Source organism: Trachypithecus francoisi, unplaced genomic scaffold, assembly GCF_009764315.1.
Source record: "Trachypithecus francoisi isolate TF-2019V2 unplaced genomic scaffold, Tfra_2.0 Lachesis_group15, whole genome shotgun sequence".
Taxonomy (NCBI): domain Eukaryota; kingdom Metazoa; phylum Chordata; class Mammalia; order Primates; family Cercopithecidae; genus Trachypithecus; species Trachypithecus francoisi.
Genome location: NW_022681460.1, coordinates 16,507,712 through 16,651,890, shown reverse-complemented (window position 1 = coordinate 16,651,890; position 144,179 = coordinate 16,507,712). Strand labels below are relative to the sequence as shown.

Sequence of the window (144,179 nt, the reverse complement as noted above, 5' to 3'; positions counted from 1 at the left end):
TGGTTTCAAAGAACATCTTTATTTCTGCTTTCATTTCGTTATGTACCCAGTAGTCATTCAGGAGCAGGTTGTTCAGTTTCCATGTAGTTGAGCGGTTTGGATTGAGTTTCTTAGTCCTGAGTTCTAGTTTGATTGCACTGTGGTCTGAGAGACAGTTTGTTATAATTTCTGTTCTTGTACATTTGCTGAGGAGTGCTTTACTTCCAATTATGTGGTCAATTTTGGAATAAGTGCGATGTGGTGCTGAGAAGAATGTATATTCTGTTGATTTGGGGTGGAGAGTTCTATAGATGTCTATTAGGTCCGCTTGGTGCAGAGATGAGTTCAATTCCTGGATATCCTTGTTAACTTTCTGTCTCGTTGATCTGTCTAATGTTGACAGTGGAGTGTTGAAGTCTCCCATTATTATTGTATGGGAGTCTAAGTCTCTTTGTAGGTCTCTAAGGACTTGCTTTATGAATCTGGGTGCTCCTGTATTGGGTGCATATATATTTAGGAGAGTTAGCTCTTCCTGTTGAATTGATCCCTTTACCATGATGTAATGGCCTTCTTTGTCTCTTTTGATCTTTGATGGTTTAAAGTCTGTTTTATCAGAGACTAGGATTGCAACCCCTGCTTTTTTTTGTTCTCCATTTGCTTGGTAGATCTTCCTCCATCCCTTTATTTTGAGCCTATGTATGTCTCTGCATGTGAGATGGGTCTCCTGAATACAGCAGACTGATGGGTCTTGACTCTTGATCCAGTTTGCCAGTCTGTGTCTTTTAATTGGAGCATTTAGTCCATTGACATTTAAGGTTAATATTGTTATGTGTGAACTTGATCCTGTCATTATGATATTAACTGGTTATTTTGCTCGTTAGTTGATGCAGTTTCTTCCTAGCCTCGATGGTCTTTACATTTTGGCATGTTTTTGCAATGGCTGGTACCGCTTGTTCCTTTCCATGTTTAGGGCTTCCTTCAGGGTCTCTTGTAAGGCAGGCCTGGTGGTGACAAAATCTCTAAGCATTTGCTTATCTGTAAAGGATTTTATTTCTCCTTCACTGATGAAGCTTAGTTTGGCTGGATATGAAATTCTGGGTTTAAAATTCTTTTCTTTAAGAACGTTGAATATTGGCCCCCACTCTCTTCTGGCTTGTAGAGTTTCTGCCGAGAGGTCTGCTGTTATTCTGATGGGCTTCCCTTTGTGGGTAACCCGACCTTTCTCTCTGGCTGCCCTTAAGATTTTTTCCTTCATTTCAACTTTGGTGAATCTGGCAATTATGTGTCTTGGAGTTGCTCTTCTGGAGGAGTATCTTTGTGGCGTTCTCTGTATTTCCTGAATTTGAATGTTGGCCTGCCCTACTAGGTTGGGGAAGTTCTCCTGGATGATATCCTGAAGAGTGTTTTCCAACTTGGTTCCATTTTCCCCCTCACTTTCAGGCACCCCAATCAGACGTAGATTTGGTCTTTTTACATAATCCCATACTTCTTGCAGGCTTTGTTCATTTCTTTTTCTTCTTTTTTCTTTTGGTTTCTCTTCTCGCTTCATTTCATTCATTTGATCCTCAATCGCTGATACTCTTTCTTCCAGTTGATCGAGTCGGTTACTGAAGCTTGTGCATTTGTCACGTATTTCTCGTGTCATGGTTTTCATCTCTGTCATTTCGTTTATGATCTTCTCTGCATTAATTATCTAGCTGTCAATTCTTCCACTTTTTTTTCAAGATTTTTAGTTTCTTTGCGCTGGGTACGTAATTCCTCCTTTAGCTCTGAGAGGTTTGATGGACTGAAGCCTTCTTCTCTCATCTCGTCAAAGTCATTCTCTGACCAGCTTTGATCCGTTGCTGGCGATGGGCTGCGCTCCTTTGCAGGGGGAGATGCGCTCTTATTTTTTGAATTTCCAGCTTTTCTGCCCTGCTTCTTCCCCATCTTTGTGGTTTTATCTGTCTCTGGACTTTGATGATGGTGACGTACGGATGGGGTTTTGGTATAGGTGTCCTTCCTGTTTGATAGTTTTCCGTCTGACAGTCAGAAGGACTGTCTGTTGGTCTGTTGGAGATTGCTTGAGGTCCACTCCAGACCCTGTTTGCCTGGGTATCAGCAGCAGAGGTTGCCGAAGATAGAATATTGCTGAACAGCGAGTGTACCTGTCTGATTCTTCTTTGGAAGTTTCCTCTCAGGGGTGACGCCACCCTGTGAGGTGTGGGGTGTCAGACTGCCCCTAGTGGGGGATGTCTCCCAGCTAGGCTACTCAGGGGTCAGGGACCCACCTGAGCAGGCAGTCTGTCCGTTCTCGGATCTCAACCTCCGCGTTAGGAGATCCACGGCTCTCCCCAAAGCTGTCAGACAGAGTCGTTCGCGTCTGCACCGCCCCCGCTCTTTCCCCTAATGGGCTGCAGCTGTGCGCTGTCCGCAGAGGTAGAGTCTACAGAGACAGGCAGGCTTCCTTGAGCTGCTGTGAGCTCCACCCAGTTCGAGCTTCCCAGCGGCTTTGTTTACCTACTTAAGCCTCAGCAATGGCGGGCGCCCCTCCCCCAGCCTCGCTGCTGCCTTGCAGATAGATCGCCGCAGACGGCTGTGTTAGCAGTGAGGGAGGCTCCGTGGGCGTGGGACCCTCCCGGCCAGGTGTGGGATATATTCTCCTGGTGTGCCTGTTTCCTTAAAGCGCAGTATTGGGGTGGGAGTTACCCGATTTTCCAGGTGTTGTGTGTCTCAGTTCCCCTGGCTAGGAAAAAGGATTCCTTTCCCCCTTGCGCTTCCAGGTGAGGCGATGCCTCGCCCTGCTTCAGCTCACGCTGGTCAGGCTGCAGCAGCTGACCAGCACCGATTGTCCGGCACTCCCTAGCGAGATGACCCCAGTACCTCAGTTGAAAACGCAGAAATCACCGGTCTTCTGTGTCGCTCGCGCTGGGAGTTGGAGACTGGAGCTGCTCCTATTCGGCCATCTTGCTCCGCCCCGACTCACTTTCCTTGTATGTAAAATGGGATGATAATAGTAACCGTACCTCATAAAGTTATTATAAGGATTAAATGAGTTAACATTTACAAAGAATTTAGAAAAATGCTTGGCATGGAGTAATCACTATAAAAAGCATTAGATATTATTATTAGCTGTTCCTGACTCTTAGTCTTCTGTGCTGACTCAGCCCAGTCTACAAATGCTGGCATTACCTGATGTTGGATCTCGACCCATGCCCTCTTCCAGTCCCATGGCTTCAAGTTTCATTTATTTGTTGGTGACTCTCAAATAATATGTCATCTCTCCTGTGGACTCTAGATTCCCATATGGAACCCCTTAACTCAAAATAGTCCAAACAATAAGCATAGGTAATAGTTCATACAACAAGAAGTTCTGATATGGTTATAAGTTGGTTTATTTAGCAGCTCAAAGACATCACATCCCTAGGGTCTTTCTATTTTTTCATGTTTTCATCTTTAGCATATCAGCTAATATTCCTGGTTGCAAGATGGCCGTAACAGTTGTAGCCATCACATTTAGACCCAAGAGTGTCTAGTGTAGGCTTCCTCAACCTTAGAAATATTGATATTTGGGACTGGATAACTCCTTGCTTTGCTATGTGGGTTGTCCTGTGCATTGTAAAATGGTTATTTTTACAGTATCCTCAGCCTGTACCTAGTAGATACCAGTAACATATTCCCAGATGTGACAAACTAAAACATCTCCAAATACTGCCAAATGTCTCCTGGGGTACAAATTTGTCCCCAGTTGATAATCATTGGTCTAATGAAAGAGAAGAGGCCACCTCCCTCTGTGGGTCTCTTTTCATAAATAAGGGAATCTTTCCTAAAAAACAAACAAACAAACAAAAAAAACAAAAAAAAACTGCTTCTCAGGTCTCATTTTCCAGGTCTCTGTCACCTTTTTCAAAACCAGGAACTAGCCAGATACATAGGATTACCATGATTGATTTAGAGTAATTAGCATTTGTTTGGGGGTAGGATTAAATACAGAACAGAATTGGCTAGGCCTACAAGGCAGAACAGAGACCAGTATTGGTAGGAATAAGCAGTGGCTGGTACATGTCTCACTCACATTGTCTTTTCACTGAGAATACGAGTTCACGCCTTTCTCTTCTATCTTCTCCTACTTTCATCATCATTCTCTATATTTGGGCCACACTGTTCTTTCTATCTCTTATTTTCATTTTAAGACTTTTGTGGTTGCTAGTTCCTCTTCTTGGAATTCTCTTTCCCCAATTTTTTATTGGTGATACTTTCTTACATTCAGGTCTCAGATCAAGTGTCACCTTCTTGGTAACTCCTAAGCTTAATTACCATCCATCCCTCTATTCACTCTTTATTACAGCATCTAACTTGTTTTCTACATGGCATTTGCTGCTTTCTGATATTTGCTTGTTCAGTTTGGCTGTCCCAACAAAATGTAAACTGTCAAAAGCAGAAACCTTGTCTTTCTTGTCTTTCACAGTATCCGAAGCACCTATAACAGTGCCTGGATATTATAAGCACTCGATAAATACCTATTATATGAATAAACAAATGAATGAATAACTTGAGAAATGTGTTCTGAAGCATAGGAGAGGAATCACCTGAGAAACTCCCAGGAATAGTTGGGAGACAATTTAATGTTATAACTTCCTATACTCAGAGTGAAATAAATTTGGGAATATCAAAAATACATAACTTGATCTCCACTCTGGGTCAAGATAGAATAATAGGGACTGGACTTAACTTCCTACCTTAAGCCACTAGAAAGCAGATAAAATACAGAAAACAATTGTTTTCGGACACTGGACAGCAGGAAGTAGAGGGCAGCAATTCTTGAGAGATGAGAAACAAACTAGATATCCTACAATAATCCAAATTAATGCCTGGAGAGTTTTCAGGTCACCTTGTGGAGGAACCCAGGCAAGTTCTGGTAGTTTTCCAGAGTTAAAAAGATAGAGCTGGGAGCTCAAGGATAGCAAGGTAGTTAGAGTTTGCAGGACAAAATACTAGAGAGGAGAGAGCTGCCCAGAGAGGGACCCCAGGAGATGAGTAGAGTGTCTTCCCTCCACACTACTGAGTCCTGGGTACTGATTAGCACATGCTTGAAAGGAAATTACCTGAAGCTTGGGGAGAAACAACCCCAAAGGAGCAGGCAGAACAACCCTAAGAGCTCTCACTGGGAATAGAATATGCTATAATAGACAGAGAGTAGAAACCATGTAATGTACGTAATATTGGGTAGAGTACTCTGAAGGGCATTGTCTCAGTAATGCAGAAACATTACCTTGAGTCTACAGGCTGCTCTAATTCTGTTTAACAAGGCTTAAAAGCAAAGCTTGAAAAGGACAAATGGTTTCCAGGTCACCTAACTGCATATTAGAATTAGAATGAATTATATGTAAAGGAATACAAAATATAAAAATGTCCAACATTTAACAAGATGAAATTCACATCTAGTATCCAGTATAAAATACCAGCATGCAAAGAAACAGGAAATAAGACCCATAAATTAAGAAAAGCCAATCAATAAATAAATCCAGAAAGGTCACACATGGTAGAATTAGTAAATAAGGACACTAGAATGGTTAGCATTAGCATAGTTCAGATATTCTGGAAGGAAGAGGAAAGAAAGCACAAGCATGTTAAAGAGAGCAGGAAAAAAATTTTTAAGACAAATTTGAACTTCTAAAATGGAAACTACAACAGCTGAGATGAAAAATACACTGGATTAAATGAATAGCAGATTAGACACAGCAGAAGATTAATAAATTTACAGACAGAAAAAAAAAATGAAAAAAGGGGGAAAAATTCCCTACAGCTTCAGTGAGCTTTGGGGAAAGTTCAACAGCCTCATATACATATGTAATCAACATGCCCACAATGTTGGGGAGGGGCACAGAAAAAAAAAGTTGTGAGCAAATAGTACATGAAAGTTTCCAAAGTTCACAATGAAAGCAATAAACTCACAGATGCAAGAATCTCAATAAAGTGTAAGCACAAGAAACCTGAAAGAGTTAGACTGAAGTACATCACAATGAGCTTGCATAACAGCAGTGAAAAGAAGGCAGTCTTAAAATCAGCCAGAGGAACACAAAGACACATTGTACTTGGAAGAACCAAAATAAGATGACAGCAGACTGCTGGTCAGAAATAATGCAAACTAGAAAAAAGTGTAGCAACATTTTTTAGAAAATCTTTTTCAAATTTGTGATATAATTCATATACCATAAAATCCACCTTTTAAAATTGTACAGTTCAATACTTTTTCGTATATTCACAATCTGTGCAACTATAACCACTATATAATTCCAGAACACTTTATCCCCAAAGAAGCCCTGTTCCTACTAGCAGTCAGTCTCCATTTCCCAACGCTGGCCTTGGCAACTACTAATCTTCCTGTCTCTATGGATTCACCTATTTTTAAAACGTCATATGAATGACATCATGCAATATGTTATCTTTTATGTCTGATTTCTTTCACTCGCCATAATGTTTCCATGGTTCATGTATTTTGTAGCCTGTATTAGTACTTTATTCCTTCTTATGGCTAAATAGTATTTCGTTATATTGATATACTACATTTTGTTTATTCATTCATCAGTTGACAGACATTTGACTTGTTTCCACTTTTTGGCTTATATGAATAATTTTATCTGTGTACAACTTTTTGTGTGGTATAGTGTATATTTTAATTTCTCTTGGGTAAAGAACTAACAGTATAATTTCTTGGCCATCATAGTATCTCTGTTTAACCTTTTGAGAAATTTCCAAACTGTTTCTCACAGAAGCTACATAATTTTGCATTCCCACCAGCAAGGTATGAGGGTTCCAATTTCTCCACATCCTCACCAATATTTGTTATTGTTCGTCTTACTGATTATAGCCATCCTAGTGTATATAAAACAATACTTTGTTGTGGTTTTGAGTTGCATTTCCCTAATGTCAGTTGATTTTCAGCATTTTTTCCTATACATATTGGCCTCTTGTATATCTTCTTTGGAGACACATCTATTCAAATACTTCGCACATTTTAACATTGGATTGTCTTTCTGTTGTTGAGTTTTGAAAGTTCCATGTATATTCTGGATACAAGTCCTTTCTCAGATATATTATTTGCAAACATTTTCTTCCATTTTATAGTTTGTGTATGGACTTTTAATTTTAAGTTTAATGTATGTATTTTTTCCTTTGTCACTTACAGCTTTCAGTCATTTCTATGAAAACATTGCCATATACATGACAATGGTCAATTACAACTATGTTTTCCTCTAAGACTTGAACAGCTTTAGTTATTACATTTAAGTCTGACCCAGTTTTAAAGTAAAATTTCTAATTTTGTTTCATTGTGGTCATAGAATATACTTCGAATGATTTCAGTCCTTTTAAATTTACTGAGGCTATTTTTATGGCCTAACATATGTTCTATTTTAGAGAACATTTCATATATGCTTGAGAAACATAAATATTCTATTATTGTTGGGTGGAGTGTTATATAGATGTATGTTAGGTCTAGTTGGTTTATACTTGTAATCAAATCTTTTAATACTTTGTTGATCTTCTGTCTAGTTGTGGTATTGATTACTGAAACTAGAGTAATGAAGTACCTAACAATTGTCATTGAATTGTTTGTCTTTTCAATTCTGGCTGCTTTTTGCTTCCTGTATTTCCAAGCTCTAGTGTTAGGTGCATATTTGTTAATAACTGTTATGTTTCCTTGATGAATTGACCCTTTCATCATTACAAAATGTCTTTCTTTTTCTTTAGTAACAATTCCTAAAGTCAATTTTGTCTGGTATTAGTATAGCTGCTACAGTTCTTTGGCTAAATTGTTTGCCCTATTATCACCGCTTGAGATAGCCACAATATTCAACAGTTGCTGCTAGTTGCTTTTGACAAATAGCCCATGGAAAAATATGTTCACACTGAAGGATCTTAAAGTAAGATAAAATAAAAACATGTTCTGTGAGTGGAAGTATTCAGGGAACTATCAGATAATGACAATCCTGTGGCGATAGGGCAGCTTTTTGGAACTCCAAACTCATTCCATCCCCTACAGCGGCTAATAAATTACTGGTTTTCATGGTTACCATGATTACATTGCTGGTGATTTTCAAGGCTTCCACAGAACTTATTAGAGGAGGATGAGGATGTGGCAAATTAAATTGCCACAAAGCTTGTGGTTTTCACAGATATTCAGTCTTATTCCTTGAATAAGCACTCATCAGATTAATGCAAGTTTTTGGTTAATTTCCAGTGTTCTGAAATTCTTATTCTGATATTTTTAATGCTAGTGATATCATTGATTTTATGAAGGAATTGGTTTCAGGGGTCTTTACTATCCCAATCTAGAAGTACTCTTCTGGAGCAGTTTTCCACAGAATTGAAACAAACAAACAAACAAAAAATTGTCAGCCTAGCCTTCCTTACCCAGTGAAAATATTTTTCAGAATTGAAGGTAAAGTAAGACTATATGACCTATGTATTAGTCTGTTTTCATGCTGCTGATAAAGACATACCCAAGACTGGGCAATTTACAAAAGAAAGAGGTTTAATGGACTCACAGTTCCACGTGACTTGGGAGGCCTCATGATCATGGCAGGAGGTGAAAGGCACATCTCACATGATGGCACACAAGAGAAGAGAGTTTGTGCAGGAAATCCCTTTTCTAAAACCATCAGATCTTATGAGATTTATTCACTATCACCAGAACAGCATGGGAAAGACCTGCCCCCATGATTCAATTAAATCCCATGGGATCTCTCCCACAACATGTGGGAATTCAAGATGAGATTTGGATGGGGACACAGCCAAACCATATCAACCTACAAAAGCTGAGAGAGATCAGCAGATATGCTTTACAAAAAATATTAAAATATTTTAAGAGGAAGAAAATTCATAATAAAGGGACTCTTACATCTACGTAAATGAATGAAGAGCACAAGAAAAAGGTAACTACGTGGGTAAAAATAGAGACTTTTTTCTTAATTTTCTTTAAAAAGTGATGAATGTTTACAATAAAGAATAAATAACTATATATGGAATTTAGTATATACAAAGAAATAAAATGTGTGACAAAAGTACCACAAAGGTTGAGTGGAAAGAAACAACAGTACACTGTTGTAAGATTCTTAGGCCATATGCGAACAGGTACAATATTGAAGAAAGACTGTGATAAGTTAAATATGTATACTATACACCCCCAAAATTACTACTAAAATGGCATAACAAAGACTCATAACTAATAATATAAAAAGGGGAGATAAAATGGAATCACAAAAATGATGAATTTATACAAAAGAGTCATAAAAGGAAGGAAAAACAAAAATGGCATAAACAGAAAACAGCTAGCAAGATTGTAGAGTAAACCCTACTATAACAATAATTGCATTAAATGTAAATGATCCAAACACTCCAGTTAAATGGCAAAGATTTTTTTATGTGCTGGCAATTTTATTTATTTATTTTTCATTTTTTAGATGTGATTGACATGTATTTTTTATAACTTTCAGTTTTAGGGGTATATGTGCAAGGTTTGTTGCATAGGTAAATTGTGTGTTGTGAGTTTTGGTGAACAAGCAAGCATAGTATGTGAAAGGTAGTTTTTTTATCTTCCCCCTTCTCCCATTCTCCACCCTCAAGTAGACCCTAGTATCTGTGGTTCTCTTCTTTGTGTCCATGTGTACAATGTTAAGCTCTCACCTATAGTGAGAACATGCAGATTTAGTTTTCTGCTCCTGTGTTAGTAAGCTTAGGATAATGGCCTCCAGTTCCATCTATGCTGCTGCAAAGAATATGATATCATTCTTTTTTATGGCTGAATAGTATTCCATCATGAATATGTACCACATTTTCTTTATCCAGTCTACCACTGATGGGCACTTATGTTGATTCCATGCTTTGCTTTTGTGAATATTGGATTAAAAAGCAAGTTCAACTATATACATTTATAAGAAATATACTTTAAAAATTAAGATACAAATATGTGAAAGTAAAAGGATAGAAGAAGATATACCATTCTAAAAAACAAACAAACAAACAAACAAATGTGAGGATGGCTACATTAATATGAGATGAAGTTGATTTCTGAGCAAAAGAATGCTACCAGAGATAAGGGAAGTCATTTCATAAAGATTCAATAAGAGAACATAACAAATCTAATTGCTGACATACCTTTGAAGAGAGATTTAAAACACATAAAGCAAATACTGACATAACTGCAAGGAGAGACAGATAAACCCACAATTGTTGAAGATTTAAGCAATTATCTCTCAATAATTAATATAATTGATATCACTGTAAAGAATATAAAACCTCTACAACACTTTCAATCTACTTGACCTAATGAACATTTATAGAATAATCCACACAAAAATAGTGGGCACATAGCTTTTAAAAATATATACATGAAATTTATCAGGAGAGATCATATTTTATTGGGCCATAAAACCAGTCATAAGAAATTTAAAAGGAGTCAAGTCACACAAATAATGTTTCCTAATTACAGTGAAAATAAATTTTAAAAATCAACAATAAAATTATATCAATTATATCTGGAAAAATCTTCAAATATTTGGAGACTAAATAACATGCTTCTAGACACACCCAGAAGTTTTTCAAAAAAGAAACAATGAGAGAAATTAAAAAGTATTTTGAATTTAATGAAAATAAAAACACAGCACATCAAAATTTGTGGGATACATTTAAGATAGTATTTAGAAGAAATTATAAAGTACTAAAAACCTGTATTAGTAAAAAAGAAAGGTCTTACGTAAATGACCTCAGCTTTTATTTTAAGAAACAAGGCAAAGATAAGCAAATGAATCCCTAAGAAAATTATATTTCACTCCCTTTCATTCTCATAAAATGCTTTGCTATCACATTATCATTACCAAGTTAATTTTACACAAGTTTGGAAAATCTGTCCTTTCTTTCTTTGAAAGTCCAAAACATTTTAATTTCTGTACTCAAAAACATGACACATCGTTACATTGTTTTTCTTTCTATTGTTTCTGTTTTCAAAGGCTATGTTATAATTTTGCTGTATAATGTTACTTGTCTCACGATTTTCAGTTACTGTTTAAAACATAAAACATTTTAATAAGGCTTTTCAGCTCCATTTTGTAATTTAGAAATGTTATTTAGGAATGTCTCTTTCAGCCGGTAATTTTCTGGAGTGATTTTAAATAGAAAGTCTCATTCATTTCTAGTTGATATTTAATAATGAATATTTAATTTTATTTAATTATTTTAACAGCTTTGGTGAATTATAATTGACACTCAATAAGTTGCATATATTTAAAGTATACAATTTGATAGGCTTCGAGATATGTATATACTCATGAAGCTACCATCAAAATCAAGATAATGAACATGTCTATCGTCCCCAACATGTTCTTCACACCTTTGTCATTTCTTTTTCCTGCTCCTCCCTATTCCCTCATCCCTGTGCAACAATTGATTTGGTTTCTATTACAGTAGATTAGTCCATATTTTTAAAAATTTTATATAAAATAATTATGATAAGTATTCTTTATCATATGACTTCTTTCACTCAGTATAATTATTTCAAGATTTATTCATATTGTTGTGTGTATGAAGAGTTCACTTTTTGTTTGGCGAAGTATCCATTCACCTGTTGATGGACATTTGGGTATTTTTTTTGCCCGGGGGGGGTTGTTTGTTTGTTTGTTTGTTTTTGAGACAGAGTCTCACTTTGTTGCCCAGGCTGGAGTGCAGTGGTGGGATCTCGGCTCACTGCAACCTCCGCCTCCTGGGTTCAAGTGATTCTCCTGCCTCAGCCTCCTGAGTAGCTGGGACTACAGGTGCATGCCACCATACATAGGCAGATCACGAGGTCAGGAGTTCAAGACCAGCTTGGCTAATATGGTGAAACCCTGTCTCTACTAAAAATACAAAAACATTTGGGTAGTTTCTAATGTTTGGCAAATAAATTAGCAATTTTTAACAAATAAAACTGCCATAGATATTTGTGTCATACAAGCCTTTATATGGTCATAAGTTTTCATTTCTCTTGGATGAATACTTAGAAGTGGATAGACTGGGGCATATAGTAGGTGATTGTTCAAACTTTTTAAAAAATTGAAAATCTTTTCCAAACTGATTATATCGTTTTGTATTCCCACCAGCAATGTATGGGGTTTCCAATTGTTTCACATTCTCTCCAGTACTTCCTAGGTCATTCTTTTTATTATTAGCCATTTTAATAGGTGTGCAGGGGCATCTCATTGTTATTTCAATTTGCATTTTCTTTAAATCTATAGGTGTCTCTTGATGTATTGCAACTGTAAATAAAATATTATTTCAGGAGGAAATTTAAAGCTACATGATAAAACATAAATGTGGAGATTCCTTCAGTTGAATTAGGGGCTGGAAATAAAGTTTATGAGAAATAGTTATAATTAAGCCATAAAAACTTGGTAATGCTGCCTGGTTATCTAGTTCTTAAGGTATTAGAGATTGTCTTAGAGCTCTCTTACATTTCAGATTTTCTGATATGAAAAATCAGGATGAAGAAAAACTGGAAACTGCCTGTCTGCAGACTCTGTTAACTACAACTTTAGCATATTGAAAAGACATATGTTGGGAAACTTTTGAAAGCTGTCTGTGTATATGAGGTTTTCTATGGCCATTCTATAGTCTGTGTATCAAGGTTTGTCCTTGATATATTTAAGACACTGTCTAGGAGTGAAAAAGATCAGGAAGATCAGTCTAGGCTTTGTGAAATTTCCTTGAGCTTTATCATATGCCACTAAGTGGCATCTTATTAGTGGAAGTGAAGCTTTCCACTAAGTGGAAATGCAAACAGGTAATACTATTAAGCCAATTCTTTTATTAAATTTGTATTCCTTCCAGTATCTTAAAACTTTCCTTGAGGATTAACTTTTTCATAGAGTGATAAAATATTAAATACATGTTCACATATTTACTTTGCATGGTGATTTATAACCAATGAGATTGTAAACATCCACTAAGCCTGCTCTATCATGAAGTTTTTTTCTTTATGTTTTGCAGACTTCAACTGGTTTCATTTTTACTTTAATAATACATAGTTCAAATGTATAATGTTTGCATTTACTCTAGGCCAGACACTTTGCTAAGCATTTTTAATGTATATCTGAGTCCTAAAAAAATCCTCTGAATAGATATTATTTTTATTATGATTATATTATAGAGATTAACAGTACTGATATTAACAAATGTTAAAGAAAAAAATTACTTTCACTTTAAAGTGGCTTATCAGCAGATAATATATGTGTAACTCATTTATATATTCTGTAGCTCTTTTCAGTATTATTTTTTCCTATCCAAGCTTCCAGGAATTTACTTGTACATTCTACACTGATAATCTCACCGTTAGGATTATATCTCGCTAATGTCCACTGGAAATGGAAGCCTTTCGGGTTCGGACTCGTGTCTGCATATATCAGTATTTCTTCTACTAATGTCACTATAATCTATTCAATTCCATTTTTTAAAATCCCTCAATGTCATGGCTCCCCTGCATGCAAATGAGAGGTACAATTTTACACGGTCTGTCTATCTCTCTGCTACATTCTAATCCTAAATATGCTAATCCAGTATCTTGAACCGACTATTTCTAGCCCCATCTCTTTATCTTTCTTTGAAACTCTCCCTGTCAGTTTCACCACCTCTGTTTTAATTAGATTTTGTGGATCCCAAAGTTTGTATAATTTAGGGAGAGGGACTCTTAAGAGAGAAAGAATGTAAAATTATGAATATAAAATTAAACAAATATTCAACATGAAAAAAGCAGTTCTAACCATTACAAATTCTAAAAGCTGACAAATATCACAAATACTATAAAAGCCAAGAAAAACAACATATAATTTTTAGTATGTTGCCTGATGTAACTCTTATACCTTCTTTCCTACTTTTTTGTCTGCATCTTTTTGTCACCTAATTATATTACAGTAATTCCAAAAATATTTTATAGACAGAATAGAAAGCTAATTGATTCTCTCTTCTACTATGAATTATAGAAATCTGTTTTTTAATATCAATAGTTGGGATGCATAAAATATGTGACAATGCACAGTCATATTCCTATTTGTAACTTGGCAAAAGGTTATGACCTAGTGATATAAAAATTCTGATAATTTTTTTTTTTTTTTTTTTTTTTTGAGATGGAGTCTCGCTTTGTCTCCCAGGCTGGAGTGCAGTTGCTGGATCTCAGCTCACTGCAAGCTCCGCCTCCCGGGTTCACACCATTCTCCTGCCTCAGCCTCCCGGGTAGCTGGGACTACAGGCACCCGCCACCTCGCCCGGCTAGTTTTTTGTATTTTTTAGTAGAGATGGGGTTTCACCATGTTAGCCAGGATGGTCCTGATAAATTATATTTTATAAAACTTTTGTCAAAAAGGAAAAAAATATGGGTTGGCTGTGGTGGCTCATGCCTGTAATCCTGGCACTTTGGAAGGCTGAGGTAGGAGGATTGCTTGAGACCGGGAGTTCAAGACCAGTCTAGGCAGCATAGGCTAGTCTCAAACTCCTGGTCTCTACAGAAATTTGTAAAAATTCATTGGGCATGGTGGGACTCACTGTATTCTCAGCTATTCAGGAGGCTGAGCAAGGAGAATTGCATGATTTTGGAGACTGAGGATGGAGTGAGCCATGATCACATTACTACACACCAGCCTGGGCAACAAAGTAAGACCCTGTCTCTCTCCTTGTTTAGAGACAGGGTCTCCCTGTGTTACCTAGGGTGGTCTCGAACCCCTGGCCTCAAGCGATCTTCCTGTCTCAGTCTCCCAAAGTGCTGGGATGAAGACATCGGCCACTCTGCCCAGTTCTTGTCTCTTAAAGAAAAAAAAAAATGTAGTCAATTGGAATTTGCAATGTTCTATACTGTATTACTGAGCACATTCTCCAGGGGAATAAACTCACTTTGATTAGGTGTTAGTGAGAATTGGAAACCAGGCTTCTAAATCTACACATGATATAAGAGAAAAAAAATTTCATGGAACTAGCTTTTAGCTCTAAACAATTCAAAACTTGTTTTACCTCGACCACACATTCTTTGGGTACCAGCACAGTAAGACACTTAACATTGTCTCTGGAAGTAGGTGCTTTTGTCTGAGAGTTCCTGTGCTCCTGGCCTTTTGTGTCACCACACTAGGTGAATTGTCACTGTGGGCATGAGTATCCCTGTAACTTAGCTACACTTTAAAAATTACTGAAAATCGCTAAACCAAAACTAAATATAGCCTCAATGTAACTTCCTTATAGCCAGATTCCAAAAAGAATCCCAGCTACTTCAATACTACAACATGAAGGTAAGCACGAGCCAGACAAATTAAGAGTAGAAAAAAACAGTAGTCTTATCCATTGTTGTTAAAATGTCTTTCTTTTGTATTAATTTTACAAGAACAGAAGACACATGAGCTCATTAGTAAATCACTACCACGATCCTGAAGAGTGACTTCAGTGACAAGTAAGGGTCCCTGAAGTTTAAGTTTTTGAAGCTGTGGCAAATTTACCTATGGTCCTAACCCAAGGATTTTGGAATAATAACTGCCATTCACACAAAAAAGCCATTCCATTGCAATTCTTAGTGTTCTTTTCTTCAAACCATCACACAAAACTCTTTTCTCTTACTCCCTCACGTGTTCAACCATATTGATGGAGCACCTACTATATACAGTCACGAGCTGAGTGGCAATGGGGGTATGTCCTGAGAAATGCATCATTAGGCAATTTCATCATTTTGCAAACATCGTAGAATGTACTAATGCAAACCTAGATACTATAGCCTACTTCACACCTAGGCTATACAGCATGTTGCTCCTAGGCTACAAATCTGTACAGCATGTTACCATACTAAATACTGTACACAATTGTAACACAATGGGAAGTATTTATGTACCTAAATGTAACTAAACATAGAAAAGGTATGGTCAGATTATCTTACCTTAAAAGATAAAAAAGGAACACCTGTGCAGGCCACTTACCATGAATGAATCTCGCCGGACTGGAAGTTGTTTTGAATGAGTCAGTGAGGGAGAGGTGAGTGAATGTGAAAGACATTATTGTACACCATTGTAGACTTCATTAATATTGTAGTCTTAGGCTACACTAGATTTAAAAAATAGTAATAAATATACCTTAGCTTACTGTGACTTTTACTTTATAAACTGTTCAATTTACCTTTTTGACTTTTTTGTAATAACATTTAGCTTAAAACACACATTGTACAGCTGGACAAGAGATTTCCTTTCTTTATAACTTTATTCTATAAGGTTTTTATTAATTTTTAGCTTTTTAAACTTTTTTTGTTAAAACTAAGACACATACACATACATTAGCCTAGGCCTACACGGGGTCAGGATAATCAATATCATTGTCTTCCACCTCCACATCCTGTCCCTCTGGAAGATCTTCAAGGACAATAACATGCCTAGAACTGTCATCTCTTAAGACAACGATGCCTTCTGGAATACCTCCTGAAGGACCTGCCTGAGGCTGCTTTACAGTTAACTATTTTTTAATAAATAGGGGTACACTGTAAAATAACTATTAAAAAGTCAGCACAGGAAGTTTATTTACACCAGCATCACCATAAACGTGTGAGTGATGCATTGTACTATGATATTACAGTGGCTACAACATCACTAAGCAGTAGCAAGTTTTCAGCTTTATTATAATGTTGTATGGTCCATAGTCCTTTGTTTATGTGGTCCATAGTTCACCAAAATGTCACTATGTAGTGCATGACTGTACTAGGTTCTGTGCTCAACCCTGGAAATGTAATGATGTACAAGAAAGATATGCATGGTGCTTCTCTCTCAGAGCTCACTGTCAAAGGCAGTTAACTACCCATTTGTAGGCTAGAACATCTCAGGTTTGCAATCAGACATAAGTCTCCCTAGGCTCTGTCCCACTATGATGTTAATTTTTTTAGGCTACATTCAGTCTAAGCCTTAATTCGTGTCTTAATCCATTCAAACTGCTATAACAAAATGCTGTAAACTGGGTGGCTTAGAAACAACAATCACTTACTCCTCACAGTTCTGGATACTGGTAAGTCCAAGATAAAGGCACCGGCAGATTCGGTGTCTGGTGAGGACCCATTTCCTGATTCATAAATGGCAGTCTTTTCACTGTAACTTCATGTGGCAGAAGGGTCATGTGAAGTTATGGTGAAAAGTTACAGTGACCTCTCTGAGGGCTCTTTTATGTGGGAATAATTTCATTCATGAGGGCTGTCTCTTTGTGACCTAATTACCTGATTAGGCCTCGCTTCTTAATACCATTACATTGGGGATTGGGCTTTAACATATTAGTTTTGGGGGAACACAAACAGATCATAACAGTCTGGATTACCACACCCTAGCCCAGTACGCAGAACCAGTGATAGCTTCCTGTTGCACGGGGCTCTGAGATCAGATTCCTCATCCTCAGTTACAAGGCACCTATTACACTCTCCTGAACTGGTCAGTGAGCTCATTTCACTGCTTGCTATCCCATTACCCTGTTCAGCTCATGAGAACTTCCCTCTGCTGTTTGCCCTTTCCACCCAATTACTCCTCTTCTAGATCTTCCCTGCCTAGCCTGGCACTCTGCATGAGGAGTGCTCTTCACACAATACGTAACCACTTCACTTACAGCTACTCATCACCTGAACAAAACCCCCTTGAATGAAGTGAGCTAGTGTATCTTCATCACTTACCACATCTCTTTGTAAAAAAGAAGATAAATTCTACTTTCTATGTAAGATAAATAATAATCATCTAGTCCTGAGCATGAACACAATACTATAAATTTGGTGATCCTTTACAAAAAATACATGGTTTTAGATTATTCTCTTAATGTGTTAGTCTCACTTAAGAAATCATTACTTTAACTGGAATGTTGGAGGAGCAAGACTTAGAAATGATAAAATTTGGTGGTAATCACACACAATAACAATTTTTATTGTTTGAGTCAGTGCTAGAGTTCATTCAGGTGGTATCTGGCTGGCTTTGTTAGTCTTGCTTCCCAAATTAGCTTTGCTTTCCGATCCAGATGTCAATATGTGAACTGGTCATCAGCCAAGTGCAGAAGGATACACAAGCTGGCTGCAAAACATGATGACCTATCCAGTGGAAAGATGAAACCTGACAGAGACCTGGGGACAGAGAGGCTCAGACTCTGCCCGGGAATGCTTAGGAATCTGGGGAAAAGCACATCGGAAACTTGAAAAGGGAAATGGCAAACTTCAAAAATGTACAAGCTGAAAGCCACAAAAAGCTCAACGCAACCATCTTTGGAAAGGCAATCCCGGTCCTTAGGAATGTCATAGAGCAACTCTATTACCACATACATGAAACCTCAGTGCTAATATGGCCTTGCCAATGAAAATTTGGCTCTCATGGACTGAACCATAATCAATTATACACAAATCAAATATTCCGAGTGTATAAACGATCTCTGTGAATTGATGAGACATGTGTAGCCCTGAGGATAAGAGGATAACAGGTGTATAGTCACTGTTTTCTCAGAGCTGGTCACATGAAAGGAGAAAACAGTGATGCCTGCAGCTGTATTTATATCCTGCATTCAATCATGGAAAAAGCAGCATTCAATATCATTGTCTGCCCCCACTAAAAGGAGATCCGGATAGTTCTTTTGGGAATTTCACAAGTTATCTGGACACAGAATGTAGCCCTTACTTATTTCTCAGCTCTACAGAGTTTTAAAATGCACCTGTAGGGGAAGGGATATTTGGCATATCTAGGAACCATCCTCACAATTTACTGCAAACCTAAAACTGCTTTAAGAAATAGTCCTAAATAATGATTTTTTAAACTAATAAACATTATGCATTGCTTTTACAATTCAATGCCAATCAGTAAATGTGCTTTGAAATTTGTGAAGCCTAGGTAGTTAAGACACACACTTTGTGATTCTTTTAGAAATAGTGGCACCATCCCATTGGAGCAGGCACAATGTCTCCTTTAACAGATGGCTGGGAAAGAAGGCAGCCAAAAGACCATGTATGAACAACAAATGTGCTTCTAAGGGCAGCAGTCCAAGCAGTGAATGTTGAAATTGTTTTCCATCCTATGCTTGCAGGCCTGTGGCAAAGGGACTGGGGAATCAGTTGACTTCTGTGCCCTCAAGCAAAATGGCCAAATAGCTCCCGTGACTATAGGAAAGGAGACCAGCAGATGTGGGGGCAGCAGAGTGTTCCAAGCATAGGATTAGGAATGTTCATTGTCCTTGCACCATTACGTGCGAGGCTCTTTGCTGTCTGTTAACACCATGTTTTATCTTGTTTTCATTCATACAAGCTGAGGAATGAGCACAACACAGAGAGGCAGTTTGGCATCTTCAGAGATGAAAAGTATTTTCGCTAGAAAGATCGGGTACAAATCTATTTTACCTAAGAAGAGAAATATGATTTATAAGAGGGGAGGTGTCTTTGATCTTTACTGCCTTTCTCACTGTGCTTTAAACAAATTTCTTCTACATAAATGTGGGTATAACTAGTTTATAATCTTGTAACTGTCTAGTTCAAGTCTTACAAGGATGCAGTGGAATATCTGCAATGAAGAGAAGTCTTGCCCATTTATATAAGGACCTCTGGAGTAAAAAGCTGCAATGTTTGTGAATTTTGAGGCTATGTTGTTGAATGATGATTTGTGCATTAATGAGACTTTTTGGCATAGTGTGTGGATGGAACTTAAATTTTAATAGAAACATAATGTTATTAAAGCCCAGAGTCCGTGGGTGAGGGTATGTGTGTATGCTTAAGTGTGTGTATAAAATTGGTTTCTACATCCAAATGACTATACATATATGAATATAAAAAAGTGTTAGTATTTCTGGGTTTGCTGCATTAATTCTTTAAATAACTAGATTTATACAGTACTCAGAACAATGAGACAGATAAGTTTCATTGTAAAATGAGGCCCTTGATAAACAGACTTCTGTTGTGGGACTTTTCAGTTCTTAGACGAGATCTTACTTTTTAAACGTATGTACTGACAACAAGTGAAAGTAGAGGGAAGAAAGATCTGATCCGTATAGGCCATAAAATCCATGTTTAAGTAAACCTAATGCTACTTTTCAAACAGCACTCCACCAAGTTGACACCCATACTTCCTCCACCCCGAAAAGATTCAGGGAATAATCATTTTTTCAACCTAATCTTTATTAGATCAACTACATTCTCTGCCATCTTATAATAGGACCCCACTCATATATAATGCACACTGGAGGTAAAGCCTTTAAAAATATATAATGTCCTTTCATTATAGTTTTCAGGAAATGAGAATGTTTGTATAAAATCAGGCTGGGTTATTGACTCAAGAATTCTCCCATCTGCCGAATCTAATCAGTACAGCAAGCATTTTCAAATTATTCGCGGACACTGACACAAGTTTATGAAATACATTCCTTTCTATTATTTCCTGATCTTGTCCAACTTTGTACACTTTGAACCTCTAGGATTGACAATCAATCATGCTGACAATTCATGTTATTTTTTTAAAAATTAATACAATTTGCCAAATCTTGAAATATTTCTCCCAATTTTCATCAAAAATGAAATGTTATTTTTTATGGTAACTTTTTTTGAGTTGTTCATCCGTAGGTTAAAATAATATTGGCTTAAAATAATGTAGTTAAATATTTTGTATTTCAAAATAGCTATAAGAGATGAATTCAAATATTCTAACCACATAAAAATGATAAATATATGAGTATACTGAAAACCCTGATTTGACCATTACATAATATATACATGTATCAAAACATCATACTGTGCAAAAATATGTATCAATTAAAATAAACAAATACTGAAATAAATTTTAATGTAGGTTGAAATGACCTCGATTTGTTGAAATTGCTGTTATAATCAGAATCTACTTTAAAAATTTACATTTTTTATTAGTTTAAAACTTACAGAATTATAAAATACAGTTAAAGCTTAGATAATTCTGGAACCCAAGTGCAGTTTTATGAAAGTAGGATATTTAATTTAAAATGCAGAAAAAAGTCTATCAAACTAGTGCAATGAGACATCGAGGACAGGCCAAATTTTTGAATTTTTGGGGCAGTGCTGCCCTCTAATGATAGTATTGAAGAACTTGCTTTTTTTTGGTCATTACTTAGCAAACAGTTTAACCTCACATTCTCATTCCTGGTTGCACATTAGAATCACCTGGAGACCTTTTAGAATAGTCTCCATTCTCATCCCCCAGAAATTCTGACATATTCATCTATGTCCTGGGCATTAGTAGTTCTTATATGCTTTCCTGGAAATTCAAACATGCATCATTGTAAGAAATGCCAGTGTAGGCAGAGAAACAAGGTATTAACAATACCAAAAAAATTGTATCCCAGTCCCCGGAGTATTTAGCACACCAGTGATCACTGGTCTCTTTCTGTTCTGCAATACCATTTTCAGGGACCTGACTTCTGACCCCCAAACTCCCCGATTAGCCACTGGCCAAGTTATTACATAGGCACAACTAGATATAAACATACTGACATACAGAAACACATATACATTCACAACTGCAGGAAAAAAAAAAAAAAAAAAACCTCTTCCTTCCAGTTCCCCTGCATCTCAACTTCTTGCCAACTTCCAAACAAAAAAAAATAGCTTCATTCCTTATTATAATTCAGAAGGCTTTAAAACTGAAGACAACACTGTTGGGAAGAAAGGGGAACAAAAACGGGAGGATGGCATTAAAAACAGGAGTAGGAGGTCTTTTTTATCTTGTGTATGTTTCCTGTCCTCCCCATTGCAATATAATTTTAAGAATAAAGGAATTTTTGTCTGCTTTAGGACAATGCCTGGCATAGAGTTAGCACTCAATAGGCATTGTTTAATGGATGAACAAATAAATGAATGAATGCATGAATGAGTAGGTTTATGTTTGAGACTGGGTGAGAGAGAGAGAGAAAATAGAAATAAATATTCAACGCTTTGGGAGAAGGAACAGGTAACTTCACACTGAAGGAAAAAAGAGACCTATCTGTCCAAATGAAAGGTTGAAAATACGTATCACTGTAAAAAAGGGAAAAAAATAGAAAAAGAATAATGGAAAAGCAAATTTATAATTAATTGGTAGAAACCTGTGAATTGTGTCAAAACCCAACTACTACAAGACTGACCTTAAAGGTCATTTAAAGACACATGATTAGAAACAAAATAAATTAGTCACTTTTGGAGAGTTTTAGGGAACCACCTCATTATTTTGATAACTAGTAAATAAAAGGTAAAAATTAGTAACTCAACCTGTCTTTCCTACACAAACTCTGTCACTGGGTAACCAAATATAAGTCTTTTTCTATAGAAATAGTCCAGTTATTAAGTAAATAAGAAATTATTGAATTAGAATATCATTACTGTCATTACCTTCCAAGCCACAATGAGTGAATGAATTGTTTAGCATTGAGCATCAACAGCTGCTCAGACTCTTGATACCTCTTGATAGACGAACACATCACTACCTATAAAGTAACCTTGCTTAAAAAACTGAACCTATCTGACAAGCCTCTAAGCTCAAATACCAATATACAGAGGACCAAAAAAAAAAAAAACTCACTAAAATGCACAGAGGTGCAATCAGTAAAATCCAGAAGAAGGAAATTCTATGGGACAAACAATCTGGCTTCATCAAAAATGAATTGCAACAGAAAAGAGAGTTGGAGAAGAAACGTGTAGATTAAAATGTCTTAAAATACATATCAATGAGGCACAGTTTGTGAACCTTACTTTGAAATTGATTCAAACAAATTATGAAAAGTTAATAATTTATAGGACATTTAGAATTTGAACACTTACTGGATATTCTATATTAAGAAATGTTAATTTTAGGTATAGTAATAATATTATAGTTATGTTCATTCTATATAATGAATGATATATAATTTATATATAATAATATATATTATATATTAATTGATATTATATATTAATATAATAACAGTATATAGAAATATATATTAATCTATGTATAATAATGAATAATATTCTATTATGTTTTAGAATACATACTAGAACATTTATAAAAGAAATAATATGTGTGCTATATACTTGAAAATAATGCTACAGGGGGAAGTTAGTCACTGAGGATTAGACCTGTGTCAATAATTGTTGAATCTGGGTGGATGAGTTTGTGGAGGGTGATACTATCTTTTTCACTTTTGCATAGGTTTGAAATTATCCACAATAAAAATTTTTTAAATGATCCCATGATAAAAGCTTCCTCATTAAGACGGAAAGAGGCATTAAGGAAGGATGTTTATGACAAACTATTTTAGAAATAAAGAATAAGAAGAGGAAAATGCTTTTAATAGATTTTACTTGCCCATGGTGAGCTGTTCAATCATTCTTACTGTTTTTCTCTCAAAGTTTTTAAAATAATGCAATACTTGCCATTGAAGGCAGCATGCCAAGAGCATTTCCATTTGCAATGAGAAAGAATGAAGCACTTACTGTCCTTGCTGTGAGATTTACAGAAAGAGATAGGAGAGGAGAAGTTGTGCGAGTCTTGATGCTGTAGTACATGGAGAATACTTAGTCATTATTTCTAGGAATACTTACGTAGCAATGCTATCAATAAGGTGTCTACATCTGGGGCCTTTGGCTTTTATTTTTCTTTCCTATGGAAAATAAGTTATGCTGGATTTTCCTTCTTTATCCAGCAATATAAACTGTCAGATATATAAGAGTTGGCCTTGTTCTCCCCATTCCATCAAAATATCATTGTGTACGTCAGTGCAAGTGCTTAATTCATAGAGAGCAGATTGAATGATTTGGAGTTTATGAATCTGGGAATCTACTCTTGTAGATCCAGCAGGGGGAGTAGTGAGCATAGACGTGGCTTCTCAAAAGAGGATGAGGCTATTTGAAGCAGGTAGATTGTAGATACACTGTTCTCTTATGAACCTGTTTCTTACTTCACCTCTATTGTACAAACTCTAGCTCCTCATTGATAAGTGAGTATCCATAGCAGACCTGTTTCATTCTTACCCCACTGTAATACAAAGATTATTCTGGTAATATGGAGCCAGGGGACATGAATCCAAGATTCTCTTTTTTGTGGTCTGAATTTCTCTTCAGAGTTAGAAAATTCCTTTTAATGTTCTCCCCTTATTCATTTATCCCATACCTTTTCCCCCTTCTCCATTTCTGTTTCCTCGAAGCCTGACCAATAGTGAAGTAGAAGCCATTCTACTTTCGATTAAGGACAGAGATTCAGACAGGAAAATAGTCTTTGCTGTTTCCAACCTGTGTCCCTTTACATGACCCAGTGATAAATTTGGGGCCACAAATCTCTCCCAGAGAGGCCCCAGACAAGTAAACCAGTTGCACCTTACCATACATTCAGGCACCAAAGCACAAGGGATGCCTTTTGCTCACAACTGAGGGGCAATGAGCTGCATTGGACAGGGAGAGGCACTAGGCACCTTTTCTACTTGCTGCCTTTGAAAATGAACCAAGCCACAACAAGAAAGGCTTAAATGGGCCCTAGTAATAGCTGATCCACTTTGGCCTAGCTAGTAACACTCTAAGAACACAACAGCCCAGCTGTTTGCAAATCCTCATTCTATAAAAAGCAAGGGAGTCAAGCTCCAGCTTAGCTGCCTCAGTGACAGTGAGTGAGGGTTAGCTCCTCTGTAGCATCAGCTGCCTCCTCAACTGATCCTTCTTCCTGCAGGACACAAGGAGAAGAAAACTCAAGACGATGTACCCCCATTAACATAATTGTTATTGTTTAGCACAAAGTAAATTTGTCCTCACAGTCTCTCTTGTAGAAAGAATCCTTGCATCAGAAGATCTGTACTTTACATTAGTGCTTCTTGCACTTTGGTTTACATAGAACTCACTTGGAGATCTTGTTGAACTGTGGTTATGGAGGAGGGCCAGAGATTCCAAAAGGGTTCAACCTGGCTTTTCAACGTGTGATCCATGGATTAGCCCCATCAGCATCACCTAGGAGCTTGCTAGAAAGATCAAAGTGAAATAGTGCTACCATTTTTCCCCTTTATGTTCAAAGATTCCTGATGCTGGGGCAATTATAATCATAATCATAATAGTAAAATAATAATAAAAATAATAGTGAAATAGTAATAGTAAAATAATAATAATAAAAAATCTGTTGATAAGTGCTTATTGCATGTCAGCAACTATTTACATAATAACTCTAATGCAAATATCATAGTCCTCATCTTATGTATAAAAAAATCTAAAGCTCAAAGAAGATAAGTTATCCAAGAATCACATAGCTGGGAAGTGTTCCATCCAAATCTATTCAACTGCAAAGCCTGGACTCTCTCTTTGCCACTCCATGCTACCATAACTGAGATCTTTCATCCTACCACTAACCCACCACAACATTCCCTGACTGCTTCTCCAGACTCACCCATTGTTTGCTCTTCCCACTGATTTTTTTTCATTGTCCTTGCTTAGTTTGCAACATCTACATATGATCTTCTGCAATACAGGTGGTTAAGAGTGGTCATTCATTCTTAGGGCACTTTCTCTGCCCTAAGGTCTCGGTTGGGAGAGATCATTGTACCTTTTGAGTTTACTAGCTGTCCAATCTTTATTTTAGAGGAAACAGGGTTTCTTTCTGTAGCGTTTTACGAAGGCATTTAATTTTATTTTATTCACGTTCTGTTTCCCTGTATTTGTCCTATCCTTTATAAATGTAACTTTTAATCTTGCAATATTGGATTAAAGACCATTTTCCTGTAATCCATTTGCTGAGGATGTGTTTGATTTTCTTGTGATTCATTTTCTAAACAAATGAATTGCTTGGCTGAAGACATCATAGATTTGTATGAGTGGGCTGTGACACTTTTCCCTCATCTTCTCAAAACGTCTGTATACACTTACCCAATAAATATGTTTTCAGCACATACTATATGTTTTGGCTTAGAAATATAGTTTTAGTGAAATATGTATAGTCTTACCTTCATAAAGTTTTCTTCAGTTATGGTATCATAGTAAACTAGCTTCAATTCTTATGGCCCTTTTGCTATGACAGCATTATAATCTCAAGTGAAAATCCAGAAAAACACAGTAGATTTAAGGTTTTGCATGGAGCATGCTATAGTAGAAAGAGTAAATTGAAGGTTTAGAGACCTGACCTATCTCTCCCTTGTTTCTTCCCTTCCTTCCCTCCTTCTCTTTTCCCTCCTCCTCCCTTCCTTCCTTCCTTGTATTCATTTCATTTCTTCGCCCTTCCCTGTACCCACTCTCTGTCTCACCAAGTATGTGCTCAACACTGGGCTACATCATGAATCAGGCATAAGGGGTTCCTGTCTTGACAGAGCTCTGAATCCAGTGGGGAAAGGCAAATACTGATCATTTTAGTGACTCTGAGTTGATGAAGGAGAAGTGTAAAGTGCTGTAGGCACAGGTCATAAGCAGGCCTGTCTCAGTCTGGGTCTAAGATATAGAAAAAATCAGTTCTGATGAAGCTACCAACAAGTTGTATGGCAAGCCGTTCAAGTTCTCCAGGCTTTGTTGTTGTCATTTTAAATCTGTAAATATAGATGTATGTGTGATGGTGTTGGATTTAACAGGTTTCTTTTTTTACTCTTAAAGTTCTACTTTACACAAGAACTTCAACAGAAAATTAGGTATTGATTTTTCATTGTAAAGAAAAATTATTAGAATGCGCCTTAATTTCTATATAGAATGCAATTAATGTATAATGCAATGAAGAGAAATACGCATGCTTGTAGTATAGAATTTTTCAGAATAGAGTCCTGTGAAACTACACAATCTCTCTTTCCTTCAAATTCAGAGATGTTTTGATACTATAGTTCTCTAAGTAACCCCACTTTTCCCCCATCTTCCCCTCAATTATATCACTGGAATATAATCACCTGTCTTGTGAAGGATAGCAAGCAAATAATTAAAACAATAAAGTTGTGTTTCTGAAACTTAAATTAGGAATAAAAAGTATTGTCAAGAACTCCCCCCAGTATGAACTTGATCTTAAAATAATGTTACTTATATATGTAGGGCCACAAAACTAGATACAAACCTTATTAAACAAAAATGAAATTTCAAATTATGTCTAAACAAAACTAAAAAAGCAATACCATTCATATTAACATTTAATTTAACGTGACAGATGGTTTTGTTTTGCTAAAACCAAGTGTCTATGGGAAACATGCAGTGATGGTGACTGCCAGGGTGTGGGTTCTTCAGTGGGATATGTCCTCACAATGAATGTAATCAACATTTAAGAAAATCGAATCAGACGGCCAGGCGTGGTGGCTCACGCCTGTAATCCCAGCACTTTGGGAGGCCAAGGCGGGCGGATCACGAGGTCAGGAGATCAAGACTGTCCTGGCTAACACGGTGAAACTCCGTCTCTAATAAAAAATACAAAAAATTAGCCGGCCCCGGTGGCGGGCGCCTGTAGTCCCAGCTACACGGGAGGGTGAGGCAGGAGAATGGCATGAACCCGGGAGGCCGAGCTTGCAGTGAGCCGAGATCGTGCCACTGAACTCCAACCTGGGAGACAGCGAGACAAGACAGACAGACAGAAAGAAAGAAAGAAAGAAAGAAGGGAGGGAGGGAGGGAGAAAAGAAAGAAAGAAAGAGAAAGAAAGAAAGAAAGAAAGAAAGAAAGAAAGAAAGAAAGAGAAAGAAAGAAAACTGAATCAGACAATCTTGATTAGAAAGTGGACAGGTTTTAGAATAATTTTCTATTATCTTTCAAAGATATTTATAAAAAATATATGTCATTATAGTACATATGTATATGTATACTTACATATATGTATAATTACCTATTTTTATGTATCTGCATATATATTTTATGTACAAATGTATTTATATATACATATATATGTAATAAAAAACTTGCTGAAACTTGAAACCATGTCTGAAATTACAAGTTTGAGAAAAGCAGGAATATAAAACACTGAAAGATATTAGTCAGTGGGTGATTCATAAAAGCCAGTCTTAAGAGCAAGATCAAAACCGACAAAGCTTTATTTGTCCTTAGAGAGGGTAGAAAAATGAAGACCTTGAAGATATAATTGTGGTAATACTAATTCATATGTGTGAATGGACGCTCCAGACTACTTAAACTAGTCCTTCAAGGTACTTTTTTTTTTTGAGACGGAGTCTCGCTCTGTCGCCCAGGCTGGAGTGCAGTGGCGCCATCTCGGCTCACTGCAAGCTCCGCCTCCCGGGTTCACGCCATTCTCCTGCCTCAGCCTCCCAAGTAGCTGGGACTACAGGTGCCCGCCACCGCGCTCGGCTAATTTTTTGTATTTTTAGTAGACACAGGGTTTCACCTTGTTAGCCGGGATGGTCTCAATCTCCTGACCTTGTGATCCGCCCGCCTCAGCCTCCCAAAGTGCTGGGATTACAGGCATGAGCCACCGCACCCAGCCTTCAATGTATTTTTTGTTGAATGAAGTACCAATTTAATAAGCTGAACCATGATGGGAGGGAGAGCGTATTTTTTAGAAAAGAAGGATGCATTTAGTGAACACTCATCTCTATCTGGGACAATTTTGAATATTAAAACTAAATTAAGATCTTCAGACATCAGCAGGTGAGATAATTTGCGGTTGGGATCCTTTCGTGGTCCTGGTAGGAAGTAGGAAATCATGGCACCGGAGTCTTCCCAGCCTATCTGGAGCATCTTACACAGGTTTTTGCACAATGTGCTGCTTCGAGTTTTTCATTTGTTGGATCACAGAAGTATTCCGACAGTCCTAGGTACAAGTTCCTCTGCTCTTGCAGCAAACCCTGCCCTACCTGGGTTGCTATTCTCCACAATCCTATCATGAGCTCCCAGCCTATGGGATGACTCTCAGTTGACTCCATAATGAATTCCAAACTCCTCCCTGTGGTGCACAAGGTCCTTCAACATCTGGCTTCTGTTCATCTTATGACCCTTAGACTTGGCCCCACACCCTTTCCACATACACAGACATCCATGTGGAATGACTGGCAAGGATTTTATGATTCTCTGTTTTTTTCCGTTTCCTGGAGTATTCTTTTTCACATTTCTTGCCTAGATAACTCCTAATTAATCTGAAAGACTTAGGTTAGGCATCTTTTCTATGGTAGGTAGAATAACATTCTCTCAAGATGTCCATATTCTAATCCCTGGAACCTGTGAGTATCTTATATGTTACTTGATAAAAGGGACTTTACAGATACAATTTACATTGTAGACCATACGATGGGAAAATTATCCCAGATTTTCCAGGTGGGCCCAATGTAAACTGCATGGACTCTTAAAAGCAGAGAAGTTTCTCTGACCAGAGGCAGAAGAGAGATGAGGCAGAAGGGGAAGTTGCAGAAACTTGAAGCACGAGAGAGACTTTTTTTTTTTTTTTTGAGACGGAGTCTTGCTCTGTCGCCCGGGCTGGAGTGCAGTGGCCAGATCTCAGCTCACTGCAAGCTCCGCCTCCCGAGTTTACGCCATTCTCCTGCCTCAGCCTCCGGAGTAGCTGGGACTACAGGCGCCCGCCACCTCGCCCGGCTAGTTTTTTTTTTGTATTTTTAGTAGAGACGGGGTTTCACCGTGTTAGCCAGGATGGTCTCGATCTCCTGACCTCGTGATCCGCCCGTCTCGGCCACGAGAGAGACTTTATCCTGCATTCCTGGAAAGCTACATGGAAAGCTGGGGGAAAAAAATGTGAGTAGTCTCTAGCAATAAAGATCAGCCTCTGGATGACAGCTAGCAAGGAATGAGGACCTCAGTCCTACAATGGCAAGGAACTGAATTCCACCAACACTCTGAATGAGCTTAAATGCAATTCAAACCCAGAGCCCAGAAAGGAACACTGTGCTGCTGATATCTTGATTTTGACCCATGAGACTCTAAGCTGAGAATCAGCTGAGCCTGGAGGGAGTTCTGACCAGCAGACCTGTAAGATAACAAATGGATGTTGTTTAAAGGTGCTTAATTTGTAGCAATTTGTTTTGGCATTAATAGACACTCTCTTTCAAAAACCCTTTTCCCAAACTTCCTATAACCAACCCAGGTCTGTGTTTCATGTCCCAGCTACATGCTGCCATAGCTCCTGCATGCTACTCAACAAGGACAGCCCACTGTGCCTACTTCTGTTTACTTTTCTGTCTCCTCTACTACATTGTGAATGCCCTGAAAGTAGAAACCATATTTTATCAGGTTATATAATAAGCACATATACAGAGCCTATACGTAAATCATTCTCGATGATTGTTAAATGAATAAAGTAGAAAATCAATTCATTCAGTAGATATTTGTGAGTGCCTACTGTTGTCCAGGGATTGTCCTAAATGACAGTCACATACAATGAATGTGAAAAGTATCTGATTTAAAGAGGGGTTGGAGGAGGCAGACACTAAATGTAAAAATAAATGAATATTTTCTGATAGCTATAATTTCAAATAATAAAATACAATAATGGGATAGAGGGTCATAGGGTAAGACACAAGACCACCATAACTGGAGCAGTAAGGGAAGGCCCTCTTGAAGAGGGACATTGAGCTGGACCTAAACGATGAGGAGGGAAGAGTGTTTAGGCAGCAAAGGGAGAAGCCCTTGAGAGTGTCCTGCAGGGGTGGAATGTATGAGAAAGAATATGCAGGAGACAAACCGGGACACTCAGGAAGAACCCAGAGCCTTGCAGGATATGGGAAAAAATGTAGATTATATTCTAATCCAATGGGAAGCCTTTGGAGGAGTTTAATTGACATTATTAGACTTATACTCTTCAATAGCTTAGTTTGATAGCAGTGTGGAGAAAAGGCTGTGGGAGAAAGGCTGGAATCTCGAAGATTCCAGTCTAAGCCATAAGCGATGGCAGCTTTGACTAACATTGTAGTAGTGGAGATGAAGAGAAGAGGTCAGATGTGAGATACATTTTTCAGGCAGAATTTAGAATACAAGGGATTGGGAGAAATGGAAAATGACTTCTAGGTATTTGACTTTACCAATTTGCTGAGAAAATTGGGAAAGTATCCAGATTTGGGAAGGAATAGAAGGAAATCTAGAATTTTACATTAGATGTGTTAAATTCAACATGAAAACTGGTCATCCTGAAAAGTAAATGGATATATTGGTAGAAATCTATAAGGCAAATGGATATATGAGCCAAGAATTCAGTGGAGCACTTTGAGCTGGAGATATAAACATGGGATTGGTGGCATATCAGTGGTATTTAATGCCTGCAGACAAGATGATATTATGTAGGAAGAGTTAGTTGTTGGGTGTGTTAATTTATTTTGTCTTACTATAAAGGAAAACTTGAGGCTGGGGAATGTATTAAGAAGAGAGGTTTGTTTGGCTTATGGTTCTGCAGGCTGCACAAACATGGCACCAACATCTGCTTGGCTTCTTGTGAGGCCTTAGGAAGGTTTTACTTGTGGAAAATGGTGAAGGGGGTGTAGGGAGTCACATGGTGAGAGAGGGAGCAAGAGAGATGCCAGCTTCTTTTAAACAACCAGCGCTCCTATGAACTAACCAAGCAAGAACCCACTCACCACAAAGGGAAATGTACCAAGCCACTTATGAAGGATCTGCCCCCATGAGCCAATCACCTCCCCACTGGGCCCCACCTCCAACATTGATGTTGAAGTGTTGGATTACATTGTAACATCAGATTTGGAGGGGACAAACATCCAAACTATATCAATGGGTTGGGGGTTAAAGACAGAGGCCTGGGATATTTTAGCATTTGCAGGTAAGCAGAGGAAGTGGAGTCAGAATATAAGATTAAAGAGTAGTCAGTAAAATGGGAGGGAAAAAAAAGGAGAGTGTCAGGTCTCAAAAACCTACAGGAAAAGTGCTTCAAAAAGGAAAGTGATCTGCTGTGTCAAATGCTGCAAGATGTTCTAAATATGAAGATTAAAAAAACTGGTCACTGAATTTGGCAATAGATCAATAATTTTAATTTGATATTAATAGAAAGTTCATTACCAGGTTTCTTCATTAGCCTTATTCAATTCAATTCCATTCAATTCAAGAAGTCTTAAGACACTGTGCTGGGTACTTTAGGGGATGAAAATGTGACCGAACCAGGATTTCTTCCCTCAAAGAACTTACAACTTAATTGAAGAAATAGTCTGAACAAAAGCTAACAATGGGCCATATGCGGTGACTCACACCTGTAATCCCAGCAATTTGGGAGGCCGAGGTAAGAGGATTGCTTGAGGCTAAAAGTTCAAGACCAGCCCAGGCAACATAGTGATACTCCATCTCTACCAAATGTTATTTTAAAAAAATTACCCAGGTGTGGTGGTGCATCTGCAGTCCCAGCTACCTGGGAGGTTGAGGTGGGAGGTTTGTGTGAGCCCAGGAATTCAAGGCCACAGTGAACTATGAATTCCACTGCACATTCCAGCCTGGGTGACAGAGTGGACCCTGTCTCAAAAAACAAACAAACAAAAAAACCAACAATGTTACATAAGACATGGTAAGTAAGCAATTAATTCTGTGAGAAAAGGCCTGAGAGAACTGGGAAATCTCTAGGGAGAAAAAAGTAGGTCAGTTGAGTCTTGAAGAATCAGTAGTACTTCAGCCAGAAGAAAAAAAGTTGTTTTTTTTCCAGAATGACTGCACTGAAGTAATAGGTAAGGCATACAAAGTTTCCAAACTAGAAGAGTGACACTGGGGATGGGAAGGAGGAGAAAAAGTCAGAAACAATGGTATGCTATCAATAGCTATTCTTTACATCCGTGCTTCAAGATACATGTGTGCTTTCATTTTATACCTGTAATCCATTAAATGCATAGCCCAGGAATCATTTTCATCATTTTGAAGAGAAGGAAACTAAAGCACAAGTTATTCAATACAAGTTATTCAATACAAATTGTATGGAAGTGAATACAGTAACTAGATTGAATTGTCAAAGAATACATGAAACTTAAATGTTACCAGAATTCACTCCATCAATTTGTGGTAAGAGTGGAAAGTAGATGCCTTTGATATAATTATAATTGGTAACCCAGTGCAACTACATCAAACTTAGGTTCAAGATACATCTTTTTAGCCATGATATTGGTACTGATGTCCAGCCACAGAGTTCCATGGCATCTAATGGATAATATAGTGTATCTACATAAAGACAGAGAGATGACATTAGTTAGAGCTAAGAACAATTTCAAGGAACACTGCAGATCTATGGTGTGTGGAACTATGGAACCCATCCATTCATGACATTTACATTAATAGATTGAAGCCTCAAATCTCAAATGGCCAAGCTGGAAATGGGGACACTTCATAGAGGAGCTGAAAGATGAAACTCTGATTGCTTAGTTCTCTTAGAGCATCTCTGCAAAACATGATGAATCTCTTCAGTATGGTTTCTTTGTATGTGAAGAAAATGTTAACATAGAAGGATCCCATGTGCCAGCACACAGGGTAGCCTGATTTTGTGATTGAGTCAGACACAGTGCTTCTGTAGCTTGGGGACCATGTTTTATAGAAGACTATGAATGAATGGGCTATAAATCAAGAGTCAATCATCCTTTCAGGAGAAAGCTTAATGCCTTTACTTGAACTTTGTAAATCCGATGAAAATTCAGAACAAGCACTTGTTCACATGACTTTTCTAAGAAAAAAAACAGTTTAGGCTTAGCATTTGGGGAATATGGAGACTTATTTTTTAAAGATCCTATTTTATTTAATGCCCTGACCATGAAAAATCTAATCTTACACTTGAAAATAACCCATAGAAATGATAGAGGAAGGAGCTGAAATTCTCTCACTGAATAATATGATTATATAAACTCTAGCTGCCTTCACCTCCATTTGCTGTTTTAAGGACTTCCTCTCATACAGGCAGGAACGCTACCAGCTTGAGATGCTAAGTGATGTTTTAATCCTTGCCACTTTCTTATTGGCATTTGTTTTTGCCATAAGCAGGTCTTTTTGTCTCAGTGAGAACTAATTAGTGCTTATGTTCCACTTAATGCAGTAGTAAAAGATTTAAAAGAAGTGGAACGAAATTACTACAGTATATTTTCAGGTACTAAAGTTCTAGCAAAATGGAATAAGGGCCAGGTGGCAGTATCTACAACCTGTGCTAATGGCTCCATCAACAGATGTTTAATGTACTTAGAGTTATTCTCCACATCCTACTGTTGCTAATACATTTCCTCCCATACCTCCTCTCAACACAAAAATTTTGAGAGGAAAGGAAACATTAATAACCCCAAAGTGTTTAATTTTAAAGGATATTTAAATCTTAATACTGGTCATAGGTGACCTATTTGACCACTGGATGGCTTATTGCAGGCTTCAATAATTTTGTTGCCATCATTAGTAAAAGTCGTTAACCAAGAAAAGGCTTAAAAATGTATGGATTTTCTCCTTTATTTACCCTTGGATTGCATACTGCTTTGAAATTATTTTTCCATAGAACAAGAACACAGAGATGCTATGCAGTGATGTTTTAGGCTTGGATGCAGAGGAGGCTGGCTGTGAAAAGGGTGCTGGCCTGCCAGTAAGAGACCCTGCTTTCTGTCCAGAGTTTCTAATTCTGCAAGTCAGATGACCACCTTGTAAACATCAGGCCATCAGTCAACATCAGGGCATGTTTTTCCCCATAATGGGTAAAAGAAGGAAGAGGTGACTCCCACTTGGAGCAGCACGTTCTCCAGTGAACACATTGGGACATTTATTTATATGATGATCCACCCTCTGGGTTGCTACATAACAGAGAATAGGGGACTGAGGGGACAAGCTGCATGACAGAAAATGTTCTGTGAGAGAGAAGGGTAAGCGGGCAGGATATTTTGGGAGCGTGGTGGTAGTGGTCTTCTAAGGGCTCTCTAGAACAACTCCAAGGGGATGAAACAAGGGAGGTAGTGAATAAATGTGGACCAGCCAGGAGAGGAGCTTCCTACCCAGCCAGCTACATGACCAGATTGTTCTTGTCATAGTTCTTATCACCCTCCCCATTTCATTTTCTTTATTGCTTTTCTCCACCTATTAAATTGTAAAATTTTAATATTTTTATATGGAGGAAGGAACCCATATAGAGAAAAGTGCCTGGGGCCCGTGAAAGTCATGATGCAGCCCTGCTTATGCATTCCCATTTGACAAATCTTAATCTGTTCTATGATTGAAGGTATTCTCATTGTGGGTTACATATTATAATTCGGTTAATTGAGAAATAAACATAAGAATAGCATGTGGATCTTCTATAATAACACATTTTAAGTTAGTTGTCAACAACAACCAAAGAAAGAATAGTTTCATCTCTAAGGTTAGATTGAGATGGAAGAGCATATGGTGGTTGAAAAGCATTGGAAAAGAAGTCAAGCTACTACCTCCAGTTTATTTCTGACGAGGCTTTATCCAGTTACGCAAGGTTGGAAAGGTCACTCAGCCTTCATCATTAGAATGAGATGATCTTTCCTTTCTACTTTCCTTTCTAAACTGTAAAAAATCATGCTCTGATTCGAAGGGTTGGGTTTGGTTCTTGCTTGAGGGAATGCCCACTTCCATTTCTGTTTGTAGCCAAGGACAAAGAACAGGTTAAAGTAGAAGCAAAATTGAGGAACAAACATTTTTGCCCTAACAAAGATTAAAATCATAGAAAAGCTCTATTTAATGTGAGACTCTATTTCTATTTACTAATGTTAACAATTACCACTTATAGTATGATCAATGTGGGTTAGATATAATAATTCAGGTAATTAAGAAGTGAACTTGAGACGAGGAAAGGCATCTTAACATACAATTACAGGATGTGGGTTTTCCATAACACTCAACAATATGAAAAATATCAACTGTTAGCTTTGAGGGGATAGAGCTGCTCCATTGAGAAGAGAGGGATGTGCTGACTTCTAGCAGACCTCTCTAATGAATAAGGAGGCAAAATCGAAGACACTAAAGTGAGAAGAAAGGTGAACACATTAAAACAAGGTTGTATTTGAGAGATGAAACTAATGACTTAACACAAAGTGCAAATAATGACTATGAAAAAAGTGATGTGAAACAGTAGGAAAACACATAATAACAATATTTAAAAGAATGTTTTATAACACATATTAGCTCATGTAAAGACAGTACTCTGTTTTGTATTTCATAGGTTACTTTTTGTTGTTGTTGAGCTTTCCTTGATCATAATATCCTTGGAAAATATCAAAAACATAAAGAAGAAAAAAGCACCACAAATCTTATACTATAATACATATTACTTATATTTGGTATATTCCCTTCCAGATATATATATTTAAAATAAAATGTAGATTATACTTTGTAAACAGTTTTATGTCCTTCTTTTTCCAAAATATCATTTTCATAAAGCCTTTAAAAACTTGTGTTAAATGGGCCTGTAGTAATTTGTTGTTGAATGAAACCTTTCCTCTGTCGTTATACATTATTTAAAAAATGTCACTATTCATTATATAATGATGTGCAGTTAGAAGTCACAGACTTGATGTTCACATAGCCACATGCATGGATCTTAAATCTATAATCCTGAATGAAGAAAACGTGGAAAGCAGAATGAGATGAATAACATAAAACCATTAATAAATGTAAAGTTGTGTGGATACCAAATGAGAATTCATCTTGTATAAGAACACAGAAACAAAGGGCTCAGCAAAACATTCAGTCTGTCATCCAGTTTTGGCCATATTAACTAAGGGTGAACGTATTGTATACATTATAACTTAAGTTCGCCATTCCCAGGCACACACCTGACAGAAATATGGTCGTGTGTTTATCAAAAATAAGGGAAATAAATAGTGGTATATTCACAAAATGAGATATTATACAGCAGTAAGAATGAATAATCCTCAGCTGAACACAAAAACATAGATGTATCTTACAAAGACAATGTTGAGCTAAGGAAGTCAGACATACAAGTGTGCAAATGGTATGGTCCTGTTGATACAATATACCAAATAAGTAAAGTCAATCTCCTCTGCCAAAAGTCAGGATAGTGGTTTCTCTGAGCTGACAGTGACTTGAAAGGGACACACAAAAAGTTTGTGGGGTGTTGGCAATGTCTGTCTCTTGATTTTGGAACTAGTTGCACAGTATATCTACTTATCCTAGGTATACACTCAGTGAATTTTCACGAATACCTACTTATCCTAGGTATACACTCAGTGAATTCTATGCCTTAATTCTAAGTGTATACCTATTTCTAATTCAGTGCAAAATTTAAAAAGCTGTACATTAAATACATTAGAATGGTTGCCTATTAAGTGGGGCATGAGAGTGGGAAATGAAAGATTGAGTAATGAATTTCAAATGAATGGTTTTCAAGAATTTCTCACTGAGGAATTACAAAGAATTTCTTAATTCTAAGTGAGTTTTAAAAACTAGGATAGTTCATCCTTTGCTTCAGGACTTTTTAGAAACCATGTAGCAGAGAATGAAATTAGGCAGGCAGTTAGCTATGTCCTGTCACTAAGAATTTGGGCAATTAAATTTTAACACTTCTCCAAAAACATATTAAGGTGTGGTCATTATGATTCAGTTTACTTACTTTGTCTTAATGTAATGCTTTAAAAATTGTACTTTTAAGTCATTTTTATTTTATTTTCAGAACATACTATTTATTTCTTTTTACTTTTCTCCACATTTTAACCTCAACACCAACATTTCCAAGTTTTGTTGAATATAATTCCATACACTTCCTGCTGGAATAAGGCATTTTTCCTTTCAGAGCAACCTAAACAGATTAGAAATTGCAAAATGTTTCTGATTTTAATTCCCTGCAGAGTTGCTAAAGAGTTGTTTTAGATTATTCTGGTGACATTTATTAAGATCAGAAGACTCAGAGATAAGACCATCAGAAATGTTTATTTTACTTAACTATTTAGTACCTCCCACATCTGCTTAGTCCAATGACCCAAACTATCTTGTAATTGCCTGTATTAAATGTTTAGTGGATGTGAGGCAAGAATATGCCACCTTAGGGAGAATGTTTGCACTTTTCTCTTACATCAGTTTTCATGAATGGTTCTCATTCTATTAAATGTATAAAATGAAAAAAAAATCACTAACCAGGTCATTTGATATAAAAGTATATTGCAATCAAGCATGTAGGGAAGTTTTCAAGAGGCACTCAAAGTGGTTTTTCAGTGTTACAAGTTTAATAAGAATTAGGGTTTAATCCTTGATACTTTTTGTAACCACCCATCTTTTTATTTGGAAAAAGATAATTTTTTATTAAAAAAAGAAAACTTAGCTTTTGTTTCCCTCTTGTGTTTTTAAAACCTCTTTACAAACATCTAGCAATTGAATCATTTTCTACTATGTCATTAATTTTCCTTTGGGTTTTAAGCAAAAACTGACAATTTAACGTTTAGAAATCAGGTTTACTAACATATGATTTCAGAATAATGTCCTTTTTAAATGAACTGAAAATTTATCCCTGTGACGAACTCCTTTTTTGTGTATCCTTAATTTTTTCTTATCACTCATTTTTGCTGAAATTGAACCCTATCTCATCCTATTGGGGTTCAGGTTCCAGGAATAGACCCCATCAGACTTGTGTGTGTGCATGCGTATATTGCACAGTGAAATATATACACATGTATATGATTCTTCACCTTGAGATGATTCAATGAATAGAAACCCAGAATCGTGAGTTCTGTGGTTTACTAAAGCCCCATGGAAAGCCCTACTGCAGTAGCTATGCAAAGTTCTGGTTAAACATTGTCCCAGCGTTTGCACTGCTCCGTCTGTTGTTTTTACGCTAAAGACTCAGCCCAGGTTAGAGGCAGTATTGACTTTGTAATTAAACCATTTTACCTTCAGAATTTTGTAATCACTGCATTTAAAACCATCTGTTGTAGTGAGAAGGTAAACTATTTTTCCCTTCAAAGTACAGAAAAAAAACTACAGTGGCTTTTTTTTCCTTAAACGTCAGAGTTCTGATTTTAGGGCTTTGATTTGCTTAACATCAGTAAAAAAAAAAAAAAAAGGAAAAAATTTATCTGAGAGATAGAAAAGAAAGACTGTCATAGAATTCAAAATAAATGGAAGTGAAAGTACCTTCTTACCTGCTGCTGTTTTTCAAAGGTGTTTTGTTTTCTCTCGTACATGCAGAGTTATTATTTGGTTTTTGTGTGTGTTTTGGTCAAAACAGATATTTTATTGCTTAGATAACAGGAAGGTTGGAACTGTGCATCCCCAGGCCGGTTCAGAAGCTCAATGCAGCTAGATAACTGGATTGCCTTCTCTAGAATTCTCTTGGCCTCTTCTTCATGGTCCCAAAATAGCTGCAGCAGTCCCATGTGGTGTGTCCTGACATGAAACATACCAAGCAGGAAGGAAGGGGAGGACAGGTCCTCTCTTCACCCGTCTCTTTTTAAAAAGAACATTATTTCCCAGACACTGCCTAGCAGAGGTCTCTTTAGTCAGCACTGGGTAAAGACGGGTTTTTACTACACAACTGAACTCATGAGGATAGAGAGTAGAAAGAGGGTTACCAGAGGCTTGGAAGGGTAGCGAGGAGGGGTGAAGGGGAGGTGGAGATGGTTAATGGGTACAAAAACAATAGTTTGAAAGAATTAATAAGACCCAGTATTTGATAGTACAACAGAGAGATTATAGTGAAGATAGTTTAACTGTACATTTAAAAATAACTAAAAGAGTATAATTGGATGGTTTATAACATGAAGGATAAATGCTTGAGGGGGTGGATACTCCATTTCCATAATGTGATTATTATGCATTGCATATCAAAATATCTTATATTCCCTGTAAATATATATACCTCATATGTACTCACAATTTTTAGAATTTATTTTTTAAGAAGACAAGTTTTAATATGACCCAGAGTATTGGAGACTTTTCCTGCTAACTTGTCATGGTACTGTCAGGAATCTAAGAGTACTATGGTGCGTATCATAGAGAGGGCTCATGGAGCACAGTAGAATGTTTGGGGAAAGGTAAAATATTTTTAAAATAAGTGGCTTATGAAATATATTGCCTTGCATTGATGTAAAGACTGTAGGCCCTGCCTTTCATTCCCAGAAAGAAGAGGCAGAAGAGTGACCAAATTTGCACCTGTTAAACCTTCTTAAAGGGCATAGAATCAGTCCCATCACCCATCCCCACACTGTGGACATGAGAATGTCTGAACTACCATAAATTGCATCTTTTGCAATTTGGGAGATGCAGCAAAAAGAGTTCGATAATATAAACTTTGGAGTCGTACCAGGGCACAAGTCATGGCCCTGACACTTTTTAGTTCATGGACTTGGGGGAGTCACTTAATCTTCATAAGCTGAGGTCCCGTCATCTATAAGGTAGTGAAAATAAAATTACTTCCATAACAGGGTTGTGTGTGGTCTTTATAAGATAATGTATTTAAGTACCTGGTACAGTTAAGAAGTATAATAAAATTTTTACTTCTATCACAATCAGTTGCTCTATCTGAAAACAAATTCTTGAGGCATTTTACCTTGAAGTCCGATATAGTTCATCAATAAAAAATAACTGAATATCGGGAGGCTGAGGCAGGAGAATGGCGTAAACCCAGGAGGCGGAGCTTGCAGTGAGCCGAGATCGCGCCACTGCACTCCAGCCTGGGCGACAGAGCTAGACTCCGTCTCAAAAAAAATAAAAAATAAAAAAAAAAAAATAAAATAAAATAACTGAATATGTGGTTTAATAGTGGACTTAAATCAACTTCCTAGTTCTCTTTGGTTGACATCTGTGACATTACATATTATGTCTATTCAGGGAGAGGAAAAAAAACTGGGAAATAATTGCCAACTATCACAAAATTCATTATTAAGACTTTTCCTTTCTTCCTTTCTCTTTCTTTCTTTCTCTCTCTTTTCCTTCTTCCTTCCTTCCTTCCCTTTTTTTGAGCAAAAGGTGAAATTCAGAGATTCATCTGAAATAGCTCATGCCAAGCCAACAATAATTGACCATAAAACTTGAATAGGGATGTGATGGGAGTGAGGAGTAGAGAGACCACAGTGTCCATCTAAGGCAGAATTGTCATAGCTCAGAATGTAACCTTTATTCAAGGTGCCTAGCTTTAACTTTTAGCTTCCACCACCTACTAGCTAGGGAGCCTGGGGAAACCTGCCTGTCCTCCATACACAGTTTCATCATCTGTAAAAAGGAGATAGCAATGGCACCTTACCTCATAAGGCCAATGGGAAGATTTACTCAAGTCATGTGTATAACACACTTAGCATAGTGCCTGGCACGTAGAAGACACATGTAGATGTATTATTTGTTAAAAGAGTGCTATAATTAATATGTGATGACTGCTTATTGTATATTGGAATTCAAGAGAGGAGAGTTGCTAATTGATGTTATGAAAGTACAGAAATAGTTAAAAGGGGCCAGGCGTGGTGGCTCATGCCTGTAATCCTAGCACTTTGGGAGGCCAAGGTGGGCAGATTACCTGAGGTCAGGAGTTCGAGACCAGCCTGGGCAACATGGTGAAACCTCGTCCCTACTAAAAATACAAAAATTAGCCAAGTGTGGTGACATACGCTTGTAGTCCCAGCTACTGGGGAGGCTGAGGCTGGAGAATCACTTGAACCCGGGAAGCGGAGGTTGCAGTGAGCCAAAATCCTACCACAGTACTCCAGTCAGGGTGACAGAAGGAGACACCATCTCAAAAAAAAAAAAAAAAAAAGCACACTGCTGGGCACATACAAATTACTAAAAAAGTATGCATTCCATTGACTTGCATCAGTGATGTATGTTACCTTGAAACCATGGATGTGACAGAATACATATGTGGTGATTCTGATTAAATTGATATGAAAAGACAAACAAAAACTTCATAAAATTTTGTCCTGTTTATATTTAGGAAAACTGTATATATATATATATATATATATAATTTTATTTTTAATACAATGAGTTTATAAGTGTTTATAAAAATTCTGTTTAAAAAGCATCATATAAACTCACAAATTAGGGGCAAATTAGGGTATATAACTATCCTAATTAGTAGAAAATTTATAGAAAATCAGTGAAAAATGTAAAATATGTAGATTTGAAAAGGAACTAAAGTTAACATGAGAAAAAGAATTCCAAATAAATGAAAATTATTTTGGCAATGCAGGTATTCCTGCTTATGCATTCTACACAACGACGAATTTTGCTGGGTGCTGTGGCTCTCACCTGTAATCCTAGCTACTGGGAAGGCTAACGCAAGAAGGTTGTTTGAGTCCAGGAGTTCAAGACCAGCTTGAGCAACATAGTAAGACCCCGACTCCACTAAAGTAATAATTTTAAAACTCCTACTTCACATTCTATAATCAGTGACATGGGAGGTGGAAAAGTCTTAAAATCCTTCGGGAGGAAAAACCGTGGCCAACACAATTCATAGTTAAAAGATCAACCTGATACTGCTCAGAAAGTTCTAAGTATTCTTTTAGATGTTATATGAATGCATTAATAATATTCTATTATTAGCCTTTGTCCAGTTCAGATAGTTGTCTTGCTCTTATCAGCACTGATAAGATGAAGTAAATCAGATGTGAGAGAAAGCACGGGAACCCATCATCTGTGCCTCAGCCACCAATTGTTCTCCTCTGACTGTGCTCATCTTGCCAGTCTGCCGACTCACAAAGGCCCCAGCTTTGATGTCAGTCTGACTGTTTGACAAAGCCAGTTGCAGATGCTCTTCCTGGAGACAGCAGATTACAGACAATACATGCTAAAGAAATGCTATCATCTAGCCATGTACACACTGAAAGCTATCTCAGTGTATACATGGGATATGCTTCTTTCAGGAAGTCACAGAAATGAGGCAACTGTGGAATGAATGAATGAAAGGCACCTATTTATCCAAGTTACAAAATCTCCCTGAGAAAGACAAAATTTATTAGCAACAGCTAAGTAACAATTGTATATGATGTGAAAGTCTTATTGATTCATTTTTTAGGTGTAGCTGGAGACACTAAGGATGTATTGCAGCAGCCAAATATGCTCCACTTTCCCCCAGAACATTTTCAGCTTTTGAAGGTGAGCAGCAATAATATAATCACATTGTTGACCTTCAAGGATGTGATACAAATCTTAAAAACACGTTTTGATCTTTGTTTTCCCTGTGACTTAAGAAAGAGATTCTGATTTCACTTTGGTGAATACCTATGGCCATTAAATGCCATTTTAACAAATTTAGCTTAAAGTAATCTTTACTACTAGGTACATATGGTTTCAGATTACCATAAGGTACAAAGTTCTTCTCTTTACAATTTGAAATTATTCTATCAGAATTCAGCAAATGACTTTATTGATGTCAGAAGAATAGACTTTAAGTTTCATCCTCATGTTTCTGTCGGGACACTGCACACTGGTCAAGTCCCTCTGTCTCAGCAGCCCTGGAAACATCAAATAAAATGACATTGCTGTCCAGTCACATTTTTTTTCAGGCTTAGACTTGAAAATCTTAGTCTTTGTCTCTTAAAGTTAATGAATAAAATGAAATCTCTTACTCAGCTTTACTTTCCTTTAAAAACTGAAAGAAGATATACTTATCTTTGAGACCCAGACAATCTCATACTCAGAGTGAAATCATTCTAGGGCTGTCTTCAGGCTTCTCATGACCTTTCATCATTCCAAACACTCCTCTTGTCATTCAGACTTGAGAGCTTCCCACATTCCAAGTTTATTTATTTACCTCCATTAGATACAGTCTCCAAAACCCTTTTCTTGTCCAAATTAAACAGCTATAGTTTTAATTCTGGTTTGGAAAAGTACAAATAGTCTGCTATATTTTGACTTTCATCTTGCTTTGACCATTTACAACAATAACTCTTGAATTTACTGAGTGCATATCTGTCACCATTCAATATAGGCCTATCATTTCCTGCTTGATTTAAAACCAATAAATTGGGGTAATTCAAAGAAATTCCTTAAAAACAAGGCAAGTATTCAGGTTAGATCTGTTCTCAAATGTGATTCATCAAGTTCAAATGGGCCATCAAGTTCAGTAGGTCTGCTACTGAGGGCCTACTCAGTAGCAGAATTCTCCAGAAAACACAGATTAGCCTCTAGTCACTAGCAAATTATCCAACATTTATTAGGATAGCCACTGTTATTATGCTTTAATTACCAACTCCTAATACAACTTGTAAGACAAAATGTTTTAGATTTTTTTTCTAATTACAATAGTAGTCAAAAAAATTTAATGATTACAGGAAATCATTACACAGAAAGTTCCCTGTAATTTTCCCACCCTGGAAGATCATTATCAATAGTTTGATACCAAATCACCTCCTCAACATATTCTTACTTATACTTATAACAAGAAAAAAACTACATACAGTATTTTTAAGAAAAATGTGATATGTATTCTACTTTGTTACCTGTCTCCTCATATTCTATCACACTTAGATATCTTTCTATGTGTTTCAGAAGAGAACTAAGTTCTAAAATTCATTTTGGGAAAACAAAAAACTCATTTTTTGAATGTTTGCTTTTAGTAATATCTTGTGTAAATCCAAATATCTACCAATTGTAGTAAGCTCAAACAGAAAACAAGAAGATATTGTTGAGTATCTAATGCTCCTTAAAGCATAGCATTTTCCAAAGTCTCAAGTACATCAAGAAATCCACAAATTCTATCATTACTACACATGGCCAGACGGCAGAGATGGTTATATGGATCTCTGCATATCTGAATCCTCAAGGTTTCAATATTAAGTCATGAAGAATAATTGTTCTCTGGCTCTTTCTACATCCATTCTTTTCACCCCTCATTCTTTTCTTCCTCATGCCTATCTTTGTGTCCAACTTTTTTTTTCTATGAACATATTGCATGACATTTTTAATGTTAGAGGTTTGAATTTGTTGCAAGAGATTATCATTTATTCTACAGTAAGAGTAAACAAATTTATTGTGAGCTGTTTTCAACTCATCTAAGTGTTTCTTTAATGAAGAATGTGGACACATGAAACATGCATGCATTCAGATGATATGCAAATTTACATAATATCTATCTTGTCTAAGTCTTCTTTCTATTTTTCTGTCTTTCTCTCCCTTCTTTCTCTCACTGCAGTAAGCAGGGCATAAGGGCAGCTGGAACATGTGGTCTTTTATTTGATCAAAGGTAATGATCAACCAAGCCAGAGGAAGGTAGGTCAGCTTTCCTAGTTCACCTGCTAAATAGAATCTTTTTGCATTCTCTCCAATTGTGAGTCCATCTGTGCCACCATCAAGAAAAAAAAGTCTACAGAAATAAAGGGACTAGCTACAATAGGAACTGAACATTTAAAGTTGCTTTGAATATGCATGTGTAGGAACTACCATTCTGTGAATGGAAATGTGTGCTTAGTTGATTTCTTTTCATCTAAAGAGCCGCAGCTTGTCTTTTTGCTGTTTGTTTGCTTATTTTATTTTTTATTTTCTTGTCCTACTACTGTATTTTTGTTGTTTTATTTCTCTTTTTTTCTTCTTTAAATTTTAAGAGAGGACACAAATCTCAATTTTATTCCAGGAAACTCCAAAACATACATATATACTTTGTAGTAGGTATATGCTAATCATAGTTTCCAGGACAAAGGTTCTCCATTTGTGAAGAAAAATGACAAGAGAGGAAGTTCATTTCAGGGTTCCATAGGTGTTTGCTCTACTAATATCTTTCTTTTTGCACTTGAAGAAAATTTTTACAGTGTCTTAGAGTCTTTATGAATCCTATTTTTCAAATACAAGTCATTCAAATGATGTTAATACATCAGATCCAAGTTTCTGATGTGAAAAACTATAAACAACAATGAACTTCCAGGTCATTTTGATGCTACAAGCACCTTTCTTGCCCATGTCGCATTCTTTGCACTGTTTCTGAGGCTCAGGACTCAGATTTTAAATGTTAGTAATGCTCTCTGTACAGAAAAGTGCCAGAAAATTAAATGAAGCAAAGCTGCCAGTGACTGTTGGCTCTAGAAAATATGTTCCCACCCCTCAGAATAATAGTCCCTAGTGCTTAACAATACTTGTTGGTTGGCATTTTGATGGATCATTTCAGAAAAGTCTTCTAGAACCACTGTTGAAAGGTAGTGATAGTTGGCTGTGGGGTGGGGGCAGACGATAAACAATTGTCATATCAGCCATAAACTTCAAGAGGGAAAGATGGGAAAAGCAAAAAAAGGAGATGGTCGTTGATAGAAAGTGTGATTATTTGAAGAATGAGGAAAAGCTAGAACAGAGTAATCTAAGGAAGTCTCATGTCCTTCTGACAAGGCTGCTTTCGTGCAATTTTCACATTGTGACCATTTTAAGTTTCACATACATTAATGAAATTAAAATAACAAAGCATTAAACTTTCAGCTTATAAAAACAATCATGTAATATCAGGACACCTTCATGCATTTCTAAACCTCACTCTGTCCTCCAGGTCACTCCTGGGAGTATAGGAGGGAATCTGAGAGGTGGGCTGTGGGTTAGGAATGGAGGAAGTGTATCTACTGTACATTTCACTAGGTAATTAAAAAGTCAAAAATGTAAGATCTACTTTTAGACTAGCCTAAATGTGCATGTGCCTTATTGCTATATCAGAACTTCCTGCTTCACCAGAAGAGTAATATATCTTTCTGTGTTCTCTGTATATGTGTGTATAGTACAGTGGCATTAAACCTACCCTAATTCAATGCGGGCAGTCAGAAAATTTTATGAGATATGTGCATAACTTGAATTTTGTAGAAATCCCCACCTTATAAAGATTTCTGTGATTGTGTCCCTTTGATAGGGCTTACTTTTGGACAAGGAATACCAAATCATAAGAGGGATACATAACTGTTTAGGTCATTTGATTGCTGATATAGCAATTAAGAAGCACACAACCAAATAGAGAAATACTTCTGGTGTAGATTCTGCTTTCACTCACCAATCACCAAGGCTATGCCATTTTTCTTCTTCGAGGATTTTCAGGGAGGGCTTGGAAGAATAAGACTCATAAACGGATAAGTAATGTGGCAGATGCTGCCAAGGAATCTGATGGAATAGATGTTGAATAGCATGTGGATAGAGAGTGCCATGGGAAGGCAGTGAGAAGAAAACTATTAGCAAGTCCTGCTGATGCAACCAAGGATACTGCTTCCTGTCTGTCACTACATCCACTACCTCTGTCTCTCTTATACCTTCAATGCCTTCCTCTGCCAGTTGTTTCTCTGTAGTTCATAAGCATGCTTAAATTTCTTCCAGTCAAAAAACAAAATAAAGCATCCCTCTCTTAACCCTGTAGCCCCATGTTCTCAAGTGCAAGAAGTTCAGAAAAACTTTTTAACGAGTGTTCTATACTCATTTGTCTACCTTTTCTCACTTCCTATTTACATTTAAATTTGCAGACAGTTGCATTAAGTAATCCAAACTCATACAAACTGGCTTTTGTTCAAACTGCCCTCGCAAAGCCCGTCAATCATTCTATTGCCAAGCCCAATAGATATTTTTCAAACCTTTAATGGAACATCTATGCTTTGTTTACCACTATTGACCAGCACTTATTTTTGAAACTCTTCACATCCTTGACTTTAAGTTACAACTGTCCTCTTTTTCTTCTCCCAGTTCCAACCCTCAGTCTCTATAAGGATGCCTTCTCTGTTTCTCCTCTTTAAAGAGGAAAGTTTCTCAGGGATCTTCTTTTTGTTCACTGCTCTGGCCAGTCTGTGTACTCTCCCTAGGCAAAGAACTTTACCACTTATAGTTTTAACTAACACCTTATCTTAATGACCATCAAGTGCATACTTTCAACTTTTAGAGTTCCCCTGAGTTTCAGACTGGAAATAAGCCAGTCCAGGCATGACCTCAAAGAAACCACAAAACTGTGTGAAATCATTATGTCTCTTGTCACTCTTCACCAGAATGTCTCCAACATAAGGGCTACACCTCCTATACTTCTTACTCAAGTATTGGCCTCACCACATACCTTTTCTCCAGATCAGTCCTTTTTGCTCCCATCTCTCTTACTACCATTTCCCTCCCCAGCATTCAATTAGTAAGTGTTTTAAACCTATGAAATTCATCACAAGAGTTGAAGCCTTAACCATCTTTTACCTGCAGTATTGCAGTATCATCTTCACTTATTATAAAAATTATTATAGCCCAAGGGATTCCAGGCAATACACACAGATTTTATGTGTCACATAGGGTTTCCTCCCATGAGTTATTTGTACTTCAGCAGAAACAGAAACACAAGAACCTGCCTCAGAAAAACCAGTTCAAGTAGGTTTTTCTGTAGGTTTTCTCCTTAATATAACTTTAAAAAGTATTTGCTTGTTGGAGGTTATTTGCGCTGACCGTGAGCAGAAATTTGGATTTTATACCTTGGGAAGGGATGTTGAAGATGTGTCTGAACCATTCCTTTTATCTAAGGGAATGCATGATAAATCTAGCTTTGAAAGCAGAAGGCAGATGAGTTGCTAGGCTATTGAGAGGTGTGTTTACATGGAGAAATAATTTCAAGGGAGGAAGCCATGTGTTTATACCTCATCAATATTAACTGAACTTGAAAGAATGAATTGTATGACATTGCCCTTGATAGTGGATCAAATCATGACCTCCTAGTGTCTGAATTTCACTAAGCATGATTGCTTAATGGTATTTCCCCTCACTTAAATTTTACTTGCTCATGTTCTCCATTGTGCATTGTGTTCATCTTCTCTTACCTAGACTGTTGCCATATTCTCATGCATCCCCCGTCTCCAAAGATATGCCAATAGTTAATTTGAGTGCAAATGAATGTCATCTTTCAAAAGGTCTTTTTTTTTTTTTTTTTTTTGGAATTTAGGCCAACAAGATTATTTTGCTATATCTACCCTAAAACTATCACAAAGCAGGTTCTCCTGACATTCATCGTGAATAGAAATATATTAATAGAGTTGTTGTGAAGACTAAAAGAATATATCCATTGATCAATATTATTATTTTGGAAAGAATTCCCATTTAAGAATATTTAAACAATTTAATCATCCCCTAAGAATTTCACTTGGAACAGTTTTAGTGTGGCAACCCTTTTCCCTATCTCCAAAGTAGGCAGATAAAAATCACTGTGGGAATGTAGTCTTACCCTAGGGATGCCAACTTCCAGACATGCCAATAGGTGGCCGTGGTGTTATAGTGGTTTTGTCTCCTGGACATAAGACATGCTGAAAATACATGAAAAATTTAGCTCATCACCTGGATAACTCCTTATGTTAAAAAAAATCAACTCTGTGTATTTATATGTTGGTGCTCAATAAATAAAATGCAGGGATTGAAGGATCTTCTAGACCATATTATTTCCAATGAACCAGGAAATCACTACATTTATATATTTTTAAGTCTAGAAATCACTTAAATATCCAACAGTAGGGAATTGGTTAAGTAAGTTATAAATATCCATATTTAGAAACTCTACACAGCTATCAAAATTTTCTGTCAAAGGAAGCTAGTTAATATAGAAAAAAAGGTTCACATATAATACATAAATGTAAACCAATATGCATAGAATCATGTTGCTAAATCATATGTGCACATAAGCTTATATGTGTATGTATGTAAAATTATGTTTTATAGTCTTTACTTATGAGAGGTCAATTTATGCATTTCTGAGCATCTTTTGCTTTTGTATTATAGTTAGAAAAAATATTTATTTTGTCGAAGGAAAAATAGTTTTCTCCATCTTCTCTAACGAAACATTTATTACTGCTTAATCAGCCTCCCTGGAGATATAAACGTTTGCTAATGAGACTTAAATAATCCCTTAACTCTCAATACCATATATTTTACTCCACTTACTGCTGTCCTGTTCACCTAATATCAATGGGTAAATTACGTTTGAATTTTTGAAACTGAGTAGGATCTCTTTTCTTACAGTTTATTTTTATTTTATCTTAATAAATAATTATGAAATATTTTGTTACCAAAAGTACACAGAAAAATATAATAGACATCAATGTATCCATCACTGTACTTGAACAAATATGTAACATTGTATTATATGTTTGTATCTTTGTATCTTTTTAAAAATGAAACCAAGTCTTTGACATACAAATCTCACCCCACTGCCTCCTTTCCCAAAGGTAATCATATACTGACTTGGTTTCACCACATATGTATGTTTATAAACAATAGTTTTATTTTATGGTTTTATTTTTAAATTTATATAAATACTGGACTTTAATCTTTTGAACTTGACTTCTACTCAACATGAACTTTTCAAAATTTATTCCTAATATGTAGAGATTTCATTAATTTTGCCTCAAGTATAGTATTCCATTGTATGAATACTTACCCATTTTGAAAATACATCCGTTGATGGTTATTTAAGATGTTCTAATTTTTTGCTATGAGAAATAATGCTACAATGAACATCCTATCATCTGTCTCCTTGAGCAAAAGTACAATCACTTATTTAGGATGTACACCTGGGTTTGGTGACTTACAAAGACATCTTCCAGGCCTCCCCAATCAATCAAACAAACAATTAGTGCATTAATCAGTATTTTCTGAGAGCCTAGTCTATGAAAATAAATAACTAGACATTAGTTCTTAGAACCCCCTTGTGTTTCAACCTTGCCCTTGATTCAAAATAAAATCAAATCTAAAGACAAAACGTAGGTAAACAAAAATTTATGTGTATATATAACACAACTTTCTTCCCTAAGAAAAGTGTTAGAGTGGTAATTATGCCATGGCAAGTCCAGCCTCAGTAAGTTTCTATACTTTGAGCAATTCTGGTCCCGTTAGATGACAATGATTGTTGTCCAGATTGTCTCTGGCCTCAAGATGTTATTTGGTGCACAGCATCTTGAGTGATGAACCCAAAGGCGACTACTCTTATTCTGAGTTTAAAGGTGTTTACTTGCAATTTTAATTAATCATGTATTTATTGTGGGATTATATCAATAAACATGAAAATTGCCTCCGCCATCCCAGAACGTATAGTCTAGTTCAGGATACAGAAAAATATCATAAGTGCTATGTTGGGGAAGGACCTAATGGGAGCTTATGGGAGGAACACTAACCTGGACTTTAGAGTTTCAGGAGAGACTTCTTTGGGAACAAGACACCGATACCGGAAGATTAAAAAATCAGCCAAGCACAAGAGGGCCAGAAGAGAGACTTTATTAAATTCCCGTGTATTAATTTTCTTATCTCAGCCTTTGCCTCAATGAGATCTCGATATGCCTTTATGTCATGGGGGTCTATCAGGGTATTTCCTCAGCTTTTCAATATCACTTTGTCACACATTTAAGAGACTGAGAATTGAGCCAAAAACGTCCATTAAATAAGGTTTCTTTCAACGTTGTTTGTGTCAAATGCTAATGTCCTGAAATATTTAAAGCCATTAAAGCTATTGATTTTTATAAGCAATTTCGTCTCTATTGATCCTTTATCATTATATTCCTACACTTTCCACTCTGACCACAAAACATAAAGGAAATCCCTGTACCTACAGTGATTATTTTTGCCATCCAAAAATTCTGTAAGCCTCCCAGTTGCAGATGAAGTCCTTGAAAGCATATACATTATAATGATTAATACTAGCTCCAGGCAGGAAAAGTGAAAAACCTTAGACTCATACAGATGAGAGCGGGCCTTGTTTCGAGGTCAAAGAGGAGCAGGTGAGCAATCTTGAGCAGAGGTGTAGTTTGTGTTTAAGAAAGATCTCTCCAGATACGATGGAGAAACTGATTGAACTGGGCTAATATCACAGTCCTAACAAGAAGAGTTTGCACTGGGTTATACACGAAGATAAAGAGAGTGAGAGAGCTCAGGAAGATAATTAGAAGGAAAAGATTGACCAGAAGAAGGGGCAGTGAGGGAGCATTTAGGATAATTTCCAGGTTTATGGCTTTTGTAGCACTATAACAAGGAGAGAAATACATGGTCAGAATGCAACAAGAATGAAGCAAATGACTCCAAGTCTGTACACACTGAGCTTCATGGGCCTGGGGGACATTTTGGGGGAGATTTTCAATTGACAGTTGGATGTACAGCTTAATGGCTTGGGAGACTGGCCTTTTGACTAGGGTAAACGTTTCCCTTATAATAATAAGGAAGAGATAAGATAGCATCTCGTCCCTAAGCAGTTATGAAGGTATTAGAAATGTCCAATTCATTAAAATTTTTTATTATAAATTTAATCACATATGCTTGTAGAACTATGAATTTAAATGACTTTTAAGGAAGAAAAATTAATCCATGAAAAATTTTTTTTATAATAGAAATTTTCACAGACAAATTTCATATTTTTATGACTTTATTGCAGGTCTGTGAAAACAAATACAATTAGACTGAAATAAACATTAACAATTCTCCTTCTAGAATTACTGATTAATAGAGAGAATTTGGATGATTGTATGAAATCAGGAAAAATATATGTATAAAAATAAATTGTTTTAAAATATTGCATGTAATCTTGTTTTCATATCTAACAATTCAGACCATATTGTTACCCCATGAGTATCACCTCTGTGAAACCACATTGGAGTAGTTAATGATTTACTACATTTTGCTTTTTTCCCTTTACTTTTGCATAATGAATTCTTATTTAATTGGCACTGGCCTATGTTATCTTACTAGACAACTCTAGCAATAGAGCAGTTCATGTTACACATAAAGACATAAAAGAACAGTCCGCATTGCTTTTACCACTGCTACTGATTTCATGGGATTTGGACAGTAATAATGATAATTAGCAACCATTGCTATTTATTGAGTCTGTACAATGTGTCAAGAACCATCATGCTATATGGCTTAATTAATTCTCACAAAAACCTTCTTTGATAAATACTGTTATTAAACCCATTTTACAGATGAGAAAAATGGTTCTCTGAGAAGTTTTCTAAATCGTCCCACAAATAATGTGTCAGACAGATCTGTCTGACTCTGTGGTAAGAGTTTTAAAATGATACATATTTGGTCTCTACTTTAAAATCATATTTTAGCTAATTCTGTCTTTATATTTTAATAGAAACTTCAATAGCCACTTCAAAGCTATGACACAGAGATGAGTATGGGAATCTTGAAAGGATGTCTTTCCTGGGAAAGCTTGAGACTTGCCTACATCATCCTGACACATCTTAGTGCCTGCTGCACCCCCATCTGACTCTCAAATCAAGGAGCCCGAGAAAAGCTATACTAGACTTTCACTAGGTCAAGCCATCTAGCACTGGAGCATGTGCCAAAGACAAGCAATTCTTTCTAGTTTCTAGGATTAATTAGTTAGTTCTTGGCCACTGTTCCCTTTTACTCCCTGGGGAACATCAGTATGTAAGAGAACCACTGATATGCTAAGGGCTTATCTTTCCTCCGAGGTCAATGTTCCCCCGGTGGGCTTCGTTCTGCTAGCTTGATGTCCAAGTGTCTGTAATTCCCCAGCCAACTGAAAACCCCACTTCCTGTAAAAATGTTGACATCAGGGATCACCTTCAGGCCCATCTTCTAGGTGAATCTTCCTTTGGGGAGTAGAAGGTCAAAATGGGCACAGTACATTGTACAGGGGTCCAGACAATAAGAAACAAGTGGAAAACAGCATGTGTGTGGCAGGGAGGGGTAGCAGATAGTACAAATATATTACCCCTGAAATTCACAGGCAAGAAATGTTGCCGTTTTTAATGTAAAAATATTATAGCAAAAAACATGAAAAGTTTTATTTTTTCATAGAGGCCATGTGTAAAGCATTAATAAGCTAAAGTACACAAAGCCAAATGACAAAGCTTGATTAACAAACTGCCCACAAAGCTCATATTTGCTTCGGTGTGTTTAAAGATGCTTGCAGGCTGTAAATCTCTGACCCTCATTCTGACTATTGATTGGTAAGAACTCCACCCTTGTTTTTAACTAATAAAAACAATGGTTTCTCTTTACTTTAGAGCAGGTATCATATTGGGTAGTTAATTTTTCACTTTTGCAAATGTGTTTCTCACCCGAATCTTACTTGGAGGCTCTATGACATCTATTTTGAGAAAGGAGGTCAAGTCACCACATCACACTGAAAAATCTTGGTTTTGACCTCTTCACCTTTAGTTTTCCTCAATTTTAGGGTTAAAATCAATCGTGCCAGAAATACAGGAAAATACCATTTAAAAGAATTCACATGCTTTTTCCTTTTCTTGTTATCTAAGTGTGTTTTTCAAGAAAGGATGTCTGGGATTAAGTTTGTTGGGGGAAAGAATAGAAAATTCTACTAAAACTTTATATTGGCTGAAATCATTTTAAAAAGAGATCCAATTTGAAACCTCCACAAAAAAACTCTTGAGATTAATTTTCTTGATTATGTGTTGTCTTTGGACACATATAAGGAATTTACAGCCTATTAAATAATTGTTAACTGTGAAATCTAGGAGAGCAAGCCTGTTCTCATCATGAAAATGTTTCAGCATTTCAGAGTTTATAAAAATCTCAGTTAGGCATTCTTACCAGCCTCTTCCAATTCTTTATAGATCTTCACAATCACACAAGTTTCTCACATTTAACAATAAATCGCTAAGATCACCGTTAAAGTTTGAAAGCCTCTGTAGTTGCTCTCCCGACTCGTTCTGGCCGCTCTTCCTAGCTCTCTGTGATCTGCCACATCTTTTCAACTTTGATGACCAGTCTTTAGTTCCTCATATGTTGGATTCTTGTCCTGAACAAGTGGTTCTGCTGCTCACCACCACTCTCTCTCCACCAAAAATTTCTCCCCATCACCACCCACTTCCTACTTATGCTTCAAGTCTCAGATTGGACATTGCTTCTTCCAAGAAGCTTCCCTGACCAGCTATCCCCGCCCTGTACCTTGCCCTGCACACACCTCCATAAGCCTAACTCTTGTTATCATTTCTCTGAGCAGCCTTCACTTTTCACACTTTCAATTAATTATTTCTTAATTGTAATCAATTGTGTAAATGTTGAGCTTATTGTCTGCCCTTCCTCATAACTATTAGCTTCATAAGGGAAGAAATCTTGTCTGTTCTTGTTATCACCAGTATGAGCAGACATATTCATTAAAATGTGGGATGAAAGAGACTATTTCTTGGAACTTTCAACACATAAATTTCTTTTTTTTTTTTTTTTTTTTGAGACGGAGTCTCGCTCTGCCGCCCGGACTGGAGTGCACTGGCCAGATCTCAGCTCACTGCAAGCTCCGCCTCCCAGGTTCACGCCATTCTCCTGCCTCAGCCTCCCGAGTAGCTGGGACTACAGGCGCCCGCCACCTCGCCCGGCTATTTTTTTGTATTTTTTAGTAGAGACGGGGTTTCACCGTGTTAGCCAGGATGGTCTCGATCTCCTGACCTTGTGATCCGCCCGCCTCAGCCTCCCAAAGTGCTGGGATTACAGGCTTGAGCCACCGCGCCCGGCCTCAACACATTAATTTCTTAACAAAACTTAACCAAGCCTGAGATCACTGCAATGTTATCTCATTACAATATTCATGCATTGGCTTTTCTAATTCTGTTATTTATTTATTATTTTTTGAGACAACCTCACTCTGAAGCCCAGGCTGGAGTGAAGTGACACAGGCTCGGCTCACTGCAACCTCCACCTCCTGGGCTCAAGTGATCCTCCCACCTCAGCCTCCTGAGTAGCTAGGATTACAGGTGCCGCTGGGGCCGGGTAATTTTTATATTTTTAGTAGGGACCATGTTTCACCATGTTTGCCAGGCTGGTCTTGAACTCCTAACCTCAAGTGGTTCACCTGCTTCAGCCTCCCAAAGTGCTGGGATTACAGGTGTGAAACACTGCACCTGGCTATTTATTTAATTTTGAGAAGAGGTCTTGCTCTGTCACCCAGGCTGGAGTGCAGTGGCATAATGTTGGCTCACTGCAGCCTTGACCTCCTGGGCTCAAGTGATCATCCTAACTCATCCTCCTGAATAGCTCAACTACAGGTATGCATGTGGCTGACTTTTTTTATTTTTTTGTAGAGACAAGGTCTCACTATATTGCCCAGGCTGGTCTCAAACTCCTGGCCTCAAGCAATCCTCCTGCCTCAGCCTCACAATATGATAGGATTACAGGCGTGAGCTGCTGTGTCCAGCCTAATTCAGTTTTTTAAAAAGAAAGAAAATAATACTCAAGCAACTGATAGACTTTAAATATTGATATCAAATGAAATATTTGTAAAGAGTGAGATAGTGTTTTTTTCTTTTTTCTTTTTTTTTTTTTAATAGGAACAAGAATCTAGAGTTATTTTACATTTATATGTCCAAAGCTTCCCATGCCACTGGATGGACAGAGAGTCTTCTACTACAACCTTATCTTATGACAAGTAAAAGGGTCAAACTAACAAGGGGCCAATTTTATCCTCATAAACTTCATATGAATATTTTTGAAAATATAGATGTTTTTAAAGATATTTGGGAAAAATCAGACATCTCTCCAATTGGATTAGATTCTTTAAAAAACTAAATAAAAACCGATTTTGCTTGTTCTGGAAAATAAATTGTTTTTATAATAGAAAACATTTATATGATGGTATTATATAGCCAAGATCAGTCAAAAGCAAGCTCTATTTATAGGGTTTGATATTAGAGAACTAATTAAATCCTTTTATCAGTAAGAACAGAGAGACCTTGTTTTGTGGTTAAATGTCTCAAAATTAGTGAATACATCATTCCTCAGAGTCTGCTTACAACTACCAGTCTTTTCCAGTCATTGCTAATGCCTATAATCAAGGAATAACTACAATTTATTTTCTTTTCATTTAATCAGTGTGCTTTTGGAACAGACAGGTTGTGTTCTCTGCCATTTACAAACTCAACTCAAGGATTTAATTTAAAATTCAATAATTGAATGAGATGGTATAATAACCTTTTATATAAATTCATCATTTCTTATCTTTCCCAAAGAACAAAATGTCCTGTATGCCATAATCACTACTGTTTACTTTTCTGGAAGGTTTTGTATAAATTTCTATATCTCACCCTGGATTGTAAATCTGTCCTCAAAATACAGCGTGAACAGTTTACTACTCCAGGCCTTACAAGAGCTCATAGCTGCTATTGTAACATTTGTATGGCAATTAATTCCACTCCCTGTTATAAAGAAACTGAAGTCCCTGTAATATCCCTTTCCGGGGAGTTTATACATATCACTCTCATTTGCCTCCTGCTTTATAAAAAAGTTGGAACTTTGGGTTTGGGTTTCACAAGATGTATCTCAAAGGTTTTCTTCCCCTCCTGCTTCTCTCCACTCCCTTCCTTTTCATTCCCCTCCTCTCCTCTCCTGCCTCCTCCCTCTCTCTCTCTCTCTCTCTCTTTTTCTCCTCCTCCTCTTCCTCCTCTTGTATCCTTTTTGGAGGGGTAAGGAAGGAAAATGCATTACCTAGGCTGACTTTCAAGAATTAGCAGTATTTTTGTCATATTTTAATGGACTGCATTTGTAATGAGATTTATTTGTTGAAAAATAAAATCAGTGAACCACTAATGTATTATTTATCAAGATTTTCTGCAGAAGAGGAAACATACTGTAGTATACCTAGTAGTATAGTTAAAGCAGCTGTGCTTTGAGTGACTATATGAAGACCAAGTCCATTTAAGTTTCCAAGGGCAAATGCAACTAAGTGGGCAGAAGCGAACTGGGCATTATCATTGGTCAAGATGGCATAGCTGCAGCTCTGGTTTCTACTGCAGGTCTGGGAAGCTGTCATTTCAGTGTCCCATTAGAGGGGGCCAACCATTGCTGCCCAGGGCCCTACTCACAACTCAGCTTCTCTCTACCTCTGCTTCTCTCTGTCTCCCTCTCCCAGCCTTACTCTTCTGCCTGTTTTTTTCTCTAGACTGTGTGTGTGTGAGTTTTGCAGTCACAGTTCCTGAGGAGATTGTTTTTATAATAATTATTATTTTTTTAAGTTCCTGGGTACATTAGCAGGACATGCAGGTTTGTGACATAGGTAAACGTGTGCCATGGTGGTTTGCTGCACCTATGAACCCATCACCTAGATATTAAGCCCCGCATACATTAGCTCTTTTCCCTAATGCTCCCCCTCTTGCCCCCCGCCCAACGGGCCCCAGAAAGTGTTGTTCCCCTCCCTGTGTCCATGTGTGTCTCATTGTTCAACTCCCACTTATACATGATAACATGCAGTGTTTGGTTTTCTCTTCCTGCTTTAGTTTGCTAAGTATAATGGTTTCCAGCTTCATCCATGTCCCTGCAAAGGACATGATGTCGTTCCTTTTTATGGCTGTGTAGTATTCCATGGTGTATATGTACCACATTTTCTTTATCCAATCTATGACTGATGGGCATTTGGGTTGATTCCAGGTCTTTGCTATTGTGAACAGTGCTGCAATGAACATATGCATGTATCTTTATAACAGAATGATTTATATTCCTTTGGGCATATACCCAGTAATAGGATTGCTGGGTCAGATGGTGTTTCTGGTTCTAAGTCTCTGAGGAATCACCACACTGTCTTCCACAATGGACGAACTAATTTCCCAACAGTGTAAAAGTGTTGCATTTCTCTGCAACCTCACCAGCATCTGAGATTATCTGATTGGATTAGTTAGATGTTAAATAATATGAAGTGTCATTATTGGGCAAAGTTTTGTGGAAACCACCTCATAGCGTGCTGGTCGGCCTTCATTTCCTTATAGAAGTGTTATTGGCTTTTGAAGTAGGACAATTCCTCATTGTGCAAATCTGACCCACACATTGTAGGACATTGACATGGATGGTCTTGGCAACTAAATGCCAGTGTGCCTTCCCTGTGTAGGTATTGTGATAATCATCCCCTCTCCATTTGCAAAATAGGCTCTGGGCATGTTAGACCTTGAGGGTCTCCTGGATTCTTCTTTGAAAGGGGAACAAAGAGAAAGGCTTTTACATCCACAACTATAATGAGAATTTAGCTTAAATTTTTGTTTAAATGTTCTGACCTGAAAGCATACTTGGGAGCATATAACTGATGAGAGCTCTAATTTTTATTAGTGCAACACTACCTGCAGAGAGGTAAATAAACCAGGTCCATTGTGATATGTGATTCTATGTGAATGATATAGCTGGGTTTTAAGTTGTTGTAAAACAGGTTCCTGGTCTCTAAATTCTATTAAGAATTTACTGAAGCCAGGATTGAAGTGGCTCATTCCTGTAATCCCAGAACTTCAGGAGGCTGAGGCAGGGGGTCACTTGAGCTCAGGAGTCTTGGGAGGATCACTCGAGCCTAGGAAGTCTAGGTTGCAGTGAGCTGTGATCATACACTGCACTAGAGCTGGGTGACAGTGAGACTCCGTCTAAAAAAAAAAAAGAAAGAAAAGAAAAATCTACTGAGTTAATTGGAGCATTCATTTGTCATTAGGTCTTTTATCTACAGCAGCCACCACACCGTAAGATAAGATTTGAAAAATACTACTCAAGGATTGCGTTATAGGTCTGGTACGGTGGCTTATGCCTATAATTCTAGCACTTTGTGTGGCAGGAGGATCACTTGAGCCCAGGAGATCAGGACCCATCTGGGTAACATAGAGAGACCCCCATCTCTACAAAAAGTTAAAAAATTGAAAAAGAAAATTTAAAAAATGGATTATAAACCAAGCATTTTTTGAATTCTGATTTCTAACCTTAATTTCGCATTTCACATAAGCATTAGCAGAAACAGGCCACTTTATAATTGATACTTCACAACTTCTAAAAACTACTTGAGGAATAATATACTTACTTTTGGAAACAGAAACACTAAAATGCTAGGCAAGATCCTTTAACCTATTAAAATTAACAAGAATATCAGAAAATGCCTTGAGCACTCAGGCTTACATCCATGAAGGAAACCATTTTTAAATGATGAGTGTAACTGAAGGGCAGAGAGGTATTATGTTGTCTCATGTCTCATAGTCCTTTAATTCATGCAGAACTAGCACTGCCTCTCCAGAGGCATTTGAAAAACTGTGAGGTGTTTTTGGTTGTCACAATGACTGGGAAAGGGAGTTCTATTGAGATTTAGTGTTTGAGAGCCTGGGATATAAATCTTGTCCAATATGCAGAACAGTGAGATAAAAGAACTGTCTTGCCTGAAAGCTAAGAGTGCCTGCATGGAGAAACACTGTTATGCATTTAACAGAGATAAACTCAAATCCCACTGCCTGACAAAAACAGCAAGTTAGTCATCTGTCTCTTGGCATCAAGATTGAGAACCTTGTTTTCAGCCAGGTGCAGATGAGACCCAGAGATGCTGTTCACTTGTCTTGTAAGCTTCTCCCTGCTCCGGGTCATTTTCTCTCATTTACAAAGAGGGTATCGATATATGGCAAATTATTTACACTGCAATGCTTTACAAATAGGGTAGGGAAATCCTTTGCAAACAGGGTTAGAGAAAATCCTTAAATACATTCTTTTGAAATGATGCTTCTTTCTGTCTCCCTGATCTTATGCCCTCTGCTTCCAAGTATTCTCTGTGTTTGGCCACTGGACATCTAGATGAGAGAAACAACCTCCAAATAGCCCCCTTTTCAGGCTAATTTCTCCCCTATCCGATTCAGTCCCTCTCTCCAACTAGTGTTAGATATTCCCTAAACATCACTTTTCCCATGTTGCCTTTCTACTCAAAAATCTTCTGGGAGCTTCTATTTTCTATCATATTACCCCTTCGTTGTTACACAAAAATGTATAAAGTATGACAGTGTCTTTCCCATCTTTGTATCTTCCATGATGTTATATGATGAAGTGTCTGACACATAGATGCTGAACATATATTTAATTAGTATACGTTAAAATTTTGGTTAATTTTCAAGACTTATGGCCAAAAGCCTTTTAAAGCTGTTTTGTTTACTACTTAATTCCAAGTCTTTATTATTTTTCTCCCTGTATTTCTACAATATTTCTAGAACAAAGAATAGAACATTTAATTTGCTATTCTTCGTGATTTGTTACTGTTGCAATCTTTTTCTGTTCAATTAATTCGATTATAAACTGCATACCGTTGAACATACAACTAAGCAAATGGTAGCCATACTCTGACAGGTCCACAGATAATTGGTTGTTGCTTGCTGAAAAAAATTCTACAGTTTGTTTTACCATATTCCATCATGATGTATAATGAGTATCTGGGGCTTATAGATCCTTTTATGATGTACCTGGGGCTTATAGTATAACCTAATCCTTAAAACAAATAATATGAGGCTTGTCATAAGACTATAGGAGAAGCCTGTAAAGCTAATGGAAGTCTCCTGCCACAGGCCATGAACTTTACAATAGACCTTTCAGTGAAGATATATGGAAAAGAAAAAGAAACAGAGCTAGAAAGATAGTATTATCAAATTGTATTAATTTATATGTAATGATTCCTTCACTTCTGAATTAGGCTTTGCATCAAGCTAATCCCTGAACACTCATTTACTTTCAATGTATAAGAAAGTACTTGGTAAAAGACTGCTTCTAAATCTGAAAAGTTTCAAATAGTCTACAATTCACAATTTCTTTATATTTATAGACAAGGATATGATATGCAAATGTTTTAAAATTATAGTGTTTAACCAAACAACTTTACTCCTTAATCTGATATCCAAAGGAGCTGAGATTAAAGAGTAAATCCCCAGCATTCTTCAGAAACAGTACCAGCCCCAAGAGCACCACACCTTTAAAAATATTTCCATACATTATTTCTTTTATTCCTTTTAATCTTTTTTAAATAAAGAGGGGAAAGCACTTGTCATCTCCATTCAGTTACATAGAATCGGAATGCTGCTATGTGACAGAAATCATCACACTAATGCACAGGAATTGAAAGTCAAGCAACTTTGGTATTGGTTGAATTGAATTAAATCTTGACCTTGTAAACATTTCCATTGGAGGTAGAACATACACATTTGACTTTTTGTCAAATAAGGGATAGTAAACAATGATTCTGAGATCCCAATAAATTAAAGGTATTGTAAAGGCATTAAATATACTTTTAAAAGAAACCAAAGATAAAAGGGCACACAGATGTTTAATAAATTAGAAAGTGAAATGTAAGTCTTCATAGCTGAAATGTTTGCATCTTCAAATCTTCACTGGTTTTATTTGATAATTTTTGAAACTATGATTAATAATTAGCTCACATTTTAAACTCTTAGTGTGCAGGGCAAACTCTGCAAGTAACTCCATTCACTATGGAGTTGTCCATAGTACCAGTGACTTAAAAACAATGTCAGCCACTGCATATTCATTTTTCTTTACTCTTATAGAAGTCTGAGTGAATAATGATATTTGCACAGTAGAGATTTTTTTTTTTAAGTTTTAGCATCCCCTCCCACATTGGTGGTTTAAGTGCCTCCAGCTGCTGTTCCCATGAACACAGTGTTGATAGGTGGTAAACAGGACACCATTTCTCTACTGCTTGTTCCATGGGAGTCCAGGGTTTCTTGAGCTGGATACTGGTTGGAAGTTCCATACATACATTGGGATGAGGAAGAAGGAATTGGGGTTTGCAAACTGGAAGCTGTAAGGGAAAATATAATCAGCAATTGAAAATTGATCGACATTTTCTCTTCTCTGCAAATGAGAGAATTAACTCATTTTAATTCCTTGTATTTATTTTTGCACCTAGCACACATACCTATTCTAAATTTGAGTCTGTATGGTTTACCAGATCTATCATCTTTTCTTCCATTTTTTTCCCACTTGCTAGTCTCCCAGAAATTATTTCCTCTACATATTTCACAAAGAAAACTCAATTTCAACTTAAGAGCTATCACCAAAATATATCCCCCAATCTACCTTATCTTTCCATCTGCACTTTCGCAGTTGTAGTTCAAATCACCATCTTTTCTCTCCTGTGCCAACACAGCAGCCTCCTGACTGGTCCCATGATCTCCACCTTTGTCTCACCCACTCTCCCTCCTGAGAGCAGCCAGAATGATATTGCTGAAGAGCAGATCAAACTTTCACTCATTTCAAATGCCATAGTGGCTTCCCATACCCATGGAACATGATCCAAGCATCTTACCCTATGTAGATGCGCCCCTGCTTTTTGTTTTATTTTGCTCTACTCTCTCCTTTATTCAACATGCTTAAAACACACTGGCCTGCTCTCTGCCCGTTGGTTTTTTTCAAATTTATTGTGATTTCAGTGGTTCTGTATTCACTGCTTCTTCTGCCTGGAACTCCTCCCTCAGATCTTCACATCTTTGCCTCCTTCTCATCACTTAGCTTTCAATTCAAACGTTTCTGCCTCAGGATTCCTTTCTCAGCTGTCCTATAGAAAGCAGCTCCTCTTTACTATCTGTCATTTTACCCTATTTAATCAAGTTCAGAGTACTTGGCATTATCTTTTTAATGGATTTCTCATATATGTATTGCCTTACTGTCCCTCTACTATAATGTAAACTTCTTACAGGCAAGAACTATGGCCTGATCACCACCATGTCCTCACATCTAGAATGGAGTCTGGCTCCTAGTAGGTTCTCAATAAAATTCACTAACTGGCTCACTAACTCTGTATTTCCCTCATATATGGTTGCTGCTTTCTTATTGCTGACATGACATGCTCTCTGTCTAAGAACCAGGCTTTATAATTAAGAAACAGTTGAACTCAATTCTACTTGCACTACCTATCCACTTATTCTATCCCCTCATTTTACCCTGCATCACACTTTGCAATCTACTTGTAAGCCAGCTCTGATCAACTAAAGCTTAGACTCCACCCTACTCTTAAACCTATGTTTCGTCAAAGCTTCCACTATCTCTTCAAGTAAACAGAATTAATAGTAACAATAGCAACACAGTACATTTTAGTCTCATGGCGAGAAAACTTCCTGAAGTGGAATTTTCTGCTTCATTAGAATAACCTAGAAGCAATGACCATTTGCAGATAGCAGGAGATGAGCTGCTAGATTCTGCTCAGGGAGCACGTGTGACAGTGACAGAAAGAGAAGGAGTACTTCCTATTGAATTATTGAAAAGGTACACTGAGTGAGGAGAGATGAAATTGATTTCATTTTCCCTTATGCTCTGGTTGTGTGTCAATGCCCTTTACTTATGCTAGTCTGAAATCAATTTAATTGGAAGATTTTAACCATCTCATATAAATATTAACACTCTGCCTTGATACTTAGTGAATATATACTTGCCCTGTGAAATCTTATTAGTAATTTTAGAAACTAAATCTATAGCGACTAAATCTATGTTATTACTAATAACATACTAATTATACTAATTATTTATAGACTATACATATATATAATACATAGTTTTTATTCCTTTTTTCACTCACTCACTTATTGAGTTTCTACTATGTGGCAGACATTTGGCTAGGTGCTGGTGATGCAACTAGTACCAGTTGCAGAATTTCTTCATAGACGAGGATTAAGAAAGGTAACCTGGTTGGAAGAAGATTCCAGGAGGCTTCATGGCAAGCACATTGTTTTTCTTATTTTTACTTACATGATATGTCAGAGAGCAATAAAAATAGCAACATTTTCTCGAGGTGTTGAATCACATTTTAAATAAGAATGAGAGAATGCTAGTAGCACCCATCAGAAGACACCAGTTTTTTTAAATCTTGGAGTGATTTTTGGATACTTATGGAGATCATGAGACCTAAAGATACCTCTTGGCACTACAACTGGGTCCAACACTAATCAAGAATGAGAAAAAGATATTATTACTGCCCTTTTAAAACTTACAGTTTTAGACTGCATTTGACAGGTCATATTAATTTTTTGCCTCCTTAATAGATACCAGCTATTTTTTTGTAAAAAGTAACACATCTAGCAGTAGGTTGCATAATAGAATATACACAATAAGAAATGAAAAACTGTTACTGTGTAGTCAGATACAAAAAATATAACTTTAGATCCAAAGTAATAATAATAAATCAACCATGGGAACATGCTTGCTCAATTCACCTCAGCATATCTCCCTCAAGTAATGCTGCATACCTGAGGTCAACGACTTCTTTTTTTTTTTTTTTTTTTTTTTTTTTTTTTTGAGACGGAGTCTTGCTCTGTCGCCGGGGCTGGAGTGCAGTGGCCGGATCTCAGCTCACTGCAAGCTCCGCCTCCTGGGTTCACGCCATTCTCCTGCCTCAGCCTCCCGAGTAGCTGGGACTACAGACGCCCGCCACCTCGCCCGGCTAGTTTTTTGTATTTTTTTTTAGTAGAGACGGGGTTTCACAGTGTTCGCCAGGATGGTCTCGATCTCCTGACCTCGTGATCCGCCCGCCTCGGCCTCCCAAAGTGCTGGGATTACAGGCTTGAGCCACCGCGCCCGGCCAACGACTTCTTAAAATGTTTCCAAGAACTACTAAAATAATTTACCTAGGACTGGAGTTCGACATGCAGCTGGAGATGATGTGTCTGTATAAAACGAGCTGGTCTGTTTTCTACCACTGTCATCTAAAATGTTAAGTGGATCGTGGATGTCACTGTAGGGGGGCAGTGAGCGAACACTGCTGATGACAGAAACGTGCTGATTCACCATTGATCCAAGCCTGTGAGACTCTGGGTAGTTTATGTTGCTTCCATAGTATCCTGTAACAGAAAATGTTGAGAATTGGCTATTAACTTACTATAAAGAACTTTCAGAAAAGAAAAAAGTGACAAAGTAATTAGGTGACATGCTAAAGATATCAAACTGCAAGTATTACATGTGTATCTATGCTACAGAACTGGATTTGCACTTGTATGTGGATAAGGTTTACTGTGCTGTTTTTTTGTTTTTAATACATAAGAGTTGTAGCATCATACATAATTTAATATAATAATTATAGCATAATACATAATTTAATACATAATAATTGTATTATCTTTTTTTTTTTTTTTTTTTGAGACGGAGTCTCGCTCTGTCGCCCAGGCTGGAGTGCAGTGGCTGGATCTCAGCTCACTGCAAGCTCCGCCTCCCGGGTTTACGCCATTCTCCTGCCTCAGCCTCCCGAGTAGCTGGGACTACAGGCGCCCGCCACCTCGCCCGGCTAGTTTTTTGTATTTTTTTTAGTAGAGACAGGGTTTCACCGTGTTCGCCAGGATGGTCTCGATCTCCTGACCTTGTGATCCGCCCGTCTCGGCTTCCCAAAGCGCTGGGATTACAGGCTTGAGCCACCGCGCCCGGCCTGTATTATCTTTAAGACCAGATTACACCTCTGTCAGATCTCCCTTATCTAAATTAACAAGAGCTACCTATGAAGAAAAAGGCACTATCACCTGTCACAAAAATACTACTTTTACATATAGATGCATGTTTAGGGGAGACAAAGACTGGCCTACACTTAGGAGAAAGGCACCAAAGAAGTCTACACACAAAGCCTATTTTGGTGACTCAAAATCACAGGTCTCTCTAGTTCCCTTAACTTCCAATTTTTATTGGCCCGTTTTGGTCCCAATCTTTAAAATCTGCTTTTAGTTATCAGGAAGAAATATTATCCACTAAAAATGTTTTCAAAAGACAGAACATTCTTCTTTGGGGCTATTAAGGTAAATCTCAAACATATGATGTTACCAATCTTTTTTTTTTTTTTTTTTAACATGTGTGGTATTTAGGAAGACAACTTCAGGCCAGGGGTGGTGGCTCGCACCTTTGGGAGGCACCTCAGCATTTTGGGAAGCCAAGTAGAGAGGACTGTTTAAAGGTGGTAGTTTGAGACCAGCCTGGGCAAACATAGCAAGACTTCATCTTCAGAAAAAATTTAAAATTTAGACAGGGATGGTGATGCATGCCTGTAATCTCAGCTATTTGGGAAGCTGAGATAGAAGGATTGCTTGAGCTCAGGGGTTCGAGGCTGCAGTGAATCATGATCCTGCCAATACACTCCAGCCTGGGCTTACAGCGCAAGACCCTGTCTCAAAAAAAAAAAAAAAAAGGAAGAAGGGCAACTTTAGGAAAGCCACAAAAATTAGGAAATGTGTATGTGACAGAAATCAGCTCCAAATGTCTAAGTTCCATGATCTTTGGAAGCCTTAAGTGAAAGGACATGCTAGTCAGCAGAGGTGGAACGCAATGTCTGATTTTGCCTCATTGCCATCTCAAAAAACAAGAAAAATTCTTTTACATATCAATACCATTTGGTGAATTAGGAGGCAGTGTTGCTCCCTGGCAGCTGGCAGCTCCTGTGTTGCTCAAGAAATTGAAGCTTCCTGTGTTTAAAAACTGCATATTGTGTGAATCCTGGGCTTGCAGGGATGGGCCATAGCTGGATGGTGGCCGGGAGTTATATGGAGACCCCGCACAGCTACCACTGAAGAAGTCTCTTGAAAGCTGCTGTTCAGTCCAAGCCATGCATCGACCATGCTCGGTGTGATGAGGATAGAGTCCTGATGTGGGGTGGGGCTGTGTCCTAAACACAGTCTGGTAGTTAGAGCTGGTGCTGTAAAAGTCATGGTTGGCTTGAGGGAGAGTAGGATAAATGGGCTCTGGGTATGTGGAGCAGTGTGATGGAGCTGACAGTACTGGGCCCACACTTGGGGGTCTCCCTGCCATTGGTCCTTGGTTAATGACACTTCCTCGGCTTGCCATGGCTGGAGAAATGGGTGGTGTCATCATATGACCAGCATTCTGTGAAAGCTCCATTGGACCTGGAAAAAATTACCAGAACATTCCTTTAGTGTCATATTAAAGTAGATGAGCTCACATCTTTAAAAAATATTCAAAAGATTTACTAATGTATTGTTTTCCAACTTGCTTCATTCCTGCCCTCCAAAAATAACTAAACTGAAAAGCACCAAAAATCCAGAATTTAAAAAATATAATTACAACACATGTATGTATCACAACAGCGGAGACGGATTTGGTGACTATAGAGGAAAGTCTGGGATGGCTTCATGGTCTCTCCATAGGTAGCATGGGGAGGGCATGGATGTCTGCTGCTCATATTTCCCCATAATTAAAAAATTAGCTGATTGCTAAACTGTTTGATTTTTAGGGTAAAAAGAAAAAGTCTCTAATGTCAAAATGGGCATGGCTTCAAAGCAGTCAATTCAAAATGTCATGCAAACACTTCTGATAAGTAATGTGATTTATGAATGCCACCAACTCTCTGGGCCTCCGATGTTCCACTGGTAGAATCGGACCCCTGAACTATAAGGCTCTTCTAGGTTTAAAATTCTGTATATCAAATGAAATAATGTATAAAAAAGATTTCAAAAAAGACACAAGGCAATAAGCAAATTTAAAATACTAAATCTTGGTAGCTAGTTCAAGCCACCAAATATTCCTTTTGACACAAAAAGAACCTTAGATCAAAAGGGAGACTTATTGTAACAATTAACCTAAAATGGCAGAATCCAGTTTTTTTTTCTTTGATATGGAGTTTCACTCTTGTCGCCCAGGCTGGAGTGAAGTGGTCTGATCTCAGCTCACTGCAAGCTCCGCCTCCCGGGTTCAAGAGAGATTACAGGCGCCTGCCACCACGCCCGGCTAATTTTTTGTACGTTTAGTAAAGATGGGGTTTCGCCATGTTGGGCAGGCTGGTCTCGAACTCCTGACCTCAGGTGATCTGCTCGCCTCGTTCTCCCAAAATGCTGGGATTACAGGCATGAGCCACCGCACCCAGCCCAAATCTACTTTTTAGGGGAGGAGAAATAAAGTCTCCTCAAAATCCAAAAATAAGCAACCCATTTTTTTAATCTTCAAAGCATCTTAAGAATTTTATGTATACCTCATCTAATTATTTCTTCCACTAAATTAACTAATTATTCATACTTCTAATATAATTTATGGAGTGTGTCAAAACATGATACCTGTGTTAATAACAGTATTATTACCATTGCTGAAAATGACAAAAATATTATAAATCTTTATTAAAACTCAGTTAAGATCATCCTTTTTTATTGGCACAGGCTTCTCTGAGATGCGCCGGAACCTAAGCAGTTCTCTTTAGCGTACCTGTGAGCGGCATGTTGTCTGTATTCCCAGCAGGGAACGGGTGCAGAGCAGGGCCTAGGCCTCCAGATTGACTGGATGGCAGAGGGAGATAGGTCGTCTCCACATGGCTTTCATTCTTCACAGAGTCGCTGGAAACCATGCTCCCTTTATTACGGTTGGCCAGAAAGCATGAACTCGGAGAAGCAGTGAAAGCAGCTTTACTCGCACCTGTAAAGAGTTTTTAAAATGGGAAATTTGAGATTTTTTTCTCATATTCCTAGTAGATACACCCAAGTAAAAGAAAATGAAAATGTTTCATTGTTGAGTATTTAATCTGGAAACTACTAAGCAATGTTTCCCATGGGAAGTGAGGCTGGCAGACCTTTGCTCTTGGCAGCGATGCTAGGTTTTTTTTAGCTGCATATTTGTGGATGTGGATGTAGATGAGGAACACTAAATAATGCACTTTGGAGTGAAGTCTTCAAAATGCAAGTTGCCCCATCCCGAATAGATGTATTTCCTTCCTTCTCTAAACTCCTATAGGACCTATTTTTACACCACTTACACATGTAGTATACCATATGTGTCTTGAATTACAGTTATTTTTTGTATTATAGTCACTTCTCCAACTTCACCTTAATTCCCAGAAATTAAGATCACCAATTTTGTATACTTCAGAGTTTCCAGTAAAGTACTTTTGACTACTGTACATATCAATGAATGAAAGAAAAATAGTGCTCCAATAGTGTGACTATATGGTGAGAATTAGTTTGGAGAAAAACTCTGAGATTATGATAAACCCACTTAATATTTGCACTTACAAATTCTTGAACTTCAGATTTAAACAAAGAAATATGCAAAACAAAATAGTTATTTTAAGTTACCTGAATTCTTCATATACTTGTCCAGTAAATTCTGTAACTCCTGCTCTTTGTCATTATTAAACTGGGTCTCCATGGCCAGGAGAATGTATTCATCAAGAAGCATTCGAATCAAATGAAAAGAACCTTGTTTATGGATGGAGAATGAAGAGAGGACAGTGTGAAATGTGAAAAGGGGAGAGGAAAGAGAAGGAAAGGGAAAGAGAAGTCAGTTATCTTTGTGACCATCTCGCAACACTTTACAAGGAGCAACTGAAATAAACAAATACTTGTTGGACTTTAAATGACCTGCTAAGACCAACATGCTTAACTTGGATCTCTGATCTTTCTGTGTATTGCCTGCCCTGCTCTCTGTGTGTACTGTCCTGCCAGCTCTTTGGCCACTAATTACATCAAAGGAAAATACGGATGAAAGTGAGACATGCTTTATGCTTTAAGAGGGCACACATTGGAGTGTGATAAGCTTTAACTTGGGGAGAATGACTCTACTCTGCTCTATTTCTGTTTACTTTGTACTAAATAATTAGACAATGGCGAACACGGTCTGAAAAAAGGCAAGTAAAGAGTTATCTTTCTAGCCTGAAACAAAATATTCTTAGATTTGGCAAAAACTAAAAGAGTAATTTTCAAGTGAAATATGTTCTGGAAAACTAAAACTTCTTTTAACTATTCAATAGATTTTCCAACAAAAGTATTTTTCGTAGTAAGGCCAGACTTCGATGCTGTGTATTTTATAAAACTTTAAATATGGGAAATCTATTTCAAATAGTAGACAATGCATTTTGTTTATTCTTCAATACAAATTCACTGATTTTATTTAATTCTACAGAACATTAAATACAAACAATTTAGTTAATTGTAATCTCTTTCATAATGTGAAGATTTCCTGAAATGCAGCTACCAAATGCAGAGTTTCTACCCATGAGTTTAACATTATAACTATAAAACAGGAGTCTCAGGAATTTTAAGGAAAAAGAAGGTATTCAATTTTATTAAAAAAGCTAACTTAACCCTCTGTGTCTCCCAAGTCATATAGAACAGGAAAGATGGGTCAGAGACATGAGAGTGTGTCTTCTAAGCTGTTTATTGATACCTGGAGTGCAGCTATATGGGTGCTCAGAAAAGATGCAAAAATTTGCCATATTGCAATGAATAATAATTTTGTAAAATAATGTCTTAATTATCGTTTGTTTAACAAAGAAAATTTATCCAAGCACTGATGGAATGTAATGATAATAGCTGCTATGCATCAAGCATTTCCTGAGTGCTAGGCAATTTGTTTTTATATACATCATCTCACCAAAGTACCTACATAACCCTTTGAAGAGAATATTCTTCCCCTTCTTCAGTGAGCAGATTGACCCACAGCCAGAGAGGATCATTGTTAGGATTTAATCCTGCTTATGGTCTGACTCCAAGACCCAGGCTCATAACTACCATTTTCTCATAGCTCGATATTCAGATACAGTTTAAGAAGTGACAGTGTAACATGTTTAAAAATTGACAGGAGATGTGACTGGGGAACAAATGATGTGATTCATGTAAGAACAGTTTTATAATGCACGTATGTTACCAAAACTGGATGCATTGTTCAAGGTGAGATTATGCATTACTCGAGCACCAAAAAAACTCCACTTTAACAGAAAGTCTTGAGCTCTCTTCTTTAATGACCTTCCATTTTGTTTGCTGGTCTAAAAGTAAAGGAACAAAATGAAACTATAAAATCTGTCCTCTCAGTACGACATGCATCCTATGTTAGATCAAGAGGTAAATATACTGTCTAACAAATGGACAGATGGCATGGCATTTATTTCATCAAATAAAACTATCTGTCCTGGGAATTTAATGTTAGCCTGTCTTTGCTGATGTTCTAAGGGTAATAAGTCTGTACTCAATATGGCTCTGTTTCCTAACAGAATTAGACAGCAAAATGAAATAATTTTCAAAATATTTTTATTTTTAATTTTTCTTTGACAGAGCTTTAAAAAGAACAGAAAGTGAGGTGTGAAGGAAGGGCTATATATTTTTGTGAATGATTGGCTTCTTTGGTACTGAATGGTAATCTATTTTCCTTCCAGAAGGAAAAAAGTCTCCAAACTATAACTACTTTCCTTGATATGGAATAGCTAACACCAACTAGTGATGGATATATTTGTTCTTATTGCTTGTTTCATGATAGATGACTAGGTTAACTGAAGAAAATGAAGAAACCACAGAGAAAACACAAAATATTGAGCTTTTGGGATTCAGAAATGCAAATGCTTAGAACTATGTTTTCCATCAGCATTTATGAAATCTTGCTTTTTAGAAATGGGCCAGATCATTCCAGTTTCTAAGTTTATCTTTCTCTACTGATGTTATTCAGCTGTAATGTTATTGACTGATAGGGAAGGCAGAGCATCTTGTAATCTTTGGGCGAGAAAGGAGAAATATAATGGAATCCATGCCCAGTGCTCTCAAATCTTGACATATTCCTAATTTCAATATTTGGCCTGACTTATTCGTAGAGCACAAAAGCTTTTCAAAGCCTTCACACACACAGCCTTCCACCCCTTTCCCCCCAGTCAAAAAATTATAGCCAGTTTAGCATTTACTCTTAACAAGAAACTTATTTTCTGAATCTGTCATTAAAAAGTACCTTAATGACTCTCTGTTCTACCACAGTATCCAACCATTCAATAAAAGCCTCCACAGTGGCATTCTTCTTAAGGAGATCCTTCAGTTCTTGGAACACAGTGATAGAGTCATCTACCCAGGAAAAAAAAAAAGAAAGAAAGAAAAGAAAACAGAATATTGTATTCTACTTGGAATCCAAGAGAAAACCTAAAACTAGGAATCATCAATACTTTGATAGCATGAAAGAGAAAGACAGAGAAATGGTGAAAAGAATTAATATCATATATTGAAAACAGTAACAAAAAAATCCTTAGTACTGTACTCTTCAATGGTGTGTGTGTGTGTGTGTGTGTGTGTGTGTGGTGTGTGTGTGAGAGAGAGAGAGAGAGAGACAGAGAGAGAAGATCTTGTTTTGTTGCCCAGACTGGAGTGCAATGACATGATCATGGCTCACTGCAGCCTCAGACTCCTGGACTCAAGTGATCCTCCTGCCTCAGTCTCCCAAGCAGCTGGGACTCCAAGCATGCACCAACAAGCCTGGCTAAATTTAAAAAAAAAATTGTAGAGAAAGGTCTTGCTATGTTGCCCAGGCTGGTCTTGAACTCTTAGGATCAAGTAATCTTCCCACCTCAACCTCTAGAAGTGTGCCCAAAATTTTAATAAGTGTATATATCTTGGTATATATTGAAATATAGGTTTAAATATTATATATATATGTATGCATATACTAGGGAAGATTAAGTTGTTTATGTAGTTAAATATTCATTTTGAGTCTAGTGTTTTCATTAAATGGAACAGATTAGTTAAAAGCTAATGAATGAACCTAAGCTTGGTGATTTCCTGCTTTCCAAAATATCCTTTATCTTTAGTAAAAGTTAAGTTCTTCATTGCAGAATTGAGCCATTTACCCGAATAATGTTTTATCATGTAATATTTAAAAGGACAGTTTAAGATAATCCTTCTATTAAAGGGTTTAAGGTTTACTGAATCTCAAATGGTAATACTATTTTACCTTAGGAAATAAAAATTGGAGTTGACATTGGGCCCCAGAGAGCAGTCCATAGTTTGTGCACCAGTGTATGGGAGGCTGCAGGTTTTGTCTTTTCAAAGACAGTGGGAGGAAAAAATAGTGGCTGTTATCCCTTGGAATTCAAGACTAGTTGTCTAGCCACACATATTGGCTTGGTAGTCTCTGTCAGATGGTCTACACCTGAGTAGAGAGTCTGCTTTGAAAAGCAGTATTGTGCTGAGATACCATTTTGATATGTATCATACAACACAGCATGACAAGACTATAAAACACATGCAAATTTGCACACATGTAATGTAAAACTGAAAGAAAACTTACAAAACTCAAAACCATTTTGATTATTTTCAGATTATTTCCATTTCATTTATTTCTACGTAATGAGATTATAGATGACTTTTATTTTACTCCATATTTTCTGCATTTTCACAGTAATTATAACTATTTTTTATTAGAAGATAATTTTTTAAATTAAAAATATTTTTATAAACCAGGTTTTTTTTTTTTTAATCAGATGTGATTTTTCAGCCCAGAACACCTTTGATGATGTGGGGAAACATGTTTGGTTGTCTCAGCGTGGGGGAGGCTGCTACTGACATCTAATGGGTAGAGGTCAGGGATGCTGCTAAACATCCTACAACACACTGGACAGGCTCCTCCAACAGAGTTACCCAGCTCAAGATGTCAATTTCCTGAGCTTGGGAAATCTTATTCTAAACAAAGAGAATGGACTTACGCTCAGTGTAGATACCAGATTCAGTGTCTGTGCTGCCTGAAATGGTAAGAAGGGCTTGAGAGCCAATGCTGTTCAAATCAACCCTTTCAATATCAGATACCATAGAATTAACGACATGCTGATCAAAGAGAGCTGGTCTGGCAATCTGCATAGAGAAAGTAAAGAAGACACTACACTATTATCATTTCTAATGTATCTAGAAGAAATTTTTAGCTATCAGAAAAATAGTTCCTTGAGATAAAAGTATCATAAATAACTTTTTTCTTGTTTTAAAGATAAAAACAGTAGCTGACACTCATGATCATCTCTGTTAAAAGTTTGAAAATTATTTTTAACTTAGAAAATATAAATGGATTTCTTTGTCCATGATCATAAAATAAGAATTTTTAAATGTTACATTTCCTATCTGAAATTATCTCAAGCTTGTCTTTTAAAATTTAGAAGGCAAGAAATCTTCATAAAGCAAATAATCATTTTGGGGAAAGAGAAGTAGATTTTAACAATATACAAACGTGTAATTCTTAATTTATGAATGACTTTTGTTCTCCCTACTTAAAAGAGCTATGATTAGTCAGCAGTTTAAAATGTGTTAAGTTTGTGGTTTCACAATATTAAGTATCACATAGGCTAATTTCTCACAACCTTATTTGTAGCAATTAGATTCACATGGCAAATAAATGTTAAATTGCATTCAAGTTTTTTAAATTTCAAATCACAGAGAAGTTGCAAAGGTAGTGCAGAGTATTTCCATATACTCTCCATCCAGCTTCTTATCATCTTCTGTAACTATTGTATATTACCCAAATCAGGAATTAACAATGGTACAACACTATTAACTACAGACATAATTTGAATTTCACCAGCTTTCCCACTAAGATGCTTTTTCTATCATAGCATTCATTTTTGGGTCTCATGTTGCATTTAGTTGTTGTCTACTTAGCTCCCTTCAATCTGTGAAAGTTCCTCAATCTGTCCTTATCAGAAGATTCATTTTTTATATGGTAATTCAAATGCTCTCAGCTTAGCAATCAACATACCTGAGCAAGATGTAAGAAAGATGTTTGTCGTTTCAGAGAAGATACAAATCTTCGTACAATAGGTATTTTCTTGTCAGTTAGGGCTTCTGGCAAGTTTTCCAAGGATGAAACAACCCACTGTTCCCAATTTTTAGCAAAATTTCTTATGTCTGCTAATAAGCTACAAAGAAGGCTATGTGTTAAATGCTTCATTGTTAAAAAGTGCACTAAACAATTATATTTTAATTGAGGTATATTATTATTCTATGATTTCATGAGCAGTACTTTTGAAGTCAGACAGCCTGGGTCTGCCATTTATCATCTTTTCTATGATATATTTTTAAAATGTTTGTGGATGCATAGTAGGTGTATATATTTATGGGGTACATGAGATGTTTTGTTACCATCTTGGTCAAAACACTCAAGCTCTTCAAACGCCACTTCAAGTACCCAATTCAGAGTACAGAATAGATATTTAAAGACTACAATTGATAATTAAAAGACATTATTGGTCAGGCTAATACCAACTATCATATAGATGAAATAATCTAGAGGAAAAGGTAAATAAAAAGTAAAATTTGTTTTATCAAGCAACATCTATTTTTGGAGCACCAACTATGTCCAGTCCTATATGAATTTGTACCCCCAAAGTATTAAAATAAATTTTATTATTTCATTAGATTTTGTTTTCAGAGAAAAAGTTGGGTTTTTTTTTCAGAATTCTATTGTTCTTATATTGAAAAGTTTTTTTGAAAACTGCTTTTGTAATTAAGACAAACGTTAATAATAAAATATAATAATTTATCCTATAGTTTTTATTCTTGTGGTTATTTTCCATTAATTATCTTTCTTATCATACTCCAGCTAGTTTCCATTGAAAAATTTCTCGAAGGTCAACAGGGCTTAAATCTATTTTTCACTTTAGCCACTCTCAAATTAAAGGGATTGAAGGATTGTTGCACCCATTTTGTTTATTGAGGCCCAACTATAAGACACATCGCTTCCAGCAAATACAAAGGGACACAACTAGAAAATAGTCTTCTTGAAAAATGAATAAATTACTACCTAATGTTTTCTTCTAATATAATGTATAAAGTTAAATCCTATACTAGGAATGCTCATGTTTTATTAACTGAACATACCTTTCAGGCATTTCTTGCATTGTTGCAGGAATTAGTACATCTGTAAGAACCTTAATCATAGCAAAAGAGGTTAATACAAATCTTCACATAGTATTTCTATAGAAAGACATATTATTGGCCAACTACTTTTTATTCCTAGCTTCCTAGAGAATAACATGTTAACTCCTTTCTGAAAGTTAGAATTTTATCTCTAACATGAATGTATGTATGAGTTGTGTGTGAGCGTGTATGACAATAAAAACAAGAGATAGCACTGTATATGTATATACTCGGTATGTTAATTACCAATGGATTGGTCCATGGTAATCATATACTGTTTTATGATGAAAAGCTGACCACTTTCTAGAGGTGGGAGGAAGATTTTTTAGAAACTCATCTTACATCGTTCTACTTACAGAGCTCACTGTGCCTACCTGGGTCCATCATGATGGGGAGAAACTGGGTTCATTTAAAGATATTTAAAGTCAGGATTTTTACACCAGACTAAAAAAATAGATCACTTAAAGGGAAAAATATGTTTTAAAAGTATTTCCTGGACAAACTGAATGACAGTCCAAAAAGCTTTGCTCTGATGGAAATGCATGTGGATGAGCCCCAGGTCTTTTCTTATACTCACTCATGGAGCTGCCTCCTCTCCCCTTTTGGGAGCCTTTTCAAGTGTTAAGTATTATAAACAATTAATGCAAATTAAACTGTTTTTCTCTAAAGAATGGCATTCATATTCAATCCAGGAAAAAAAAAAAAAAGACAATCCTTACTCTTCTTTGAAATTTTTTCAACTTTAACTTGAACTAAAGGCAGAAAATATATTGTACTTTATTCCTCCTTTCTCCTATGATGAGTAAGTACTGGATAGAGGACAAAAATATGAGCTGTCTTATTCAAGCTGTCTCATTAGTTCTTGGTCTGCATAGGGGCTTCTGGACTTAGTTATCTATAAATAGCTTTTGTTTTACTTTTCTGCAAAGCTGAGAATCTGATAGTGGCAACTAACTTAGAAGGATTTTATTTCCTAAATGTTAACAGCGTCCAGCTTGGGTTTTCTTGCCAACTCAGATTATTTTTTAAAAGGAAAGCTTTTGTTTTTCCTTATGATAAGTTAGCAGGCAAATGTAGGCAAACTCACTTTAAAGTACCCACATTGCAATATAGTTTTCTCCGTCAGCTTAGAACCTGTAGCCACTAGGGAAGAGACTGTCAGGAATTAGCCTCTTTCCATCTCCCATTAAATATCTGTCTAGAAGGAAAATCAGTTTGTCCTTATTTAGGATGTCTTCGAGATCCTTCTGTAGACACTTAGGAACTCTGATCTGGTTTGAGAAGAGAATTAGACATCAGTGCATTAAAGTTAGAAGTTTTTGAGATTTTCAAGTTATTAATCTCATGAGGGTGCCTAATTCTGCTTTCTGCCAAAACACTGGCATTGTGAAAAAAATCCATGGTGTTATTTTAATCTGAAAACACCTTAGAGAGTTAATAAAATTTAACTAATTTTTCACATATTAATAAGTGTGTCACATACAGATTCATTATTAGCTGTAAAAACAAATTGAGTTTGTTTTACTTAATGTAAACTTCAATTAAAACACATACACTATTAAACATGCACTATTAAATTGCTTGCTTTCTCATCAGAAAAAAAAGATAGTGTATCTCCAGCCATAAATAATACATTTACTGAAAATATATTGCAAGAATTTAGATAGAATGCTATGTAAAGAAATAAATGGCTCATGTTTAAGACATATCAAAGTGCTTACCTTATAAAGAATTGAGTCACAAACACAGAAAATGTCAATGATAACAGGATTTTCAAGTAAGGGAAGAAGATGGTCAGGCATTCCTTGCCAAAAGTGTAATAAAAAATGCTGGATCTAATTGCAGAGTAAAAAGTATGTTAAGATTTTTTTCTTTAACATGAACTCATTAAGAACAGAACATGAAAGTATATATAATAGGGTCAATAAAGCATTCTTTGTCATTCTTACCTCTTCAAAGTTTCCATTAATTGCATTGTCCAGGATACACTGGCAGTGAGTTTTGTACATCATTATGAGCGTATCAACCTATTTCAAGGAAGAAAAAGCTTAACCAAAGCATCCTTTTAACACTGCCTTTACTTGTTAATTTGTTCAACACACATTTTTTAAAAGATTCTATTATGTACCAAGCAGTATGCTCAATGTTGAGGACTCAAAAATTAAGGCAAAATTCTTATTTCAAGGAACTTAGTGCCTTGTGAAGGGAGAAAAGCAAACAAATGGACAACTACAGTATAGTATGAAAAAGGTAATTTTTCAGAGTACTATGGACCAAAGTAACATCCTAGTTTTATGCCTACTAAAATATTAAATTTTAAAATTTAATTTTTAATTTAAATTTAAATTTTTTAAAATTAATTTTTGGGTAAATAAACATAAAGTAGTAAAACTAGTAACAAAGATTCGGGTAAATAAACATAAAGTAGCAAAATACATCAAATCTTCACACAGTTTTATGAAGTGGACGCTTGCAGCAGTATGGCATAACGGTTTCAAATTTTGGCTCTGGAGTCAGCTCAACTTGGGTGCCCACCTTCACTGCACTACTTACCAGGTATGACGGCAAAAGTGGTTTTGTCTCTGAGCCCCCAAGCTTTTTAAGTAAGTAGTAATAACATATTGCTTACATGGTGTTAAGAAAAGCAAATAAAATAAGATGTGATACATATGGAACAGTGCCTGGCACCCAGTAAGACCTTACTAAACATTATCTGGAATTAGTAATAATACCAAATGATGCATTTTCAAAAAAAAGTTTCAAACATTGAATGTCTATTATGAAAAGTCTGTATTTTCAAGTTACCATGGATATTTGCATAGCATAGTTTTAAAAGTTTTAAATATATTCTAAAATTTGCAATAGGCTAAAACTAGATAATATTCTGGCAACTTAATAACATTCAAACTAAAACTTTTATTTTACATGTTAGAAATTTCCCTACCTGTTGCCAGTTATGAACTCTATGTGAAAAAAAGCAATGTTTAGAGGTTGAATGTGTGAGCTTTGCCTTCAGATTACCTGGATTTCAATCTCAGCTCTAATTTGCCACTTATTAGTTATTACTAGTTACGTAACATTAGGCACACTACTTGATATTTATGTGCTTTAATGTCTTCATATCTAAAATTGACATGATAATAACCGTAGCTATAAAATAGGGTTGCTAGGAAGACTAAATGAATTACAAATATAAAGTGTTTGGAATAATCCATAGTACATATTAAGAAACTGATGGATGTCAGCTATTTTGATTCCAATAGCATCTAGAGTAGTGGTGGTGATGGAGGTGTCCTATCCTATCCCTTTGCATTTCCCTTTATTCCCACAACCCAATACACATATCTCTGTGGTTTAGCTCAGAGCAGTATAACCATGACATGAACATTATTGATCCATTTGAAGGAGCTGTGCTGATTCTAGAATACCTCTAGCAGGATATGTCACCATCAATGCAAGTGAGACTTGCTCTATATTTCAGGCAATGCTATTATATTTTCAGATTATTCCAAGTCATATGTTTAAAATGAGGATGAGTAAGACATGAAAGATGGAAGGGAAATCATAACTGTTGTCAAAAATTAACCCTTTCTGTATATATCCAAAAAAGGAAATGAATATATCCAAGAGAGATATCCGCTCTCCCGTGTTTATGGCAGCACTATTCACAATAGCCAACATATGGAATCAACCTAAGTGCTCATCAATGGATGAATGGATAAAGAAAATGTGGTATATACACAAGGGAATATAATTCATCCATAAAAAATAAAACCCTGTCGTTTGCAGCAACATGGATAGAACTGGAGGGCATTATGTTAAGTAAAATAAGCCAAGCAGAGAAAGACAAATGTCACACGCTCTCACTCATATGTGGGACCTAAACAAGTGGATCCCATGAAGGTAGAGAGTAGACTGGTGGTTACCAGAGGTTGGAAAGAGGAGGGGGAGAGGAAAATAATGAGAAGTTGATTAATGGGTACAAATACACAGCTTGATAAAAGAAATAAGATCTGGTGTTTGACAGATCTGTAGGGTGATTATAGCTTACAATAATCTATTGTATATTCAAAGTAGCTAGAAGAGAACAATTCAAATGTTTCTAGCAAAAAGAGAAGATAAATATTTAAGGTGATCAATAACCCAAATTACACTGATTTATCCGTACAAATTATATGAGCATATTAAATTATCACATGTGCCCCCAAAATGTGTACATCTATTCTGTATCAATAAATTCTTTTAAAATTAATCCTTTGAGCCCTGAAACCTATTAAAGTACAAGTAAGCCTTTATCTTCACAAGTATTTCTATTTGTTACAAAATTTATTGCTTTATATATAAATCATCAACATTTTTAAAACTTACTGTTAGTATAATACTTAATTTGTTTATTTAATACTTACATAGTCTTAGGGCAATAAATTTTAATTCCAGTGTACCTTGCATTCTTTGTAAACATAATCTTAGTCAATTTTCTGAGAATAGACATTGTATTAGAGTGAGCAGGAGCAGAGGCAAGGCTTAGCTCCACTAAAGACAGTGAGCACATGGTGGGGGAGACAACTGCCTCGAGAGACACTATGAGCAGCAGGCCCCCGGCTTTAGTCAGTACCCTCACTGGGGTCAGCTTTTCACTGGGCAGTCTCCATTCTTTTGGCCTTAAAGAAGCAGGTGCTGGCTTGGCACGGTGGCTCACGCCTGTAATCTCAATACTTTGGGAGGCTGAGGCAGGTGGATTACTTGAGGTCAGGAGTTCGAGACGAGCCTGGCTAACATAGGGAAATCCCGTCTCTACTAAAAACACAAAAGTTAGCCAGGCATGGTGGCAGGCACTTGTAATCCCACCTACAGAAGCTGAGGCAGGAGAATCGCTGAATCCAGGAGGCAAAGGTTGCCGTGAGCCGAGATCACGCCACTGCACTCCAGCCTGGGCAACAGAGCAAGACACCGTCTCAAAAGGAAAAAGAAAAAGAAGCAGGTGCCTTAAGTGCTTGATTTTAGCCCCACCACACTTTCTAGGAACTGATAAGTTACCTGAGGAGCCTGGCTAATGGCAAAGAAGGTGACAGAGCTAAATTGTCCTCAAAGAAGAGTGTCAGTCCCTGGCTTTCATGATGGAGTCCACTGGGAATGAACTTAGAAACCAAGGGTTATAAAAAAGCACCTTGATACCTGAGAAATGATCTACAGACTAGTCTTTCAAACTGGCAGATATGAACTTCCTTGGAGGCCACCAGAGAAACATGAAATTCCCGGTAAACTATTGGAGCCTGTTTCTCACCTCTCCTTTCTTCTTTGTTGCTTGCCTTTTTGGTCCCCCTCCCTCTCTCTCACCAGGTATATTTACACCATAAACATCTTCACGATAAGTCTGCATGGAAGCAATCCTCTCCACAAAAGTAACCCAATAAAACCCTCCCTCAGAAGACTGGATCCCCTGATTTCCACAGGAATCCTCATAAACTGCCACATGTTAACATTCACTGGGGGATTTTCAAATATGAAGTCATCATATCACACATTACATCTATAAGGTAAAAAGTATGTGATAAACTTGAGAAATGTAATGGGAGAGAACAGTCAGAAGTGAACGTAGTTACAGAGACTTCCTTGGATTTGGCACTTGAGAATTATCTTCAATACTTTGCCTATTCTTTTTTTAAGGGTATATTTTACTTTATTTTTTTTCCAACTTTTATTTTAGATTTACAGGGTGCACACACATGTTTGTTACATAAGTATACCAAGAGATGCTGAGGTTTGGAATACGAATGATCCAGTTACCCAGATACTAAGCATAGTACCCAACAGTTAGTTTTTCAACCCATTTCCCTCTTGCCCCTTCCCCAGCGGTAGTCCCCAGTGTCTACTGTCGCCATTTTATGACTAGGAATACCCAGTGCTTAGCTCTCACTTATAAGTGAGAACATGTAATATTTAGTTTTCTTCTCCTGCATTAATTTGCTTATGTTAATGGCCTCCAGTTGCATCCATGTTGCTGCAAAAGACATGTTTTCATTCTTTTTGAAGAATATTTTGCCTATCCTTAACTAACAGAGTATGGCTGTCATCAGAATGAACCCTGTAAGTTACTATGCATCTCTACTTATATGCCGATAAACATTTTTTTAAATCAATGTGCTATCTTTACTTCATTTCTACAAAAAGCCCATCACTAAAGTAAAGCATCCGGACGTTAATCACATTCCTCTATCTTTGTATCTCAGAAATATGAACTGACTCAATATACTATAAGAGATGTCTTCTTCAAATGCTAATGAAATATGTACTTTGGTTGAAACAAAAATGTAGAAATAATTATGCTCTAATTTAATAATGGTCTCTGCTACTAAACAGCCAACAGATCCCCGACAAATGACTTTAGAAGTACAGAAATAGAATATTTAGTTTACACGCTATTACATAAACATTGAAAAGTCATATTAAGAATTATTTATAAACTGAATCCCAATGAAAATGATTCTTTCTTAACTTTAAAAAAATGCAAATATAAGAGGACACAGAATTTTAGAAGTAAGGAAAGTTTGTGCTCATCTAGCATAGTCCTTGCATTCATCTAGCATGTCCATCAGTGCTAGGGACAGATTCTGTCCTAGAGAAATGCTTGATTACCATTTACTGAAATAAAATGGAGATAATTGAAAACATAAAACTTTTAATTGAAGAAAGTGTATGTGATAGACACATTCTAGTATTTTCTTCCTCAATAGAGCTTTAAATAAAAAATAATGTTTAGTCTTTAAGGTTTATTTTACCACCTTCTGATTACACACTATCATGGAGATGGTAAATAATTAATCGGAAGTGTTAATCAATGTTAACAAAAGTTTGCCTCTCCTATAAATCAGTCAATTATGTTTGATTATGCAGATTTCTGATTGCTTCCTGCAGTGCCATGAAATTCCCAGCAAATTGACATATGGAGCCAACATATCAGAAAATCAATAGAGAAGTATCTGTAATTGATACCTTGTCCTTAGAAATGCATCCTTGGTATACAAGGTGTTGAGCGCTGGGGAATTCTGGAAGAAGTGTTCCAGTTTTTGAGCTAAGCGAATATTTACGAGTGAAGCCACCCTATAATTTAGAAAAATGAAAACAAATACATCATTATCAACTATATGCTTCCAAAGTACTATTCTAGTAAAATACAAATCCATAAAATTTAATTCTTCTTCATCCTGCAAACCATGAGAACTTATGAGATCTGAGTAAACTGTTTCAATTGTGTAACTGAATAAATGAGACATGTCAGCCAAATGGTTTTCAAACCTTCAATAAATAGTTTCATAGTTAGAATATTTTTCCTATCACTTCAAATTTTAGTTTTGAATATTTTTCAGTTTTCACAACTTTCAGAAATTTAAGTACACATTTGCTAATGGCATAAGTTTAGGAAGATCTGCCTTTGGAACTATTGAAATTATTTTAACTACAAGAGGATCAGGAATTGTCAAATCCAACCTCCCTTTTTACAAATTAAGTAAATGAGATAATTGAACATAAATTAATTTATTCAGTTTCAGAGGTAAGTACTGCTAAAATTTTTACTGGAGTCTAACTTTCGATTCTCAAGCTAGTGCACTGGACTGTCCCACAAAAAGTTTCTTCTACCCTAAATTCAGGCATGTATTGTTCTTTCATATCTCTTGGGGAAAGCATACTCAAGCCATTTTCAGAAAATTAGAAAAGTGACAAATAACTTACAATGCTACTGTGCTGGTATACTTACAAGAAACCTACACAGAAAGAACAAATGTATATTCATGACAGAACCGGAGCCTCAGCAAATCACTCTCCCAGGCCATAATTGATTGTTCCTCTTCCCCCAAACAAAATTTTAACAAACCAGATTGTAATCAAAAGTTTGGGGAAATAATGAAATTATGAATATAATAAAGGACATAAAGTGTCCCTGGCAAGGACAAAATTTTGTTCTTTCTCATAATTTTCTCACATTTATTTCTAGACTGTATTTCTTTATCTCTGTCATATTGAAGATGTTTAGTAGACAAAAACTTAATTACCATCATAGACAGATTGAGTTCCCATCCTGTCTTTCTAGAACTTATATTGGTAGAGTCAAAGGAACTGGGAGCACTTTTGAGTCCTTTAACACCAGATATTTTAGAAGCCCTGATTTCTTGTTGACTTATTTGATATAAGATTTAAATAAGCTTTATATTTAAAATATAGCAGAAATTCATTTTTAAAAACTAGGTTTAAATTTTTAGCTTTATCTCTTTTCAAGTATAGTTATTAATTTTTTAATAACTTATTTAATAATTATCATAAACTGATATAATAGCACAGTTAATCCCAATCCACTCTATTTACTAATCTATCTTAATTTAAGAAATGCTTCAAAAACTTTCAGTGCTTTGGTTTTCCACTTATGAGCACCAATTATCATTACACTGTCAAGGAATGTTACTGTCAATAAAAATAGGAAAAATAATATAGAAAACAAGAAAATAAATAATTTAATCCTTAAAGGAAGGAAGTTATATGACAAAATAGAAAACTAACATTTGTTGGATAAGCATAAAAAAATTTACCTAAATCTTAATTTTAGAAAAGTTTGCACTCTTCATATATTTTTTCTCTTGTGTGGAAAGTCAAGTTTTTTCATCTCAATATGTGATTTGGTGATATAGGAAAAGAGAAACAGAGAAATATAAACCCCAAAAATGACAATACACAGTATGATACTAAATTAAAGTAGGAATAAAGGAATACTCTTATTTCCATTAAAGAAATATAATTAGTAATCAAAAATATTTTTACAAAGAAAAAATAGACTCAAAAGATTTTAACAGGTGACCTTTTATCAAGCATTCAGGAAACAGACAATTTCAAGCTTAACAGATTTTTTTCTGACAACAGAAAAAAAGGATAACTTCCCAATTCACTTGAAAACATATATATCAAAACTAGACAAGAACAGAAAAAGAAAAATCATATTTCAATCTCACTTATTACTACACTTAAGACAATATTAAACAAAATATTAACAAACAAAATTCAGTAGTGTATAAATACGATCATACTCAAGTTAGGTTTAAATTCATCATATTAACAACAAACAGGAGAATGCTGTATATTATACAATCATCTCAACTGATGCAGGAAAAAGAGTTTGTTTAAAATCCACTACCATTCATTAGCCTCTCTCTCTCTTTCTCTTTCTTTCTTTCTCTCTCCCCACCCCCCACCCCGTGTGTGTGTGTGCTAGAAACAGAGGAAAACTTAATTATCTATCTATCAGAAGCCCACAGCAAATATCTTACTTAGTGGCAAAATACTATAAAAATTCCCTGGAAAATCACAAACAAGATAAAGTTGCCTGCTCTCACCTTTTTTACTCAACACTATACCAGAGTTTATAGCTAGAATAATAATGAACTCAAAAAAGTAATGACAGATTAAGTACCAAAAAGGAAGAGACAATATTAGCATTATTTGCTACTGATGTAACTGATTTCACTGAAAAACTAAAACAAATTACACAAAAATTATGGTTAACAATAAAGTTTTTTTTAGCAAAGTTGCTGAATACAAGATCAATTTAAAAGTCAATTGCAACAACATGGATGAAACTGGAAAATACTGTGGCAAGTGAAATAAGCCAGGCACAGAAAAACAAATATCACATGTTCTCACTCATATATGGGAGATAAAAAATTTGATCACATGAAGTTAGAAAATAGAATAGTGGTTACAAGATGCTAAGAAGTGTAGTGGATAATGGAGGATAATGAGGAGTTGATTAATGGTAATTACTTTAAATGTAAATGAATCAATCTCTCCAATTGGAGGACAGATATTGGCAGAATGGAGTTAGACAAAATAGACTCTAAATTTTAAAAGGTGTGCAAGAGACAAGGATATTATATATTAACAAAATTTTGATAAAGCAAAAAAAGTCTAACAATCATAACCGTTTATGTACCTAATAACAGGTATGTACAGATAACAGATAATAACAGATAATCAAAATATATGAAGAAAAATTGACAAAATTAAAGGGAGAAATGAACAGTTTTACAATAATAGTTGGAGACTTTAACACCTCATTCTCAATAATGGACAGAACAACCAGACAGAAGTTAAGTAAGAATATAGAGGACGTGGCGGCACAATAAACCAACTAGATTGAACAAACGTATACAGAATACACATTCTTTTCAAGGACACATGGACATCTTCCAGGATACACCATATGTTAGGCCACAAACTAGTCTCAGTGAATTTGAAAAGATAGATGTCATACAATGTATCTTCTTCAACCAACATGGGATGAACTTGGAAATAAATAATAGCAAAAAAACTGGAAATTTTACAAATTAGTGGTAATTAACCAACATACTCAAAGAAAAGCCCCAGAGTTGGCTTCAGCAGTGAATTGCACCAAATATTTAAAGAGGAACTAATACCAATACATCTCAAAGTTTTCCCAGGAATTGAAGAGGAAGGAGTACTTTGTAACTTATTCTATGAGGCCAATATTGCCTTGATACCAAAGGCAAGAAAACTGCGGACCAATATCCCTTATGAACTTTGATGCAAAAACTCTCCACAAAATATTAGTAATCCAAATTCCACAGCATATTAATAGTATTATACACCATAAATAAGTGAGATTTATTTCTGGAATGCAAGGATGGTTCAATATATAAAAATCAATAAATGTATTACATCACATCAATGGAATAAAAAAATGATAATCTCATTAGGTACAGAAAAAGTATTTGAAAAAATTCCATATCCTTTCAGGATAATAATACTCAACAAACCAGCCATATAGGAAAACCACCTCAATATAATAAAAGTTATTTATGAAAAGTCTATAGAAAACATCATACTTAATGGTGAAAAACCAAAAGCTTTTCCTCTAAGATCAGGAACAAAGCAAGTCTGCTTTCATCACTTCTACTCAACATGGTACTAGAAGTCTTAGCTAGAGTAGTTAGGCAAAAAGAAAATTAAAATTAAAAAAAACAAGGCATCCAAATTGAAAAGGAAGAAGTAAAAAATCTCTGTTCACAGATGATATAATTTTATATGTAGAAAACCCTAAAAATGACACACACACACACACACACACAACTAATAAATGGATTCAACAAAGTAGCAGGATTCAAAGTCAGCATGCAAAAACTAATTGCATTTCTATTCACTAATAGTGAAGAGCCTGAAAAGAAAATTAAGAAAACAATTTCATCTACAATAGCATCATAAAGAATAAAATACTTTAAAACTAATTTAACCAAGGAAGTGAAAGACTTGTACAACAAAAACTACATAAAAGAGCTGAAAGAAATTAAAGAAGACATAAATAAATAAAAAGACATTCATTCTCATGGATTAGAAGAATTAATATTTAAGATAGCAATACTAGGCAGGGTGCGGTGGCTCAAGTCTGTAATCCCAGCACTTTGGGAGGCCAAGACAGGCGGATCACGAGGTCAGGAGATCGAGACCATCCTGGCCAACATGGTGAAACACCATCTCTACTAAAAAAAATACAAAAAACTAGCCGGGCAAGGTGGCGGGCCACCTGTAGTCCCAGCTACTCGGGAGGCTGAGGCAGGAGAATGGCGTAAACCCAGGAGGCAGAGCTTGCAGTCAGCTGAGATCTGGCCACTGCACTCCAGCCTGGTGACAGAGCAAGACTCCTTCTCAAAAAAAAAAAAAAAAAAAAAAAAAAAAGATAGCAATACTGCCTAGAGTGAGATATAGATTCAATGCAATTCTAGTGACAGTTTTTCAGAAAAAGAAAATCCATCCTAAAAGTATCTGTGGAATCTCAAGGGACCCTGGGTAGCCAAACAATCTTGAAAAAAAAGAGCAAAGTCAGAGAAGACTTCCTGATTTCAAAACGTACTATAAAGTTACAGTAATCAAAACAATATGGTACTGTCATGAAGACAGACACATAGACCAATGGACTAGAATAGAGAGGCCAGTAACAAACTCTCATAGATATGGTAAAAGAATTTTTGATAGGGGTGCCAAACCATTCAATGGGGAAAGAATAGTCCTATTAACAAAGGGTGCTGGGAAAACTGGATGTCCACATTCAAAGGAATAAAGTCAGACCTTTACCTAACACCACATACAAAAATTAACCAAAAATGAATCAAATATCTAAATGTAGGAGCTAAAACTATAAAAACTTTAGAAGGAAACATAGAGTAAAAGATTCATGACATGTGATTTGGAAAAAAAATTTTGTATATGACACTAAAACACAGGCAACAACAAAAAAATAGACAAATTGTACTTCATAAAAAAGGCTCACGCCTATAATCCCAGCACTTTGGGAGGCTGAGGTGGGCAGATCATGAGGTCAAGAGATCGAGACCATCCTAGCCAACATGGTGAAACCCCATCTCTACTAAAAATACAAAAATTAGCTGGGCATGGTGGCACACACCTGTAATCCCAGCTACTTGAGAGGCTAAGGCAGGAGAATCGCTTGAACCTGGGAGGCAGAGGTTGCAGTGAGCCAAGACTGCACCACTGCACTCCAGCCTGGTGACAGAGTGAGACTCTGTCCCAAAAAAAAAAAAAAAAACACACTTTTGTTCATAAAAGTTATGCATATAACTGTACATGACACTATGATCAGAATAGAAAGGCAATATATGGAATGAGAGAAAATATTTGCAAATCATGTTTCATAAAGGATTAATATATAGAATATATTGAGAACTCCTAAAACTTAACAACATAAAAGTAAACAAAATGATTTATACTGGGCAAAGGACTTGATATACACTTCTCCAGAGAAGATATATGAATGACTAGCAAATGCATTAAAATATGCTCAATGTTACCATTATTAGGGAAATGCAGATCAAACCCTAAATGAGATACCACATCACACCCACTGGGGTGGCTACTATAAACACAAAAACACACATAAACACACACAGCAAAAATAACAAATGTTGTCAAGGATGTGAAAAAATTGGAATCCTTGTGCATTGTTGGTGAGAATGTAACCTAGTACAGCTGCTATGTAAAACAGTTTGGTTTTACATAGCAAAATTAAATTAAAAATTTTAATTAAATTAAAATTTAATTTTAATAATTAAATTTAATCAAAAAATTTAATCAAAATTAAAAATAGAATTACTATATGACCCAGTAATTCTACTTCTGGGTATATAGCCAAAAAAATTATAGCAGGATCTCAAAGAGATATTTGTACATCCACGTTCATAGCAGCATTAGTAACTATAGCTTAAACGTCGAAGCAAGCCACATGTCCATCGACAGATGAATGGATTAGCAAAATGTGGTACTGTATACACATACAAATGAATATCATTCAGCCTTAAAAGGGAATGATGTTCTGACATATGCTACAACATGGATGAACCTTGAGGACATTACGGTAAGTGAAATAAGGCCATCACCAGAAGACAAATACTGTATGACTCTACTTAAAGAGGATTCTAGAGTAGTAGAAATCATAGAGACAGAAAATAGGATGGTAGTGGCCAGGCACATGGTAGAGGGAAGAGGGGAGTTATGTTCAATGAGTAGAGAGTTTCAGTCTTGCAAGATGAAAGGGTTCTGAAGGTGGTTGGTGGTGATGGTTACACAATGATACCAATGTACTTAATACCACAAAGCTGTAAACTCAAAAATGGCTGAGATAGTATATTTTACATGTAGTTTACCACAATAAAAAATATCAACAAAAACCAATTACAAATGAAATAACTTAAATGTTCAGAGCAACTTTATGTTTTCAAGTTTATAGAGAATATTATTATAATCTTGGAATATACATAACTTTTTTAAAAACAAGATATAAAAAGCACTAACTATAAAATAAAAAAAACTTCATCAAAAGATACAATAGAGTATTGAGTCATGTTACTAACAGGAAGAAGTTATTTACAACACATAACTTACAGGATATTAGTATCCAGAACATATAAAGAACTCTTAAGGATTAAAAATTCAAAATAAAAAATGATATGATTTGAGCAAACATTTCACAGAAGAGAATTGGCCAATAAAAATCCAAAAATATATTCTAGCTCATCAGTTGTTAAAAACAATTTCCAAATAAAAAACACAGACACGATTTTACACCTACAAGACTGGCAAAAACTAAGCTGTCATTTAATACTAAGCATAAGAATAGGTACAAAAGTAATGATCACACACAGCTGGAGAGACAGAAGTTAATACAACCACTCTGGAAAATAATTTCAGCTTTACTAGTAAAGTTAAAGATGAGTATATCTTAGGACCTGGAATTCCACTCCTATAGATGTGTACCTGGAGAACTGTTTGTGTCACCATTGTTTTTCAGGCAAAAAAAAAAAAAAAAAAGCCCCATCTACAATGGAATGAATAAATGCATTGGGATAGTTTCCTACAATGGAATATTATACAGGAGTACAAATAAATTAGAACTTCATATATTGGCATTAAAGAATCACAAAACCTAGCATTGAATAAAAGCAGAAAGTCACAGGGAAAACAAGGAACCTCTTTTTATGTAGGATATAACTGGGCAAATAATAAACAATATGTTGTTGAGAGATCTATTTGTAAGGGGCAAACTTTATAGAAAAACAAACAGTAACATCATATTCTGGAGAGCGGTAACTTCTGATGAGTAGGAATGAAAAAGTGATTGAAGTGGGTGCACAGAGGACTTCTCTCTTTTCAGTTATGAGAAAGGGCTTGAGTTCTCAAATTATGATTATTTTTAAAATTCTATGCATGTGTTTGTGTATTTGGGTGAGTGTGGGTGTTGTGAATAATACATTTCCCAATAAAAAATGTTAGCATGCTAAAGAAACACATATTAAGAAATAAAGTATGTAACTTTAATTCTAATACTTTTAAAAACTCTCATATTGGTAAATAATAGTTTTGTGTAATCAAAGCTAGCAATATGTGCAACATTAACAAGGGGCAAAGGGGCCCCAAAAAACCTTAAAATTAATTTTGTTTTGGATATGTTAACAACTGGATACAAAGATGACGTAAATTGCATAAATCAAATAATATCCAGTAAGTGTAACACAAAAAGAAAGGGAGGAGTGATTATCTTTAAAATAGTAAAATACGCTCATTTTAACTTCACTAATATGCTTGCTATTACAATCGTACTAAAAGAGATGCCAGATCATAGGCCAGCTGCAGAGGTCTGGGTTTGTTTTATTTTTTTCTTTCTCAACTGATAATTTTGGTACTCTTGGGTAAACTATTAAGAACTGTATTTCTAAAAGAAAACAAGAAGGACCCTACAGAAAAGAAACAAATATGACTAGAATGTAAGAGGGTCTGATTTATGAGGAAAGATTAAAGGACTTAAGTTGCACAGCTTGGCTAAGTGATGACAAAGGAGAGTATGATAACAGTCTACAAATATTTGAAAAGCATATACCAAGGAGAGAGGATTTGATATTTATCTTGGTACAAGGTTGTTCAACTGGCTGTGAATTGTTGATGTTAAAGAGAAGAAAACTCAGGCTATCAAGGAAACTTCCTGGTAGAAGTGTATGAAATCAATGGACCCATTCCCTAAGAAATAATGTCAACTTCAGTAGCTGCTTGAAGCAAAAATTTGGCCCACACTAGAAGACCCACAGGAAAAGAAAAGCTTTCTTTGATGGGGAGAAAATATTATAATTAAGTTTTGTTCATTTGTTTCATTCCTGTGAATTAACAGATTCTGAGACAATCTCTAAGACATTTCTGAAATTTAAACCACTCCATTTATGAATAAAAAATTTAAAACAATAACAATTATTAATACTGAGTAGTAACTGCTCTTAACATCTTTTTCCTGTTTTTTATTTTGTTTTTGTTGTTTTTTGCTGTTGTTTTTGTTTGCTTTTATATTTTGAACTATTTTAAACTTTTTAAAAGATACAGAGAAAAAAAATAATAAATACCCACTTACCATCCTGTTTAAGACATGAGACATTTCCAATACTAAAGCAACCTTGCCTAATCTCATTCCCTTCTTCCCCCACAAGAAATAATGTTCTGGGCTTGGTTTAGATCATTTCTACTCAAACATTAAAACATTTACCTAGTATGTAAATGTTCTTAATATTATACTGTTCTTTAAAACTGGTACCATACAGTATGTGTCCTTGTACTTTCAATATGTTTTTTTCACTCAACTTTAGGTTTTTGAGACAACCCTAATTTGATTATTATAACCATCATTCATTCGCTCATACCCAAAGCAGTATAGCACTCCATTGTATAAATGTATAAAAACTTATTTCCCATTATATCATAATGAACATTTAGATTATTTTTGAGTATTCTGCAATTATAAACCATGTCACAGTGAACATCCTCATACACACCTCCTTGTGCACAATGTGAAGGTTTCTTTAGGAATGCAGTCATAAAGTGTGTAAATCTTCAACTTCACTAGGTATTGTCCCTTCCACTCTATATGAGAGTTCCTTTGGTCCATATTCCTGTCAACAGTGTGTCTTTAGACATTTTAATTGTTGTTAATGTAATATTTGTGAGACAATCACACATTAGGGTTTTAATTTTCATTTCCCTAATTAATATTTAGATTGAGCATTTTTTTATTGGCAAGGGGTGGTATTCAACATAGGTTATGGACACTGGTCAACCAGAATGCCAACTAGCACTGTTAGTCATTCTTTGTTTACCCTGAATTAATTGCTTCTTCATATACTTTGCTATATTTCTGTTGGGTTGTCTTTTCATATTGACTTGAATTCTATACATATTCTAGAACAGTGCTGGCCAGTACAGCTTTCTGTTATGATGGAAATGTTCTGTATCTTTTGTGTCCAATACAGTAACCACTAGCCACATATAACTCTTAGGCACTTGAAATGTAGCTAGTGTGACTGATAAACTAAATTTTTTACTTTACTTAATTAATAGTCACATGTGGCTAGCAGCTACCATATTTTACAACATAGTAATAGATATTTATTATCTGTCATTCAGTGCTTCTCAATTTACAATGGGGTTACATCCCAATAAAATCATTACAATTGGAAAATATTGTAAGTCAAAATGCATGTAATATACCCAACTTACTGAACGTTATAACTTAGCCTAGCCTACCTTAAATGTGCTTGGAACATTTACATTAGGTTACAGTAGGGCAAAATCATCTAACACAAAGTTTATTTTACAATGAAGTGTTAAATAACTCAGGTAATGTATTAAATACTATATTGAAAGTGAGAAGCGGAATGGTTGTATGGGTACTTGAAGTACAGTTTCTACTGAATGCATACCCCTTTCACACCATCACAAAGTTGAAAAATTGTAAGTCAAACCATTTTAAGCCAAGGACCAACTGTATATAGTTTATAAATATCCAGTTATGTTTTACATATTTTACATATATTTGCTTTTGTGTCCATTTTTCATAATTAACATTTCTCTATATCATTAAAAGAGCCTTTTAATAAATAATATTTAGCCACACAAAAGTACAATAAATGGTCAAAAAATGACCATTTCTTTGATATTAGTCATTTAGGTTACATATAGTTTTTCACTGTAATCAATAAAAATTTTGTGCATAATTTTCTGTCTGCATTTCCTATTTTTGGGGGGTGTGGTGGCTCACGCCTGTAATCCCAACACTTTGGAAGGCCGAGGTGGGCAGATCACCTGAGGTCAGGAGTTCGAGTCCAACCTGGCCAACATGGCAAAACCCCGGCTCTACTAAAAATACAAAAATTAGCCAGGCATGGCAGCACACACCTGTAATCCCAGCTACTCGGGAAGCTGAGGTAGGAGAATCACTTGAACACTGGAGACCCAGGTTGCAATGAGCCGAGATCACGCCACGGCACTCCAACCTGGGTGACAGAGTGAGACTCCATCTCAAAAAAAAAAAAAAAATTTCATACAAAATCCATACAAAAGTAGAATTAGTAGGAAAAGGATATAAATACTTTAAAGACTCTTGGTGAAGATCTTCCAAACATTTTCCAAAAATTCATTCTGCCTTCAGCAAGATATGAAAGAGTTACCTCATTCTGCCTTCCCCAACTTCACAATAATTTTTAAATATCTGAAAGTTTCATATTGTAAAATGTTATCTTAATTTTTGTTTATTTGGTAATCCTTTCTTCATGCATTTATCAGCTTTTTCTTTCCCCTGTGAATCATCTGTTCACATCTTCTACTACTTATTGTGCTCTTCATATTTTTATAGGATTTTTATGTACTATGGATATAATTTTATTGTCATATTTGCTGAAGGTATTTCCCCCAGTTTTTCCTTTGACTTCAAATTTTGTATATGATGCTTTTGATATGAAGAAGTTTCCAACTCTGTGTTTTTCTTTTTCCTATGAAATTTCTTAAACTGCTCTTTTACTTAGAAAGTGAATAACTCCTTCCAGACGTGGGATAGATATATATATTTCCTCCTAAGTATTATTTTTATATTTAATTGTTTATATGAAATTCACATAAGTTGTTAAGTTGTGAGGTATAGAAATTTTTTTGCAAAATAGTCAATTTTTCTAACATTATCCCCTGAATAATTTTATGTAGATAGTACTCCACCTTTCTCCAAAAAGGACACGGAAAAATATTTTCTTTCTTCATTTGTTGTAATTTCTCCTTGGTCATATGCTAAAACCTTATAAACACTAGGGTCTTTTGTCAGGTACCATATCTCTGCTGCAGATTTGTTCCATCTACAGTTGACTCAGTATCATAATGTTATAATATTTTGATATGTGGCAGACAAATCCCCTTTTCACTCTTCTTGTTTACATTTATCTTAACTATTACTTCCTGTATATTCTTCTAGATTAAGCTCATAACCATATTCATCTCCAAAAATTAATCACCCACTCAAATTTTCATTAGAATATAAAAGTCTAAATTAATTTAGGAAGAACTGGAGTATTTATAATGTAGCATTCCTATCCAGGCACATGCTATGTCATCTCATCTGTAGTGTTCTTTTACACCTGTACTTTTTTTCCAAAAAGGCAGTATGCTTCTCTTATTATAACTGCTCCTGAATATTTTGCATTTCTTCTGGCTCATACCAGAATTTTACAATCTTCTACCTTTCTTGTCTTCCACAAAGACTGTTGCTACCTATCTCAATAAATCTGTGAGAAAATTAAGTCCTACAGAAAATGATTTGAACAACCATTTTGTCAATTCTCTCAAGGATGGTGCTTAATCAATACCATTCTAAACACTCATGCATAAAAGAGTTTACTCCTTATATTCAGTGGGTGTCTTAGGGCATTAGGGCTACATTCTCTCTAGGAAACCTGCTTGAGAATAGCTAGGACTTTCTTGTAAGTTCCTCAAACTCCTACTTTCTTTCCCTGACTTTTGCCACAGCACATGACCTACACTACCATTCCTGAGAGAAATGCGAAACTACCATACAGAAGCTACCACAACTTTCTGCCAAAAACATCTACAAATCTGCTTGCATCCGAACTTACCCTTTCTCTTTCTAGTTTTCATGGAAGCACTGCTCCTCCTCTCTAGGGCCAATTCCTCTAATCTGACCTCCTCAGTGACCTTGTGCTCTCAACTTTCCTTTCTTTAATATTTTCAGTCTTCACTCTTTACTGTATCTGTTTTATTAGCATTAGACATTAGTCTAATCATCCTTCAAAACTAAATTCCAAAAAATTAGCTGGATGTGGTGGTGTGTGCCTGTAGTCCCAGCTACTTGGGAAGCTGAGGTGGGAGGATCACTTGAGCCCAGGAGGTTAAGGCTGCAGTGAGTCAAGATTGTGCCACTGCACACCAGCCTGGGTGACAGAGTGAGACCTGTTTCAAAAACAAAACCAAAAAAATCCCTGATCCCAAGTCCTTTTCCAATTATCACCCTGAACTTGACTAAATGTTCTACATTCAATGCTACTTCCCACTCATTTCACAAACCAAACCCCAGCTCACCACTGAAAAGGCTCTCCCTGAAATCATTAGTTATCTCCACTTAACTAATTCCATGGATCCTTTCCACTCCTGATCTTGATGACTTTTCAGCACCATCTGAGCATTCCTTTCCATAGGGAGCATTTTTTTCTCCTGACTCCTATGACACTGTATTCTCCTCCTTCTCTTCTTACCACTCTAGACTCTCTTCTGTTATCTCGCTGACACTCTTCCTCTCATTTTTCACAACTCTTTTTTGGTAACCTCTTGTCTTCTCATTCATTTTTTCCCTAAGTGTTTTTATCCATTACCATGGCTTCAATCACCATCAGACTAAATCTTGAAGTCCTCCTTTCCAATCACATATATCCAACTGCCCACTTAAAATTTGTATTAAATGTTTCACAAACACATCAAATATGACAAGTCCCAAATTAAACCCATTATCTTTTTACCTGCTTCTCCTTCAATATTTCCCAACTAAAATCAGTTACTTCTCTCCATCCCTCGGATTACTATTCTGTCCAGATCTTCTCTTTCACAGACTATCCAGATAGCCTCCAATGGATCTACTGGATTCTTGCCTTACACTCTTCTAATGTATTCTCCATGTCATGGTCAGAATGAGTTTTATAAAACACAAGTCTGATGGCGTAACTCTCCTTTAGTGGCTTCCCATTACAGAATTCTTAACCTAATGAGACTACATACAATCCAGCCTCTACCTAGTATATTACTCTCTACCTCATTCTATACTATAACTATGCATAAATTTTTTTTATTTTTGCTACAACGTGATGCACCTCTGCTTGCCTTCACATATGCCAGTGGTTGACATTTGGCAATGTCAGAGACATTTTTGGTTGTCACGACAAGGGGGTGGGGGCCTGCTACTGGAATGTAATGGGTAGAGGCCAGAGGTGCTGTGATACTACTAAGCATCCTACAATATACTTGATATATTCCATAAATATTATTATCTGAACCACAATTTCCATAGTATGGAGGCTGAGAAACCCTGGCCTATGCTATTCCATCTGTCTTAACCACTCTTCTTCCCTCTTCCCCTACTCCACTCCTCCTCCAAACTACCACTATATTCTCAGTTATTTCCTTAATATCACTTCCTGTGAAGAATGTCCTTAACTCCCTAAACCTAGTTACTCCCATGACACCCTTTAGAATTTCTTATAATTACTTCTTCAAGATATACTTTCCTGCTATACGGTAAAGCTCTGGAAGGGCAGGACCAAATCTCTTCATTCACCATTTTGTCCCCTAGTACCTGTAATATCATATGTCTGTTAATTAATATCTTGACCATGGGTTTAAAAAAAATAGAATCTTTCTCTGACCTCTTAGAAAAGCAAATACATCTCTCAGCCTCATTTTTCTTAGCTGTAAATATGCTGACACCATACCTCACAGTTATGAATGTTCAAATGAACTGATGTATATGAAGATTTGCACTGAAAATCTTGTGTCTGAGCACACCAATGATGGTTGGTCATCCTAAATACAATTTTTTTTTGAGATAGGGTCTCACACTGTTGCCTAGGCTAGAGTACAGTGGCACAATCATGGCTCACTGCAACCTCCCCACCTCTTTGGCTCAAGCGATTCTGTTGCCTCAGCCTCCTCAGTAGCTGGGATTACAGGTGTGTACCACTATGCCCAACTAATTTTTTGTATTTTTAGTACAGACAGCATTTTACTATGTTGGCCAGGCTGGTCTTGAATTCTTGGGCTCAAGTGATCCACCCACCTCGGCCTCCCAAAGAAAATAATTTTTAAAAAATTTCAATTGTGTTATGAAAATATTTTATTACCATTTTAAACATATTTAGAGTAGTTCTGAGCCTTTAGAAAGCTCTTAGTTGTGTTAATTTCTATAATCATCAAAGTAATGGTACACTATTATTGCCTTCAGGTATCCATAGAAAATGGTTAGGCTATAGAGTTTAATCAGAATATTTTATTTTAATTTTAGTAGTAAAATCTACAACAGTATTTGTAGCATCCTCTTCTAAAAAGGAAAAAGTAGACCTGAGAAATATTTTTCTTTTGTTCCATGAAACAAGGCTTGCCATTTATCGGCTGAGGGCTTGCTAATACCACCAACCTCATCAAAGTAGTAGAAAGAACACCTGAGAGAAATTATTTAAATTCCCTATTGACATAAACTTTACTCAACCAAAGTGTATCTCTAAGTCAATATTTTTGCAGTTTCACAATTGTTTATCTAATAAAGAGCTATTATTTCATTGATAAAAAGAGCAATCTGGAGGATTTTTATTATGTAATTAGCCATTAACTGTATTAAAAGCACTGGTGGAAAGAAATTGGCCATTTAGTGGGTTGGGGGCCTCATATTATTTCTTAAAATATGCTTGCATCATTTCACCAAACTAATGGAGTTACACTTTACCTCAGGTCCAGATTTACTACACAACACATGGTCATGTGTCCTTAGCTTGGCAGCATCTCTTCTTAATGATTAGTTAACTTGAGGATAATGAAGGCCTTATCATGTGTCTAATTAGCCATGCAGTCCCTGATGGTAGTCTAACTCATTTAGATAAAGTCTGTTCTTGAAGGAGGGGGTGGAGAGGAAGCCTAGGGAGAAAGATTGTATACACGTGTGTACGTGTTTGTGCGTGTGTGTGTGTATGTGTGTGTACACAAGGTAGTAAAACAAACCATAATGTAGCATAGCATTTGGGCTCCTTGATAACTAATAAATGTTTTGTCTAAATGGGTACAGTGCAAAGACCAATTCTTTTCATATCCTCAGCTTTAGCTTTTTGTTTATATTTAAGTGAAAACTTTCTGGATAAATGATAGTCTTTTTTTTTTACAGTCTTGTAAGTATCTGATATTAGGTAAAGATAATTAAAAATGTATCTCTCCTAGGTTAACTGAAAGTTGTTTGGTAGATACAGGCAAAGATTCATTTGTTGTCACAAATCTAATTGAGCTGTATCTGAAGTCCTTTGTCAAGGGATTCCTAATAAATAACATTTATTTCTACATTTGCCAAAGGGAATAATTAACATGTATTGTTCAGCTTGTGAGACATATTATAGCAGATGTAAAATTGAGATGAAAAGAATTCTTACCTCATTCTTTAGCCTGCTTCCAGAAAACCTTTAAAAATTAGAATATTTTCCATTAGTTCAGTTCAAACAAAATTACAGCTATAGCATTCAGTGATATGTAGACAACCTAAAGAAGCAGTAATTTCATACCATGATTGGGGAAATAAGCTGGAGAAATTTGCTTTTTTAAAAGAATTCAAGCATCTTTCTCAACTTACTAAAATAAAATAAGTTCTTTAGAAAAAAAGTAAAATGAATAATATTTTTAAAAGTCAGGTGAGATTTGAGACAAGTAAAGGACACTCGCTCTTAAACATGTGTGTGTGTTCCAGCCTATATTTACATTTTATAGTGGGGTGGTGGCTAGTAAGCAGCCTTATGTTCCTTGTAATATCTAAATTTATCTTAGTATGACTCAGTGACTAAACGTTTTTTTTCCACAAGATACTTTACTTTTAAAAATAACTTCTTCTTTTAAGAGCTAAGAGCAGTTATTGGTAAATTATACCACAAGGCAATCTCAGATACAGATCTAGTTATTCTGAGTTTCAGTTTAAAAAACGAATGATGTGTTATCACTGGCTTCATTAGATGTAACCTCACTTACTAATATCCTCATGATAGTTAACAGTGGCTTAGAGCAATATGCTGTTTATTTTCATTCATGTTTTACCTTTCACAGAAACCCAAACAGGTCAGTAGTTTCACCTTCGTAAGGTAAGATCATGGTCAAAGTATATATGATTAGAGATTATTACAATAAACTTTCTATCTTGGTAAGGTGCTAGTCAAGCCCATAGATCTTTAAAACAGGTTGTCTTGGAAAAAAAATTATATTTACATTTACTGCCTTTATTTTACTGAATCCAATCTGAAAATAGACTTTGCTTTATTAGTAAATACTAATTTAAAAGCAATTCTGTTTACTTGATTTCTCCTCTTCATCTCTCTGGAACACCTAGTACACAATTAATTTCTCACTAATTATGACAAGTTATATAATTTGCCCAGGAAGCTAGATTATATAATCATCCTTACAAAGTGGACATTAAGATCCGATGCTTAAATGGAAACATTTTGATAAGGAAAATTAAGAAGTCATTTTATTCAATAGGTATCATGCATATTTAAAGAAACACAGAGAATTTGTCTTGAAGATGGTGTAACTCTACCTTGTCAAGCCTTTTCCAGAATAAACGGAGTGGTAATATGCACTGCTCTCTTTGATGCCAATCCCATAGTAATGATACCTAGAGCAAAGACAGGAACCAGCTCTGTGTTAATGAAGGAGATTTTTGAAGAGGAAAAAGAGACTAAGGTGTAACTGAAGTAACCATGAATAAGAACTGCAAACCCTGATGATCTTTCTTTTCTGACATTTTTCAGGTAGGTAGCATCTTAATGTGCTATATCCCTCTTTGATAGCCACTACTCCTACTCGTTGTTGTTATTTCTGACTCTAGGCTTGAAAAGGATAGGAGAATTACCTACTGACAATCCTCTTACGTCCCCCAAAACATTAGGTTCCAAATCCCAAGAATGTATAAATGTAGGCATTGGCTCTAAGTATATGTACTGTATATATTTACAAATTGAGTGATTCAGCATGAATTTAGTCAATTGGACAAGAAAATGCTACGGTTTTCTTTACCATATCTATTGAATGGAAAAAAGAGTATGACATTATGTGTGGGGAAGATCAATCTCATGCATGGGAATATGCATGAAGCATGTGACCCTTTACACATTATTTTCCTCATGAGGACTCAAAAGTCCAATTCACTATTTTCACTTCAAACTTTCGTGCAACAGTGGGGAGAAGGCTATGGTGTAAATCAATGAAAATGACATGTGGAAAGTAACAGTACCATAGATAATTTATTATAAATATGCCAATGGATCATGAGTCACAATACAAGTATAGCAGCTCACTGATTCTCAAATTATAGCTCATTCTCCTAAGCCACAAACTCTTGACATATTACACATCCATACATAAACACTACAAATATTATACACATGCTAGTGGAATAGTGGACATTTAGTGAGGATAGCCAGAATCCTCTAGCATCTGCTTTATGTGGTCAGTCCCTACTCTCTGCCATCCTTCCCCCATAACTACCTACTGTTTACCAACTCCTTCAATTTGCATTCATCTAAGATCAGGAAAGGAATGAAAAAAAGAGAATGAGGGGCTTTCCAGTGGACTTCAGCCTAATTATATTTTAAAACATTGTTTCTGAACATCACCATCTGAGTTTAAAGTGGATCCTTTACATTGAGGATCCACCATTTGAATCCACAGTTCATCCATCTGGTTGAATGGATGAATCCTCAGTTCATCCATCAAGGTTCCCATCTCTGGCCTCAGCAGGAAACCTCAGCAGGAAAGATCTACTGGCCAAGAAGTTCCACTCCTAAACATTTTCAGGATCCAGGACAGGAGTACAAATGGAAGCCTACATACCATATGAATAGCTATTTGAAAAGTATAAATCGAGCTAACGAACTGCTAACAAAAATATTCCTGTTCTCTTACATTGACAATTTACCTCCATAATGATCTAGTAGGTAAATATGAATTTAGCATTCTTAGACTCCTGGAGTTCCATCTGGGAACATGGTGGTGGGGGAAGACCCACACCTTCACCCCATTTTTCAGCTCTGGCTCCTTTGTTCACTGTGAGGGAACTGGACTGCACATCCAAGATCCAGCTGCATCTGCATCACCCACTAACAGCTACCCCCTGGCCACACCTCATTCTAGGGTTATGAACACTAGTGGAGCAGTGTGGCCTTCTGAGGATGGACTTGGGACATGCCCAATACAGGCCCAAGAAGTGGGCCTGGGGCAGTTTGGACAGGGAATTCCAGAGCCCCAGGGGCCCAGAAGTGGGATGTGGTTTTTGGATGGACACATTCACTCAGGCTTTGGACTCCTGCCTCGTATGAGGACAGCATCTGGAGGACAGCCACAATGAGCCCTCCAAATTGGGAGGCCCAGAAATGGCTTCTCTCTTCTCAGGTTCTAAGGGCAGGACTGTGGCAGCAAACTTGCCTCTATTGATTCAAGGTCATTGGAGATGAAGGAAAAAGGATTTTTAAACATCAAAACAACAACAGCAGCAACAAATATTATAACAAATGTTTTCAGAAAGAGTTGTTATATTTGGGAAACAATAATATATGGTGGTCAAGATAAATGAGGATATTTTATGATTCTGGAAGACTGGGAAGATGTTTTCAAGTCCTCAATTTTGGTAGACGTATAATTATAGTCTGCTAACCTGAAAAAAGGAGCCTCATAACTGCTTGTTTTTACAGTGCAGAAAACTAAATCCTGTGGTAGATGGGAAAAAAGAACCTCTAAGGTATAATGGAACAAAGGGAGAAATGAAGGAAATAGAAAACTTAATGGAAACTTCAAAACATTGAACTGAGTTATGTCTCTAATTAAAAATGAAAAGAAAGAAGCTTACTTAAGTCATAAAGACTTTACCGAAGGAGCCATATTAATAGATATAGATAAGGGAAATATTTAAAACTGTGAAAATAAACAGCAGATTCAGAAGATAGTCACATATATTAGTAGAATTAGTTAATAAGCCAGAATCTGAAATAATTACTAATATTTCATTTGTTAGATTTTAGAACTAAGATACCAAAAGAAATGTTTATATATTAGAAGAAATAAATCAAGTAATGTTTGAAAACAGAGATCCATTAGAATGGAAAGATGTTGTAATTTCATGTTCTTTCTGCAAAGCTTACTGTTTGTTCATAAGCTTTATAGCTTAAATAACTACATTTTAGCCACTTGCTAAAGCAATACATGTTAAACATTGGCTTAAAAATGTATAAGCTTCTTTTATTATAACTTCAATTTTCTTGCTTCTCAACTCTGATCCTCTTTTCAGTGTGGTAAAATGGTTTGCCATGCAGATTGAGAACACACTACACTGTCTTCACAGGTGGTATACAAAAATCACAAGACAAGTCAAAGAGATGACCATGAGTTCAATAAATATTAGAGTAGATACTGTGCCCTGACCACTGTGCTAGTTGTTAGGACAATGATGAACAAAACAGACATTGAAAATCTGATCAGGAATATTCATGTTTCCAAATCCTTCCCAAGTCTATGGCTTCCTGATGCCTGCTGTCATGGAAGAGTGACTACACTGACCAGCACTGAGGCACATTTTACTTGCAGTTTTTAAAACCACCTGATATTCACATTTTTTAAAAATTGCTACATTTTAAGACCAAATAAATTCTAACTAATATAGATGTGTAACTTTTTTCTTACGACTTTTAAGGATAGAATGTTTTATTATGCAACATGTTTCTTATTGTTATAAATGACTATATTATTTGGCCCCCTTATTTCTGTCCCCAGTCATTAGGACAGAATATCTTTACAAATAGAAATATTTACTGCCTCTACCTATATCCAAAATATTTATATTCCAAAAGTAACTATTTTATATATACCTTAAAAAGGTGCTTTTTAATTAATGTATGCATTTTATGTATCAGTCAAATGTAAATAACACCATAAACCCACACACAAACTGACACCTGAAGAAAATGACTTGGTCAGCTACATTCGGCTCTACAAGAGAGAAACGGCATATCCTTTTCCTATTAGCAATGCCTTAGATTTTAGATATGTTGATGTAGCTGAGCATATACTATCAATACAATCTTATATACATGACAGGAGATAGAGAACCAGTGAAAGAGTACACTCTTTTTTTTCCTACATGTATTCAGTGCTTACTGTGTGCTATGTGCTGAGGATTCAAAGAGAGGTGGAGGAGAGTCTCTGGAGGAGTTGACAGTCTTGTGAGGGAACAAATAATGCAAAGAGAGAATTGTAATACCAAATTAATATTTGCTACCATTGAAGCAGGTGATAATGAGTCATGATAGAAATAGTTACCATTTTTGAACATCTATTACATGCAAAGAATTGTATGTATACATGATCTCAAATTTTCACAGCAGCCTGCAAGTAGAGCAATATCCCCAATCCAAAACAGACGTTCAAAAATTATGTGATTTGTTTAAAAATGTTACAGGTTTGAAGGCAAAATTTAAACCCATGATTCCACAAACCATATTGCCTCCACACTCAAGATGCAAAAGATATCTCTCTTTTGTATTGCAATTTTATTTACAATTAGAAAGTTCTAGTGAAATGTAGTTCAAATATATCTGCCGTCACGCACACACACTCTTTATTCTTGTTTGGCAGGAGTAATGTAAGCATAGATAACTAACATGAATTATTAAGACCCACACCACTGATCTGGATGTTTCATATTTGACATTCCATATATAAACTCCCAGGATGTAAGCTCCCTATAATAGGAAATTAATAAACATTTGTTAGATAAATGAATGAATAACTTGAAAAATTAAAAATAACAATGTGTCACAAAACCATAAAATTTTGCCCATTAAGAGAATTCGTATAATATCATATACTTAAACATATCACCACAATTTAAAATTTGGTAGAAATTAAAGAATCTCTTATCTAACATGATGCAAGGAAGTCTACTAACTCCTTTAACCCTATCACAAGTACTATATAAACTTGACCATTACTATTAGGATGACTGGCTTTTCATAAATAGCTTGCCATAGCCATGGTGTTGCCTTTGGTTTTTTTCACTCTCCATTGGGACAGCCCTTCTTCCATCAGGTCCTCGTTTCTGAATCATACTTTAAGGCATGTTTTTAACACATGAAGCTTTGCTTGATATCTCAGGGAAAACTCCTGAACTCCCTGAACTCCTCTCTTGGTCATTTACCCTATACAACTTTGTCCTTGTATCATTGGCATATCTCTAATAATACATGGCTTACCTCCCATACTAAACTCTAAGATTTAGAGGATGAGAATTTTATCTTTCCCTTCACTGTATTCTTCATTAAAAATTACTATGAAGAAAAACCCTCACACATTTACTGGTTAAATCAATCTGTTCCTCTAGGAATTTAGAAATCAATAAAACAAATTTTCTTAAAGCTGAGTGTTTTCAATAACCACCTTCTGACACTGCATTTCCAGGTCATCAGTAAAACACTGAGACTGAACAAAAGTTGTGTACCTAAACAATATATATAAAGGGCATGAAATTGGTGTACTCTGGTGGAAAGACTGTTGCTAGCAATACAAACCTCAGTATTTTGCAATGACCACTGTAATGCTTTAGCACATTTCATACCCTGTTTCTTCTGGAGCCAACAAAATAAACTTTTCCCTTTAATCTTCCTTTTAGTCTAACTAGGTACATGTTGTCATCCGAGTGATTTAGTGTCTTTGAGAACAGAGAAGAGATAATAAATGAGCAGCTTTCTGTCTTCCTAGTCACTAAAGATAAACCTCATAAAACTGGGGAGAGACAGTTCATGCAAAGTGTACATAAATTTTTCATCTCACTTGCAATATTTTATAGCATTATTTTGTAGTTAATAGACGACCCTAAAATCAATCTTGCTAGGGAGTATTTACCATGCATACTGTAATATAACAAGAAGATATGCTGGTGTATGTTAAATAAAAAGTGAGGTTTGTCTCACTGTGGAAGAAATAGTTGTTTAAATTTATGTAACACTACCTAATGCTTATCCTGTAGGTTACTCTGAATAAAGATTCCCAAACATTTCACAGTTCCTTCTCCCTATATGATTATTATCCATTTCTATTAAAGAAAATATATGATAAATGCTCAAAAAATCCTGGGAATGATTAGCTAATTTTTCCAAGAAAATGTGTCACAAAAGCAGCTTCTATGATTATCTAAGAAAAGTGTGTTCATTTCTTAGCAACTTTCCTCAATCTTATGTCAAATGACAGATCTGATTTAAAATTTATGAATAAAGAAAAATAATTAATGCTTGTAGCCACATTTTAATATGAACATGTTATTAAAATATAACAGACTTTTAATATGACAAATGAAATTATTGCTGTTCTTTTTTACTACTAAAATATTTACCTCGTGCCTAATACTTTTCTTCATTTGCTGAGCAATTTGTACCTGCATCTATATTTCTTCTTTTCCATTTCAGTCTTTATATAGAATTCCTGAAACATATGTTCCCACTAAGCTAGTAGCCCTGATGTTAGTTTACACTACACAAATGATAACTGATAAGGAAATGATGGGATTAAGCTGTTCAGGGACTTGCAATAACTTGCTACGATAAGAGCAGCTGCCATATCAGTTTTATTAACCCACTAAATCACTACTAATAAATAAGATAATAGCTTTTGTCTATCATGTCTGAAAACCAAGATTTGGCTGATCAAAGTCTACAAAAAATTAAAATGTAACTTAAAATCAAACAGTCTACCATGTGCGTAAAATCTATTTGTGGGCTCCATTATGTTCTCCCTTACTTAGCCAAGCCATTCTGAGCAAGGGTAGGATACAAGGTTTTTGCTTATCATTGTATCTGAGGGCCTAGTTAGTAACGGGACCCTCAGTAAAATGCTTATTAAACAATTAAGATGAATAGTGAAAGTTCTTTGCCAGCAGGCACCCTATTTTACAATTCTTTGCATCTCAAAAACTCTTTAGCATCACACTTTGTACATTAATGTCAGTAGGAATAGACTGATTATTCTCAATGCATTCATAACCATAAAAGATGCATGAGTTATTCTTCCTTATTATACTCACAGAACTTTGTTTCATTTTTATTTATTTAAAACCTGAATTAAAAAATATTACAGATAATAAAACCAGGTATGTATTTTTGGGATTCGTAGCAAAATTAAAGGGAAGAAAAGAAGAAACATGAAAGTAAAGTCAGTTTTTATCTTGGTATTGGGAATGTAGAGTGTCCACTGTTGGGGTTGCTGGTTTTCTTGGCTGGCAGGGGATGGTAATTGTGAAGGAACTGGATAGAGAGCTGAGCTACTAATCTGCCTGCAAATTGACTGGCTTTGTCCCTAAAGTACTCTTGTTAGGTGCCCTAGAGTGAGGCTTCCTGAGCCCTCATGTTCATCTTCAGAGATTATTTTTTCATAACCATCAGAGCAGTGGCCTCCCATGTGGAACATTGAACTTGCCACTGAAAACAAATTATTCCATTTTTAATTGTTCCTAATTTTGACAGTGGATGAAATCTGGGCCTACATAGTGATCATGTGTGTTTAGATTTTTTTGTCTATTATTTTTTTATTTTTGTTTTGTTTTGGTTTGAGATGGAGTCTCTCTCTGTCTCCAGGCTGGAGTGCAGTGGTGCGATCTCAGCTCACTGCAACCTCCGCCTCTCAGGTTCAAGTGATTCTCCTGCCTCAGCTTCCTGAGTAGCTGGGACTACAGGTGCTCACCACCACACCCAGCTAATTTTTATATTTTTAGTAGAGACAGGGTTTCACCATGTTGGCCAGGATGGTCTCAATCTCTTGACTTCATGATCCTCCTGCCTCGGCTCCCAAAGTGCTGGGATTACAGGAGTGAGCCACCATATCTGGCCTATTTTTTTGTTTTAATATGCCTGTTTTAAATATTTTATCTCTTCCATTCTATTGAATAAATTTTGGGCTCATTTTATACAGTCAAACTTTTTCATCTTTCACTTTTAGTGAGGGAAAGAAGTAGCACATGAACAAATGTGAGAGTTGTGAAGACATTACTGTAATTAATAGCCAGTTATTTCAAAACTTAGGAAAATAGAACTTGAAATTAGACACCACATTCATTCATGATTTTTAGGCCCTACTAATCGTCTCTTTGTCACAGAGATTAGTGTTTTCCAAACTTTGGGTTTTATATAGGGACCAGTAAAATTTGGAGAGTGACACTGCTTCATGAACCTCAAAGACATCTAAGAACAATTTTTAAAAAGGAGGTGCTATCTCATGCCCAGAGTACAGGAGAACTTTTTGAGTCAATTATAATCTAAAATAAATTCTGTCTGATAGTCCCCAATGAGATGACTGGACATACTCTAGCTATCCTATAATAATTTGGCACAAATTGAAAACTCATTTTTTAAGTAATCATCATCAGAACAGTTTCACAATGTTTGTATATGTTAGTATGCAATCCAATGATGTTAAAATAAATATCACATTTATTTATATTTTTAAAATAATTAATGAATGTTTAGTAATACTATGCTAAAAGTACTGTATTAAACACTACAATAACAATAAAATACATTTTGCAAAATTACTAGTAAAATTTGGAGAAATTATGATTCCCTGATTTTCTAAGGTATACTTACTTTATATTTCTGTCTTTCATTCAATTGTTTGTATTTCCATAGACATAAAAATATTTTTTATGAAATGTAAGTTTATGAAATAATAAACAGCCATTAGAAATGTTTCCAAAGATAATATGTAACAGAGAAATGTTTAGAACTAACATTAAAAGGCAGAAAATAAAATTGTGTTTGTGCTACAAATTTGCTGTTAGATAAAACACAAACACCTCTAAATTAAACGCCTTGTGATTGTGGCGTGGTAAAGTGTTTGTTCTCTGAAGAAGAATCTAATGTATTAATAAAGTTTAAGAACTGTTAGATCTGTAAAAAAAAAAAAAAAACAATAAAACTTATATGTCAGAAATAAACAATTATTTGTTGATACGACTGATATTGGAAAAAAAGTAGTAGGCTTCCCAACTTTTACTAGTAGATAAAACATAAACTTTAGAATCAGGTAAACTTTGATTCAAATGCCAACACTGTTATTGTGTATTATCTGTGTGGCCTTGGGCAAGCCAATAACTTTTGAAATGCAATTTACTCATTTGTAATACAGGAATTCCTACCTTCTATCATTATTGCAAGGATTAGAGATGAGTGCATGTATCTGTGTGTGTGTGTGGTACTCAATAAATAATAACTTTTAATTGTATTGCACATTATTTTAGATTGAGTCATTAATCTTTTATGATTAAGGATAGTGGGGTTGAAAGTATATTCACTCCTATCTTCATTCCTGTACTTTATCTCATTTAACTCTCACAACAATCTTATAAGGTATTGCATATCCACTTTACTGGTGAAAAGCTGAATAATCCTACAATAAATCACCAGCTGGAAAGCTGGTGTCACACAGCTATACATGGAAACATCAGATTCATGTTTAAAGTTGTCCAACTTTAAAGTCTATATCCCTAACCATTAGGCTATACTGCCTTTTGATATTCTATCTTCCAAGATAAAAGCTAAGCATATTTCTTGGAAATAAAGGCAGAAACATACCTAGCTAAGAATAATTATATCAAAAAATTATTATTTACAAGATATACAAACTACATTTTGCTATATTTTTACCATATGTAGTTTAAATATGGAAAATTAATTTTTCTCTATGATACAAAGACACCAAAAAAGTCATGTCACAAAAATCAAATGGCATATCAGCACAGCAGGAAAAAAAATTCAAATTGTTAATGCCTTGCTGTTGGGCACATCTATGGCTCTTGGATTCGAATAAATTGCCCAAAGTCACCCCATGTTGTTACATCAACCTAAGTATTAGAGCCCCACTGTGACACAAAGGACAGGGTTAATGATTCATCTCTAATCCTAAAGGCTCCTTCTAGGATTAATTGACTTTCCCTGCAGCCTGCCAGCCCACTCTCTTGTAGATCCTGTCAAGAGGGTTTCTCTTCATTGCTTTGCCTCTTTTCCCTCTATCTATTTACTTTAAACACTATCTGATCTTTCCCCAACCTACACAATTCTGTAGGAATCAAATTGAGTAGACACCAGTCAGTTAAACTGATCAAACTTTGAAATAAAGTTGACTTGGTTAGAAAGAAGGGACCAATTTTGCCTTTTTGAATCTGGCATTTTATTTCCTCTTTCCAGGCCACGATAATGTTAACATTAATTGCAATCAATTAAATAAGTATTAATTGGTACTCTATCATGTATTGGCCAACAGAAAGGATATAAAAGTGAATAAGACAAAGTTTCTGTCCTCAAAATGTGTATGATCTGTTTCGAGGAGGAGATAAGTTAATTTCACCTTAAGATAGGTACCAACAAACTGCCATAGGGTGCAGAAAAGGAGCCTACAATAAATCAGTGGACTAAGGAAAGATCTAAAGGAAGAAGTTCAAGAGACATTCTTTCAAATGGGTAAAATTTCAACACATATATAGGGGAAAAGGCATTCTCCAGGGGGAGACAGCATCAACTTAAACAAAAGACTGACAGTTGGAGTGAATCAAAGGTTACTGGGATGATTGCTTGGTGAGCACATAGGCTACATGCTAGAAAGTGAGAAATAGGTGACACAGTAAAATGAACTTGGACTAAATCCTGACAGACCTTGAATGTCAAGTTGAGGAAAGTTTGTCATTAATAATAGAAATTATGAGCCAGCAGAGGTTTTGAACATAGAAGAGATATGATTGAATCTGAACTTTAAAAGGTTAGTCTGAAAAAATCGCATGAATGGACAAGAAAGACAGAGTCAAGGCCAGGCTATGAAAGTAGCAATGAGGAGAGGCATATTCAAAAGAATTCAAAAAGTAGGACCTATTTTTTGGCAAGTGTCTAAAGCTGAGCTATCCAATAAAGCAATAAAGCCACTGGCCATATCTGGGTGTAAGCACAGGAAATGTGGCTAGTCCAAAGTGAGATGTGATGTAACTGTAAAATACACACTAGATTTCAAAACCGTAGTATGGAAGGAAGAATGTAAAATATCTGATTAATGATTTTTATATTGATTCCATAGTGAGATAATAATGTTTTGAGTAAATTGGATTACATAAAACATTAAAATTAACTTTGCTTTTTCCTTTTTACTTTTTAAATGTGGCTTCCAGACTTTTTTGAATTGAATATGTGGCCACATTATACTTTCATCTGTCAGTGCTGGATGTGATGTCAGGGCAGAAGGAGGCAGTGAACAAGCTAGAAACAGCAGTAGAAGAGGGAAGAGGGCCTGGATAATACAATGACAGAGAAGCTATAGAAGTAGTTTTCTGTATTTATTTATTTTAAGAGGGCATTATCAGTTGGTTCAAATGCTAGGCAGGAGCCAAGGAAGATGGGTAACAGTAAAAACCAGCCATTGGATTTTTGCCCAGGTAGAGAAATGGACTAGGTCAGAGGGATGTGATCAGTGGTAAGGGAAGCAACAATTCAAAGGCAGAAATACTGGAGCAATCACGAAGGTTGGAGCTTTTTTCTTTCTCAGCATAAAGGAGATCTGGACATGCTTATAGGCAGAAGGAAAGGAGAAACTAAAAACACAGCACACAGAGAAAATAGCTGTTGAATGAGAAACTGTACTTGGGCATTCTCCAGAGACTGCCACAACACAGAGGAAAATTTAAAGATAATGTGTGACAGCTTATTTTATGTTTATATTTACATTAAGAGATGACCAAACAGGTCATTTGTGTATGTCATTTGTCTTGAAGAGAAAAGAAGGAGACATCAAGAAATTATTTTCTGGGAAAGAAAACTAGAGGAAGAACCCGAAGCTTGCTAAGGCACTTCCTTCCTACTCGAAGCTCTTTAACCCCTGGTTTGGGCCTTGCTCTTTGGGAGCCTTGTGGAATCTGCTTGGTTCACTATAGTTAGTCTCATACATTCCTCCTTTGTGACACTGGTGCCTTCAGTAATGACTTCAAGATTATGAAAACGACTCATTTAAATTATTTCAGCAGAAATAATAATATATTATTATTTTCATATGTAAAATTTGCCTTTTAAACATTATTCTGAAATCTACTTTTTGTTTTCTTCAGTTCTCACAGTTGATAAAAGTCTGTTTCATCAAGAGAATACCTGGTTCTCTTTGTACTGACAAAGACAATAGTTATTTTACATTTATGTCAATCTTCATGCACAAGAGCAGAATCTGACATATGTTCATTAGTATCTTACTTTGAATGGCCTCTTGTTCCAAGCCGCCTTGTTGTTAGGAGGGGAAACTTCTGGCGAATTGTCTAAAAAGAAAAAGGATTACTTTAGGTTTTAGAAAGTATATGGTTCTAATGTAAGCCACTCATAGCCAATTACTTGGGGAAAGTAAATGTTGACCTCTGAATGAACTGTGAGTGAATACTTAGTCTGGAAAAAATAATAACTTACACATATTGATAAGCAATACATCAGCAGAGGCAGGGAAGTACTTTTTTTATTGAAGTGCTCTACTGACCTTGTCTTGATTTCCAAGGCAGATGATACTAATATCTGCTTTTGCTTGATGGTACTACTAAAGCAATTATTACTTTATTTATGTATGGAGTGAGAAGATTTGGGTCTCTTCATATAATTCCACACAGAGATGTACCCAGAATTTAAAATCTATTCCCAACCCAAAAGGACATATAAAACTCTCTCTGCCTTACTGTATCTCCATTGTAATGTTATAAAATTTTTGGTTTGTATGTTCCTTTCTCTAAATTTGCTAAAATTAGGATCTGATTAAAAATTGTTTAAAAAGTCTTCTACAGAAAACCATTTTAAACTCAATATTTGAAGATCCATACATGAACTTTAGAGAGCTCGATGTCAAAATATGTAGGGCAAATATGTAGGCAAATTAACACAAAATATGTGTTAATTTATTGGAGGCTGGGTCTATAGTTTTACCAGGTTTTCAAGGTGCTTCATGACTGCCAAACAGTTAAGAATTATTCCCATAAGGTGGACTCACAAAATGGTAATGTTAATATGGATATTAGAAGTTGTCTTATCCAAACTCCTCATTTAATAGAATGAGTAAACAGAATTTTAAAGAGATTAAGCACTTTTCAGAAGGTCTCACAATAAATTAGTCCAGTCTAGGCTAGAACCTAGATTACCTCATTACAATGTATAATATCACACTCACTCTGTAAATAGATAGGTTAAAATAAACTATTTTTTTTTTAATGAGAAGCTGGACCATAGTATTCATTATTTTCTGGACAATGAGTCCCTCTACAGGTTAGAATCTGGATTTCAATTTGTAAAAGACACAATATTTGAGACCCAAGCTTCCTAAAGTTTTTCTGGGATATCCTAGGTTCTCAAACACAGTATGACATGAATCTTAAAGAACAAGGCTTTCTTAAGAGATTGATATTGATTCTCAAAATGATACCTCTCTCTCTCTCTATATATATATATATAAGCATAGTAATGTCAGTTATACAGATTCCCATCCTAACCATACTGGTTGGGTAGAAGAAAGTATTTTTAAATGAGAGAATTCTAACCCATCCCATCATAAAATCTTGGGGTTTGGGATGTAAATATAGAAATGGAGAATTAGGAGAACTTTTAGTACATTTTAAAACCGATTTAAAAACTCATATATTTGGACTAGCTAAGTAAGGATAACCACTAACCACTAATTGCATTAGCAAGAGACTGGTCACTTCCATTTAATTCTGCTTCTTAACACAGGCCACTATACACTTTAATGCATCCCTCTTTGAAGGGAAATGCTACTGCTTAAATGAAGCTTGACTTAAATTTACATTAGATCTTCTAATAGTTAGGGTTCTAATATTCAAAATCAAGTTATAAACATACAGCAATTCCAAACAGAGTCCTTAAGACAATTTCTGCCTGCAAAACAAATGTCTCAATATTCTCTAAGAGAACTTGCACAGATGAATTTGTTTTCATGCTATCTGCCTGACATGACTTTAGTTATAAGTCACTATAGCCAATATGAGTCGTTTACCTTTCCAAAGGTGGCCGCACAGGCTGGCTCTAATTTCTCTTTCCTACAGAAATCTAAGTAGTGTGCATAAAGAATGCACCGTGGTAAGCAAACTCCTTCACATACAATGTAATTCTCTTCAAGCCTAAGAAAAAGGAACAAATATTAGGTCAAATATTTTATTTCTTTTTCCTTCAACTTTCTCATTGACTTATTACCCATTCTGAATACGGACTCTATACAAATGAGGTAATGAGTAGACATAAGTAGACTTCCTTTATTCTGGATATTTTTAAAAATCAAATTGTAAGGATTAATGTTAGAAGTACAAAAACCCCAGTGAAAAATCTGCTAGTACAGTTAAAATATCATGGTCAACATAAAACCATGCCTGGTCCACATCACAAATATTAGGTCTTCTATATAAACCTCATGGTTCATCATGATTTGCTCTGTGACATATAAATATGAATGGTGAAATTGAAGATGATGGGTATTTTAAAAAACATTCTTAGTACTAAAGGGCTGCCAAGCTTCAGGCTGGCAAATGCTTACATTCTCTCACTTTCATTTAAAACCTAGTTCTGAGCCCTAAATAATTAGGGAAGGACAATGATGCATTTACTTGCAAAACACAGGAGAATCAACCATTTTACTTAAGTCTCAAATGACATTGATATATTTCTATTCCTATACTTTTCACTACTGTGATCAGTACTATAATTATCTAAAACATACTATACACTTAAAAGATAATGTAATTCTCTATGGATATCTCCAAACATAACTATATAACCTTTGAAAATTTGGAGTAATTCCATTTAATTTGCAACTAAGCATAACTTATATAAATGTAATAAATACATATTTGTGTTACAACTTTCTAAACAGCAATGTACAAATTAAACTTTTAGATTCCATTCCCAGTTTTCCTAACAGTTCAGTAGGTGATTTTGACTAAAATTTACTTATACCAATTTTATGTATAGTAAGATAATATTTGTTATAATGCAGAAATGATGCAATATAGAGTCTGCAGATTAAAATTGGATGAAACCCTTCAAAGACTTGATTTAAAATATTCTAATGTATACAAGATAAAGACTAAAGAAAGTATTCCCTGAACAGGTAAAATATCAGTCACCCATTTTTTTTAATGAAGAACAAAAAAAAAAAAAAAAAAAACTAAGATCTAGTGTTTCAAAATATGAAATCAATATATGTACATAAAATCAGATGACATACTAGTTGATAGAGAAAACTGGAATTAATCAGCCAGCTTTTTCACTTTGATTTTCAGTTCTAGTTTTTAACAGCCCTGAAATAATCTATAACCTTAAAAAAATTCTCAAAATATGAGTAACTCACTTTTTAAAAATGTATAATATTCATTTTTAGAACAGAATGTGAAAAATTCAAACAAAAATGATGTGTGATAATTTCAAAACTTTGAAAACTTTTATGAGAAATGTTTACCTATTTAAAAATTATATTTTAATTACATGTACATAATGTTCACATTTCATTTTGCTATTTTGAGATTGTTGTAGTAGGCATTGTCCTTGTCTTCAAAATATTGAATCATCCTAGACATAAGTATGATGTTCATTTGGGGTAAAACTTTTTCTTTGATCTTAATTTATACATATTTATGTATACATTTATTCATAAAAGAAACATGTATATTTCCACACACTCAATTTAAATGGAAAAAATGAGTTATCATTCAAAACAGCTCAATAATATATCTGAAATCAAAATACTTTTGCCCCAGTTATCCTGCTGCAAATAGTTGTATCCTAAATATCCCTGATATTTAACTCAATTACTTGACTGCTCTAGTATATTCATAACTAGTAAACACGACGTCAACTTCAATAGTTAAACTCCAACTTTAGATGAATACTTGGCTTATATTTCAAATATTTGAAAGGGTTCAAGCATATAATCACAAAAAAACTACTATATGTAAATTGTCATTTAATCTTTAAATAAATAATAAAAATAAAATGTACTAGGTCTTCATATTGTATTTTTCTAAGGCTCCTTAGGTCATACTCTACATAAAATTAGGTTATGTAACTAATCAGTAAATATGTAATCCTTTTTATTAGTTTGTTTTTTACATGGAATTTGTGAGGAAATGTATGCTCCTATTTCTTCCTACTATGTAGGGAAGTTTAATATAATGTTTTTACTTTAGAGCCCTCTTCTTTTAGATAGATATTACAAAATGTTCACTCTATGTGGAAATCCTACTGATAAATTCTTGGTTTTAAAATATTTTCCACAAAACCAATTTGTAATATTTTATTATTATAAATCATATATGACAGATGCTATACAAATAGTTGAACATCTATTTAAATTAGTAGTGATATCTTAAGCGATTTTTCTATGTCTTCTACTTCAAACACATTTCGTCTTACAGAGTATACACTATTTTTAATTTGCCCTCTTATGAATAAAGGCAGTGTCAAGATCCTTCCTCGTTTTAAGTTGTTTTTAAGAATCGTATTTTATAAACTCAAAAACTATCAAATAACAAACATGTAAGGACTGAACTGATTGCATGTTAAGCCAATACATCATAAAAAACGTTCATTAATGCTTACATTTGAAGAAAATATGGTTTTAGTCAATAAGGAACAACGTAATGTGGTTTTTATTTGTAATGCTTCATCAGCACTTGTATCAGTCTCTATACTAAAAATTCAGTGAAAAAAAAAATCTGGGTTAAATTCTAATTGGTTTTTTAAACTTTCCCAAAAAGTTTGAGGAAGAAGTAAATTGTGAAAAACAAAGATCCTGAAGACGCTAGCTGTTCAAACGTCAACAGGTGCTTCAGTGTACCCTGCGGGCGAGTCTCACCACTGCAGCGTGAGCTGTGTCTGCTTCTTTTTATCCTTCACAATCTGCGTGATGGTTTTCTTCTGAGACAGGTATTGATCCGCTGCTTTGGTTTTGCTGTCGTGGTTGTCGGCATCGTCTTCTTCAGAGGAAAAGTTACCATTGTTTAAGTGCATTTCTGATTGCCAGTTGAAGGAATGATAAAGAAAAACAGAATATAAAATCAACTAAGTAGCCTCTAAGTGTACCTTAACTTCAAAGCAGTAGCCTACTGGGGTGGTGGCGGAGGGGAGGAAAGGGGAGTTATGCAAAATCCCTTAGAGTTGACAGTCTCTACTTGACATTTTACTGAGGAAATACAAAGATTTGGACAGAACATTCTACATCTGCCTTATGTTTGGGATGCGTTATTATTATTGGGTGCCCTTCTTAGAATACGTTCTCGTCCCCTTCGCAGCTCCGGATGCGGCAGAGCACTCACCTGATTTCACTGCCCCCGGCAGCTCCAGGTCTTCGCCTTTCTCCCCGCCGCCCTGCTCGCCCCCGGGTTGCGCTTCGGCCTCCAGGTACACTCTTTCTTCCGGATAGACTAGCAAGCCCTTGCCCAGGAGCTGCACACAGCAGTCTTCCTGGATCCCCGGGGACAGTTGGGACGCAGGCTGCGCCTGCAGGAAGGTGTTTTCTAGCTCCGGGACCTTGGCCATCCTCCTGGACGCCGGACACCTCCGCGGCGCCGCTCGGCCGGTTCCCCAGCGGAGCGCCAGCCCGGGGCGGGGCGGGGCGGGGCTGGGACCGGGGGCCGCAGGGGCGGGGAAGGAGGCCGCAAGCTCCGGAGTGCCCTGGCTCAGCGGAGAAGGGACGCCGCGCAAAGGTACAGCCTAGACCGCGCGGGGGCCGCGGCGGGCCGTGGTGGGACTGCGTTTCTCCACCTGTCTGCGGTCCGGGCAGATGCTCCCTCGGAACTCACTTTCTCACCTGCGCCCGTCACGCCCTGGGCCCCCCACAGCTTCCCCCTCCCTCCCGTTCTCTCAACCTGGGCTGGTCGGAGGACCATTTTCACACTCAGAGCTCCCAGAAAGATCCTGGGAAGGCTCACTCTCTTCTGCAGGGAAAGTGCAGCAGTAACTGGCCCCATCCCTACTTTCAAGGTACACTATTGGGGCACCCGGCCGCGCGGCCTGGACTCTGCACCCCCGAAACAGGGAAAAAGTATGCCGGAGTACCGCTCAGTCTTTGCACAGCAGGGGCCGGGCTTTTTATTCCGGGAACCTTCCGAGGGATTGGTGAGGGCTCTTCTCAGCATTTGAGGAAAGATCCCATCTCATCACGCACCCTCTGCTTGTGGACGCACAGTGGCCCGCACTCCTGGATCTCCCAGCCCTGGAGGATCTTGTCTCAACCCCGAGGAAAGATTCTTTCTCTCCCGTTTACCTTTATTTTGTAATTTAAACGCGTCCCTGACGATTACTCATCTCATGCCTAGCAGTAGGGCAACAGAAGTTTGTTTGTTTAAGTGAAAAATGAAATTGCGACAATCTTCCAACCCAAAATGGCAATCTCATGGGGGCAAACTATAATCTGTGCTCTCTTTAGGTGGGAGCGGTCAGTGGAGACTTGGGGTTGGTGTTACCTGACTGCCAGATCATCTTCCTTTCCTTCCACCCTCTGTTCTTTTGACAAATGCGCCCGGAGTCTTTATATGCCCAGTGCTCTCCAAGAAAAGCAAGGATTCTGCTTTGACTCACATTGCTTCATCACAACCTACAGCCTGTCATCCTCTCTTGCAGCACTAGAGAGAGAAATCAACCTTCGACTTTGACAATATTAAACTACATTACATTGAAATTTAACATAGAACAAACAAAATGGGATCCAAGGTGATGGGTGACTGAAGGGTGAATTATGGGAAGGAGTGATGCAGTCTAAGTAATACAGCAAAAGCAGCTAAGCTTATGAGTGGATTTGAATCTCCCCCATTTTTAGTACCACTTGTTGGGAAAGGCAGCAACTCTTTGTCAAAGGTTTTCACCTTACCTGGTACCTCCAGCAGCTAGATCCAGGATGGGGCTACTCACCCCTCCACGCTCCTAAAACTCCTAAAGAGGGTATACCCCTCCAGTGCCTCAGGACACTACCCAGTCCTCTGAAAGCCTCAGAGCCTGCCCAAGCCAGAGGGCTTAGCTGTACAGTACTAAAGTTTAGAATATTGCCTCTTTACAGAGATACCCTCAGATTCATTCTGTAAAGGGAGTCCTAGTGATTAACTGTGTCTACTTATATGAAATGATAAGAAGAAAAATGTTCAGGAAAATTACTGGAATTTCTTTTTTAAAAATATTGACCACATGATAACGTGTTTGTGTGTGTGTGTGTGCAAGTCATACAGACACTACGTGAAAATCTGGCAATTATCCAATTGAACAGATCAATGGAAACAAAAACCATGATCACTTAAGGCCCTAAGTGAACTTTTTGCCTTAATTTTAAGTAAATCTGTTTGCCTAACAAAATGATGTGAAAGTTATTTGTGCTTCTATTCAAAAATAGGAAGTCTAAATAGGCCTATAGCAAGTAAATAAATTTAATCAGTAATCAAAAAACTTCCAACATAAAAAAAAGCCCAGGATGAGATAGCTTCATGAGTAATTTATACCAAATGTTTAAAGAAGAATCAATGCCATCCTTCTCAAATGTATGGTATGTGGTGAAAGCAGAGGATGGCGAAAAGCTGTCAATATCCTAATTTGCTATTTGTAATTGTTATAACAAATCTGAGCTAATGAGACTAGTGTTTTAGAAAGGCATTAGTGATAAACACCTCATAAAGTCCTAGGCAGGAAAATAGATAAAAATGGAGACTGATCTTTTAAAATAGCGATTTGTAAGATTTTTATGTTTTATATACTCTTTAAGAAATTTTTGTAAGATATCAGCTGTCTCTCAGGGGAAAAAATGCCCATGAATACAATGATGAACAAAATTCTGCTTACAGTTTGACAGAATGTAAGTAAAAAATACCTGAAAAAGTTTATTCTGTTTTAAGGGAAAAAAAAACACATGATGTCTGAAAGAGAAGATTCTTTGAAGTTCCCAAATTACAGTGTCTTCATGACTGGAGGCACAAGAGTAAAGGGGAAAGGAAAAGGAATTTGGAGGCAGGTACATTTGCACTCATTCTCTTTGTGCTTCTGGACATTTAACCTTTCTGTGCCTGTTTCCTTCTCTCAAAATTGGAAAAAATAGTACATATCTATAGTAGATTTTGTGGGTGTTCTGCTCAGATCCCCTGGGATTTCTTCCACATTTCTGAGCACTCCTCACCCCGTTTTTGCCTCCTTTGGTTTCCAATACCAGCACCAAGACCACCACCTGAGAGCTCCTGGGACTTTTCTTTGGAGAGACTGCCCTTAGCTACCAGACCACCATTGCCCATAGACAGAGACAGCCTAGGTGCCCCTGGCTAGCACTTAGCCAATGACTGATGGTTAAGAACCTTGACCTCATGCTGGATAAATCTGAGGTGCAATTTACAGCCCAGAGCTTCTCTATGGGATCGGGCTGAAACCGTCTCCCACTAGACCATTCCTAAAATCCCATCCATGTTTGGCTTCTTCCCCTCCTCTGTCCTGCTACCCCTACTCCCTTTCCTGTTTCTCCTGGCAACACTTTCTTTAAATTACTTTTGTAGAAAAATGCTTGACTCTGGTCCTGCTGACATAAGACATCACATTATAGAGTTGATATAAGCATCAAATGAAACATTATAAATAGGAAACTAGTACAATGCCTGAAACAGAGTAAGGCTTCAATAAAACATATCTAATCTTTTTATTCTGAAACTTTAGATCTCTTTTAGCTCACATAAGCAATGAAAAAAATTTTTGGTCTTTCATTGCAGAAGAATTTTGAGGAACAACCTTCTCCTTGCCTAGGTTATTTCTGGGCATAATATTATCTGGAGTAATCATATACTATGAAATTTTCTTCTGTGAAAGTTCATGTCTCTCCTAATTTGTTTTTCTGTTCACCAAAATTATTTTATAAATACAGCAAGTACTTTGCTTTCTGTTAATGACTTTCATTTTGTTTCTTTCAAATAAAAGTAAAGGCCGGGAGCGGTGGCTCAAGCCTGTAATCCCAGCACTTTGGGAGGCCGAGGTGGGTGGATCACGAGGTCAGGAGATCAAGACCATCCTGGCTAACACGGTGAAACCCCATCTCTACTAAAAATACAAAAAAATTAGCTGGGCGTGGTGGCAGGTGCCTGTAGTCACAGCTCCTCAGGAGGCTGAGGCAGGAGAATGGCTTGAACCTGGGAGGCGGAGCTTGCAGTGAGCCGAGATCGTGCCACTGCACTCCAGCCTGGGCCACAGAGTGAGACTCCGCCTCAAAAAAAAAAAAAAAAAAAAGTAAAATGAGGTTATGGACCTAACAACAGAGCCCCAAAATACATGAAGCAACAAATACTGTTTTTTGACAGAAGTACTAACACCATTCAATGGAAAAGGATATATAGCCTTTTCAATTAGATAACCACATCTAAAATAATAAGTTTGGAACCCTACTTCACACTATATGCAAAAATAAATATGGTTCAAAGACCTAAGTACAAGAGCTAAAACTGTACAACTCTTGGAATAAAACCTTGGTGTAAGTCTTCATCACCTGGGATAAGGCAAAGGTTTATTGAATGTGATACAAAAAGTATAAGCAATAAAAAAAATAGATAAACTGAACTCCACCAAAATGCGTGCATCAAAAACACTATCAAGAAAATGAAAAGACAACACACAGAGGAAAAATATTTGAAAATCGTCTATCAGAATTTATAAATAACTCTTACAACTCAACAATCAAAAGACAATAGCCCAATGTAAAAACATGTAAAAGATTTAAATAGACATTTCTCCAGATAAGATCTATAAATGGCTAATAAGCACACAAAATGCTCAATATCATTTTCATTAGGAAATGCAAATCAGAACCACAATAAGATATCACTTCACACCCACTATAATGTTTTAAAATGATAGTGAGGTTGTGGAGAAATTGGGACCTTCATACATTGCTGGTAGGAATGTAAAATGACACCACCACTGTGGAAAATAGTTTCGCAGTTCCTCAAAAAGTTAAACATATGATTCAGTAACTCTGTTCCTAGGTAGATACTCAAGAGAATAGAAACATAAGCTCATACACAAAGCTTGTGTAAAACTGTTTATAGCAACATTATGCATAAAAGTTAAAAAGTTAACACAACCCAAATGTTCATCACCTGTTATATACATAAACACAATGTGGTATATACATACAAAGGAATCTTACGCAGTCATTAAAAAACAGTGAAGCAGAGGCTGGTGGATTGCTTGAGCTCAGGCGTTTGAGACCAGCCTGGGCAACATGTCAAAACCCCATCTCTACTGAAACATACAAAAATTAGCTGGGCATGGTGGTGCATGCCTGTAATCCCAGCTACTCAGGTGGCTGAGCTGAGATCACAGCCATTGCACTCTAGCCTGGGCAACAGAGCAAGACCTTGTCTCAAAAAAATAAAACGAAACAAAACAGTGAAGCAATGATACATGCTTCAATATGACCTTAAAAACATCATGTCAAGTGAAATAAGCCAGATATAAAAGGCTACATATTGTATGATCCATTTACATGTAATGTCCAGAATAAGCAAATCCATAGAGACAGAATAGATTAATGGGTTTGCCAGGGTTTAGAAGTAGTGGAAATGAGGTGTGACTCCCTAATGTGTATGAGGTTTCTTTTTTGGATGACAAAAATGTTCTGGATAGTGATGATGATACGAAAAGCCACTGAATTGTACTCTTCAAGATGGTTATAATGATGACTTCTGTGTGAATTTTGTCTCAATAAAGTAATTTTTTTTAAATAAGAAAGGTCAGACTTTTTTTTTGCAACGGAGTCTCGCTCTGTTGCCCAAGCTGGAGTGCAGTGGTGACATCTCAGCTCACTGAAACCTCTGCTTCCTGGGTTCAAGCGATTCTCCTGCTTCAGCCTCCCAAGTGTTTGGACGAACAGAGGCAAGATGGTGCACTTCCGGGTTCTTCTTCACCAACTTTTCCCGCACGCGCGAAAATGCAGCGGGCGCCCGGGAAGGTGCAGACCAACTGGGCATGCGCCAGGTGACGTCAATCTGAAGAGACCAAGATTTACCTGGTCGCACCTGTGGAACGCCCCCTGACACGCCCGTGCCCCGCCTATTGCCCTCCCACTCCTAGAAAAGCCCCTCCGGAGGGACGCGGAGCACGGCCTTCTCACAGCCCCACTCCTGTCGGGATGTCGGGACTGTGGGAACTCCGTCCGAGAGCCCCACCGGGGGACTCTGTAGGCCTTCTTTGCCGGAGGCCGACAGACCTCTTCCCCACACCTTAGGTGACCAAAATAAACTTGCAGTTTTGCTCCTACCCTTGCCTGGTCGCTGGTTCTTTTGTGCCCGCTCTGGTGGTCTTAGAAAAACAAATCACCAAGTAGCTGGGACTACAGGCACACACCACCACACCCAGCTAATTTAGTGTTTTTAGTAGAGACAGGGTTTCATCCTTTTGGCCAGGCTGGTTTTGACCTCCTGACCTCAAGTGATCCACCCACCTCGGCCTCCCAAAGTACTGGGATTACAGTCATGGACCACTGCACCCAGCCAGATTATTTTTAAAAATTAAGAATCTGCTACATTCTTACCAGGTAAGAATTACTACTTAGTCCAAGGCTTTGCCATGGAAGAAATTTATAAAATTTGGACAAATTTCCCTGGCTTATTCTTAAAATATGAACTATCAGTTTTGCCGTTATCCTATAAACATCAACAGATTAGGTCTACATTCCTTCCTCAAGTCTAATTTCTTCCTCTTGCAATCTTGGTTGTGCCATATGGTTTTCCTTATTGCATGTAGAATAATAGAGAAGTAACGGGGGAAATGGAAATTGAAGAAAAGGAAGGATCAATAAAAGGCTGAGAGGATTGAGGGAGTCAATTTAAAAAGAGAGAAAGATAAATAAAATATATTCAGTTGGTTATGATTTAGGAGACCAGGTTGATGGGTCCAGTTTCTGTGTTGGCAGAACCATTTGTTTTTCTATAACTGCATACCAATGTAAAAAATAAATTAATTTGGGGAAAATCCAGGAAATGAATTCCTGTTGGTCAGGGATCAGGGTCAGGAAGGTAGCATGTAGTTGGAAATGGGGAGAGTGATAGGTACTAATGTTATTGAAAGGAAGAATCAGTATTGCCTGGTGACAAATGGGAAGGTCTTGCATGGAAAGAAAAAGTTATTCTAATCATAAAACATGTTAAAGCTTGGAAAATATATGTTTATTATAATGTTACTATTAAAATATAGAGAAAATACATCTAAAATATTTCAATATTCACTTCTTTAAATTAATGTAAAATTACTTTTTTTATTGAAAGTTATTTTGTTAAGCCTTAAATTCTAGTGTCTTCAATAACCTTTGTTATCATATAACTTTCATTTCTTTCTATTTCCAATAAAAGATAGTCTAATGCTCATTTTTAGATTAATGTAAGACTACTTGTTTGTTTGCAATAGTGAAGAAAGAAAATAGATTATATTAGTCAGTGTACAAAAGTAAATAATTTATTGCTGTATGTGTATTCAATAACTGCTCCTTACATGCTGTTGTAATAAGCACACATAGTAAATGGCAAAAATATAAGTTGCAAGTCAAATTTAATATTAAATGTATGTGTTAAATAGCAGCTGGCACATAGTGGATACCTATTAAATATTTGTTACAAAAGTGAATGGAAATTGGTGGCACCCTTCATCCTTACATTCATCAACCAAAAATAATTTATCATGACCTGGTGATTCAAATATAAATAAGACATTTTATTTCATTTTCAGTACTCAGTCTAATGGAGGAGGTTGATATTTTAGAATACAACCTGTTAAGTACAACATGATGGTGTGTACAAAGTCCTCTAGGAACACAGAAACAAGAGTAGATGAAGGGCAGGCAGAAGACTTCACAGAAAATGTCACATTTAATCAGCCTTGAAGGATTTGTTTGCATTCACAGGTGGAACTGTGGGGAAAATACATTCCACACAGAGGGAATAGAATGTACAGAGGCACAGTGGCAAGAAAAAGTACACCTGGTTGGAGGAGTTAGTATTTGGGTCCAGTTGGAGAAGAGGACCATCACGAGACATGAAAGACCATGAGTTAAGGTCAGATCTTGAGAGGGCCTGATCAAGCTAAGAAATGTGTACAACTTTATCATAACTGACAATAACAAATCATGGAGGAGTTTAGGAAGAAAAATATCATAAAAAGTAAGTGGATTGTGGAAGAGGAAAGTTAGGAAGACCAAATGATAAAATGAAGACTTGGATTAGGCTATGACAGTGAAGACAGAAAAGAAAGGAGTGATTCAAGAACATTTTGAGGATATACACAGGGTGATTGTGGTAGATTGTTATAATATTGGCCCCTAATGATTCATGCATCTTCTTTCTGTGCTTTTGGGTAATACTCTCCTATCTTGCCTCTGAACTTAGCTATTAGCAACCATACAAGCAGAGGCTTGGAAAGAACTCATGCATTGAGGTTTCACTTCTGTTGCTGATTCTGGATACCTTGAGACCATCACCAGGAGGCTAAGACCAGGCTAGCTTGCTGTAGACATGTTAAGCCCATTACTTCAGCTGATATCCAGTGGTCTGGCTAGCTATTGAAAACTGCTAGCCAGAAAGATCCGTGGGCTGCCAGACATGTATGTGATGTAAACAAAGCCATTTTTAAATAACCGATTTCTAGCTGACCTGCCAGTTGACTACAGCCTCAGGAGTGAAACTTGGGGAAGCTCAGCTTGGCCAAACCTGGCTTAAATTGGTGACCCATAGAATAGTGTCCTAATAAATATTGTTTAAAGCCACTAAAATCTGAAGCAAAAACTAACTGATACAGTAACAGACTGGCTTTTGCTTCGCATGTCGCAAAAAGTTAATTGAACTTTAGAGATGATGAAGTAGCAGCTAGTAGAGAAGCTGTTTGGAGAGTTAAGTGTGAAGAGATTTTTTGTCTTTTGCTTTTGAGGGCGTTTTGTGTGCTTTTTATTTTTTTTAAAGGGGAACAGAGGAACTCAAAAGTGAGAGAGATTTTGAATAATAAAACTTACTTCAAAGGGATCATGTAAAGATCAACTGCACTAATACACACAAATACACCAAATGAATAATAATTTTTACTTTATAAGTCTGTGTATATGTAAATTATGTGTACTTTATTTTCAAGTTTACTTTTACAGAACTCACACAAGTGTATGCATGCATACAGACATATACACATGTTCTATTTTGGGGAGAAATAACTTGGGTGCCATATTATACTCTAAAACAGCTTCCTAAAGGTTCTGGTCATAGGTAGAATGTAATTTTGCAAGCAGATCTCTCCTTCTACCCCCAAATCCAGAGAATTATGCAGCTGCTTCTTTGAAATGAAGTGTCTCCAAAAAGACACACTCTACAGGTATAAACAGAATAAGATATTCCAAATGTGAACCCTAAACCCTTTTAATAAATTAAGCATGTTTGAGGGCTAAGCAAACTCTTCTTTACTTTTAAAATTTCAGTTAATATATTCTATTTGCCACACATTTTCCTAGTAGTTTTGGGGCTGAAGTATCTATTACTTCAGAAAATAAATTATGTGACAAGATACGACATTTTATCAAGCAATTAATTTCAGAACGTAATGTGTAGCCTATAAGATGAAGGAAATTAACTGCTCATTGTCTTCTCAGTGCTCATTTGAGATGAATGGGCCAAATCAGACGGCTTTCAGTCCTAATGTTCCTATAAAAGGGCAAATAATTAAAATTAAATGTCTTATAGAGTGAATTTTTAGGCATATTTTATCTACTGTCATGAACAACACAAAAGCAATTAAATTACCTAAAATGTAGGGCAGCACACATGATTTTTCACAAATTTGTCCTGAATTTTTTGTAATCAATAGCTGACTTCAAACCTGTTTTTCTTCTCAGTGTACTTCTCCGTCATTGCTCAGTTGTGAAATCCACTCTAAATGGCTCCTTTACTTAGAATCCCTCCTCCATTAATATTTAGGATTATAGCTTTTATTTTTTCTTAGCCTTCCAATTTTTTTTGCATGTTATAAAATTAGGTGTTCATATGCTGATTTTAATCACTTTGCTGGTATACCACAATAGTATCTAGTAATCATTAGCAATTTTGATGAAATACACTGCTTTAAAAATACAATATTGAAATCAATAACTCTTTTCAGAACTCATGTAATTTCCTCAAGCTAAACAAATCAGTTTTGTTTAAATTACTAGTTTTGTACTGTGTCACTGAGTGGAATGGATAACTATGTCTATTAACTCAAGGCTGTGGTTCCAAGAAGGTGTGTACAATGCATTTATTTCTCATTCCTCACTCTGTTTGAAAGCTTTTGAACCCAATATATCATCTTTGCTGGGCTATTTATCAAATGAAAGAACTGAGTAAATGCTGTTCTTTCCATAACATTACTTTTGGGTGCCTGCAGAGGATAAATAACAATAGAATAACATAATAAGTAAGTAAACATTAGGTCAAGAGAAGAGATTATTGGCTATACCAAACCCAAGGATTAGAACAGTGCTTTTTGAAGCTGAGCCACTTGCATCAGAATTACCTGAAATCATTGTGAAATATGCATGTTCCTACCTCAGAAGCAGTTCATCAAATATGTGAAATGAATATCAGCAATAGAGTATCATATTTTATAAATCTCTCACATTTGTACAAGGAAAATTGTCCTTTAGAATATGTGAGGGAAGAGAATGTATCCCAGCCTAAGCCATGGTCTAAAATCTTAAGACACATAATAAAGTTGGACTTCAGCAAGATTATAATTTAGCACTGGTTCCTTCAGAAGGGCAGTGTACAGAAGAGAGTTGGGGAGTTGGCTAAGGAGGAGCAGGTTGAAGAAGGAGACAGTAATCACAATCCCTCTGTTGTCTCAGCAGTACTTCCCTGGTGTTTCAGATCACAACATGTAGAAAATGACAATGTTATATCCAGCACACTGGGACAAGCAGATGTCTGTTCACAAATACAAGCAAGTACACCAGATACTTTCTATGCCAGAAAGAGACTAAGGGGGTCAATGCCATCCCCTTGGGGACACCTGTTGGGAAATTTCACCAGGCAACATCCATCACTCTGTGAATGTGTTTATCACTAAATGCTTTCAGAATTGCCTGGGTTTTAGTTTCTCTACTTTGTAGAGTGGAGGGGCTAGTACCAGGAAATTGCTGAGTCATTCTCCAGATTCTTTTAAAGAACAGGAGATAGTTTCTTTTCGTTTCCACAGACAAATAGTGAGCAAGATTTAATGAATATGATATTGCATGTAGATTTTTTTCTTGATTCTTGTATCAGAAAGCACATGCAATTCACCTGTGTTGTCTTTTCAGTTAACAATCTGCAATGTTGTGAAGTGAAATTTCAATTTTGATGACTCCACATAAAATAAGAAAAAATATAAGTGCAAAATAAATAGAACAGTGATAGATAGAATCCACTTTTATTTATCCTTAGATGACAATTGTTTGCTAATCATGTTTACATTAAAAAAAAAAAAAAACAAGCAGGCTGGGCCAGGTGGCTCACATCTGTAATCCCAGCACTTTCGGAGGCCTAGGCAGGCAGATCACTTGAGCTCAGGAGTGCAAGACCAGCCTGGGCAACATGGTGAAAACCTATCTCTATTAAAAATACAAAAATTAGCCGGGTGTTGTGGTAGGCGCCTGTAATCTCAGCTGCTCGGAGACTGAGGCAGGAGAATTGCTTGAGCCCCGGAGGCAGAGGTTGCAGCAGTGAGCTGAGATCATGCCACTGCACCCCAGCCTGAGTGACAGAGCAAGACTCTGACAAAGAAAGAAAGGAAGAGAGAGAGAGAGAAAGGAAAGAAAGAAAGAGAAAAAAAGAAGAAAAACAAGCAAACATGCATTCCAGGTAAAAATAAAATAAAATAAAGATGATGGCAATTAGAGAAGTCAAAAGATGGCTTTGACACTAAATTTTACAGAATCAAAACCACTAAAAATACCAAGTGTAGTAGTCCGTTTTCACGCTGCTAATAAAGACATACCCAAGACTGGATAATTTATAAAGAAAAGAGGTTTAATTGATTCACAGTTCAGCATAGCTGGAGAAGCCTCAGGAAACTTAAAATCATGCTGGAAGGCGAAACAAACACATCTTTCTTCACATGGCAGCAGGAAGGAGAAGTGTAAAGCAAAGGGGGAAAAGCCCCTTATAAAACCATAAGCTCTCATGAGAACTCACTCACTATCACGAGAACATCATGGGGGTAACTGCCCATGATTCAATTATCTCCCACTGTTCTCTCCCCATGACATGTAGGGATTAAGGAAACTACAATTCCAGATGAGATTTGGGTGAGGGCACAGCCAAACCATATCACCAGGTAATTAATATTTCAAATAAAAAGGCTTCTTGATTATTTTCCCAAATTCTGAAGAACTAAAAATGTGGGTTTCCATATATAACTCAAAGTATGATGATTTTAGCAATATGTCTTTCAGTATTAATTGGATGCATCAAAATATTACAAATCAGAAAATATATAACTTTGAAAACCGTATGTCAACTTTAAAAAAAATTAAATGGTACTCAGAGCTAAAAGTAAACTGTAATAACATTTACACTAACATGGGAAGCAAATAATTACATTTGATTACACATTTTGGGTTGATCTATTTGTAATTTCTATTTACTCACATTTCCAGAAACTTCAATCACTGATAAATAGGAAACCATAAAATCAGATGTAAAACCAAAGTACATATGAAGTCTATTCACAAACTTGCAGTAAATGTAAACTAAGCTTCAATTTTATGAGGTGAAACACTTCATCTTTAAAGCTTATCTATTATCACTACCAATTTATTACTTAAATCACATAAAATATGTAGCTGATTATTTGTTTATAACCATGAGTTAATTTTGAAGGAACACATGAAAGAGATATATGTCAATTGGTCCCTCTAGAAATAATACGTAAATTTAAAGGTTATATAACTTACTGGTTGATCACATAAGGAAAATTAAACTAATTGAAAATTCTCCTATGAGGAGTTTCCATTAAATAGTCTATGGATTGCCAGCTGCCTTCAACATTCACTTACTAGTAGATATAAAAGGACTCAGGAAAATCATAACAAAATAAGGAAATTGTAGTGGTTAATGCAGGAAGTGATTAAGGTAAAAAATGAGGATTTTAGTAGGGTCGTGATCATGGTAAGGATAATTTCTGTTTTGACCCTGTTCCAGTGTAATGATAATTACAAGCCTATAAAGATAAAAAGTAAGTCTGTACTGCAACAAAAGGCATATGTTAGAATTCCAATAATTTCTTCATCCACCTTGATGTGAATGAATCCAAATGGTTTAAGCTAGAGTAATTACTGATCATGAAAGCTTGTGGAAATATGAATCCATGTCATATATAATACAATTCTGAGTTTTAGAGTTATAATTGTAAAATGTCCTTTTCAAACTCATGACTTTCCCGTATTTTATCAAGATCACTCCATCAGGGAATGGAAGGATATGATATCTCCATTGCTTCATTCAGTAAGCAGCAGGCATGACATACTCCCTGGGTGGGTAGCTTTGTAGAAAACCCCAGAAGAAGTAAAACTCTGTCTCCCCGTCAGGGATACACTTTAACATTTGCAATGAAAGGACACATGCAGACTTGCCGAGGAAGCAGGCTGCCTCGTCTCACCCAAACAAGCAATCTCTTCTGTACAGTGGCTTCATGATATCCAAAGAGACCTGGAAACTCATATTTACCTGTGTATAGTCCTGTGTTCCAGCAGGAAAACAAGAAATGCTGAAGAGAATATGGAGAATGAGAGAAAAGTAAATAGAATAAACAAAAACTAAGCATCTGATATATTTGAATGCAAGCTCAAGACCCAGAGGATATAACCAAGACAAACTGAAAAAAGTATAATTTAGCATAATCGGAAAAAACACATGGTGGAATAAAGGCACATTGAATCTTATGACAGCTAGAATGGAGGTGTAAGTTCTTCAGAAATGAAAGGATAAATGCTTTGCATTTATCAATTTCTATGTCATTAATAGTATGTAACACTTTGCTCATAACTGGTGCTCAATATTCAATATAGGAATTAATGACTCTATTAGGTTTTAATAATATATAGGAAACATTTATTATGTGCTAGATACTATGTTAAGTATTTTATATGTTACAGTATTTTTTTCTCACTGATTCTATGAGGTAGATGTGGATATGACCTTTTTACTGATGAAGAAACTGATGCTCCAAAAATTTAAGTAACTTGCCCAATGTTCCATGGTTAGGAAATAAAGAGCCAAAACCAAACCCAGCCTTGCTTGATTTAAAGTTTCCTGTCCTTATCCAGTATAATGCCAACCTTGTTAGACTTCCCACCCAATGTAAGGGCCAAGTCTCTGTCTTCTACTTGCTTGGACCAGTGGTTCCCATCCCTATCAACTCATATCCACACACCCCTTTTTATAATAAATTTCATATACTCTCTTTACTACACCAAAATGAAATGTGTAGATGACATACATATGTTTTTAATCAATGTGATGTACTAACTGTAATAAGCAACAAAATTAATAATAAATAACATGTATTTCAATGGATACATGCTTAGGCATGTATACATTACACAAGCATATTAATATTGGTGAAGTTTTTTGGGGTTTTTTGAGACTTGCCATTGGTAATACAGTTTTCTGAAATGGTAACAAATCTTGGTAAAGTTACATTCAAAATAAAATATAATCTTTCCTAATTTAAATAGTAGTTGCATTCTGTATTAATCTGTTATTGCACTGCTATGAAGAAATACCTAAGACTGAGTAAATCATAAGAAAATAGATTTAATTGACTCGTGGTTCTGCAGGTTGTATAGGAAGCATGGCAGCATCTGCTTCTGGGGAGGTCTCAGGAAGCTTCCAATTATGGTGGAAGGCAAAGGGGGAGCAGGCTCATCACATGGTGAGAACAGGAGGAAGAAAGAGTAGGGAGTGAATGGCCACACACTTTTAAACAGCCAGATCTCATGAGAACTCACTTACTATCGCAAAGACAGCACCAAGCTATGAGAGAGCCACCCTCATGACCCAAACACCTCCCATCAGGCCCCCACCTCCAGCACTGAGAATTACAATTCCACATGAGGTTTGGGCGGGGACAAATATCCAAACTGTATCACATACCTAAAAAGGTTATTATATATTATAACCATACCAAAAATTGCTTTGTGTTTATATGTAAAATAGCTTCTAGGCTTAAAGAATTATACACAGCTGTTTCACCTACCTGATGTATAGTGGGGTATTTAAAAGTCATGCAAAATACATTTGTGGAATATCTTTATAGGATGTTAAGCATCTTGGTCCCACCCACTAAATACTGATAGTATCTCTCCTCCCAATCATAATGAAAACCACAAATACCACTGATAGTGGTACAAATTGCTCCCAATGAAAACCATTCATTCAAACCTTTAAACAAGATTCACTAATATAAGCAAAAATAACAAATTAATTCAACTACACACATTAAATGCATGTAAAATTTAAACATTTAAACTAGGCTCTGTTGCAATTTCAGGAACCGGGATATTTGGATTAAGATAATGAAACTAGCCAGGAGTAAAATGCTCATATGGAAAATGTAAAAACCAACAGGAAAAAAGGCATGTAAATACAGGATAAACCTTGTCTAGAATTAACCAAGGGGAAACTAACACAAGCGGGGAAAAGAGAAGCCAGAGTATACACCCTTTCTTCCTCAGGGAGTGTGTCTGCCATTTCTACATTTTCTGCCAGGATTCAGCTCCTGGCAGGCAGCCCTCTCTTTATGGACCCAGTTTCCACTGAATGGCATGGCTCTAGGCTCTGTAACATCATCTCCCCCCTTGGTTCTTCCACCCCGGGAGACAATAGCAGCTTCCTGCTGTTGCTGATCTCTAAGTTAATTTACGATTCTATTTGGCTTTTTAACTTTTCCAGTATCTTTATAATTCATTCCCTATATTAAATTTCCTCTTTGAACCTACCTATCATTGGTTCATTTTTCTGACTAGTCTCTGATAGACAGGTTCTTGATAGCAAGAAAATTTGTCCAGTGTCTTAATAAAAATCATAAAATAAATGATATTAGTCAGTAAAGCTATCAGTAAGTATGTTTTACCAAATGCTATGTACCTACTAAGGTGTATTTGCTATTATTACAACAGAATTAATTTACTTAGCCCTGCTCAAATGAAGTATACACTCTACTAAGCCATGAAGTGAAAGCAATATGGTATAAAAGTTAAGGGTAAGGTTTTTGTTTTCAGGTAGACCTGGATGATAATCCACAATCTACCACTGAGTACCCATGTGACTTTGTTCACATGTTTTAAACTTTCTAAGCCTCATTTTTCTCTTCTACAAAATGGGGATCATGAAAATAATATCTGATTAAATAATAAATTACAGAAAATATGTATAGCATCCCCCATAGTGCTTGGCTATAAGGTCTCATGGGAAAAAAAAATCAGTAAAGTAAGGAAATTTAATTTTAGAAAATTAGGCTTTAAGAAAAGGTGCTATAAATCATTCTGCTATAAAGACACTTGCACACGTATGTTTATTGCGGCACTATTCACAATAGCAAAGACTTGGAATCAACCTAAATGTCCATCAGTGACAGACTGGATTAAGAAAATGTGGCACATATACACCATGGAATATTATGCAGCCATAAAAAAGGATGAGTTTGTGTCCTTTGTAGGGACATGGCTGCAGCTGGAAACCATCATTCTCAGCAAACTATCGCAAGAACAGAAAACCAAACACCACATGTTCTCACTCATAGGTGGGAACTGAACAATGAGATCACGTGGACTCGGGAAGGGGAACATCACACACAGGGGCCTATCATGGGGAGGGGGGAGGGGGGAGGGATTGCACTGGGAGTTATACCTGATGTAAATGACGAGTTGATGGGTGCTGACGAGTTAATGGGTGCAGCACACCAACATGGCACAAGTATACATATGTAACAAACCTGCACGTTATGCACATGTACCCTAGAACTTAAAGTATAATAATAATAATAATAAAGGGGTGCTGCCAAGCCCTTAATGAGACAATTAATAGAGGTTTAATTTTACAAACAGTTGCATATTCTCCTTATTTAGAAAGGGCAAGAAAAATAAATCTGGCCTGCAGGATATCAGGGTTTTAGATTGAAAGACTTTCAGAAGAATAACCCATCAACTATATTAAGGTTCTGATACACTTTTGCATATCCTTATGGTTAAACGAATTTATGACTACAGTTTAGGTATTTTGTTAATACTTTACTAGGTAAATCAGCTGTTTATCTTACTTGGGATTAATTATTCAGTTTACTATGTATTATCAAGGAAGAAAGGAACATAAGAAAAATGGGGAAGGAAAAACAAAGAACAGCCACAGTTCTCCTTCTTCTTTTTTTGCATAAGAATGTACATACCAAAAAAATGTCTTAATTCAGGGAGTAAGGCAATGGGAGGGAGGGTCCTATAATTCTTCCTTGAGTATCAAATTTTCCAACTATTTTCTTCACGAAAGGAATAACAACAGACTAAAGTGAAGAAATACAGAATTACACCAAAAACTAAAAAATCAAATAGGAAGAACTTATTCCAGGGATGATGAATTAGGTAATTCAAATAAACCTTTCCACTGAGAACAAGTAGAAAAGCTAAAACAAGACAAAACAAAATTTTTAAAGCTTTAGAAAAATCTCTTTAAATGCATTGGAGACCTTACAATATAGTGAAGATAATTTGAACAAGATTCAAGGGAAGAAGCAACCCAGAGAAGAAAGCTCAACTTTTAGAGCTGCTTCTTCCCCAGGAATGTCTAATGGTTGAAGAAGAGATGCCTGACAGTCTAAGAAGCTGGATAATGTACTGACAGTATCACAAAACTCAGTGAACAAAAACTAAAGTTCAGATCCTACTGAAGAAAGAAGTTCCTGACCAAGAGGCTTGTTGTGGTACAGTAGAAGATCCATTTACCCTAAAGAAATGGTAAACTGAAAATCGACTGGCCCCAGAAGAAACTGAAGGTCAATTTCAGATATTCTCAGACCATAAATTTGAATTATTTGAATTGCTGCTATTTATTCCTATCCAACTACCAAACACAAATCCCTTCTGAGGGAAGAAAACATTACCCTCAGCCTCTATTATTTCTAAAATAAAATTTTCTTATACAATAACTGGCATTCCACCAAAATAAATCTGGATACCACAGGAAATAAGAAAGTATAATTTTAAAAACCACAAGAACAAAGGCAACTGAAACAAATTCACAGAATATGCAGGAAGAGGCTTATCAGACACTTAAAATTACCATGTTTAATACACTTAATAAGTAAAATACAAGATTGGTAACTTTTATTCTATAAAAAAATAAGTAAAAATTCTAGAAATAATGAATGCAATCAGTGAAATTAAGAATTTAATACAGCTGAAGATAGAATTAGTGAACTAGAAGGTAAACCACAAGAGACACAGCTGAAGATAGAATTAGTAAACTGGAAGGTAAATCAGAAAAATATTCACTCTGAATCAGTGAGAGACCAAATAAAAGGCAAAAATACAAGAATTAAGCTGAGATTGATTTAGTGCTCTCCAGAGAGATAGGACAAATGGGATATATAAAAATATAGAAAGAAATTGACTGGGCTCACACAATTATGGAGGCTGACAAGTCTCACACAACTGTGGAGGCTGACAAGTCTCAAGATCTGCAGTCAGCAAGCTGGTAAACCAGGAAAGATTATATTGTAATTCCAGTCCAAGACCAAAGGCCTGAGAACCAGAAAAGCCAGGGGTATAGTTACGGACCAAATGCTAGCAGTCTCAAGACTCAGAAAGAGCCACTGTTTCAGTTTGAATCTGAGATAGGAAAAAAAGAAATGTTCCAGCTCAAGGAAGCCGAACAGGAAGAGTTCCCTCTTATTCTCAAAAGCTAAGCCTTTTTGTTTTGCTCAGGTCCTCGACTGAATAGATTAAGGCTACTCACATTAGGGAGGGCAATCTACTTTACTCTGTCTACCAATTCAAATGTTAGTCTCATCTATAAACATCCTCTCAGACATACCCAAAATAATATTTGACCAAATATCTAAGCACCTATCTCCCAGTGAAGTTGACATATAAAATTGACCATCACAGAGATCTAGGGAACATAGTTAGAAATATTATCCAAGAGGAAGAAAGAGAAAAAATAAATCAAAAGTAATACTTAAAAATATAATGGTTTGAGTACTTTCTAACAGTGATAAGAGATATAAAACCACAAATTCAAGAAGTGCTATAAAACTCAGGATAAATAAGAAAACTAAAACATTTATCATGTAAACACAAATCATAAGGTGGTGAAGAACTTTAGATTAAAACAGGGGAGACTTTAGGATGGAATATTATGAGAGATAAAGATAGACATTTCATATTGATAAAAAGGTCAATTATTTAAGATTTAATATGTATGCATCTAATAGAAAACTTTAAAATTTATGAAGCAAAAACTTTGAAAATTAAAGGAAAAAGCAGAAAATCAATCATCAAAGTTAAAAATTTTGACATTCATGTCTTTATGGTTGGAAGAATAAGTAGACAAAAAGTTATTACAGATATAGGTGGTCTGAACAAAACTATTAGGCAACTTGACCTAATTGATATTTACAAACACTACACCCAACAACTACAAACACACTCTTTTCAAGTGCATATGTAACATTTATCAAATATGCTGAGTTATTAAGAAACAAATCTCAGTATATTTTAAAAGACTGAAATCCTACAGACTATGTTCTCTCAAGGAAATTAAATTTAAATTTGAAAACAGCAAGTTATGAACATTATCATGTATTTGATAATTAAACAATATACTTCCAATGTGGGTCAAAGGAAAATAATTACAAGAAAAAATATTTTGAACTGAATGATGATAAAAACATATGCTATTAAAATTTGATTTGGATCCAAATTTGAGGTATTCAGTTAAAGCAGTACTTGAAAGCAGATTTGTAGCTTTAAGTCATTAAACTAGTTAAGAAAAAAAATGTTTAGAATCAGTGATCTAAGTCACCATCTTAAGAAGTTAGCACAAATTAACTCAAGATGCATTAAAGACTTAAATGTAAGACCTAAAACCATAAAAACCCTAGAAGAAAACCTAGGCAATACCATTCAGGACATAGGCATGGGCAAAGACTTCATGACTAAAACACCAAAAGCAATGGCAACAAAAGCCAAAATTGACAAGTGGAATCTAATTAAAGAGCTTTTGCACAGCAAAAGAAACTATCATCAGAGTGAAGAGGCAACCTATAGAAAGGGAGGAACTTTTTGCAATCTATCTGTCTGACAAAGGGCCAATATCCAGAATCTACAAAGAATTTAAACTAATTTATAAGAAAAAACAAACAATCCCATCAAAAAGTGGGTGACGGATGTGAACAGACACTTCTCAAAAGAAGACATTTACACAGCCAGCAAACATATGAAAAAAGCTCAGCATCACTGATCATTAAGAAATGTAAGTCAAAATCACAATGAGATACCATCTCACACCAGTTAGAATGGCAATCATTAAAAAGTCAGGAAACAGCAGATGCTGGGGAGGATGTGGAGAAATAGGAACGCTTTTACACTGTTGGTGGGAGGATAAATTAGTTCAACCATTGTGGAAAACAGTGTGGCGATTCCTCAAGGATCTAGAACTAGAAATACCATTTGACCCAACAATCCCATTACTGGATATACACCCGAAGGATTATAAATTATTCTACTATAAAGACACATTACACATGTGGCTTATTGCAGCACTGGTCATAATAGTGAAGACTTGGAACCAATCAAAATGCCCATCAATGATAGACTGGATAAAGAAAATGTGACACATATAAACCAGGAATACTATGCAGCCATCGAAAAGGATGCATTCATGTCCTTTGCAGGGACATGGATGGAGCTGGAAACCATCATTCTCATAAGCACTAGAACAGAAAACCACCACATGTTCTCACTCATAAATGGGAATTGAACAATGCAAACACATGAACACAGGAAGGGGAACATTACACACCAGGGCCTGTCGATGGGTTGGGGGCTAAGGGAGGGATAGAATTAGGAGAAATACCTAATGTAGGTGACAGGTTGATGGGTGCAGCAAATCACCATGGGACGTGTATACCCATGTAACAAACCTGCACATTCTGCACTTGTACCCCAGAACTTAAAGTATAATAATAAAAAAAAGAAGTTAGCAAAAGAAAAGCAGATTAAAGCCAAGCAAGTGAAAGGAAAAACATAATAAAGAGAAGAAAAAAAATCATTTCAAGAAAAAATTAAAGAATAGTCAAAATGTTGGTTCTTTGAAAAGAGTAAAATTTATAAACTTCTAGCAAGGCAAGAATTATTTTAATGAGTAAGCTAAAACATAAATTATTAGTATCAAGTATAAAAGAGAGGATGTCATTATAGATTCTAGATATAAGAAAGGGTAAATAAGGACAATTTATGAACAATGTTTGGCCAATAAATTTAAAAACCTGGATGAAAAGAATAATTTCATCAAAACATAACTTATTACCACTGATTTGATTAAAAAAATCAAAAATAAAAATAGCCTTATTTTATTTTTAAAAATTAAAATCACAATCAAAACTTTTCTACGAAGAAAACATCAGGTCTGAATGGTTTCATTAGTGACTTCTATTAAATATTTCAGAAATAAATAATACCATTCCTACACAAATTTTCAGAAAAAGAATATGGGAATACGTTCTATATTAGTCTGTTCTCATACTGATATAAAGAACTACCTGAGACTGGGTAATTTATGAAGAGGCTTAACTGACTCACAGTTCTACAGGCTTAGCAGGAAACATGACTGGGAGACCTCAGGAAACTTACAATCATGGCAGAAGGTAAAGGGGAAGCAAGCACGTCTTTCTTTTTTTTTTCCAACTTTTATTTTAGGTTCGGGGTACATGTGTATAATGCGCAGGTTTGTTACATAGGTAAACATGAGCCATGGTAGTTTGCTGCATAGATCATCCCATCACCTATGGATTAAGCCCAGCATCCATTAGTTGTTCTTCCTGGTGCTCTCCTCCTTCCCCACACCCTCTGACAGGACCTAGTGTGTTGTTTCCTGCCGTGTGTCCATGCATTCTAATCATTCAGCTCCCACTTATAAGTGAGAACATGTGATATTTGGTTTTCTATTCCTGTGTGAGTTTGCTGAGGGTAATGGTTTCCAGCTTCATCTGCATCCCTGCAAAGAAAATAATCTCATTTCCTTTTTATGTCTGCATAGTATTCCATGGTATATATGTACCACATTTCCTTTATCCAGTCTATCATTGATGGGCATTTAGGTTGATTCCGTGTCTTTCCTATTGTGAATAGTGCTGCAATGAACATACACATGCATATGTCTTTTTGTTAGAATAATTTCTATTCCTTTGGGGATATACCCAGTAATGGGATTGCTGGGTCAAATGGTATTTCTACCTCTAGGTCTTTGAGCAATCACCACACTCTCTTCCACAATAGGTGAACTAATTTACATTCTCACCAATGGTGCAAAAGTATTCCTTTTTCTCCACAACCTCACTAGCATCTGTTGTTTTTTTTGACTTTTTAATAACAGCCATTCCATTGATGTGAGATGATATCTTGTTATAATTTTGATTTGCATTTCTCTAATGAGCAGTGTTGAGCTTTTTTTCATATGTTCAATGGCCACATATGTCCTCTTTTGAGAAGTGTCTGTTCATATCCTTTGCCCACTTTTTAATGTGGTTGTTTGTGTTTTTCTTGTAAATTTGTTTAAGTACCTGTGGATGCTAGATGTTAGACCTTTGTCAGATGAATAGATTGTAAAAACATTCTCCCATTCTGTAGGTTGTCTGTTCACTCTGATTGTAGTTTCTTTTGCTGTGCAGAAGCTCTTTAGTTTAATTAGGTCCTATTTGTCAATTTTGGCTTTTGTTGCAACTGCTTTTGGTGTTTTCATCATGAAATCTTTGCCCATGACTGTGTCCTGAATAGTATTACCTAGATTTTGCTCTAGGGTTTTTATAGTTTAGGGATTTACATTTAAGTCTTTAATCCATCTCGAGTTAATTTTTGTATAGTGTGTAAGGAAAGGGTCCAGTTTCAATTTTCTGTATGTGGCTAGCCAGTTCTCCGAGCACCATTTATTAAATAAGAAATCCTTTCCCCATTGTTTGTTTTTGTCAGGTATTGAAAATAAGATGGTTGTAGGTGTGCAGTCTTACTTCTGAGTTCTCTATTCTGTTCTATTGGTCTATGTGTCTGTTTTTGTACCAGTACCATGCTGTTTTAATTGCTGTAGCATTGTAGTATAGTTTGAAGTTGGGTAGTGTGTTGCCTCCAGTTTTGTTGTTGTTGTTGTTGTTGTTGTTTTTGGCTTAGGTTTATCTTGGTTATTCAGGCTCTTTTTTGGTTCCATATGAAATTCAAAATAGTTTCTTCTAATTCTGTGAAGAATGTCAATGGTAGTTTAATGGGAATAGCATTGACTCTACAAATTACTTTGGGCAGCATGGCCATTTTCACAATATTGATTCTTTCTATCCATGAGCATGGAATGTTTTTCCATTTGTTTGTGTCCACTCTGATTTCCTTGATTAGTGGTTTGTAGTTTTCCTTGAAGAGGTCCTTCACTTCTCTTGTTAGCTGCATTCTTAGGTATTTTATTCTCTTTCTAGCAATTGTGAATGGGAGCTCATTTATAATTTGGCTCTTGGCTTGCCTGTTGTTTGTGTATAGGAATGTTAGTGATTTTTGCACATTGATTTTGTATCCTGAGACTTTGCTGAAGTGTTTATCAGCTTTAGAGGCCTTTGGGCTAAGACAATGGGGTTTTCTAGATATAAGATCATGTCATCTGCAAACAAAGGTAGTTTGACTTCCTCTCTTCCTATCTGAATACTGTTTATTTTGTTCTCTTGCCTGATTGCCCTGGCCAGAATTTCCAAAACTATGTTAAATAGGAGTGGTGAGAGAGGGAATCCTTGTCTTGTGCCTGTATTCAAGGGGAAAGTTTTCAGCTTTTATTGGCTGTGGGTTTGTCATATATGGTTCTTATTATTTTGAGGTATGTTCCTTCAATACCTAGCTTACTGAGAGTTTTTAACATAAGAGATGTTGATATTTATTGAAGAACTTTTCTGCATCTATTGAAATAATCATGCAGTTTTTGTCTTTAGTTTTGTTTATGGGATGAATCACATTTATTGATTTTGGTATGTTGAACCAACCTTGCATCCTAAGGGGATAAAGCTTACTTGATCATGGTGGATAAGATTTTTGATGTGCTGCTGGATTTGATTTGCTAGTATATTATTGAGGATTTTTTTTTACATGCAGTCTCACTCTGTCACCCAGGCTGGAGTGCAGTGGCATGATCTCAGCTCGCTGCAACCTCTGCCTCCCAGGTTCAAGTGATTCTTCTGCCTCAGCCTCCTGAGTAGCTAGGATAATAGGTACTCCCCACCATGCCTGGCTAATTATTTTTGTATTTTTAGTAGAAATGGGGTTTCACCATGTTGGCCAAGCTGGTCTCGAACTCCTGACCTCAAGAAATCCACATGCTTTGGTCTCTGAAAGTGCTGGGATTACAGATGTGAGCCACTACACCCATCCTTTATTGAGGATTTTTGCATCAGTGTCCATCAGCAATACTGGCCCAAAGTTTTATTTGACTGTTTTATCTCTGCTAGGTTTTGGTATCAGGATGATGCTGGCCTCACAGAATGAGTTAGGGAGAAATTCCTCCTCTTTGGTTTTTTGTTAATTGTTTCAGTAGAAATTATACCAGCTTTTCTTTGTACCTCTGGTAGAATTCAACTGTGAATCCATTTGGTCCTATGCATTTTTTTCTTAGTAGGCTATTTATTACTGCCTCAATTTCAGAACTCATTATTCATCTATTCAGGGATTCAATTTCTTCCTGGTTCAGTCTTGGGAGGGTGTGTGTGTCTAGGAATTTAGCCTTTTTTTTCTAGATTTTTTTTAGTTCATGTGCATCCCAGAGATTCTGGTATGTTGTATCTTTGTTCTCATTAGTTTCAAGTAATTTCTTGATTTCTGCCTTAATTTTATTATTTACCCAAGTCATTCAGGAGCAGGTTGTTCAATTTTCATGTAGTTGTGTAGTTTTTAGTAACCTTCTTAATCTTGAGTTCTAATTTGATTGCACTGTGGTCTGAGAGACTGTTATGATTTCAGTTCTTTCACATTTGCTGAGGAGTGTTGTACTTGTGATTATGTAGTCAGTTTTAGAGTAAGTGCCATGTGGCAATGAGAAGAATCTATGTTTTGTTGTTTTGGGATGGAGAATTCTGTAGATGTCTATCAGGTCCACTTGATCCAGGGCTGAATTCAGGTCCTGAATATCTTTGTTAATTTTCTGTCTTGATGATCTGTCTAATATTATCAGTGGGGTGTTAAAGTCTCCCACTATTATTGCATGTGAGTCGAAGTCTTTTTAAAGGTCTCTACAAACTTGCTTTATGAATCTGGGTGCTCCAGTACTGGGTGCATATATATTTAGGATAGTTAGCTCTTCTTGTTGAATTGTACCCTTTGTCATTATGTAATGCCCTTCTTTGTCTTTTTTGATATTTGTTTATTTAAAGTCTGTTTTGTCAGAAACTAGGCTTGAAACCCCTGTTTTTTGCTGTTTTCCATTTGCTTGGTAAGTTTTCTTCCATCCCTTTATTTCGACCCTATGTGTGTCTTTGCATATGAGATGGATCTCTTGAAGACAACATACTAGTGAGTCTTGGTTCTTTATCCAGTTTGCCATTCTGTGCCTTTTAACTAGGGCATTTTGCCCATTTACATTTAAGGTTAGTATTGTTATGTGTGGAATTTTTCCTGTCATAATGATGCTAACTTGTTATTTCAGCAATCATGTCTTACTACAGTGGAGCAGGAAAGAGAGAGCAAGGGGGGAACTGCCACATACTTTTAAACCATCATATCTCATGAGATCTCACCCACTATCACAAAAACAGCATAGGAGAAACTGCCCCATGATCCAATCACCTCCCACTAAGTCCCTCTCCTAACACATGGGGATTACAATTTGACATGAGAATTGGGTTGGGACACAGAGCTGAATGAACCATATCATTCAGCCACTGGCCCCTTTCAAATCTCATGTCCTTCTCATGTTCCAAAGTAAATTATGCTTTTGCAACAATCTCCCAAAGTCTTAACTCATTCCAGCATTAATTTAAAAGTCCAAGTCCAAAGTCTCATACAAGACAAGGGAAGTCCCTTCTACCTATGAGCCTGTAAAATCAAAAACAAGTTAGTTACTTCCAAGATACAATGAGGGTGCAGGCATTGGATAAATTCTCTAAATATTCCTGTTCCTGTTCCAAATGGGAGAAATTGGCCAAAACAAAGGGGCTATGGGCTCCATGCAAGTCCAAAATCCAGCAGGGCAATCATTAAGTCTCAAAGCTCTGAAATAATATGCTTTGACAGCAAGTCTCACATCCAGGGCATGTTGATGCAAGGGTTGGGCTTCCAATGCCTTGGGCAGCTCCACCCCTGTGGCTCTGCAGAGTACAGCCCTCACAGCTGCTTTCATGGGCTGGCATTGACTGCCTGCAGCTTTTCTAGGCACATGGTGCAAGCTGTTGGTGGATCTACCATTCTGGGATCTGGAAGATGGTGGCCCTTTTCTCACAGGTACACGAGGCAGTGTCCCATTAGGGACTCTGTGTGGGGGCTCCAACCCCACATTTCTTCTCCTCATTGCCTTAGTAAAGGTTCTCCATGAGGGCTCTGCCTCTGTAGCAGACTTCGTCCTGGATATCCAGGCATTTCCATACATCTTCTAAAATCTAGGTGGAGGCTCCCAAACTCTTGCTTTCTCTGCACTTGCAGGCCCAACACCATATGAAAGTCACCAAGGCTTGGAGCTTGCACTTTCTTAAGCAACAGCCTGAGCTGTTCTTTGGCCCCTCGTAGCCACAGCCGGAGTTGGAGCAGCTGGGACACAGAGTACCGTGTCCCAAGGCTGCACAAAACAGTAGGGTCAGGGACTTGGCCCACAAAACCAGTTTTTCCTCCTAAGGCCTCCAGGTCTGTGAGTGGAGGGGATGCCATGAAGATCTCTGAAGTGTCCTGAAGACATATTCCCCACTGTCTTAGTGATTAAGTTTTGGCTCTTCTTTTCTTATGCAAATTTCTGCAGCCAGCAGCTTTAATTTCTCTCAGAAAATGGGTTTTTCTATTCTGCTACGTGGTCAGGCTGCAAATTTTCCAGACTTTTATGCTTCCTTTTAAAACATAAGTTCCAATTTCAGGCCATCACTTTGTAAACTCATATAACTGTATGCTGTTACAAACAGCCAGGTCACCCTTGAATGCTTTGCCG

The 144,179-nt window shown here is 36.3% G+C and overlaps 1 protein-coding gene across 1 annotated transcript; it reads right to left on the bottom strand.

Annotated features, from left to right (window-relative positions):
- Positions 1–61,390: 61,390 nt before the first annotated feature.
- RFX6 (regulatory factor X6) lies at positions 61,391–117,397 on the bottom strand. The gene is made up of 19 exons (XM_033234389.1): positions 117,078–117,397; positions 116,618–116,774; positions 113,768–113,891; positions 111,976–112,037; positions 100,257–100,334; positions 99,106–99,133; positions 83,033–83,140; positions 77,989–78,066; positions 77,761–77,874; positions 76,001–76,050; positions 74,880–75,039; positions 73,843–73,987; positions 72,102–72,211; positions 71,037–71,154; positions 69,467–69,589; positions 68,604–68,810; positions 66,782–67,294; positions 65,045–65,257; positions 61,391–62,226 (listed from the first exon to the last, which is right to left on the bottom strand). Exons 1-19 carry the CDS (start codon positions 117,298–117,300, stop codon positions 62,051–62,053), a joined length of 2,787 nt encoding a protein of 928 aa, XP_033090280.1. The 5' UTR covers positions 117,301–117,397; the 3' UTR covers positions 61,391–62,050.
- Between the last annotated feature and the right edge of the window lie 26,782 nt (positions 117,398–144,179).

Excerpts from the sequence above, each read along its gene's own strand:
- RFX6 (XM_033234389.1), bottom strand. The coding sequence starts at position 117,300 with ATGGCCAAGGTCCCGGAGCTAGAAAACACCTTCCTGCAGGCGCAGCCT. Across the intron at positions 73,988-74,879 it reads CTTTCTTACATCTTGCTCAG|ATTGCCAGACCAGCTCTCTT; the intron begins GTATGTTGATTG and ends TTCTCTATGCAG. Across the intron at positions 69,590-71,036 it reads GAACAATGCATCCAGTTTTG|GTTCTTTTCATTTGATTCGA; the intron begins GTAACATACGTG and ends TCCATAAACAAG.